The sequence below is a fragment of the Parasteatoda tepidariorum genome, chromosome 6 (genome assembly GCF_982258835.1).
Source record: "Parasteatoda tepidariorum strain Cologne lab strain chromosome 6, Ptep-v5.0, whole genome shotgun sequence".
NCBI lineage: Eukaryota > Metazoa > Arthropoda > Arachnida > Araneae > Theridiidae > Parasteatoda > Parasteatoda tepidariorum.
Window position 1 is genome coordinate 17,363,317 of NC_141760.1, and position 137,314 is coordinate 17,500,630.

The following is a 137,314-nucleotide window of genomic DNA, read 5'->3' on the forward strand; positions in this document are numbered from 1 at the left end:
AAATAGTGTGATAAACGTTATAAATTTTTTATTTACTAAATTTTTATAAAACACAAAGTTTAAAAAAAAAAAATTTTTTTTACTACACTTATCAAATTATATCTTTTAGAATTAGTAATTTGACACTAAAAATTATTTTTAAATTTATATTTTTCTATTGTTAAACATTTATTCAATTATAATAAAAAAAAAGTTTAATTTTTTACCTATTCAACAATACCTTTTAACTAAAATTGAACCAACTTAAATATTTTTCACACCTGTTAAAATTCTGTCACAGTTTTTGCATTCTGGAAATTAAAAGAAAAGGAATTTTAAAATTATATCTGTGTATGTTCTACTAAATGTTATAATAAGATCTGATATTTATATATATAATACTATGTGATAATTGTTATTAATCTGTGTTGATGTTAAAACTTAAGTTGAAAGAAAAATACATTTTCTAGTCAAGAAATTTAATGTAATCAGAAAACAATTTTTGTGTTTCTGCTTAATGTGATAACTTTTAACCCTATTTATGTGATATACTTTATACAAACTTAAAGTTGACATGTTAAAATTTGACTCCTATTAAATGTTTTATGTACACTATCTGGCTTACTTTTCATTTTTTAAAATTTAACAACATATTACAACAGTAAGTAAACAAATTATCTTTTGTGAAATAGTATACTATAGATTATCTGAGTACAGATTATATGTCTTTTTCTGAATTTGTTAATTAGTTTCATTCTTTGATTAGATTTTGTTTCGTTACTTCACTGCAAACTAAATAGTAGTACAAAGGCAATTGCACTATGACAGACAATTAATCAACATTTTAATCAAACATACACTTCAACAAAAGTAAAATATTAAAACAAAAATTTGTTTGTTGGTGAAACCAATAAATTTTACTCAGTCTGGAATTATAATTAGAAAATGATGTCATAGACTAAACAAGAGTCAAAAATATTAATTTGAGGTTAAGATTCCCTCCCCCCTTGCTTTGCCAGGGGCAAAATTCTGATTTTTTTTTTTTTTAAGTGATGGCTGAATTTACATAATACAAATTAAGCACATAAAAATCTTTTTTTTCTATTATGACTAAATTTTGGAAATATTTTCTATTTAAGCTTTTTGGTAGAAAATAAAGACATTTTTTAAAAAAAAAAAATTTAACAATAAAAGTAATAGGAAAGTTTCACATTAACTTTAATAAGTTTCTATTGGAACATATGAATGCCAAGTTCACTGACAATTTAAACAACAGTAGGCAACAGTTTAAATTATCATAAAATTATGAATGATGCAAAAAAAATTACAGATAAAAATTTTAAAATACGTCTACTATTAAAAAAATTTAAATGAATTTGGAAAAAAAAAACTTATTTGGTGATAAAAATATGATTATAAAAAGTACCTATTTTTTCTCTAAGCCGAAACTGTAATTTCGCTGGTTAATTGGGGGGGGTGACATATTAAATAGATAGTTACTTTTTACACCTTTTCAGAAGTTTCAGTATCTAACAAGTTATTCTTATTTCTTTCAAACATTGGCAAGCGTTTTTGGGAATGATACAAAATTCTAGGTTAAAGAAATTGTAGCACGAGTGCATAGTTATAATTATATACAATCAGTTTTATACTCATTGGTTGCTTTCTTAACTAAAGTGGCAACATATTCTAGCAAGTGTTAAAACTAAGTTCATAGAAAATTAGCACATGGTTTCAATATATATTGTGAGTTTTTTTTTTTTTTTTTGTAGATTATTAAATTAATCTAAAAAATATTGTAACAGTTATAATTTTTAGTTGATTAATGTCGTCATACATTTATGTATGGAATTGATAAGCCTTATTTCTACATACCATTTAGAGGTTAACAAACATTATAAATGTTAAACTAAATTGCTAAATGATACAAATTACAAAATACTACTGGATAAAATAGACCTCTATTCTACTCTTGGACTCTTCTAAGCAAAAAGCATGACCACAAAAAATATGTTTATCATGGATAATAAATAGTTACAATTTTTATTATTAAACATAATCTTAGATCTTGGAACTATTTCTGCCCTCATTCTTTTCACACTGAATTTTGTAAATTACAGAAGCATATATTTTTAATCCTTATTTCATGAGAATATGTGTATTATCAGGATCAAGATGGCTTGATACATGTAACGTTTGTTTCTGGTGCACTCAATCTAGGATTAAATTCCAGCAACAGCTCGTCATTTCATATCCTACTCTCGGCATGTGTTCATTGTCATTAGTATCATCATCACTAATATACTATCAAAACTAAGTATTAGTGGCGTAAATAAAACCCTTCAACTCTTCATGTTTCATATTATATAATTTTAAATATTTTGTGGTAAGTCTTAAGTTAGGAGGTACTTGAAAATCTTCTGAGGTGGGCACACTTAAATCTAATGTTCACCACTGCAAATTATTGATTCTTTCTAGCATCATTATAAAATTTCAAATTGTTTTAGCTATTTGCTGTCAGAAGTAATATATTGATTTATAAAGATTATTTTTAAAGTTTCATTTTAGAATCATATTATTGATAAGTTTTCAAAATTTTTTAGCTTCTTTTTATTCAGTATTTGTTGTTTTATTCAGTGTAAGTAACTGTAGTTTACAAATGTAAAAGTTCTTACAATGCATCTTAGTAAGAATATAATTAGGATTAACCAGATTTCAAATATTTAGTTAAACTAAGAATTCAGGTATCAACTAAATTTAACAAGAAAAATGCTAAGTAAAAAACAATCTTTTATTTTAGCTGCAACATGTTTCTAAAATGTTGTTTCAAGTTTATCATAAGTCTTTGTCGGCACGCCTAAGTCTATGCATACTACTGCATAACTACTGATTTTTTCTGGTAGTATTATGAAATTTCAATTTATGTCTTAGCTACTTGTTATCAATAGTATTATATTAATATTGATTTATGAAGTTAGCCTATTTGCCACTTTTATTTTATAATCAAATTATTGCTGAGATTTGAATTATTTTAGAACTTTTTTAAAAGTTTCTTTTTATTAAGTTATTGTTGTATTATGCAGTGTAAGTAACTATAGTTTGCAAAAGTATTCATTCATAAAAAGCATCTTTTTAAGAAGTTATAATTAAAGTATTATGATTAGCATTGATCAGAATTAAAATAGTTTTTAATAACAGGAATTTAGGTCGTAACTTAATTTAACAACCAAAAAAAACGCTAAATGAAAAACATTTTATAATAGCTACATGTTTCTAAAATGATGTTTTAAGTTTATCAGAGGTTTTACTGATGACAGTTAATTAGTCATATGCAGCGGCCTAACTTTACCCTGGCAACTGCATACTTGACATGCCTTGGAAGTTTTTCGAAGTGTAAAATAACTCATTCTAATATAGTTGTACTATATTTTGTTATAAAAAGTTATTATTCTTTCAATACTATTAAATGAAAGCATCATTACTTGTGTTTACTGTATTGCAAATATAAAATGTCTAGGTGGTAAGAAAATTATATATTTAACCATATAAAATGTATAGGTTAACCAGTAGATTTCTTCTCCACGATGCAAATTAATTTCGCTTATCAGATTAAGGCATGCTTTGCTAGGTGCTTTACCTATAGTGTCATTCTGTATTTAGTTTTAAAAAAATATGAAGACAGAGGCGAATGATTTTCAATATGTATTATCAGGAAAAGAATTGATAAATATGGCAAAATAATGATAAAAAAAATACCGAAAAATTACAAGTTGGTTTTATTATGGTAAATTTAACTACATTTTATATCTAAATGCTCTGACTTTATTGTTTTAAGTATATGTCAAAATAATAATATGGATTACCCCCACAAGTGTCTAAATGACTAGTTTGTTAGCTGTAAAAAAAGAACATTAGTTTTTTAAACGATTTTTAATAGTTCTATGTGCATTAAAAAAAACTTATAGCAGCATGTTTTTGGGCATGGTAAGTTCAACAAAAATTAAAAATACTGTTATGATTAACAGAGCACAAAATATACAGACAAAAGTATTTTTGTTTTAAAAAAAAAGCTGCTTTCAACATCTAATTCCAATGAAACATATAGACTATTAAACATTTTACATATCACACATTTTACTGGGTGACTAAATGAAAAATCTATAATTCTGAGCAAATTTTCAGTCTTTTAAGTTTACCATTTTGTACAATAGAGTATAGGAGATGGGAACATATATATGTATCAATACTTATGATTTCAGAACAGCTATGAAAATTAAACAGGAACATAATTTTATAAATTGACATTACACACAAAGAATCAGTAAATTTAAGTTATGCACATACTTTCTTCCCCAAATTCCAAAAAAAAAAATTTATAGATAATTTTAAGATAATTGGATTTGCACTAATTTTAAAATAAATTAAAGGCACTATGTTTTAAAATGGTTACTATCCCTCTTCCCGAACCCAAAAGAAAGTTTACAATCACATACTTAATATTATTTCAACAACACGTATAAATATATTCATATAGCTTTATCTATAATTAAATAAGTTTATATTTTGAAATGCTTTTATTTAGATAAATTTAACAATTTTAACCATGATCCAACAAAGATCATCTATACAATTCACATCCTAAACAGATTATTTTACATTAAGGTAGCTCTTTTTTTTCAGTAATTTTTATAAGTCACATAGGCACATGTGATAAAAAAAAATTTAAATGTATAAAGTTTATATCTTTTTACCAGATGAACATATCTTAGAATAAAGATACATAAAATAAGGTAAACATTATTTAGTAATAAAACCGAATGACATGTGTAATATACAAAAACATATAAATGCATAAAATTGCAGCAAACTTAGAGTTAAACTAAGAAAATTTAAAACTCCAACCACAAAAAAAAAGTTTAAATCATTTAATACTAATAAGAATGCACATTAGATGCTGTTTTCAAGAAATATTTGCGAACAGTTGTAAGATTACTGCCATTTAAGAACAATTTTAAAAACTGAAGAATGATTAATATAAGACTTATTCGAATAAAGCTAAAACATTATGAAAAGAGTACAAATAATGTGATGCATGCATGATCATTTTAGTAATATAGTGAAGCATTGTTTTCTTCAGTGTTAAAACACAGTATGAAAAAAGGGAAACAAGGGTGCAGAAGAAAATACAAACGCATCACTAAGGATAAATAAAGAAACTGACCAATAGAAAAGAATAGGACCATTTGAAAAGAATAGGACCATTTGAAAAGAATGGAATACTAGAAACAGTCAAATTAAGTTATTAGAATTTTTAAAAATGTGAAATGATTTCCAGAAATTTAGGTCAGTGGCTAAGCTCCTCATAACCAATGTACACTTTTAACATTGTATTAGCTTTATTCAAATGCAGCTTATTAACCCTTTCTTCATTTGGATAAGACTAATTTCTCGAAAAACCACAACACTAAGTTTTAATTTTAATATAAATTTCACCAATAAAATTACATTAATAAAAAAAATTTAAAATACATTGTTTTGTTTTTTTAACAAACATGTCAACAATGAGACATTCATTTCATTGTAAAGAGGTTTAAAATTATGTTACAACCATAAAATTAAACAATTTATGGACAGAATATTTAAGCTGCCCATTACCAAATATTTAAAAAAAAATTAACATAAAAATTTAAAATTACTTAACATCTAGTACAATTAGAAAGAGAAATTTGAAAGAAACCTACTGGATTGTACAAATATAGCACAAGAGTTTTAAGACATTAAAAATAGCAAGTATGCTAAAAACAGAATCTCACAAAGTGATTTTTTTCATTTTATAATATAGTAATTTTAGTTTTGATTCAATTTTTAGGATTAGTTATTTCACCTTTTAAAAGAAAAACTTAGTAATATAAAACTAAAATTTCTAAGACTTCTGAGATCAAGAAATCCAATTTATAAAATCTAAAAAATAAAAATTTATAATTTCAAACATAAACATTTATAAGCTCAATAATTAATTTGAAAAAAAGTAAAACTAATTTTTTGAAATAGTCTTCTAAAAATAATCAATATAAAAATTTAAATACCACCAATCAAAAAATAAAAAAATAGCATACTGAAATATGCCTCTAGTATGTAAAAGAAATAATTTCGACTTTTCAAACAGAATAACAGAACAAACAAAAAAATCTTCCAATCCTTTGCAAAATACCACATTTCTGTGATTTCACCATATATTTTCAAAAGAATCATCAGGTTTTAGGACAAGCTAATGACGTTTCAATTGGAAAAACAGTAAACGAGTAATATTGTAATGACAATTAATATATAGAACACATAAATAAAACATACAACATGTACTCATTAAAACACATAATTCAAACAAATATTTTTTTTGAAGTGAGGACTCGTTTTTAATGTTTTCATTAAGAACTTGGTACCCTAAGAATTTAAAAAGACTTATATAAGAATTAAGCTTATAACTTTTGTCTATTATAATTGGATAAATAAGGAGTTCTAGACATAAAAGCAACAAAAGATATTGACTTGTTTGAGAAATATTTGAAAAATATTAAGAAATATTTGAAACATAAGGTAAAAACTTTTTCTTCATTTAATAGTTTAAAACTATAATTTCATTAAACTTCTGATTGACAATTTAAAAAAAAATAATTATGAGAAATGTTTTCGACAATAGTAAAATTTTTATTTAAAATATTATTTTTCATAAATGAAAGATATACTAAATCATTACTTTTTCTTTTAAAAATATTCAACACTGAAGAAAAAAACTAAAATAATTAAAACATGACCCACAAATTAATTATAAAATTTTTAAACAATCCTATTTTTCCCTCAACAAGTCAAAATGAGAACTCTCTTAGGGCACCAAATATCCTTAACTATAGATGAACACATCTTATTTTGATTCAAAGGAATCATTAAAAAAGTGACAAGAAATGTATAAAATATCCCCCATCCTCTTTTGTTTTTTCTGTACAAAAGGATTGGCAGTTTTGATTGCTTGTGTCATTTTTATAGCCAACACCTGGAATTCTGTTCTTTATATCATCAGGTGGTTTTAAAAGGAAAAAATGTTCTATGTACAATAAGGAAACAACACAGATAATATATCCCCAATCACAGTAAGCGTCACAAATTAGATCTGACTCAATTTGCCTTTTAAGGAGAACTGCCATTGAGTAGTTTTATCCCCCTTGCGACTTTGAATTGGAGCAAAGCAGTTGTTCTCAGAAAAGTAGTTGTGCAGAGCGATCTAGTAGGAAATAAATTAAAATAATTATTTAAACTAATAGTTTTAACATCACAATTCTATAAATCCAAACTAGCTAATTATTCAGATCATTCTGGGTGGAAAAAAATGGATATTCATAGAATATGAAATTGCAATGGAAAATAAAAGGTATTGGAACAATTAATTGCCTTTATTTTTTCCTTTTTTAATAGCAATTTTTAAAGTCACATGACATTTAGTTAATGAATTCTTACTTTATTTTGGTCGTCACTTATTAGAATTTATAGTAGAATATAGTGGTTACTAACTGTTGCCACATCCTCAATACACGAAGAAATGGATATATACCACTAGCAAAAATAATGACATTAACTGTTTAGATAAGCAAATCAAAAGTATGTATGTTATCATCAATGTATGAATGAATGTAATAAAAACTTCAATAACTAAATAACAATGTACTAATAGTTTTCAACAGTAGTATACAGCAGTAACAATTATTAAGATACACAAAAAAAAGAAATGATAATCTTAGAACCATTAGTGAAATTCAGATAACTTGGCGGTTAAATGTTAGTGATGTTGCTATTTTTTTGAGCATGCCCACACTTAGTGTTTATTCATGCAAGGAAATGTCAAAATATAGTGTTTTTCAGCAAATATCCATTATCAAGGCTATGGAGCAATTTTGTTGCGGAATTTTGCAAATTGGCTATGCCACACTATAACCATTGATGGCAAGCATGTCAATTATGTCATAAATGTAATTTTAATGTCAGTAGTTGCTTTAAAAATTCACATAAAATTTTTGAACTCAGCAGCTTTTTAAGATTTTAATTCGTTTATTTTATATAGCTCAATAATTCGAAATGAGAACAGGGAGCCTCTTAACTGTTTGGGTTTGAAAATTTATGTTAGCAGCCTCATAAGTGAGGTAATCTTTAAAGCAAGGTAAGAGGTTCAACTAGTTCGATTACATAACAAGCTCTGCTTTGTGTGTGTTTGAAAGAGGAAAAACCTCTTCACATGCTTCAGAATCCGTTTTTATTTATATTCACATCAATGTCGTAAACAGTATTTAGAGGAAAATATTTACGATTTGGCTTAATTCCGAATGACAGTTAACTTAGCTACATTACAAAATGAAAATTTGACTAGTAGTCAGTCCATTGTCTCTCAGTATATATAAAACTAATCCCAAAATATGACTAACTATATTTAAATTTAACAAAAAATCTGCAATTTATTGAAGTAAAAAACAAAAACTACAAAAAGTGTAAATTTAAGTTTTCAAAAGTCATAAAAAAATTAAGAATGCTGTGAATAAATTTTGTAATATAACTGTAGCAGTTTTATTAGCATAATCTAAATGTTTACACAAGAAACAGTAGAAAAATATACACCATTATAACTTAACTCACTGGTTATTGTACCTCCTAATTAATTAAGGAATATCTCCCCCCATTGTTTTACATATAGGCATAATACGAGCACTATATTTTTTAATAGAATAAAAGCATAGTCCAGCGGTTCCCAAACGGTATTCCACAGAACCCTAGGACTCTGTGGAAGAATTAAAGGGGTTACCTGTAATTCATAGGTTGCTTTTAGGAAATTATTTCAAGTAATATGCTAAAGAAATACAAATGGCATTTTTTAAAAGAAAATATAATATTTCTAATAATGATATACAAATACAAATTTTGAAAAGAATAAGCATTTGTAAAATATTGCACTAGTATTTCTCATTACACTTTTCAAATCAAAATAAAATAACTAATATCTTCATTGAAGAAATATGCTTCCCTAGTAACGATTTTCAACACCATTTAAAGTTTTCGTTTTGAAGTAAACCATAATGTCTTATTTCACTCATTTTCAGCTTAGGTACATACTCCAAAAATAAATTCATAACCGGAATAGATATCAGGGTTGCAAAAAACCCACTCTAAAAAACCTACCATAAAGTGGGTTTTTCTAAGATTGATTTCTTTTCTTTTTTATCCTCTGTTATATGGAAGAGCTTTTCTATTGAAATATATGCGTAGTCTAGCCTAAAAAAAATTAACCTATAGTGAAGAAACTAATTGTGTTGGAGACTGGAGAGTCCTGTTGGCTAGATTTGACTGTATGGCCATTGATTATTCAGTGCCATTGATTCGCTTTCTATGCAAATAAAAAAATTTCCTCAAATATTTTTCAAGATTAAAATGTAAATAAAAAGTAATCCTGTGTTAAAATAAGTTTCAAATGTGTGATGTATGTGAGTACATATGACATTTTGTATCCTGATGTCAGAAGAAACTTTTTTCAGACTTTCACATCAATTTATTTGTATTAATTATCTATATGAAGTCAATTTATAAAATTAAACTTAATTATTAATATTAAAATAAGCTTTTTTAAAATAAGGTACTTATCCCTGCTCTCTCTTTTGAAAAAAACCACATAAAAACATGGAAAACCCAGAAAAGCCTAATAGAACCCAGAAAAGCCCAATAAAACCCACCTGGGTTGGGTTTTTCTACAAAAAACCGGGTTTTTTCAACCCTGCTAGATATAGCCCAAGGACTGTATAATTCAACTGTCGGACGGACATAAGACACAATTTAGGATTATTAATAATAAAGCAATTAAAAATCTTCATACCTCTAATTAAACATTTAAATCTAGTCTTATAGAGGTTATAAAGTCCACTATAAATTAACAAATTATATTTATGAAGTCAGGGTTCTGCCGAGAGAAGGTTGATTAATTAGGGCTCCGTAGCAAAAAATAAATAAATAAAATGAATTGGGAACCACTGGCATCCACAACTAAGCAATAACCCATATAGAACATAATCAGATATGATTGTAAAAGCAGCACAGAATACATGATAGGAAAAAGTATATAATACCTAAGAATCATTGAGAGCTAGATTGTTGTTGTATTTCTATTTTTTCCACTGTCATGTTAGGATTCATCATGGTGGCTTCCTGTATTGCTTCAGTTAGAGCTCTGTCATGATCTATGGGCTCACCATCACTCTGGATGGTTATTTTCTGCTCCACTCTAGTTTCCACAACACCATCATGCTCCATTTTATACTATATTTGAAAAGGAAAAAAAAATATTACACACCACAAAATGAATGTTATCTGCTTCCTGTTTCTCTATCATAATATAAGGTTTGGTCTGCAGAAAAACATATACAGTCGAACCTCATTAAAACGATAGATACAAATTTTCTCTTTTTAAGACAATGGAAAACAGTTCTCCCATCACAATTATTAAAAATAATAATGGAATTGTTTCAGACATACGAGAATACTAATTTCTCTCGTTTGAAACTAAGTCCATATGACACCCAATGAAAACAAATTTCTCATTGTCACATTTGTGGGGATTTTCCTCGATGAAGCAAGTTTATTGCTTTTTCTGAACTCGATAAGTGAGAGTTGCATGTTTTTAAACTTAGAAGGGGTACCTTTTAAAAAAAAAATTTTTTTTATAGTAGGCGCTGAAAAGCCGACCAAATCCTGAGTTTAGGACTATCAATATCCAACTCAGTAGCCTTGGTAATTTTGAACCCAATCCAGAAGAGAAGGAAAGTTCTGAATCAAGCAAACTAGCTTTTGTGGATGACTTTCTGATAGAACTAAATTGCATTTGCATTATATGGAGAGGAATAGCATGAAAACCTCCCATGGTTAGGTCAACGGCAAAATGGGGATTAAAGATTCAATTTCTAGGATATGTTTATTACTATTGAATTTATAAAATTAATAGAAATGAACAAATTTAAGAAATTTCAAACTCATTCCCTTTGTTCATTTATTTCCTCGATTCCATCCAGTTTATACCATTGAAAAGAACTCAACCTTCACTTAATGCGATGTCTACTTCGACTGTTGGGTGAGTGGTGCCAATCTAGGTAAAAAAAAATTGAGAAGAGGGAAAGTGAAAATATTTTTATACTTTACTTTTTATTTATTACACTATTTCTTCATCAATATCACTTAAATTCTTAGATATCTTTTCAGTGATTTGTTTTTTTAAAAAATCAAATGCCTTTTTCAGTTGTATCAGTTTCTAAAAAATTTTGGTGAATACAAAATTAATCTTTTCTGCTCATCAATTTTGTTTTTCAGAGATTTGAACTGTTCAATATTAAAATTTTAAAAAAATATTTATTAATTCCTTCGACTGAAAATAAGATTAAACTGAAGAAGAAGTGAACGAAGTTAAAGAAGAAGTTAGGAAACAAGAGTTAAACAAGATTATATTTCAGAAAGCAGAAGTCATATAACTTAGTATAGGTAGAGTAAAAAAGTAATGTCAACTAAGTTTGATAAAAAAATAAATTACTATTATGAAATCATTTACTATCGGAAAAATTAAAAAAATTTCCAGTAGTAAATGATTTCGTGAGAAATATTTTGGGAATATCTATATTAAGTTTCAGTATTTAAGGGACTGATTGAACGTTAGAGTGAAAAATAAAGAGTGTTATGAATTTTTTTTAAAAAAACATATTTTCATTATTTTTAAAAAATAATTTAAACCAGTAAAAAAACATTTTGTTTTGTTAAAAATTCAAAAGAAAATTTTTAAGAGTTAGAGTTAAAAATAAAGAGTGTTATGAATTTTTTTTAAAAAAACATATTTTCATTATTTTTAAAAAATAATTTAAACCAGTAAAAAAACATTTTGTTTTGTTAAAAATTCAAAAGAAAATTTTTAAATTGATATCGATCAGAAAATTTCATTAAATTTAAAGTAGATAGCCATTTTATCATGAAAACAATAAATGATAATAATCAAAAATAAATAAAAATATTCAATTGTAAATAAAAACAAGCAATTGAAAAAACACTTATTACTTATTAATTAAATCATATTTGTCATTTTAAAGTATGCTTTTTCTTAAAATAATAAAATAAATTGTCCAGCTATACTTAATATTAAATTATAAGTGACTCACTGTTATTGTTTCGATGGTTTTTGTTTTACTAGATATTGTAGAAGAGCTGACTATTTCACCATCTTCAGCCAAAGGTTCAGGTTCATTACTGAATTGAGGTGGGGGAGGCACAGGGAAATTGACTTTCCTCATCTCTGTAGCAACCAGAGGGACAGAAGTCGTACTGTGCTGAGCATTATTAACGGAGCTAGGATCATATTTGAATGCTTCAGTCTTCACGATGGCAGACTAAAAATTAATTTACCACTTTACAATCACATTCATAATAACAGATAGAGCACATAGCTTCCATTTTTTTACAGTAAAACCTCGATCGATCGTTTCTCGTGGGACCATTCATTGCCAACGATAAACATGGAAAACTACAAATGCAGGTAAACATAAAATTTTAAATAATGACTTGAAAACTAATAAGTTTACTATAAATAGGGGTGATTGTGAACCCAACTCAAAATTCCTGAAAATTTCTAGAATAAAATCATAAATGGCACAATTCAAAAAATTAATGCCTTTAAAATTTAAATCATTAATATTTTCAAAACATGAAATTCTAAATAAATTATATGCAGCATAATTTAAATGAATAATTATGTATAAGTTTACTGTTATCTCTAATCACATTTATTATTTTACTAGAAAAAATATTTACAAATGAAAGAGATGCCAAGTATAAATTCTAGTTCTAATATCTTTTAAACAAAACATACAAGAATCTTTATAATCTTATAATTATAGAATCTTAAATGTGAGCAATGATTTCTTGAAACTTCGGGATATAGGATTTCTGGAAACTTCCGGATCACAATCATCTCTGCATAAGTATAAAAAGTTTGAAATTGATTAAATTACGTACATAATGTGAAATTACGATACAATTTTTAAACTGACAAACCACAAGTTTCAAACATTTTTATCAATTGATGCATAAACATCAAACATGCTGTAGAGGTATTAACAGAAACTGTAACAAGTCCACATTCTCTTCTTCAACATTAGCATCAGGAGTTACGATTTTTCTTCTCAAAGTGAAAAAACTTAAAATATTTTATGTCCGCAAAATTTCAAAGCGATAGATACAGGAATTCGCTATTTTCAAAAATGATCTAATATTAACATCATAAGAATAGCATTTGGTGGGGCCATTAAAAAGAAATTATACATAACCGAAAACGAAAGACACGGGAATGATAGATTGAGGTTCAACTGTACTTGGATAGAATCAAAACGCAAATTTATACCTGAACATCATCTAATGTACCAGTCATTACTCTTGTACTTTTTGTAACCTGTTGAGTTACATTCTTTTCTTGATTCACACTTGTTTTAGAGGATTTTGTGTGCACAATTGCTTTGTCAGGAGATTTTGTAACTTCTGTGCCAGATATTTGTTTACTTGAGGTTGTCGTGACTGAACTAGAGGCAGTACTGGATGATTCAGTCACTATGGTTGGTCCTTTCCATCCTTCAGCCTATGGTGGATTATCAACAGATTAGTTCTTCTTTTAACTAAAATGCTAGCTTTTTTATAAATATCTTATAAATATAAAAAGATAGCTTTTAAAATAAATATTATATGAATTTAATTAAGTTTTTGATAAGAAAAAGAAAGTATTTAAGTATGTTGCATTGCATTACATATTCAGTTCTTTGGAAATTGTTTTGATACTTTTACTAACATCCCATTTATTATATTACTTTAATAAGTTTTTAGTGGTCACAGGTATCTAGAAAAATCTTTCCTCTTTTTTTTTAACTATCTACAGAATTTCAAAAAATTGTTCTGAGCACCAAATAAAAAATAGAACAACTGGATAATTTTTAGTCTCATGATTAGATTTTCACATGGTAAGATGCAATCTTGATAGTTCAAAGGTCTAACCTTAAATATATTGTTTAACCTATTAAATATAAGGTTACAAAATAAGATAAAATATAAATTTTTTAAGCAACTGTCTACAGAAGTTTAAACATTTTAAACTTCAGTAGAAAATAGGTTTTAAAAAAATGAATTATTAATAGGTAACTGAGGGTTTAGTTATGAAAGAACACAAAGATCAAGGCAATCCACTCATTAAACCTAGGAGCTCAGTACACAATAATCAGTCGAAGTTATCAGAATTAAAAACTATAATGCACAATAAACTAGAAGATATTCATAAATCAGTTACCATTTCTCATTTTTTATTTACATTGATGGGGCATATTTTGAGAAACTGTTCAAAGTGTAACACTCACAGCACTAAATATGCCATTAAATTTTCCTTAATATATATATATATATATATATATATATATTGAGAAGTTAAAATATTGAGTATATATTTTCTCAATATAAGTTAAAATATTGAGGAAATAATAAAAAATAATTATATACATATTGTGGATTGCAATATAATAATAGTCTATTCAGGAAAATTCTCCTCAAACAAGCACAAATTCAAGTTATAATACTAGTAATAAAGTTTTATTAAACCAACCATTGATTTAAAGTTTCTTCCTTAAATTACGATTTGCAATAAACAAAATCAAAGTTTACTAAACAAGTAAATTATAATGATAAAATCTAGTACTTAAAAATAATCGCATGCAAAAATAAAGAATAAGTAAAAATAAATAACTAATCAACCTCTACTGATGGCTTCGGTTGCTTGATATCACCCTGAGTGGTTGGTTTCTCTTTGCTACTTCTTGGGCTGGAATAGGGAGACCCTTCAAGTTCTAGAACAGCCGTTTCTGAACTAAATGAAACATCTTTAGAGGTATCAGCTGGAAAAGTACCAACTGCACCTTTCAGAGAACGATTTGGAGTGGAAGTTACAAGTCCTTCTGGAATGCCTACATTTTCAGCAGACACATCCCTGGCGTATTCCTTGTCCATTTCTTCTGAAGAACTACTAGAAGTAGATGTATTATCTCCTTCTTTCTTTGACTTCTTTTTCATGATATTGGACAGAGAGAGCTTTGTTTTCTTTGATTTTGAGTCTTTTAGGCTCTCTTTGCTTTTACTTTTACCATCCTTCTCTTTTATCTCTTCTGTGATTTTGCTCTCATTGACTGTGGATGAAGATTCTTGTGGCTCAGGAGATTTCCTTTCTACTTCAGAAACAGCAACTTCTTTTGCTTTTTTGTCCAATTTACTGTCAGATTTATTCTTTTTTTCCAATTTTTCTTTGGCTTTCTTCTCCTTTTCTTCCTTTTCTTTTAATTTCTTATCTTCTTTTGCCTTTCGTTTGGCTTCTTCCTTCTCCTCTTTCTCCTTTTGTTTTCTTCTTAGTTCTTCCTCTTTTGCTTCCTTTTCCTTCTGTTTTTTCTCAGCCTCTTTCTTTCTCTTTTCGTCATCTTTCAATTTTTTGTCAGTGTCTTTCACAGATTCTTTGGACTTGCTTTTTTTGAAAGATAATCTGAGCTTACTCTCTTTTTCTTTCTCTAAAACATCTTTAACTGCTTTTTCTTCATTCTCAGGGGTCAACGGGTCTTCAGCCCCTTCTTTGCTGGAGATTTCTTTGATATTCTCCACAACTATTTCATCAACTTGCAAATCAGCTTCAACTGCAGAATCCCTCTTATTTGGAATACTTTCACTCGAACTTCTACTCGCTTTTCCAGATTTTTTATCTTTTTCTCGCTTTTTCACCTTATCTTCTTTTTCTGCCTTTTTATCCTTCACTTTCTTTTCTTCAGGTTTTTTAGACTTTTCTTTTTTAAACATGGATAACGAAAGTTTCTGCTTTTGATCAGTCTTAGGAATTATCTCCAAGTTTTCTTTATTCCTGATAATGTCTTCATCTTTGGAATCATCCCATTTCAGCGACTCGTCAATGGTCGTGTCGTTCCACTCCGATGAGATGTCCTGAAGCCTGTTATCTTCCACCAGGACTTGCTGCGAAAGAACAACTTCATTCTGGGAGTGATCTTTATCAGTTTCGGGAGGAGCATAAGTGAAAGCTAAACCTTTGGCGCGCTTACTACCCGGAGAATTGTCCAGCATCATAGTTTCAGCAGGTACCGGAGATACATTTCCGAATTTCTGGCTATCTTTCTCGTATGAGAATCCATGTTCAGCAGGACTAAAAGGCGTTTTTTGCTCACTGGAATTAACTTCATAAATATATTCCTTGGTATAAGGAGTTGGCTTGCCAGTGAAAAGTGACGTGGGTCGTTGAGGATCGTGTTTAGTGTTTTGAGGTGTCTGCTGATCGCTGAATTTATTTTTATCATGAGGGGGAGATGCAGGCAGTTGACTATTAGTCTAAAAATCATAATTCAAATAAAAATGATCATGCAATAGGGATGATGTTTTCATAATCAGGAAGGTGGAAAGGAACATGCAAAGAAAAAAAACTCAAATTAGAACCATCAACCAATAAAAATACTACTAACTTAAATGACACAACTAAAGCTCATGCTTAAACTACATTATAAAAAAATTAATTGCATCTTGAAGCTCACTAAAATAAAATTGCTTAACATAAAATAAATATAAATTAGCTTTAACCTTTTAGATCATCAAAGTTCCAATAGGTATATATTTTGCCCCAAAAAAATCAGGAGAAAAAAATTCTTACAATATGAGGACACATTTTAGTTCATATTTATTAAAATTTTTTAAAGGTAAAGTATTTTAAGGAATGAAAATAAAATTAAAATACAATTCTATGCACAAACCTATTTAATTAGTAGCAACTATTTAATTAGTAGTAAATTACTTCTTGAAATGAAGATGCTTGAATCAAATAAACATATAAATTAAATTTCATTTAATGTAACCAGCTATTTTTGTTATTATATTATTCCAGTTATTTTTGTTTTAAAGCGGAAGCTTCAACTGCTGTTTCCTAAATGAGTAGCATAGGAAAACAATTGGTTTGCTTTGCAGCTACCCAACCAACCAAATTTTAGTAATTTATTTATAACAGTAATTAACTCAGATTTTTACACTACAAACAATTTTCAAAATTTTATAACATAACAAAATATTTATTAGCAAAATTGAAATTAAGATAGAAAACCTCTTTATTCCCACCTGAATGGCACAAGCTTTAAAAGAAGGAAAAATATAAAAAAGTTTGTTGAAATGCTAATTCCTTTTATTCTTTTCAAATATACAGTAAGATTTTTTTTTTAAAAATAGACTTAGAATATTAACAAAAAGACACAACAAACCTCTTCCACAACCGCTTTTTTATAAGGCTCTTGAGTTAAAGTTTTCACTTCTGTCCTCTCTGGCTTTTCCGGAACTTCAGGTGGTATCGGAGATTTTCCTCTAGGTTTCGGCAAATCCATTGGTAACATTACAGCAACACCTCCAATAGGTTTCTTAAAGAAACAAAGTTAAATTAACATATTACATGATTATACCATTAATAAATATCAAACTTAAACAAACTTGAAGAGCTGAAAATATGAAGATTTTAAGTGGCACTCAATGGGATTTGAGTCAATTAGCTTTAACTTTTATACACTGTGTATAGTAATATATACTCAGTATACTTCCTCAGAGATTTTGTCCTGACATTTTGTGACAGGTCCGTTTTTCATGAAATCGTGAAAATTTACTCACAATCTTTACATATGTTAAAATATGGATCTGATTTTTGTTTTAAAAAAATTATAAAAACTAGTGGTTGTTTCAAACCTTTTGTAAAAAGTCTGTATTAGTGAAAACTCTACTCATAACTTTCTGAATGATTAGAAATATAATTTTGCTCTAAGAGAGAGAGAAAAAAAAAACACTTTTCAAGAGCTTTTGTTTCAAAATTATAAATTAGAGCTGTTTTTAGTAGAGATTTTTTTAAGGAACGACATTTCACTATTTTGTGAAGAGTTCTTTGTCATGATGAAAACTTTCGTAAAGGAGCCATTAATGGACTCAAATTTCTCCTTATCCCGTTACGTTTGGCAATATTTATAAATCACTAATCTGGCAATATTATAAATCACTAATATTAATTTTAACTGTTTGTGCCATAACTTCACACTTTAATTAGTTGCAGAATTTTTTATTTTATTTGAAGTCAAGTGTTAGTTTCTGAATGCATTTGAGAAAAATACTTTCACTTTGAAAACATTCAAAATTTACCTTCACTGAGATCTACAAAATTTAAATTCTGACAAAATAAGAAAGTTATATAGTTAAATAAATCTTTCAAAAGTCAGAATCTTTTACAAAAATATAACTTCTCCCTCTAGAATTCCTTTCCTACTAGAAGCTCTTCAATTCTTAAGTATGACTAAAAAAAGATAGTTATTCTGAAAAAAAAGTTAATAAGTTCAATTGGAATCAATCTATTAAGCTTAACTGTGTTGTTAAAATGTCAGATAAGATGTGCTGGGGCAACTGTTCCAAACCGCCAATGGTTCTTTACAAGCATCCTATTGTCTGACTAGTGTCACAAACGAGCAATTGTCTCAACAATTGTAGACAGTACCTTTTTCTTTTTATTAAACTCTGACTCAGTATTTATTTATTGTACCAAATAAATAAATTGAAAGTTAGACAAACTATTGTGATTGAAAATTGTGACGTCATTTCAACATACCTTGCTTTTTCTTTCCACTTCCACTTCTTTAATCTTTTCGGATCGGGAACTTTCTTCCGGAGTGTTGGTGAGGGATGAAGCAGTCTCGTCTATCTTCTCATCGCTGGGGTAGCCTCTGCTGCTGGGAGGACCTGAAAGAGTGTGGCGCTTGCTTTCGTCTGGTCTTTGTGTAGGAGAGGGGCGCTCTCTAGAGTAGCCTGGGGCTGGGAAGGCACACACAGTTCAAAGAGGGAAAAGGATAGGGCAACAGCAAAGCAGGTAAGTAAACACACAAAAACATGCATATCAATTCTAGCAGAGAGGCTAACATTAAATTGCTTACATAAGCTAATATGTTTTAAAGAAATGCATTCTGCCAACAGCCAAATGCCTACAATTATGATATTTTTGAAGAATTATATTTTTTTAATATATTACAAACAGGCATATTTTATTTAGCTTGCATTCATCCATTATTCTGCATCTATTTAATAGAACTTAAAATTACTATTAAATACACATTTAATCTAAACAGTTTGGGTCTTTTTAACGATATAAATAGCTCAACAGGTTTTATAAAATGACCAAAGACATTGTTTTAACTCAGTATAGTTTAAGTGTTAGAGTAACATCATAAATATATAGATTTAGAGCAAATGACTAAATAAAATATTCTAACTTGAATTAATAAATACATCAAGACTATTAAAAATATACATTCATTGTCAATACTGTATCAATACTACATTCAAGTGTCAGTACTGTATTATAGATTCAGATTTTTAGAGACACTTTTTTCTTACAAATCACGAAGCATTTTAAAAAGTGCAAAATTTTAAATTCTCTTACAATAATCAATTTTAAATAAAGTTAATAATTTATGTTACTATTTGTTTTAGAATAACCTAACTACAAAATAATGCCTATTTAATAATAAAATAGATTAACAAAATTAATTTAAAGATCGTTAACAATATTTTCTTTATTTATAAAATTTCTGGTTTTAATAGGTGGGGTTAATTAGTTTAGATATTTTATGTTCACATTACAAAAACAGCTTTTAAGTCAGTGTAATATGTATAATAAATATTTTTTGGAATGCATAGATGCAAGAAAAGCTCAAAGCAAATTTACCAAACAATACTTCGAGAAAGAATAGATCAGAGAAAAACAGCAACAATACTTTAAAAGCTGAACTTCAACACTTAGAACGTAGCATGCTTTTGCCAACAAACAAAAGGGTAAGGAATATTTAATTGAAATATTTTACATCCTGTTGTCTAAATTTCAGAATTAAATAGTTTTAAAAATATAATTTAATCACGAGGGATTTGATTGGCACAAGGTTCAAATAAAACGCAATATGCCAAACCAAATGATGTTTTAAATTGATGCTGGCAACTTTAACAATACTGCATTAATATTAGTAATTATTAATTTTTCAGGTAAATTGATATGGTACACTATCTGAGGACACTATCTGTTCATGTGGTTTTATTAATTATTAATGCCATATTAATTTAATTTAAAATTGATTGAGAAGCTAAATAATAATCTAATGTTACTTAGGCAGAAAATTTTTAAGATATTCTTTGATGAAATAAATAAAATACTTTTTTTCTAAATTATCATTTTGAAATTCAGATCCTTAGATTTAAAGAGGTTTTATTTGAAATACTACTTCTTTTTTTCATACATTACTTATTTCAAAACTAAATATTTAGCGTTTCACTTAGAATTATTGTACATTGTACTAAAGCCAAGGGTAAGTAATAAGGAGAATGTTAAGAGCTAAACATGTTACAGCCACTCTAAAGAGAATCATATAAATACTTGGGACATTCAGTAAGAAAACCAGCCTGATCCTTTTTCGGAAATTTTAAAAGAGATATACACATCTCATTTACAAACTAAAGAGCTACTTTTGATCAGGAAAAGATACAAAATGGGAAGTTTATGATTCTGTTGAAACAAAAATATAATCACAAATAGTATATTGATTAAAACCAAGACACTTTTCTGTGCAAATCCTTTCATCAGCATTATTAATTTGCAGGGAGGTAAAAAAAGAGATAATACAAATAGAGGCATAGGTTTACAGATTGACATCTCTGTTTTTACTGTCTCTGTCACCTACCCCTTGCATCTTGTGGCACCGAAATCCATTGATACTTTGTTCAGGAAGAACTGACAGCAAAAGTAAGCAAAGGTGACGGACAATATATTCTTTTGAATGGTGAGAAAAGACCATTGAGGTATAGGATTTAAGTAATCATCCGCGACTGCATATAGTTAGTTCCATTTAATTTAGTTATCAAATTATATAAATATCCTTTCAAATATCCATATAAATATCCATCATTTGTGCTACCCTTTATGATATATATCATAGAATTATTAAAAAAGAGTATCTTGGAAAAGTAACAACTATATGATATTGCAAGAGCACTGGATTTGATTGGACCGCTAAAAATGGCACATCTTATGCTGACATGCTCTTAACAAATCAAATGCGAGATAAAGATTTTTTTTTAAACTTTTGTTTTGCTTTAGAAGAAAATCATCAGCAAAAAACAATATTTATTATTCTTCATAATCAGTTTCTTTAAATGCAAACAAAGACTTATATTTTTAGATACAATTTTTAAATATGTTTTTTTTCCTTAACATGCAACAGAGTATAGGTATAACCTGTGCTTGTTTGACATAGAATTTTACAAACACCACTAATCTGAGCAATGGTAAGTAAGAAAAGAAACAGATAGAAACTGGCAGGCACAGGTAAGGGTGCAGATAAGAAGCAGCAAACCTTTTCATTATTTCCTCTCAATTCTCGTTGAAGAAAGTGCAGGTTTTTATTAATATACTATTTGCGATATTAAAGCTGCCATTACTTAATCAGAATTGTATCCCGAAAGATTACTTGTCCGTTATACAAAAATTTTGTTGTAAAAAAGTCAATCAAGCTGATTTCAATAACAAATATCTCAATTAAAGCATTTAACATTTCAGTTACTATCTTTATATTATACAATTAGAGTTGCATAACCTGTGGTCCAAAAATGATTCCATTGAGGAAAGCAGTAGGTTGGGTAGAGTTCAAAGTGAAGTTTAATGGTTCAAGGAGCATTTCCAAATTTAAAAAAAAGCATATTTACTCTTTTTTTCATGTACCATATCTTATCCAATCTACCATAATTTTTACCCACTTTATTGATACCAAAAAATTAACACCCCATGGCAGAATCATGGTGAAACTGCGACACTGCCGCAGAACATTATTGTTCTTAGAAAAAGATTTCTTTTATTTGGGAAGTAAAAAAGTTTTTTTTTTCAAAATTTTTTTGATATACATTTTTTTAGTATAACTTTTTATTTCCCTTGTGCAGAATTATTTTCAAAAAATGCCTCTCTTACATATTGCAGGAAAGGTTCAAGATTTTTTTTCTTTTCTTACTTTCCTTGAGAATAAAAAAATTTTGCAATGCCTGGCTTTAGCCAGAATTTCAGATTGATATTATAAAAATTTATTTCCAAATCACAAAAATTTAAAAAAAGTTAACTATACAAATATTTTTTAGAACAGGAGTCGCCAATATTAGAATATGTATTTTTTCTTTACTAAAAAAAAATTTCCTAAATTTGTAATTAAACAATTTTTTATACTGTTCTATTCTATACAGGAAGGCCTTTTTTTCTGTAAACGGAAAACGCTTTTGCCACTTTAAATTAGTAACATATATATTTGCTACTCTAAAAAATGTCTTTCAGAGAGGTATTAGTTCTAGAGAGAATTGTTGCAGAAAGCTTGAAAAAATTCTGCCACAGAGATTAACACTAAAATGCCTTATAATGGCCATAGGCTTTGAAAACCTCTGACTCTTTCAAAAAAGGTTTTGCAACCCTAATACAACATAATTTAATTAGCTTAATTAAAATGCAAATTATAAATTTTAAACAATTTTATTTAAATATATTTTTTACAAAAATATATTTAATATACATCCAACAGTATACCCAAAAATATATCCAACAATGATTTAAAAAACTAGAATAATTTAACACTCAACATTTAACTTTACAAATCTTATAAACCCTCATTTACATATAAAAGCTATTTTCAAGAATAAACAATTTAGAAGGTCATATCATAAATAGAACACCACATACCGCCATCCATGCTCCTAGAGGCAAAGCGTTTGTTGCTTAGGGTTCGTTCAAAGTGTGGTGGTGGTCGCTCAATCAATGCACTCGCTTGTCTTGTTTGATATTGAGTCCTACCAGAATATCGGAATTTAGAACCAAACCTAGGCAAAAAGAGCTTTGGCTTAGGGGGCACTTCAGGTGTCTTCAACCTATTGGAAATATTTCACAATCAAACAAACAAGTAAACTTTGAATATTTTAGAGCAAATATTAATTTAATTCTAACTATGCATTTTCAATGATTGTTAAAAAGTAATAAAGTAGCAATATAGTACATAAAAAGACAATTGTTTTTAAGTATGCCTGGTGGAAAAAAGCAAATTACGCAAAACAATTCAAACAGGATAAGATTACAATGTAAGAAACTTCAAATGTACCATTTTAAACAATTTTTTAAAAATAATATTTGCAAGGGTATATCTAAAATAAATATCTTTTTTCTTAAAAAAGAAAGGGCAAAATATAATTTTAAATATATGTTATGTTATTAACAACGAAATAGGAAAATCGTTATAAATCATTAAATAATTGAGGATTGCAAGCGAAAATTTGAACTGTTAATTCATATTTGAAATTTGAATATTACTGTCCGGACAAGACATAGAGAAAATTATTCTGCAAATGAGAGTAAATAAATATGTATACCATGATCAATTAAAAATCCCTGTATAATAGATATTTTACCTCTTGGAACACAAGCCATTCTCGACTCATTCGTTCTAAAATATTAATTTTTACATGTGCTCTTTATCTTAGGACAATACCAATCGAGACTAAAATTTATAGCCAGGGTCATCTAAACATTTAGTCAGAAATAATGATTACTTTTTATTTAATCCCCTAGTCATGCTCACTTTTAGTAAAAAATTTTACTCCAATCACTGTTCAAAGAGAATAATAAAAACACAGGCTGAAGTTGCAGTGTGAAAGAAAACGCTAACATCACTTTTAAAATCTTAAATAAAGTTGGTAAAATAAATGTAAGAGTCAGAGTTCTCCCTCGGAATAAAAAAAGGGCAGGGCGCTTACTCGCAGAAAAGGACACTTTGAGTTATGAAAGGAAAAAACATCACCATCAAAATTTATCAAACTATGTAATACAGTAGGGAACCGATTATCCGGAACGATCAATCGCTATTCCGGATAACTGATTTTTCCGGTTTTCTGAATCGCTAAAAAAAGCCGTTTTTTTTTTTATTGTTAAACCCAACTAAAAAAAAATTTTTGGGAAATAATCTTAAAAAAGAAGAAAAAACGCTGAAGTAATACACTAATGATTATTTCCAAAATGATGGTAAGGTAAACATCTTTCAAAAAAGAAAGAAAAATCCTAAAATCTTGCGAGGAAAAAATTTTAAAAAATGACGGGAAAATTTATTGAATTTCGTTTCGGTTTTCAAGTTTTCCGGTTTTCTGATTTCCGGATAACGGGTTCTGTACTGTATTATGTAATAACTGAATTTGATCCTCAATTTTTAAATTACCCTTTTGTACTATTACCATTTTGTACTATTATTATGTGTATATTTCACAAAGTAATTCTCACTCATTATCAAAATAACAGAAAAAGTTGAAACTTTTTTGAAAAATAATTAGAGACAAGCTAAAAGACTATCTCTGCGTATAAATTATCTTTAAAAAAAAGTAAATTAAAAAAAGGGATTAATTGGTGAACAACTTTAGCTATTTTTTATATTTTAAGTTGAAAATTATGAGAAAGTAAGCATTTAAAGGTGCATTTTCAAATAAAAAGGTATTTATTAAAAATAATTAATGGTAAAACTCAAAATCACTAAAAAAAATTCATTAATACACGCCTCTCCCAAATAAAAGATGTGAATATCTCTGAGCCCAAATCTCATATGAATTTCAATTATCAACATAAGAAAAATCTTACTAAAATGAAGGAATGAAATTAAAAATTAAAGTTAAATAATCATAAATAACAAAATAAATCAGAAATGGATCTCATATTAAAACAGGTGGTTAAGGAAATATTCCTTTCCTGAAAAAATAAAATAAAAGGCTGTGTTTTGAAAGGATGACGGCTTATTTTTACAAAAAGGGCAAGGACGGCGCATTTATAGGGATCAAAGAGAATGAGGGTCGGGCCGCCCTTCTAGAACACTGCTAGAAGCAGGTAATGTGTAAAGAAGGTTTAAAATAAATTTCTACTTGACATTTGTATTTCATTTTGTGGCTTTATTTTGTGCTTTGCAGTAATATTTTTTTAAAATAAAGTTATTATTTCAGAATATTAAATTAAAAGCACAATTTAATTATTATTGTTCATTGAACTGAGAAGAAAGCTCGGTTATCATCCATATCTCTGTCTTTTTTTTTTGGGGGGGGGGGGGTATGCAGTTGGGAAAAATAACTGCTTATACTGCTTAGTTGTATTTACTCTACATTACTTCCGATTTATACTTTTAGTTAAACATTTGAAGCAATTTACAAGCTTTTAAACTACATTTTACAGAACATGAATGAAACTTGTATTCTGACCTGAAAAACGTGTGATGCTCCACACAAACTTTCCATAACCTTTTTGCTGCTTTGTGGTTTTGAAGCTTAAAACCAATTGTACTTTCAAACTGCTCAAACTGTAAGAATAAAAAGTAAGTAAATTCTAACACTTTAAGACTCAAAAAAATCAAATGCAAAGTAACATAATTAAGCACATTAAAAATAAAAAATTACTTCAGCTTCCATTAGGTTTTTTCGATATTATTTTTACATAGATAACTATTAGACAGACTAAATTTTTTTTTAAAAGAAAACAATTTTATCTACATAAAAGATATGCCATAGAAATAACAATATATGGATCATGTTTTTTCTAACAAATTTATAGTCAGGTGTGAAGCTTTATATTGCAAACTATAAGCAGACTATATGATATACAGTCTAAATCCATTACAACGACAACACATAACGACAGATGACATTGCGGTCATAACGAGCTTGTTGTAAAGCTCTTTATGAGAGCAATCATATTATAATATCTATCTTTGATGTCAATAAAAAGACTAAAATATTAAATAAACATATTTAACTTTTTTCTGGGGATGAGTTCGGTAAAAAACCAAAACAATTTAAAACAGTAATCCAAAAATTAGAAAGGGTGTAAAGGTGCAATAATTTGCTCATTAAATTAAAAGATTTAAAGACTATTTAACTGATTTAAACTCTTGTCATAATAACTGAAAAAATTCAGGGTTAAATTAAGTTAAACCAAATTACTCACTTCTCCAGGTCGTATTTTTATATAAAAATTGTTTCTCTTGTAAGATATCTTCAAGATTTTTGGCCATGCAAACCTATTTATACGAAGACGGTCTCTATAAACTAGTAAACCTGATGCAGAAACACCGAGCATGATATCAATGCCTTCAGAATCCTTTGCTTGATGTAAATCTACTCCATACATGGCTAATTTCTTAGCATTTTCTAAATAATGCAATTCTGCTTCAGCGGGAGTTTGACCCCTGCAAAATAAAATAAAAAATTTTAAGTCATTTAACAAAAAGAAAAAATTACGAAATTGAGAGCAAATGAAAAATTTCTACAAGAATTATTATTTAAAGTGGTCTCACACTTATGAAACAAATTTCAGCTCTGCTTTGCAGAATTTTTAATTTTAATAAGGCTTGAACCTGTATTTTTTTAAAAGCTTTTTAAAACAGTTAGAATTTCTGTTTAATAATTAAAATAGTTATTGACACAGTGTGAGTGATATCAGTCTCTAGTATGGAATGAACGTTGAACCTAACTTTAAAATCAGTAACAAAACAGAAATTGTTATTGCCTTATTAAATACTAATAATCTGCAAAAGGATAGTTTTCCTTTCAATTCCCACAATTTGATAAACAAGATTGTATGCAGAAAATTAATTTTCTTCCACATCAACAATTCTTAAACTTTCAAATTGAATAGTAAGGTCAAAAAATAAATAATTTACTTATTACACTATTCATCCTAGAATAACCACAATAAAAATGAATATACTTACTTATGTTGTTTATGTAATTCCACTACTTTTTCCTCGAGTTCTGGTGTTTGGTTAGGAGCAAAATGGAACTCTGATAAATAATTATTCACATGCTCATCTGGATCATAATCACCTAATTCAGACTGCACTAAATAAGAGCCTAAGAGAGCATGTGTTACAAAAGAACAGGGTAACCTATATAATATTAAAAACAAATAATCAATTATCTCTGTCAAAACATTAGAACTTCACAAAATAATTAAAAAAAATATATATTTACTTTCCACAAAGTATATCATTTCTTATTTGTAGGCACAACATATACCTGCAAAATAATAATAAAATTAATAAAAAAAATTATATTCATTTGGTGGATCAAAAATGTATCATTACAGCTTTGACATCCAAACAAAAAAGGTTTGTAATACTTTTAACAAATTAAGATGTAAATAAATATGTAAGAGTCCTCTAGACTTACAACCACACATTTTATATTTATTTTATTACATTTATTTATTTTTTACATTTATTTTATAACTTTTTTTTATTTAGTTTTGTTTTATTGCTTTTAATAAACTTTGGGTGACAGCTCTTTACAGTACAACATTTCTTTTTCAAGGGTATAGGAAGAAATATAAGCCAAGCTTGGTAGAAATAGCATAATAAAATCCCTTAAAAAACATCTGGCAGTTAGTAGTTTTGAATAAATAACTTAATTCTTTACATGAACTATCCATTTTAATATTTTAAAAACTTTATAACTCATATAAATGGATTTTGAAAGTTTTAAAATAATTTTTTCTGAAAATGCTAAGTTCAGGATTTTATTACTATTCTTTCCCAGTTAGATTAGTCAATGATTTTGTACTTAATATGTTTTCATGGATATTACTGATTAAAGTAAATACCAATTTAAAAGAAATATAACTAAAAATTGAATAAAAATGATTAAAATTATATATACAATTAAAAGCATAGTTAATTGTACAAAAATTATTAAAATCATCTATACAAATATAAGCATATATTCAACATAATTTCAAAATTTTTTAGTAGCAAAACCAAGATGTATACATAGAGAAATGAGATTAATTACCAGAAAGAATTACAATTTGTTACATAATTTAAAATTTGACACAATTTGAAATTAAGACAAAGATTTTTTTTATCTTATTTATGCATATCAGTTATTATAGATCACAATATCTTAAAAAATACACAAAGAATATAGCAGATCAGAAAACTCGACATTTTTAACATCTTAAATTTTATATTGCACAGTACAAAACCCGTTATCCGGAAATCAGAAAACCGGAGAACCAAAAAACCGGAACGAAATTCGATAAATGTTCCCGCCATTTTTTAAAAAAAAAAAATTTCCTCATAAGATTTTAGGATTTTTCTTTCTTTTTTGAAAGATGTTTACCTTACCATCGCTTTGGAAATAATCATTAGTGTATTACTTCATTGTTTTTTCTTCTTTTTAAGATTATTTCCATTTCTTTTTTTTTTTTTAAGTTGGGTTTAACAATAAAAAAAACCGGTTTTTTGTAGCGATTCAGAAAACCGGAAAAATCAGTTATCCTTAATAGCGATGGTCCCGATCGTTCCGGATAATCGGTTCACTACTGTACTTACAAACTTACTAGCTACAGAAAAAATAAATAATATTCCCATGAGGTCATTCAGTCTGCCTTAAATACCGTGTAAGACAAAAGGATTCTTTTGGAATGAATGATAAATACATTTCCTTAAATAAATTACAATAGAAAAACATAATACAAAAAAGAAGTGAAATCATAAAAGTATAGAAATTTATGAGGATAATTCGAAAAGTTTTAATCGGTGTGGCTAAACAATAAAGGTCAGTTTAAAACAATTCATAAGACTGAGTAAATTAATGCTTGATTTTAACTAAACTTAGAAGAGCAACATAGAATAAATAACATGGTCTTCTGATGTCTGGAACATGACAATGCCAGACCTCATTCTGCTACTGATGCCTAAAATCTGAATAGATATTTTGAAGGTGAACAAAGTGACCAGCCACCAATACGATCAAGACTTGACTCACACATGATGATTTTTGTATTTTCACGATTTTATATCAAATATCGAGCTTGGTAATTAGACAATTTAAAAGCCACTTTAATGATTCATGTTTAAGTGACTTAAAGATTATACATCGAAATTCGTATTCGCACAATTTTAAAATGAAATATCGAGATTCGTATTCAGACAATGTCAAAATCAAACCTCGAGATTCTTAGTAATTCGATTTTAAAATTAAACTTGAGATACATTAAATAAAATTTTTGGATTTCTATTTTCAGCTTTCTTTGGCAATTTAATAAACTCATCCCTGTGGTATGAATCAATATAGTTTTATAAAAATTAAACATTTTTAAAATAATCTGTGATTTTTCAAACTAATTTCGCCAAAAGGAGGTAGCGCAACAAGGATGAAACCAGTTACAAGAGTTAATCAATGTGTGCAGAAAGTTTATTTATTGAGATATTGTGTTCGCTGAGCTTTTCATTTTATCTAATTCTGTTAATAAGTAAGAAAATCTTAGCTTTACCTAGTTATATCTTCTTGTAGTTGAGCAGGGTCTGGAGGATAAAACTTTACTTCAAAAGAAAATACCCAAGGAAGATCTACAAAAAATGTATAAAAGTTCAAAAAAAATATTTCTCCACTTTGTTGTTAATATATCATAAAAACTAATAACCACAAAAAATAATAATAATCAGAACTAAATAGAATTTTAAAACAGAAAATAAATTCTAAAAAAACAATATCATAGAAATACATTTATTTAGAAAGAAGACAACATACTTTTCATTTGTTTGCTTATTCGTTTGTCAAAATTAATCCAATTCTAGAAAAGAGAAAAATGACACACATTTAGAATGCAATATTATTTGGAAAACCATAACTAAAAAATTAAAGCAACTTACCCTTGCGTCTTCGTTGTCTCGAAAAGTTAAGCCAAAATAATCTTTTTCCATGATGTTCAATTGATCACACATTTTATCAAATAAGTAACCTCCCTTGCTGGCTCTCTAAAATATAAAAATATGCAAACTAATTTAGAAAGTGTTAATTTTGCATTCAAGCAAAGTTTATTAAACAATAATATTTGAGAAAATTTTTTGGTTAATCTTCATTTACTACAGTTAAAAACATCTTAGTGTGGACAATTTTGATAAATTATTAAGTAGTCATTTAATCTAACTCAAAAAGATATATATGAAGGAAAATTTAAATTAATTTCAAACCAAGCCTTATTAGAGAATAATTATTTACATACATTAACTAATAATAGAGCATTTCCCTACACCAGAGGTCGCCAAAGTGGTCTATATAGACCCCCAGGGGTCTATTTAACTAAAGTGGGGGTCGATCTGAGCCAGGGGGTCGATTCGAATCGGAAGGGTCGATTGGGGGTCAAAGAAAAAACAGTTCTTAATACATAAATCACACATATCTAATTGAGTATGTAAAATTTGTGAATTTTTTTTATAATTGACTTAATATCAGTTTCTTTATAGAACATAAATTAATAAACTCATCATCAAAAACGTGGACATCAACCTGCAAGATGAGTTTGCTGAATTATAATCGGATCTTGAAGCAAAGACGCTTTTTAAAAATTTAACAATAAGTAAATTTTGAACAAATATAAATATAATGCAAAAATATGTAGAACTCTATGAAATAGCTCAGCCTTTTTATGCCAGCTTTTCCAAGCTCCTATATGGTTGAAGCCGGTTTCAGTCACGTAAATTCAATCTTAACTAAGTACAGAAATAAATTAAATGTGAAGTTACGAGGGGATTTAAAATTAAAATTGACCAATTTTGAACCCAATATAGCGAACCTTGCAAAAAAACACCAGGCACACTCATCTCATCGGTTAAGAAGCAATAAATCTGTAGTTACTTTACTTATTATTTCTACTTATTTATAATTACTTAACATTTAATAAATATTAAGGTATTTAAATTTCAACATTAATATATTTTTCATAAAACTATTGTTACACAATGTACTGTTACTTTAATAAATGTTTAAATCATAAAATAAATGTACAAACACAGTATCTAATAGAGTTTTATCTTAATTAACAGAAAATTACTTTTATGGGGGTCGATGGAGATTTCGAAAAATTATATAGGGGTCGATGATCAAAAAAGTTTGGCGACCCATGCCCTACACAAAGGAAGACATTTTGAACACAAATCAATACAATTAAAAACCATTATTCAATTTAATTTGCTTGATATATATTTCAGATATGTGACCCTCAATCAGAATGAATAATATTGAATTGGGGAAGAGATGCCCGTTTGTCAGCATATTTTAAGATATTAATATATATATATATATATATATATATAATTATCTCTCAATGAGTCGGTATTGTTAAGGGTTTCAATATTCATATCTATCTGATGTAAGTGTACACCAGCATTGCGAATTTACAATATCTCACTAAGAAGATTTGATCAAAAAGTTAATCAAGATGTATGTGCGTCCATTTTAGCCATATATACATAAAATGTATTTTACAATAGCAGGGGTCAGTCCAGAAATTTTGTGAAAGGTCCGTTTTTGTAAAATTGTGAAAAAATTACTCTTAATTTGTGAATAGAAAATAAACGCTAAGTCACATTCTTTCAACCAGGGTCAGCCTTTGTGAATTTGTGCAAATAGATCCTATTGCAAAAAAAACTTTTTTCAAGGAGTTTTTAAATTGTAAAGATTATGCTCAACACTGTAAAATTATAATTAAAAAAATTAAATTTCAAAAAATAAACTGCAATTGCTGCTACTATTTTAGAGTTGCAACATACAAATATTTGGTATTTAGAATATACTGCTGAAAGCAGAATATTCATTTCGGGCGAATAAAGGAAGGAGCTTTTGCTGAAGACAAAACTTAGTTCGTTTTGCATTTGTCTTTCTCCCCACCCCTTCCTGGGAAGTATTTATTCGATTAACAAAACAATAATGAAGATAAACAAATTTGTGAAGGGTCCATTTTTAAGTTAAAATATTTTGTGAAGGGTCCGTTTTTAAGTTAAAATATTTTGTGAAGGGTCCGTTTTTATGAAAAGATATTTTGTGAAGGGTCCGTTTTTCTTCTAAACAGACCCCTGAATAGGGTTTAATAGGTAAATTAATTTTGAATCAAAATTTGCTTATTTAATTTTAATTATCAAATAGAACAATAAATAGTCATAAAATAGTGCACGATATTTCTACATACATCGATTTCTGTTTCATAGTCCGTTCCATCTAGCAATCGAACCTTACTAACTCCCGGTTTGCCTTTACTGGATTGAGACATACGTCTGCCTTTAGGTGAACTTTGAGAAGAGCTAGTTTCATTATCTTGAGCATTCTTTTTTTCATCTGAAGAGGTTTTTTTCTCTTCATCGCCCTTCTCCTCGGCCATTACTAAGAGAAACTGAAAAAAAAAAGGCAATTTTTTTGTTAAAAAACCAATAAATGAAAATTCATCTATAAGAAATTACAAATAAATGCTGCAATCAATTTTTATAAAGTAAAGATATACAAGAATGTCACTCCTATTCTTATATTAGTGAACAAGGTAGTATCGGGTCGTGGTAGCATAGTGGTTAGAGAACTGGACACCGGTTCGAAGGAGCCAGGGGTTTGATCCTCGTCTCTGCTAAGACCCATCGAATACATACTATTTAAGTGCTCATAAAATCTGTGGAATAAAAAGTTCTGCGGCCGGTTGCCGAGCAATAGCATGGGTACAGATATCTGGAGAAAATTTCCTTCCCCTTCTTGTCGAAACAATGGAAGTGCCCTCACGAATGAGTGGTGCTGACATCTACCTGGGAGGTTTTGAGCTAAGACTTACTTTCACCTTTGTGGTGCTCTCTTGTCAAACGAAAAGCGCACCTTCCTGACTTAATTTGAAAACGCCAATGGCTGACAAACTTGGCTTGTCCAAGTGTCATAAGAAACAACAACAGGTAGTAATCAAGGCAGTAAGGGTAGATCTTAATAACTATGTATAATAAATGCCAAAGTTGTACCAGATTATCATCACTTTTCTCATTATAAAATTTCTAAAAAGACCATTTTCATACTTAACAAAAATAATTTGAAGAAAACACTATTATTGAAACCGAAATAAACAATCAATTTAGATCTTGTTTTCTATTTATCTTTTAAACCAATTACTCTTATTTTTCTTGTCACAGAGTATCATCTAGGTAACATGCAGATTTACAAAGGATGATCTGTTACTGTTAAAAAAATTTTATTTCTCAAATTACCTAGATGATTTGCACATTACCTACTTGGCACAGGTTAAAGTGAAAATTAATAAGATCTATGTTGGAATAACAGCAACGTTTCTTTTGCTCAAATTGACATATTATTTACTCTTTGAAATATAAATAATCAAGTTAATACAATCAAATAAGCAACACATTAATTGATAGAAGAATTACCAATCAGTTAAAATAATACAAAGAATTAAACTATTTGAAATATAATAACCAAAAAAATTATCATAATCTTAATTATTTATTTTTCAATATCCAGAAATTCGAATCAGGTTAACACAATCGATCAATCAACAAATTAGTTGAAAGAATGAGAGTAACAAATTTTGGAAATTTAACGACACAGACGCCATTAATGTGTACAATAATTAGGTGACACAGACGCCATTAACGTGTACAATAATTAGGTGACACATAATGTGTACAATAATTAGGTAAAACAAGTCTTCGATTCCTCACTTTAACAGATCATCCTAATTAATCTTCAGATTAACTAAGTAATGTACAGTGAGCAAAAAAATAAACGGACCACCCTGAATAACTTTTGAACTAATGATCGAATCTTCACGTTCCAGGACTCAATCTTAACGGTTCGAGGGGTGACCTCAAATATGCTTATTGATTAGTACAGACGATATTTTAAGTTACGAAATCACACAAAAACGTGCTTCATTTTTTCGACGGATTCAGAGTTTAGATCTCCTATATTTCAGAAGTCAGAAATCCGAATCCGTTTGGGGGGAATGTAAGTTTACTCAGAAAAAGTACGTTTTTATGTTTGATTTCGCAACTTAAACGTCTGCACTGCATGTACTTATTTGAGGTCACCCTCTCCAACCATAAGATAAAGAGTCCTAGAACGTGAAAATCCGATCAATAGGTCTAAGTCCGTTATTTTTTTTTATTTATTTATTTGTGCACTGTACGTATAAATTAACAGCGGAAACATAAAATACTAATAAAATATTCGATTTTGCTTCTTCATATATTTTTCGAAACAAAAAAAAATAATTTGCTTTTTAAAAATGTTAATAAGGTGAGCGAGCTCTTAGAGCAAAATCCAGTTTTAACAAAATATAGGATTTGGAAAGGAAGCCAATTTTTTTTTTCTTTCTTTCTGTATCGTGGTATTCTTTGCATCATTCTTTTTTAAAAAATTTTATTTCAATGTACATTCTCAATTGAAACTGAAAAGCGATGAAATAAGGATGTCTTTTTAGAGCACACCAGAGACGTTTCAAGCGCGCCAAGATCGATAAACTTCAGACAGACCATCACGGAATTTCCGTCCACTGGCATAATCTAATGTTGGCGAAAAATCGATTTTCTCAAAAAAAGCGATAATTGCATAGAGCACTAATAGATTATATCAGAGAGAAGAAGAAAAAAAGCACTATCTTTCACCCAAAAAAAAACGTTCTGCTGTGATGAGAATATCTTAACTTCAATATCAGCACCGATAAAAATCTCAGCTTAAAATAATGATTCATCCGATAACAAAATTAGATAGAAAAAAAGGAGAGAATTCGAGCAGATCTATTTTTAAAGCAGTCAATATAAGTTGAGTATTTCATGTTTAAAGCGAGTCAAGGTTGATTTTATTTTAATAGATTATGCAGGCGATTACCTCATAAAAGGAACAACAATTTAATTTCATGAGTTCAGACGTGAAGAAATCACTTTAAATAGGAAGATTACGTCGTCTCTTCGTAGGAGTGGGTTGTTTAACAAAAGCTATCTATAAATTTCATAGCGAGGAATAAAGAAAATAAAAGCGAGTAAAAGTAAGAAAAAAGATAAATTGTATAACTGATAGATATCTGATATTAAATAATACGCAAACGACTTTTCATATTTTCGGAAAATGAAAAAAAAAAAAAAAAAAAAAAAAATATATATATATATATATATATATATATATATATATATATATATATATATATATATATATATATATATATATATATATATATATATATATATATATATATATATATATATATATATATATATATTAGGTTTCTAAGGTATTGAGGCAGAAATCAAAGAACTTCGTCTAATTCATCTCTGCCACCTAGCTAATTTGACCAAGATTCCTTATAATACTGTTGTTATATATAATGGTATATAATAATAGTATATATATATTATACATATAATAGTTATATATGCTGTCCTTACATATAATAGGGAAGTACTATCTTCCAAAGAGCGTGCAAAAATATTTTTTGTTAATTTCGGGGATAGGAAGCGATGAATAAGTTTTTATATCATCAACTGATAACTTAATTCTTTCACGTAATAAAAGCATTTTATTAGTTTGTGTTTCACTATTACATTATAATAATATCGCATTATTTTATTTTATAACTGTCGTTGAGCAGCCGACCCAATTTTAACTTTACGACTACCAATGTTCAACACCGTGCCTTCGTAATGTTTAGCCTAATACAGAAGGCAAGAGAACTCCTGGATCATGTATTGGGAGAAATTTGCCATCGTGGAGGAATTTTTAAAGAAACCCCACATTTGCGTTACGTGGAGAAGAAAACCAAGAAACTTCCAACGGTAAGCCTGTTAGCAAAAGGACTAATTTATGATCCATCTACCACTGAATATATCTTACGTCACTGTGGTTGGTGCGAACCGTGTTCAGAATTCGTATCGACTAGTCAGTCAAAGCCGAGATTCAAATCCGGGTCACCTTATTGGAAGGAGAGCCCTCTATCCTCTGAATTACAACATTATTGTAATTACAATATAATTTGAATTAAAAAAATTTTTTAGCAATTTGAATTAAAGCATTTTGTCTTTTCTTTTCAAAGAAAAAAATCTTGTGAAGTTTCGCACACTACGTCTCCTTTTTAAAAAAATAAAATTTCATTTAAGCAGGATTTCATTTTAAAGAGCCGGCAGGGAGCTAAAAACTGTAATTTAATTTTGTTTCGTAAATTCAAATATTTTATACCTATTAAATATACAGATCCAAGAAAAATATTTAATAGCACTTTAAGGTTACTCGCATATATTTAGCAGAACATTTCAGTCAATCAAAACGAGATCGAATATGTAATTACATAATATGTGGAACCATTACAATACTATCCTCAAGGTTAGTAATTAGGAAGCAATTTTTCGTCTAGAAAACTAGACCTTGACCAAACACTGACGCCATTTACTAGACGTTCTTCATTTTCACTTTCCTACATTCCAATTATACGTTTAAAAAAAAATTCACTAAGGCTAGAGTTCATAGAATTTGAAGTTTGACCGCACAACATTGGCATGGATTAAATCTAAAATTTATATCAGTTATTTTTGATTTGTGAGCGGGGGTGGTGCTTTCTAGAGGAGCAGCGTAATTTTCTACTTGTCATGATCATTTTTGTAATTCATTAAAATGTAAATAAAATTTTTAAAAAATTGAAAAATATATAATTCATTAAAAAAAGGACCTTATAAGACGTCCCCTTCAAAACAAGTTTAAGAAAGGTTGTCGCCAGTTGAAAACATTTGGGACCATGTGGGAAAAAGTAATAAAGATGACTATAAAGCTAAAAAAAAATTTTTTTTTTTAAAAGAGAGGGTGCGCTAAATTATTTAAAATATGGCGACGGCATTGTGGTTCGGAAAAAAAAACACTAAGTTCAAAACAGCCCAAAAGACAAAATAAATAAATTAATAAAAATCGTTTCAAAAGTCATAATAAAAAAAAAGAGAATTTCGTAAAACTTCAAAAATCATTAAAATTCATTAAAACATAAAAATATAACGACATGCAGCTAAAATATCATTAACAGTCAGTTAAGTACTAAAAAATCTGGAATAATCTAAATTCTTCTGTAAGTTAAAAATAAAATCTTCGATGAAACGCTAATAATATTGTAAACTTAAAATATGCTATTCAATTTTCTTAAACATTAATGAAGTAAATCGTACTGTGTATTTTCAAAGATATCTAGGTAATTAAAATCTATAGTTTAAATAAAAATGATAAAAATAATCACTGCTTTATTGATTGATATAAAAGACGTTTCAAATACTTTGTTTGCATTAAACCTTTTAACAAATTGCATTTTTTTAAACAAAAATTTGTTAAACAAAAATTTAGTTTAAATTTAATAGATAAAAAATACAGACTATTTTGTAATTAAATATAGCATAGTCATAAATATTATGAAGTGGAGTAAGTAAATAAAACAAATACATTGGAAACATAAATATTAAAGAAAGATTTCTTTTTTCCGAAGTTAATTGTTTATTTTGGATGATCATGTGACTATTGTGATTACAGCTACACTTCGGTTAATATTTTTAAACATCCATACAACATGCCCAGCGTAAAATAAAAAAACAGCGCAGACGACTTTTGCACAAATAAATCGATTAAGATTATACAAACAACAATTAATAGCTTTTATGAAAGTAAGTACTAAGTTTATAAAGTCGAGTAGACTGAAACATAAAACCACATGAAACCAACAACCCAATCACTTTTATCTATATATAAATTACTTTACAGGAAGTAATTTATATAGAACTACTAAGGAACAGTCATTACATTTAAGAACAGTCAATATAAATTACTTAAAGATGGAAGACCAGTTACTCCAATTGGATACCTGCAAGTGACGTCACCGTTGGTAAAGGTAAATCATGGCATTTGATAAGGTTTGACACAACGCATGAGTGACGTCGCTTTCAGGTATCCAATTAAATTTGATTTAAATAACATTGCAAGGCATAATCACTTACTTCTCGAGTTGCAAGTACCCAATTGAAACAACCAAAAAGTAAGGTCAGCAGCAACTATAAGTACCATGAATAATTTTTTATATAACGATAAGAATTTCGCGTACGTAGAGTTTTTGAAAAAAGATAGGTTTTCGAACACAGCAAATTCGGATTTTGTCCCTACAATATGAGAGAAAGAAAGCGTTGTTTGAAGGGCGGCCCGCCCTGTCTGCTCTTTAATCCCAATAAATGAGCCCTCTTTGCCCTTTTTTGTAAAAATAAGCTGACAAACCTTTATAGCACTGCCTTTTTATTGATATTAAATTATGTTGTTGTTGTTAATTTACGTCGCACTAGAGCTGCACAATGGGCTATTGGCGACGGTCTGGGAAACATCCCGGAGGAGGATCCGAAGACATGCCATCACAATTTTGATCCTCTGCGGAGGGGATGGCACCCCCGCTTCGGTAGCCCGACGACCTGCACGCGAAGTCGAGCACTTTACGGTAGCACAGTTTAACGAGGACCAATACCGCACACCCTCGGTCCCTACGCATACTGATCCAAGTGGTCACCCACCCGCACACTGACCGTAGCCAGTGATGCTTGACTTCGGTGATCTGCTGGGAACCGTGTCTTAACGATCAGTCCACTGCCGGACATTATTAAATTATGAAAAAGAAAATTCACTGTTTAAAAAAAAAAAAAAATTAATAATAATAATTACACACTGGTAAAATTATCTGTGTTTATATGTTTAATTCTGATAACTACTACAAATATTAACTTTGTTTGGATTATTCTTAACTGTTTAAGTTTTTATAAGTATCTTTTTTCGGGAAGGGGAATCATTAAGAAATTTTTAAAGTGATTTTAAGTATTGAAACTAGTTTTTTTTTAAAAAATAAATAAATATCCTTATTGCCTTTTAGCATGCCTTCAATTATTTTTATAAACTACAAATTTGTCTCTTATTTTGGTAATGAGAGAATAACTTCTTGAAATATACACATGAAATAGTATAAGAGGGTAATTTAGAAATTGAGGTTAAAATTCAATTATTACACATTTTGATAAATTTTGACAGTGATAAGTGAGTGCCATTTCAAAACTCAAAGTGCCCTTTTTAAAAGAGAAAGCACCCTACCCTATTTTATTCCCAGGGAGAACTTTGTATAAGGTATACTAGATACAGCATAAGGTATATTATTTTAATCATTTTCAGCTTATCTATATACACCAGAAACAAATTCAACTGCTGGGCATAAATCCTAATTTAAGATTATTTACAATAAAACGAGAAAATCTTCACTCCTCTAATTAAACATTTTAAATATAGGTGTTATGAAGTTCACAATTACCTTAAACTTTATATATTAAGTTGGGGTTCCGCCAAATGATGGTTGATTATTTAGGTTTCCGTAGCCGAAAAAAATTGGGAACCTCTGGTCTAGATAAACCACCAGAATCTGGAGTTGTTCCTAGGTGTGTCGCGAACTTGGCTTCTATAACCGATAAGTACCTGAAAAATTAGAAATATAGAGCCAAATAGGCTGAATTACTCCCGAAGTTGAATGGCACAAGACCCAGAATCGACTAAACCACACCAAATGAAAGCGATATTACATATTATAGATAATCTAAACTAAAGAATATCTAGCCTAGTCTGAAAGACTTGACAACTAGTAAGTAATTGCATTGCATTCGAATGATAGAAAAATTTTCTTTGCATAAAAATTATAAATCGATTATAATTTTAAAAAAAAAGAAAATCTAAACGGAAATAATGCAAAATTATAAAAGAATATAAATATTTAAAAAAGAGTTCTACTCTTTTATTCGCTTATTATTTTATTTTACTTCATTCATGGGTGAAACGTCATGAATTCTGAAAATTTTGTATTTGAAAAGGCACACCCAAATTTTGTTTTGTTTCGCTTTAACTGCTAATAAAAGGTTGTGCCACGTTCCTTAAAAATCGTTAGTTCGCAATAGATCGTCATGGCATTGACAAAATGGCAGAATATTTGCAGAAAAGTACATAGTTCACAAGTATATTCAACTATCGTAGCTCATCACGGCAGAACCATGAACAGGAATTTTAAGTTTCACCTATCTTTCATACATTCAATATTGGTATAATACCCCTTCTCAAAAGAGTAGCAGAAAAACAACATTTATGAAGCGTAACTCGGAGTTAGTTTTAATTTAGTTAACAAATTAACGACGCGAAACGTAACGAGATAAACATTTCGCTTCGAAGTTCCGCTTATAAAGATCTAAAAATCAGGATACTGAAAAAGCCTATTCATACCTCAATGCTGAAAATTTTTGACAGCCTTTAGTCGAAATAATAACACGTAAATTTTTACTAATACATGTTAAAAAGAAACTGTGACAAAATAATTTAAGAAGTTTATTTTGCGTAATAGACTTTATAAAGTTCAAACAAAATTATTCATTGCTGCCGCCTAGTGATTAACTTCCTTGTAAGGTTATTCAATGCACATATGCCGTTAAAAAAAATCGATTTTGTTTTAACATGAATTGACAGCACGCACATCTAAGGACATTGTCCTAATACGAACAATATAGTATTATCAGAGCCTTGGCCAAAGATCAGAGCTAAGCACGCGTATGGATACAAATTCTCTTTTCGTAAAACAACATAGTTTAACACGGTGTCTTGGGGTATTAATCCGTTTTTAGATGCAGCTGGATTTCAGCCCCCACCCCTCTAAGAAGCTGCAGCCATGATGGAGGGGAGATAATGATATAGGTAGTTTAAGAGGGGTGATGCACGTAGGGTTGCACACCCCTTCGTTTTGGAGTACGAAAGGGACACCCCTTCGGGTTGGCGTTCGTAGGGGTGACGCGCCAGCTGCTGATAAAAATATTCTTAAATGTATTTTCGTCAAGCATGAAGTGACTATTAACTAGTTTTCATTATATTTTTAGTTAAGAGATATTTAAATTGTATATTAAATCATTTTAAAATCAAAAGTTTTAACAATAAAGATAAGGTACGATTGCCCGATATTTTTATCATATATAAACTTCAGAGCATGATGACCACATTTTATGTATTTATCTAAATTATTTAAAATCCTTCCTTATCCAAATGCTTCCTTTTATATAAATTCCGGAAAAATATGTTATTAATTGCCAACAATGTTTAATTTTTTTCCCCATTCAAATGCAGCTTTTGCTGAATTTGTAGAGAAAATTTTTTGATTTCCACACCTGGGCTGTTTCAAACTACTATTTCAAACACAAAAGACTGGCTGAATTATTATTGGTTCTTTTGTTTATTTTCAAATTAAGTGACAAAATGCTATAATTTATCACTTTGCTATCATTTATAGACACAGCGGTCGATGTATCTTATTAAAAATTTAGCGGTGGTACAGAATATTAATAAATCGAATAACCAAGTTGAAAATTGAATGGTATTTTAATTTTATTTACTTTTAATAATTAACGATAGATTAAATAATTATTTTTATGACTTATCCACAATAGCCCCCTCACGTGTCTACAGTAGTGTTTAATTATTTTAAACAAAATGATTTATTGAAAAAGTATACTTCCAAATTATTAAAATCATAATGTTCGATTTTTGCATTCAAAATGAAGATAAATGTTCGAATTTTGATTAAAAGAATACTACAGGAGTTGCACAAAATAATCGAAAGACTTCGATACTAACACATTTTTTGATATTTCTCAGAAAATACATAGAGAATCAAATAATAAATTTAGATCCTGCGATTTCTTATACATATCAATGAAAATTAAAGCTTTTTGAGGGTTGAGGCACCGAGAATGAATGACAAACGGAAAAAATGCTTTTGAACACTCTATGACAAATAAATGTAGTAATAAATTTTTAACTTATTATTTTGGTTCTTATGTACAATAATTGAACTAAACTTCGTAAACGTAGCTTAAATATTTTTGAAAATATGAACATATTTGTAAAAAAAAAAATTTAAAAAAAAACTTATTTTCTTGTCTTGCGTTTTTTTTAATAACTTTAAAAAAATTCAATAAAATAAAATAAAAAACGTTTGAATAAATTTTAAATTGATTAAAAAATTATTGACATAAAAATTTAAAAAAAAAATTTGTTAAAAACTGCTCCAAATACGTGTAATTAACGTTTTTTTATACTGCGCATGTACGCAAAAAAATAACTAAATAAAATAAATAAATAATTTTAAAAATTTTCTTAATTTTGCAGTGAATCTTATTTGACAACAACTTAAGTCCGATTTGAATATCTTAAGCAATTTTCTAAGGAGTTTTTTTTTTTCTTTTTAAAAGAAACCTCAAAATAATAAAGGATTTTCCACAAATTTCATTTTGTACTAGTAAACAAGATTTATAAATGACACCGGTTGGAGATTATGCCGATAAAAGTATCTTTTCTTTCGCATGTTTTATTTCCTAATTCCATCACACTTTGTTGTCCAGACCATCATTTGTGGGGTATTATCATTTGTTAATAAATCTTGTTTAATAGTACAAAATGAAATTTGTGGAAAATCACCTCATAATATTGAGCTTTCTCTTAAAAGAGTAAGAAAACTTCTTAGAAAATTGCTTGAAACTTTTTTCATTTTTAAGATATTCAACTTAACTTATTACAGTGGAACATCGTTTATACGACGATCACTTACATTTATACGGCGTTTTAGTGTGGTCCCAAATCATTCCTATTCATTTTAATGTAAAAATATATCGTTTATACGTCGCACAGAATCGGTTATACGTCCGTTTTTAGATTTTGTTCACGTTTATTTAATTCTTTATTTTTCCCGTGTATTTTAAAAAAGGGTGGAATTTGCCAATATGAATGATACAGAAAAGGGTGCCAACAAGAATGCTTAGATGACGACCGTAATTTTTACTAGATGACTGAAAAAACTAGACAATGTTATGAAGAGGCAAAAACGAAAAATTTTGCTATTCATCGACCAATGTCCAGCTCACCCATCGATACTAATTATTTTGGAAAATGTAAAAGCTCTCTTTTTTCCTGCAAATTGCACAAGCGCGCTTCAGCCATTAGATTTGGCCGTGATTAGAAATCTAAAATTGCATCATAGAAAGCAGTAAGTTCAACTCGCTATTCAAAGCATTGTAGAGACTAATAGCAAGAAAATATAATTAAAGGTAACATACATTCAAATTGCTCACTGCAATTTTTCTTCTTTGGTTATTTGTTTGCTTTGCTTAGTCTAATTTAGAAATTTATGTAAATCAACACGCTAAACATTAAAATTAACTGAAAACAGAGTTAGTTTCAGTTTTAGAAGTAAAAACCGATTATACGACGTTATCGTTTATACGACGTTTTTCGGTGGTCCCTTCGGCGTCGTATAAACGATGCTTCACTGTAGTTGTCAAATACGATTCACTGTAAAATTAAGAAAAAATTTTTTTTAAATTTTTTTCGCACATGCGCTGTATGAAACAACTACTTCAATTACTCTTATCTGGCGCAGTTTTAATTATTTTTTTAATTTTAAAGCAATAATTTCGTTATCAGTTTAAAATTGATTCAAGCGCTTTGTTTAATTTTTTTTAATATTTAAACTATAGCAAAAAAAAATAAAAAACTCTTTTTTTATGAAAATTTTCATACATCTCCATAAATATTTAACCAAGGTGTACGAAGTTTTGCCAATTATTGCATATAATATCCAAAATAATAGTTATGAGTTACAAATTTACTGCCACATTTTTTGGCACAGTTGTTGAAAAATATTTTTTTTCCGTTTGTAGTTCATTGTCGGTACCTTAAACTTCAAAAAGCGCTAAACTTCATTGATATGTAGGAGAAATCGTACCATTTAATAATTTTTAAATTTATGAACTGATTCTCTAAGTATTTATTTTTCAAATATTAAAAAGTGAGTTAGTATCGAAGTGTCTCAATTATTTTGTCAAACTCCTGTATTTATGATTGGACACACACATATATATAAATTTAAAATAAAAATTTTTATTAATGTATGTTATTCCAAATTTTTTTTTCATTTTTATTTAATAAAATCTCCTCTCCTAGAGATTACATTATTACACTATTCCTTTCATATCCTTCTTATCTTTATTAAAATGACATAATCAGAAAGCTATAATGGGTAAATGTGATATATAATTTTTTCCCTGTCTTAAAGCATTTTAAAACATGGGGTGAATTTATTTTGTTAAAAATTTTATAACACAAATTAAATCTAAGACACAAATTTATTTAATTTTAATTACATATGAAGCTTTAATGAAAAACAAACTTTTTATTTTAGTGAATTCTTTTGTTTTAAAATATATCTGTGAATAACAAAATAAAGCGATTGAAATAAAGGGAAAAGAAAAAAAAATAATTATAGAAGTGAAGATTGGTACTTGGTCAGGAAGAATCACTTTAACTAAACAGAAACTAGCATACACACAGAAATCGGAACTCTTCTGCTAAAGTTTTCATTCCGGATTCAAAAAATAAAAAAAATTGGTTTTGTTGGCGATGATCTCGTAAGGCGATAAAGAATCGTGCATAGTACACACGCAGAGCATTCAGAATTCTTCGCTAACAGCTTCTAATCGCTTTCTAAACTATAATAACAGGGGCTTCGATATTCGACGGATAAGGAAGGGGGAATGAAATTCTCCTCGAAGGAAAAACGGATTAATATCCCAAGGAACCGTTTAACACAGTAGAGTACAAAAATTACACTTTATATCAAAATAATGATCCCTCGTAAATGTGAGAGGAGTTGGCAGGTTGGCATAATTTCAATTTTTAAGGAATAAAATTACTAAACATTTAGCATCATGCAGATACACTTTCCAATGAGAGTTGAATTGCATTCATTTATAATTTTAGATCAATAAAAAAAATTATAAATAAACTTTTCATGGCGTTTCCAAAAAAATCTCAACTTTTAGTTTTAATTAGTTAAAAATTATGAATGCAATAAAATAATTCTACTTGCAACGGTAAAACAAGTCATACAAGGGTTAAACATGATTTAAGAATTCCGTCCGTCAGGTTGACTTCTGCTGCTTAACGCTGTTTCTCGAAGCTCTGTCGCCAAGGAAAATAAATTTAAAAAAAAGCCATAGTTTAAGTGCCTTATACTTGAAACAATGCGATGATTTTAAACATAGATATTATCTTGCCGTGAAAAATTATCTGTGCTTTAAAACAAATAACTTACATATTTTAAAGTTATTAAACTTTTCTAAAAATCGCCAATTTGGCGACATTTCCCCCCTAGATGAAAATTATCAAAATCACTGCCGTATTCTCAGTTTCTTGCAAATTTTTATGAGCCCCGGTAATGCAGTCCTCAAACGCTTTTCATTTTCACAAAACTGTGGCTTTTCTCCATATTGACGTTTTGCGCCATTTTCAGTAACATATTATTCGCATAAAAACATTTCATATTACGACAGAGTTTTCGGAAAACAGCTTTAACTAGATTCACGCACGCTGTGCAACCTGCACATGACGTAAGAAAATCATTTAGTGACTAAATATCTACGTCTGAAATACTTTAATACTAAGCGTGAATACATTAAAGCAATTTTATCTGTGAAAAAAACTGCATGAAATTATAATTTTAATTTGTTTACTCCGAGGTAGATTTGAAATGTGCATTCAGTCGCATTGCCCATTACATAAAAGAAAAATTAATAGTTATAGTCAGTTTATATTGACTCATATTTTGAGTTTTATTTGTTTTGAATCTCATTGGATACTACTACTACCGTTAATTCTAAGATCATTTTACTGCTGGCCGTAGGAGTTTTTTTAGGCTTAAAACAAAAAATTAAATATTCGACGTAGAAGCCCTGTATACATGAATTTATTAGAATTTCAAGGATTCAACTTTTACCTAACAAATTCAAACATTAGAGCAGAATTGGACCAACCTCAACACCACAATAAAAAAAAATTTAAAAAAAAATAGCTTTGAAATATTTAATTCTTTTCGAAAAAGCTTTATTTGTTTTTTTTGTTTTGTTTTTTTAAAGATGTAAAATAACAAGAATTTGTTCTTCTACACCTAAGGATTTTCAATGATAATTTCTTTTAATATTCTTGTTTTATTTATTTTTTAACTACCAGAAAATTCTGTGATTAATATTAACAGTGATTAATCTTAAAACTAAAATAATATTACATACTGTAGTTAGGTAACAACCACGTTTTATTTATTTTTAAAAAAAAGTAAGAATGATATCTGGTTGAATACTCGAGTTCGAAAAACCCTTTAAGACTTAAAATTAGCGGTAGATTAGAGGATAGAAGAAAAAAAACTTTCACAGTACAAAAAGAAACAAAATCAATTATAGCGTCATTACGCATCAAACAAGTAAGAAAAAATTAAAGGGAAAAGAAAAGAACAGCTACAATGAAAAAAGATGAAAAGATTTACACACCAAGCGTGCGAGAGAGGAAAAAAAAAACTTTGATAAATCAGATACGTAGATTGTAATTCGTAAAATAAAGAAAAAAAACTAACTATAGTCAATCAACCGATTCATTGTTTGTTTATTGCGTGAAATATGTTTAAATAACAGTGACATACCTTCTTAGCCTTGTCAGCGTGTTATAATTTATTCCCTACCTACATCAGTGGGAAAAATAGAAAAAATTGAAAAATGACGAATAACACGAAACAATGCCAAAGGACATTTCTTTTCAACCGTGAATTTGACCTTTTCAATATTCTCCTATATTTTAAAAAATAAAATATAGTTTTTTTTTTTATTATTTAGTAAACATCAGTTACTTATCTAAAATGTAAACATGCAAGGATGCCTTAAAATTATAGTGTCAATTTCAACTTGCAATAGCAATTAATATAAATCAGATACAGACAAACACAACGTCTTTGAGACAAGCAAAAATTTTTATTAATTTACCAAATAACATTCCTCTTGATATTAGATTGAAAGCACTAAAGTTTGTCACTGATTTCGGATCACGAAAACACATTTTTTTTCTCCTCTGATGCAGATGGTCATATTATACTACAGACACATTAATATGTATCAATTACATAGCTGCCAACTTTCCGCATTTTGAGTAAAAATTTATTTTTACATTCAAAGTGCCAGAAAAATATATATGTTTCATTTATTCTTCGCATTTATAAATTTAATTTAAAATGCTTTTAACCACCAATGCAATTAAATAAATTAAACACTCATATAAATGTATGATAATGACACTATTGTGTGTTGCAACTACCCAATTGTAACGTTGAATTACTTTAAAATATAGAATAATCAGTTGAAAAATAACAATGGGATACCTGCAAGTACCGTAGTGTGGGTATCTCGATCCTGATTGGTTGTTGAAACGTGGCATTTGTTTATGTTAGCAACTGTTCTTTCTATTCTATTTCGAGTAAACCAAGCCCGTCAAGTATCAATTCTCTTAAGTGCCACATTCTAAATTCTTTCACCATGATTCTTTCTCAAAAGATTTCAATTCTTTCATTATATATTTACACAGAGACTTACATTTTTCATTGTATATTTACACAAAGACGGGTACGAAGTCACGTGGAACATAAACTAATCATGCATCGAAGTTGCCAGGTACACAAAACAAAAATATATCACGGCAACAGTAAAATACATTTAAAAAAAAAATAAAAAAATAAAAATTAAATAAAAGAAGTACACGAGGAAGAATTATATTTCAACTTAGCTCAACTTTAATGAGCCATTTTGCTGATAAAGATTAGCTGGCGATGACGTCGTAGGTAACATGTGTGGGTATGGGAGATCTTCTTGAAATGCAAGTACCCAATTGTTAAACTTATAAGCAAAAATAAATTATATTTGATTTTAGATGAGTAAGAATTTTTGAAAGTTTATATTCAACCTAGTAAGACTGGTAATTCCAAGTGGTTAGTCCCAGACATGACGCATGAAATTAATTAATATATTTCAGAGATCAAAATATTTAGTAAATAGGTATCTAAGTCTGAAATATTTTAGTGCCCGGTTTGAAGACATAAAAATAATTTTATTCACATTCATAAAAAAAAGCTGTGTAAAATTGTTATTTCTAATTGTTTCTGACATGGAATCCCGCTTTAGCATCCGCAATCACATAGAAGTGATAATACCTGCGTCAAAAATTCCTGCCTGATAACAAAAACATCATTTTAAATAATACATTTCCTAAAATAGGAAAAAATGTGAGGAAGTTAGTCATACACTCATTATATTATCTCTAACAAGAAGGGGGGGAAACTAAAGAAATGTTATCAGATATCGAACACATCATCACTAACGTAAATTAATGATAGGCTTATCAATTTCTGGATTCGCTGTCAATTGCTACTTCGGAAAATCACCAGAAAGAATAAAAACTAACAGATAAAGCCTGAAGTTTTATTAAAAAGATTAAAAATCGGATGGCAATAGAGCAGAAAAAAGACCAGAAACAACGAAAGGAGGAAAAGAAGCTTATTAACTAGTTTTCCTTAAAAAACACAAATTAAAAAATAATATTTTAATTGAATTAAAAAAAAAATTAAAAACTATATCTCCTATTTGAAGTGCAAATTACGAGAATGATATTTAAACTTTTAAATTTTGAAGTAAATCGTATAAAATCTGATGAAGTTATCGTCTGCGTTTCCAGACATCTCAAAAAAGAAGTCTTATAATATCAGACATTCAGGAATTTTGTTTCACATTGTATTTAGTTTAAATTAAAAGAGAAAAAAAATGCATAAAATAGTGTCACAAATCTTATAGAAAAAACAAACTTCCGAAACGATGTATATACTGAAACATAGGTTGGAACAGTAAAATGGTTTTTAATGGAGGTAGGTCGATTTTAGAAGTTACCTCCATTGACTTCAAAATGTTATCAAAAGTACATGACTTCTCGCAAACGATTTTAATTTTAGTTAGTATCATTTCCTTGACGCGGAAATGCCACTTGTGTGGCGTCATGAAAACCATAAAAATAATCCCTACAGATATAATTATGAGTAAAAACAAATTTACCTATATTGGATATATATAAACAAATTTACCTATATTGAACATATATAAACAAATTTACCTATATTGAACATATATAAACAAACTTACCTACTTACCTATATATTTACCTATTACTATTTTAAATAAATGAACAATTATATTTTTGTTTGAGTTTGCATTTAATTTTATGTCATAAAAATTAAAACGGAACCCTAGGGTTCCGTGGAACACCATTAGGGAACCGCTGCTATAGACAAATTATTGGTTACTCCTCAATTTCCTTCTCTTTTTTTTTTTCTTCCAATTTTGAGAAACAAATTATGTACTTAAAAAAACTCATCTCCTTTTAACCTACTTCCAACTTTCTTTAGAGAGAAAGCTTTTTCAAACGCGCTAGTTTCAACACACGAAACAAAAACAAAATTTACGTTTGTTACAAAAGTATTAAATTATTATTATTTTGTTAGTTTTCTTAATACAGCGGACGAAAACACCTTAAGATTGTGAAATAAAAACCTGTCATCAGATGAATAGAATTGCTGCACTCGCTAAATTACAGTCTTTAGTTCGATCTGAAGGTTCAAAAGGAGTTGTCTTATCTAAATTTCGTCTTTTATTACATACTTAGTTATTACACCTGGCCGATAAAAGAGAAAACACAAAAACAGAAGAAATAAAACAACAATGGAATATTTTTTCAAAAGTACTCCTTACATATTCCCGAAAATTGGGAGGTCTATAATTAAAAATAAAATAATATAAACATTCCAACCATTTATTATTATTATTTTGCATTTATTTGTTTAACCTCTTCACGACTGAAGTATAAATAAATATAGCAAAAAATTTATTTACAGTTTCGAAATCCAGTTTTACTGCCATAAGTCATCATAAGATTTTTAAAAAAAATTAATTATACTACCAGGGGCTAATAAATTTAAGTACACACGTGGACCTCAGGTTTTAACTAAGTAAAATAATAAAAATATTTCAAAAGTTAAATTACACCTAAAGTCGAAACAAACATGCATAATTTTATACTATTATGGTGTATTTAAATGCAATGATAAATATATTTAATAATTAGTTATAAAAAATAAAATAAAAAATACGAAGTTTCTTTAATATTGAGATGCAATAATAAATGCAATACTTACTGTATGAAATTTCAGTTTCAAAACTTTTTAATTATGCAAACAACGCAAAATAAATAATTATTGAAAAAGAATCTAACATTAACTATTAAAAAAAATTTATTCTTGGGGGGGGGGGAATTCTCAAATTATGAAGGGGGAAAAAACATAAAAAGTTATTAAAGATGTATCTTAATGTCAAACAATTCATTAAAACACACATAAAAATATTACTAAATAGATTTTAAATTGAATACTCATAATACTGAGATTTCATTGGACTACTACGCTGTTATAAATTTCACCATACATACCAAGGTACACATACGTGGACTTGCATGTTCTTGTCTGTATTATTTTTAAATATTAAGTAAATATAAATTTAAAAGCTTCACACAGATCGCAGAACTACTAAGTCAAAAGAAAAATATTATTTTCAGAATAAATAAATTATATAACATTTAAGATTAGTTACAGTTTCGAGCACGTGGATTTAGGTGTCATATTTCGAAATCACTTCTGTTTTTGTGGAATTTTACTCAAATAACTTACATCAATCGCGGAATCCCCACAAAATTTAAATATCCACGAATGTTTCAGTGAAGGTGAAACTATACATTTTTTTCACAGCGTGTTTTTAGAAGCTAAGAAGCGAAAGGGAAAGTGAAGAAAAACTTAGTGAATTGCAAAAAATCAAATTTTGTAAACAGAAATTTAGATCATCCGGGTCTTTGTTTTTAAAACAACAATTTTACCCAATCAAGTCGAATTAACAACAAGTTGTCATACTCAGTATTCTGTGAGATAATATTCCGGTATTTGGAACAAGATTTGCCAGTATTCTATTCCACGAAAACAATTAGTATTTAGGAGTGACTGCAGTCACTGAGAAGGGTCTTTCAACCCATAAATCAATCTAAACCCTCATAATGACTGAAATCTAATTACAAACTCCTGCGACTCTTGGATGAAATACAGTCATTGTTTAAACACTAATTTAATTCTGCGTTAAACTAATCTTCCTCGTTAGCACCTTCTCTTCCGAAGTTATAGCGGAGCATCGTGAAATCAATACTTTTGAAAATAATTAAGTAAAACAAATATTTTCAGTTACCAAGAACCTGTATAATAGAAATTAGGGTTCGTTAATGGGCGTTTCCTAAATTATTTTATAGTAAAAATGGACTATTCATAAAATATTTTCGGTAGGGCATATACCGAAAAAAGGTCAGTTTTAGTATTATTTATCCCTAACCCAATCACATAAATTGGGTTCGAATCCCAGCGATAGCTGTTCGATACGAAATCCCACCCGGCTCGCACCGACCACAGTGCTGTTGTGAAATATCCTCAGTGGTAGACCGTGGGAGATAACCGTGGGAGGTTTTCGTGGTTTTTCTCACCATGTAACGCAAATGCGAGTTAGTTCCCTTAAAAAGTCCTCCACAGAGGCAAATTTCAGGCCAGGAGGTCCCTTGTCTTCTGGGCTGAGTTCAAAATTACAAGTCTACGGAGTTTAACATTAGTCGTAAATCCAAAATTGGGTCGGCTGTTCAACGTTTATAAACATAAAATCATCCATAAGCAGAGCAGAGGACTGGCTTTAATGAAGAAAATATTTACGTTTTTACTTCAAGCTCGGTTAACAGTTAACGTAGCTAAGACACAGAATAAAAATTTGACTAATAGTCCATCGCCACGATAACGTACGATTTTCATAAAATTACAAAAAACAGGGCATTATTTTCAAACATTTACAAAAACAGAAACTTGGATTCAGAAAATGACTAGATTTTTGACAAAAGCAAAACTTTTCACAAGAAATTTAATCAGAACCCTATTTGCAATTCAAAATAAAAACTTTAAAGAATACTTACTCTATTTTTGAGATTTTTCTTTATGATAGCGACAGGAAAACGTAATTTTTTCCAGAAATTTTTCCCGCGTTTTTCAGTTTTACTCATATTGAAACAAAATTTCCACAGAATGTTTAAAGATACACAAAACTTACAACTGGATATTTGGATCAGATAAAAGCAGCTTTAAAACGGTAAAACCCAACAATGATTCAGAAAAGAAAATAAATCCATTAAACGCTTCGATATTTATTGCTTTGTAGTTCAAGAAAAACATTTGAACAAAACAAAAGAATCCAAATATTTTTATTCTACATGTACTTTCACCACAAAAGACATCGTATATAGCATAAAATCGAGTAAGTTTGGATTGGAAAATAAAAACCTATTTCTTCAAAAAAAACCTTCAGATTTTATGGTCTACGTTATTTCTCACACGCGGAGATATAGCCATCTCATACTGCAGAAGAAATGAAAGACCATAAAATCCTAATAAAATATTTGTGGACTACGACTCAAAATCATCAAATGCAATTTACTGATACGAATCTACAAGAAATACTTCGATAACGGTTGACCTTAAAGAAAGTGTTTCTTTCTTATTCGAAAAAAAAGTTAGAACTACTTTTTTCTTTTTGAAGTTGATATCTATCTATAAAATTTTAAAAGAAATTAGAACTAGAAAAAAAAATTTAAAATGCTTAAAACTAAAAAGCAGCCTTTATAACCGGTGTTTAACCGGTGACCCATTTTTGGGTTTACATCTATCCATGTTTAATTCAACAGCCTCGTAATTTTAACCACAACCCAGAAGACAAGGGAAATTCTGGATCAGACATTCAGCCAAAATAGCTTTCGTGAAGTACTTTTTGATGAAACCTACTAACACTTGCTTCACGTGGTAAGGAAAACGACGAAAACCTTTTATAGTTAGCCAGACGGCAAGAGGATCCTAGCCCACGAAGGATATTTTAAGCCAGCACTGTGTTCAATGCAAGCCAGGGGCAGACAGCGAATCAATCAATCAATCATAGCTATGCTTTCTATCCCCTGAACCACCGACTCTGTAAATGCTGCTATTTGAAAAAAAATTCAGGGCCCAGATTTTTTTTAACACGCAAATTTCAATTGTAGTAAAAAAAAAAATGCAATCAGTTAAAAAAAATATTATCTTTGTGTTAAATAAAAAGCATAAATAAAAATGTAAACAGCAGTTTCGCTAATAGTATTAGCTAGCATCAGCGATGGGACAGAAATAAGCCTTCGTTTCCTACTTCATATCCCTCAACATCTTCATCAAAAACTCCCTCTATATCTTAAAAATAAATCAAGACACCTGATTTGACTATTTCACTCAGTCTCGCACGGTAGATTTAACAGATCCATCATATTCGCTTAGATAGTTCTTTGCTGCATGATGATTTCGAAAATGTTTTTGAACTTCGATTATTTGGCTCATAATTGTTTCAACAGATATAGATATATCATTTCCTAAAAGAGTTAGAAAAATAACATGAACAGCCAGCCGTAACTAAAAGTCAATTCATTGATCAGTTTGAAGATCTTGGCGCATTTTTTCTTTCTTTCCATTTTGTGTTCACTATCACTTACGAAACTTAACCTTACTATTCGATTTCACTTAGGCTTCTTTTCCTAAAGATAACCAATAGTTTGATGTTTTTTTAACGATTCTAAGGACACAAATGACAAGAAAAAAGAATTAGCACTTGTCGATATAGAATTCATAATAATTGGCTCGTTATGTATATTGGACCAATTATCTTGAATTAATGTGCATTTTGGCCATCCAATTCTTTTTTCATTGTTTTTTCTACTTTATTGTTCACTTCAATCAACAGTTCTTCTGATAACTATGATTCCCAAGTTATGTAACATGGTCTTAAATTACTAAAAAAATTTAAAAGAAATAATTTTTTGAACAATTGAAAGGAATGTTGCATGTTCAGGTATCAGACTAGTTTCGACAACTTTTTAAAAAAAAAAAAACGAGTTTGTTTTATTATGTGTAAAAACTTATAAAACTAGCAATTATCGTTATTATTTTCTTTTTAAAAGGCCATTTTTAGTTAAAAATAAGACATATTTTTGCATATACGCTAAACACTGTAAAAATAATTTTATCGCCTAAAACAAAAAATCCTTAGAGGATTTTAGTCAGAAGGCTATCAACTATGTTCTGAACTATTATCTTAAAAGCAAGTGATTACAGAGTTAGGGATCAATGTAGTTAAAAAAGCAATTTTTTAAAAACTTCCGCGCTAGTCTTTGTGCATAAAACATGCATAAAAAATGAAATTCTACTTTTTTTTTTTTATCTTAGTCTCTGGTTCAAAACACGCGTGTTACCAACTTAAACACTCACGAAATATTGTAGACAATTACTTTAAAAACCACGAGATATGTTTAAAGTGAAGTAAAATGTGAAAAAAATTGATTTTGAGATAAACGCATTTAAAGACTTAAAATCATTAGTCTATCCCCTGTTTTCACCTTACACAAAAACAGATGTAACTTTGTAAATAATTATAGGACAAACAAAAGTAAAGTATTTTTAGAAAGCTAAGAAAAGGGAGGATTCTAAATTTATAATGAACTCATTTTCTAAAATATTGCTCAAAATCATGTTATTGCACTTCTCACCTTAAAAAAATTGCTACATCCATATCTAATGCATCATTTGTTTCTCCAGAAATTCTAAAGACACACATTACCATCAATTTTTGTTTGACGAATGGATTTCTGCGAATTAAATGATATGATTTTAATTGCATCATTTTCTTCTGATGATAATACACTGTCACTTTTTTTTTTCTTTCATAATTTGATGTTTTTGTGGGCTTTACAGTTTTCAAAATGAGACTTTATTATTTGGACCTTACCAGTGACAAGCTTCTCACTCTGTAAACATTTTTGACCTATTATTTTCCCGTATACTCCTATAGGTACCTATACTCCTTTCCCGTAATAGGATATTTCTTCCTATTAAGCTTACTTATGCAAAGTAGTTAAATTGATGGAAAGCAAAGGTTTTAAAAACTAACAAATAATTAGATACTGGAACAAAAAAAATTTATATCCCTATTTATGATAGGCACAAAGCCAATTCACTTCTATTTTATTATTCCACTGCATTTTAAATATGCGTTGTTGAATATAAATAATATATAAGGTGGTAATAGGCACATATATTCTTATTTTTCATGTAAACTAATATAATTATTTCATCAAACATATCAAGATATAATCATCAGCAAATACTATATTGTTTGTATACATTCTAAATGTATGTATATATATATAAAACAGTAAAGAGCTAATTCTGTTTTGACCAGTTTTGGCATGTTAAAACCAATTTGAGCTGTTTAAACCAGTTTAGACCACAAGCCTGGTGAAAAAGAAAAATAATTAATTTTTTTGCCAACCCTGTACAAGCACAAAATGGTGTTCTTAGAGCAAACAAAAATAGAAAATAGTTTAAAAATACTAAAATATATTTTTTTTTTTTTAAGAAAAAAAAGTCAATAACAGTAAATTCTTTTTATTTCCCCCATCAATTTTTAACATCTACATCTTTCAAAATCTAACTGCCATCTAACAATTTCCCAGTGTACTACAAATGTTTAAGTGAAACTCTAAACAATAACTAGATATTCTTTTCGCTTTTATTTAAAATAATTATTTCCTTTAATACATCAAGAAAAAGAAGGATAAAAAAAACTTCAGAACGATGAACAGGCAGATCTGAAAAGTAATATTTAGAAATTAAATAGGCAACGCTTTCTATTTCTATGACATATTGATAAACCATTCCCAGAAGGCCTTGCCAGACGATTTTTTTTTTAAGGGAAGGAGCAAGCGACACACGCCTACAATTACAGGAAAATGTAACATCTCTGGCATCCTCCATCTTCATCCTATCCTTCTCTTCCGAGAGGAGAAAAAAAGTAGTAAATAAAAAAAGAAAATTAAAAGAAAGGAGCTTGCTACTATTTTAGAAAACATTTAAGACTCTTTTTTTTTTAAAGAGGAAATGAAAAACTCAGAACGAAGAGCGGCTGCATCAAAGTCAGGAAGTAAAACTTTTATTTCAATGAATTTCATTTCAATGCAAGGCCGTGAAATAAATTGAGATTTAGAAAAACAAAACTATTACGTGAAATCTACTAGACTTAAAATTATCCATAGAACATGAATGCATTTAAAATATTTTCTTTCTTTTCTAAATTCCGAAAAAAAATTACTTAAAAATACTTCAAATTTAATGAGAGAAATGCCTTTAAATCAACTATCTTTATTTATCTTCTTATGAATTGGATTCACCTGTTTCCCATCGTCCATTAAAATCTTATGTTACTCTAACTCTAAAAGAGCATAAAAATAAAAATTCTTCACTTAATTTTTGGAATAATATTAGACAATATATATTTACTTCAGACAATATTTACTTCACTTTAGATAATATTTGCTTTACTTCACTTTAATATTTACTTCATAAATACTTAAAACTGTGTGGAGATTTAAAAGAACCAACGAAATTTAAAATGTAAAGAATCAAAGAAGTATTCAAAAGAGCCTTGGTAGACTGGTATAAAAAGCAATGTAAAGAAATTTTTGGTTGCTATCTCAAAGTCGAAACAATTTTCAGTTTTAAAAAAATTCTTTGCATAATTTACTAATAATTCTCTTAGATGGAAAGTTAAATGCCTTCTTCCTTACATTTTAACGAATACGAGCAACAGTTCGATTTTATTTTATAACCAGCTTTGAACGACCGGCCCCATGTTTAAGTGTACGACTAACTTTGTTCCAACTACATAGCCAAGTGATTTTTAATCAAGTCCAGAAAACAAGTGAACTCCTGGATCAAGGCATCGGGGCAAACTATGCTTGGTGAAGGACTTTTTTTTTATGGAGTGTTGGTGTTACACGGAGAAGAAAATCGCGAAAATATACTGTTAGCCCAACGGGAAAGGGATTTTAACCAGACCACTGAGGGTAATTTACGTCAGCGGTGTGGGGTAGTGCGAGTTGGAAGCAGAATTCGTATAGACCAACCATCGCTGGGATTCAAAACGGAATCACCTCTTAGGAAGGCAAGCGCATAATTTCCTGAGTCACAGCGGCTCTAAGATCAATAGTTGGTAAATCTTGGTCAACAGTCAAAGCTATAAAAACATGTAAACACAACGGAAATTAAGACATTTTCAGAGCTGTTTTGCATTAGAATGTATTGTTTCGTGCAAGTTAACTACAATATCGTTCAAATTTGCTAAACTTTAATATGATAAGTTAAACCATTTCATATCACATAAACTTGATTGCATGATACTATGGTTCAACTTTAACAGAAACGTGACTCAATTCAACAAATTATTAAGTTTGCAGCTAATTTGCACTGTGTTATGGTTCATCTTTAGACTGATAATCCCGAATAAACTGATACCTGTTTAATTGTTAAAACAAATATCATGAAATTTCTTTAATGAGTGGAGAGAAAAAATCAGCACTGCAAAACTCAGGTATGCAGCAAGAAAACATCTGGAAAGACACGAATTAGATAACTACATAAAAAAAATGGTTCCGCATTGAAAAAAAAACTTTCTGAAAGAAACACCGAACTCAACAAGAAGACAAGAAACAATATATTTTAATTACCGTCAATTTTTAAGCATAATAGAAACAAAACAAAGATTCTAACGTTCTAGTGTGATGGGGGGCACGAGAACTTAACGTTTAACAGTTGCAGTTATCACAACTAAAGTGGGAAGAAGCGTGTCACTTCTATTTCCGGAGAACCGGCAAGAACAAAGGACAATAAGGGATAGAAAAAAATGGCGCTCGACAGAAGAAAAAAAATGGAACAATTGCTGAAATTGTTTGCCAAGGACTATCACGAGAGTTTTGCAAAACGAGTTGAGATATCAATGTTAATAGCGCGCATCGTTTCCTCAAGTGGTCGTTACTAGCACTTACCAGTCACCGAAATGGAAATTTTTACGATCTGACCTCCTCCAATCACGAATGCTTTACTACCAATTCTAACTGTTTGGAAAATATTAAATATACTTTTACGGAGAGGCATTATTTACTCTGGGTGAATTAAAACGGAAATTTATTGCTCAAAATCTGGGATGCTCCTGTTAAAAATAATTTCGTCTGTCGAACAATTGTAGTGAGTAACAGGTGCTGAGGCTGTTTTTCGAAGGCTCCGTCGTAATAAGAAATGACGCTTTTTCTGAGAATAATATACTATTTTTATAACTGTTGTGATTTTGCAACTGTTACTCATGAGTGTTAGGTCAAGATTAGCCTATTTAAAGCCAGCGCTGTCTATGCTTATTTTGAGAATAGTGAAATATAGAGAAAAGTCACAGTTTTGTAAAAAAGAATAGCGTGCGTGGTCCAAATTTCTAATATTTAAAAAACTTACTCCAATGCTGCATTAAATGGACTAATACAAATTTACAAAAATTGAGGATACGGCAGTGATTATGGTAATTTTCATCTAGGTGGAAAAATTCCACCAATATTAGCGGATTTTCAAAAAAGATTAATAACTTGTAAAATATTTAAGTTATTTGTCTGTTCTAAAGCCCAGATAATTCTGCACGGCAAGATTATATATAGTTAGAAATCACGGCATTGCTACAATAAGACACTTGGCGAAAATAGTAAGGCACTTGGCGACATGGTAAAGAAAAAAAATCTCATTTTTGAAGAGGAAAAATTAGGCACGTTTTAAAAATATTCACTGAAAAAAGCACCTTTAAAGGCTTTAAAATGAGAAAATCTAAAATAAGCACGTTTAAGAACTTTTTAAAAACGCTACGCACCATGCATGATATCAAATTCAGGCTTCATAGTGGGTCAAAAAAATCATCAGAACATTTTTTAGAACAGTATAGACATATCATATTACTTTTTTAAAAAAACCAAAAGGTAAAAAAATTTGGAACCTCGATACAGTAGAGTAAATTAACTTCCTAGAAAACAATTACTAATAAATTGTGTCGTTTTTAACAAAACTACTTAAAAAATCTTCATCCCCAAATTTTCCCAGAATATTGATTTTACGAACAGATTTAAGCCAAAGTTTAAATACTTCTTAGACTGCATAACCACACGCAAACAGTCCATTTAATATATTTAACTGACATATTTTTGAAATGTCACGCAAAAAGGTGAAGCGTTATTTGAAAATGCACGAAACAAGTGATTATTCTAAGCAATGATGGCGAACGATTCAAACGAAAATTCTCCCTTAGTAGAGCAGCTTGTAATCCGTTTTAAGAAATCGGAGGTGTGTGAGACATAAGTTAAGATGCATTGTATGGCTTCTTGCTTTGAAGTGAAATGCTTCTACAACTTTCCTCTAGTTGAAAAGTAACAATGAAGTATTTTATAATTAATAAAATCTGTAATAATATTTATTATATTATTACAGACCGATACCGAGTATAATTATTTTTTTTTTTCGTATATTATAACAAAAAAATAATATACAAAAACCTAACTATTGAAGATTAACATAAGACATAATGTATACTTGGAACATTAATAGCGTGTATAATGGGACAGCTTTTTCGTATCGGGCCCTTAATTTGGCATGTAGAACGAACAAAGAAGCGAATCGAATCGTCACAGGCATGCATATCAACAGAATTTTATAGTTAATCACACCAGACGACAAAAAAAGAAAAAGATTTTATTATAAATGAAAAAATTTTAAGTAAAAATATACAATTTAAGTAAAAAAAATAACGAACACAGTAGGTAAAAATTATTATGTATTTGTGCCTTAAATTAAAATTCTCAGAAAACTTTTAAAAACATATTAATTCATTATTGTTGTTCAATTTCATTTATTTATTTATTTATAAATATTTTCAAAAAATCGCACGCAAACTACTCCAAACTACTTATTTTATCAGCCCTATATGCTGCTTATAAATATGAAGATATAATGCTCTATATTTGGTGCATACAAAAAAAGAAGAAAAAAAGGTTTCAGATAACACGCAGACGAAAAGCAAACGAACCATCAAGAGGGAAAAATAAATAAAATTCCCAAGATCACTGACTGAACGAGAGGTCTTCCTCCTACGATTTGACTCTCCTATTTCAAGAAATACAGGTGCCATTGTATGGAAAAATGAAGTAAGAAAAATCAAGCAGCACCTGTGTCACATGCGATTATGCTAAAAACTATGATGACGTAACTCCCCACGCTTTTGAAACACTCGAAGAGCAACCATGCATATCTCGAAGGTAAAATGGGTGTGATGTGATCTTTTTTCCGAAACCTTCCGCTTCCTGTGGACACAGAACTAATAATATATACACTTCGTTACAAAGGGATAAATAAGATTTCGAAATCAGGCATTGGAATTAACGACCGACAACAAATGGGATTTTTAAAAAAACAAACAATCGATGAAATTTGATTATTGCAAAATTATGTACAATATGTAAAGTGAGTGAGTCAAGCATTTGTCTTTTATTCTAGTGGAATTGTTTTCAACAAACACACCTATAAATTTACAATATTTTATTTTTAGAACAGAATAAAAAAAAATATCTGTGGAATTTCGAAAAGACTTTTCGAGATCATCTCGTGTCTGCTTTTAGTTACAAAAGTCAAAACCTATTTTGAATAAACATTTGATGTGCTGAAAAGATCATATTTCCTTGCAACAAAATGCTTGCAAAATTTTATGATTAGAAAAGATAAAATAGATTTAGCGATAGCGTTACCCATGTTCTTGTACTTAAAACTGATTGTTCTAGTGTAATTGAGCGTGCTCGCAACACACATTCCTCAAACAACACATGTTCTGTAACTTTTAAAACATACGAACGTAGGGCAAAGAAATATAAAACGATACTTTTATGTCTCTTATTTCTTTAGAAACCATGTGTATAAAATTATAGCGAGGAAAAAAAACTGGCTTGAACAAAATTTACCGTATGAAAGTAAAAGCGATATTTGTAGAATAATTTAATAATATTGTACGAATACAATTATTTTCCGTATTTTAAGAAATCGTGTTCTTAGAATTAAGTGCTTCATCTCAACAAATTCAACAGAAAATATTGCATTAGTACTGACTCACTTATTTCAGCTGAAACAGAATCCTTTTTTTTCCAAACAAGAGCTAACTCGCTACAGTGGGATGCACGTCGACAAAAGAAAAACAATTTTAAAAGCTAACACACCACGACACAGAAAACAATTGCCTTTTCAAAATGCTTAGCAGATAAAATTAGATAAGATTGAATTTGCCAGTATGTAGATAAATTACTCCCAACAGAAACAGAAAGCTTGGGGTCCCTATAGATAATTTTACCAAAGATATCTTTGGGCAACTCTCCAATGTGAAGAGGCTGAAATTTGAAGCACTGCTATTTTCTCGCATTATCTAACAAATACCGGCTTTCATATTTCAAGAACCATAAAAAAATCTTCAAAACAATAAGAAAAATTACAACCCTATGCTAGACTTGGAGACTTCATCTTCCAGAGAAATTAATAGCCAATTATAAGAACATTCATTCCTTAATCATAAAAACTCTCTGGCATCATAAATCAGATATTTATAAACTCACGCCATTAGATAAGATTGAAGCAGAGAGAGAACAGAGATATTGTTGAGGAAAGTCACAGTTATAACAAGGCAAACGGCGATCAAAAATAACACTCAAAAGGTGTCACATCTAGAATTTTATTGGCGGATACACAAGCTCATAAATGCTCACGAAGTCTTACTAAGTGCCAGCAAAACGTTCTCTACTTTGCTTTATGGGTGGTCATTCGATTGGCAAGTGACATTACGACCTTCGATGATAACAAAGGCCATAAGATGAATGTCTCCGTCGGATATATTTGAAAAATAAAACTAACTTGTACATTAACGTTAAGCCAATAATAATCATAATTATCATTCCTATATTATTTAAAAGAAATTACATTGCCACAATGCTAATTGTGCTGAACATACTAATGTTGAATTAAAATTAAGAAAATTAGCTACTAAAATGCTACAAAGCACAAACATAATTAATTTTAAGTATGTTCTAACTGTAAAATATATTTTTTTATAAAGTTTTAGATCACAGCACAAAATGGAAACACTGTAAATGAACAAAAGCATCTTAAACATTTTGCTTGTAGAGGGTCAAGTTTAAGATTATATCGATTAATATTTTCTATAGTGACATTTTTCAGTCCTTAGGGTTACGCGGAACACCTTTGGAGAATGGCTTGTGTAGACAAATTTCTTGGAGCATTTCATTACCTATATTCTTGTACAGCACACAAAATAAATAAATAGACTACCCTAAATAACTTTTGATCCGATTATGTTCGGATTTTCACTTTCTAGGACTCAAAATATTAATGGTTCAAGTTGGTGACCTTAAATATGCCAATTAATTAGTGCAGACGGTATTTTAAATTATGAAATCAGATACAAAAACGTACTTTCTCGGAATAAACATTCCATTTTTTTAGACTGATTTCTATTTCTAAAACTCAAAATATAGGAGGGGGGGTCACAATCTGGGCAAATATGGTCCCCGTAGTTTAGTAGGAGAACGGTCCAAACTTTGGACCCTTTAATGTTATTTTTACTTTTTGCGTATTACACTATATCTCGAGAGCTTCTGAATTGAAAATTTTTTGCTTACAATTATAAAATTCGCTTAGCCACAGATTATTCTAAGCAAAAAATAAATTTAGTAAATTATTATTGTTATTATTATAATTTTATTTAATAGTCAAACAAATTTTGAATTATAAGGTATACAATTTTTTTACATCATTTTAGAGAATGTAAGTTCACATGGCAAAAAATACAAAATTTGAACGAAATTGGTCGAATAGTTTTCCGGAAAATCAAATTCTTAAAAAATCGTACTTTTATAAACTTTGGTAAAACGAAGTTTATAATAATGTGCAAAAACTTTTCAATTCACTTAAAAAGTTCTCGAGATATGGCGAAATAAACAAAAACTAAAATTAACAAAGAGGAGTCCTAACTTTTTTACTGCTATCCGATCAAACTGTTGTGACCATATTTCTCAAAAAAAAAGTATGTTTATTCAAAGAAAGTACGTTTTTGTCTGATTTCGTAACAAAATCAGTTGAATAGTTTCTGAGAAATCGAATTTTTAGAAACTCGATTTTTCCAGGAATTATTTTGGCCGATTTCACTCAAATTTTGTATTTTGCTACATAAAATTATATTCTGTAAAATATCGTGAAAAATTACATACCTTACAATTCAAAATTTTTTAAACTAATATCAAATAAAACAATAAAAAATAATAAATATTAACTAAAAGTTTTTTTTTTTTTTTGCATGGAATTATCGTTGGATGAATGAATTTTATTATTGAGTGCAAAAAATTTTCAATTCGCTTAAAAAGTTCTTATGATACGGCGAAATACGCAAAAATTAAAACTAACATTAAGAGGCGCAAACTTTAGATTGCTCTCCTGATCAAATTATTCGGACCCTATTTCCCAGATCGCGGCTACCCCTTATATTTTGAGTCAGAAATCCGAATCAGAGGTGAAAAAGATATATTTATTCAGAAAAAGTACGTTTTTGTGTCTGATTTCTTAACTTAAAATGCCATCTGCACTAATTAATTAGCATATTTGAAGTTATCCCCCTCGAACTATTGAGTCCAAGAACGTAAAGATCCGATCATTAGATCAAAAGTTATTCAGAATAGTCCGTTTACTTTTTTGAGCACTGTATATTTCTAACATACATATTTCTGAGATATATAAACAGCCTATCATCTGGGCATATGAACAGTGCATTTTTCCATTTTTATTTTTTTTTAAAGTTGCAACTTAATATTTGAAATATTCCGTCCCTCTTATCTGCCACATTCCGAAAATACTATGTCACGTGCGGGGAAGGTCTATATTTATATGGGCTAGGAGGTTATTGTCTGGAGATATATTTCTGGCATGCCATCATGATTACCGTTCCGTAAGATCGCACTCACTAGGTTTCGCTTTCGGAGAAAGGATTCATTGTTTCTATGCTGAAAGGTAGTTTTCTTTTCGGCAGAAGTTGATGTTATTAAGGCCAGATAGGTGTGGTGCTTCTGGATTCTCGCCCTAATGGCTACTATAGTGCGTTACCGTTATGCCAGCTACTTTTTCGTTCGTGGATGATGAAATTTCGACCGCTGCTGTGCTTCACCACGGATGTTGCATGAGTGCCAGTTCTTGGGATTTTTTTTTTTTAAAAAAAGGAATTATTAAAATATTTTGGTACATCATAATGCTTATTTTATGATTTTTTCTTATGACCTGAATAATGATTTATAAGTAGACTTTGAGCATAAAAATTTCAAATACGTGAATTCAGAATAAATAGAAGCAATATAAAAATCATGAACTATAATGATTTAAATGTTAACGAATAGGTCAATAAAAAGTTATCTTAAAAAATTTATTCTGGAAGAGAGCGTCTTCAATTTCTTTTTTTACTGAGTTTTAGATTTAAATATACGATTTTTTTTTTCAGGAACTATTCGACCGATTTCGTTCAAATTTTTCGTTTTGCCACACGTTAACTTACAATCTCTTAAAATTATGTAAAAAAAAAATTATAACTTATAATTCAAAAAATTTTTCGACTGTTATTAAATAAAATAATAACAAATATTTACTAAAAATAATTCTTTACATGGAGTTTGAATAAACGAATTTTATAATTGTGTGCAAAAAAATTTCTGTTTGCTTAAAAAGTTCGAGATATGGCAAAATACGAATAAGTAGAAACAACGTTAAGAGATCCAAACTTTGGATCGCTATTTTGACCAAACTACTGGGCCATATTTCCCAGAATGGGGCTACCCCCCATATTTTGGGTTTCAGAAATCTGAATCCGTTGAAAAAAAAAGGTATGTTAATTCAGAGAAAGTACATTTCTGTGTCTGATTTCGTAACTTGTCGTCTGCATTGTAGAATGTCGTCTGAACTAATTAATTAGCACTTATGTGGTATCCCCCTCAAGAAGATCCCATTAAGATTGAGTCCAGAATGTGAAGATCCAAACAGTAAATCATTCACGGTAATCAGTTTTTTTTTTTTTTTTTTTTTTTTAGCGTTGTACACAAATTTTATAAGAAAATGTGAAGTAAATATGCAATTAAAAACTAAGCATGCTATTAAAATTATAATTTTATTTATTTTAACCGCACAGAGACCAAACTTAATTTCTGGAAGAAGTTTCCAGAGCATAATGAAAATGGAAAAAAAATTTAAAAAAACTCATCTCTTTTAGTTTAAAATGCAAAATTAACTCTTCATTGAAGTAAATATTGTAACCTAAAAAAAATTATTCAAACATTTCAGAGGATACATTTTATTGAGTTTTTCCTAAAAACTTCTTAAAAAAATATGACAATGTAAAAAAAAAAATTATTTTTTTTGCTTCAAAATAAGAAAATGAGCATAAAATTTCAATGTTTTCAGACTTCAGCAAAAAGTTCCGTTTTTCCTGAGTTTATCAATCTGATTTTATATCCCCTCAGTTGCAGGCATCCAGATGAGCATTATCCAAATTTGCCCTGTCCTGAGGTGCACAAACCTTGTCCCATAAATTTTGAAAGTATTCTACGTGAAATAACGGTAACTTAAAAATTAACTTTTTAAACAAAGCACTCTATAACACTCTAAGATAACAAATATGCTCAAATTAATACTATTCCGTCCCCTTCCTTGTTTAATTGCATCCTCCCTAATGCTCGTTATCTTTTCCAAGAGCCAGTCGCTAGGCCAATTAAGATCAGTAATTTTCATTCTCTTCCTTTTTAAACTAATTTTTTTCCCCTAGTTTCCAATTTAAAGGTATTTCTAGGATATGGCGAGTCTGCATATCTAGTCATTTTTTGTTTCATTTTTCATAAGCCAAGTTACCCCCCCCCCCCTCCTCTTGGTACGCCAGAAGTTGTGGTACCAATTTTTGGCATATGATCCATGTAAATTGCAAGTTTCAAAAGATATTAATTAAAAAATTGTTTAATTGAAAAAGTTCGAATCTCATCTGAATTACATCCAATTAAATTGAACATTTAGTAAAATACTGTATTTAAAAAAAAAATAATAAAATTTAAAAAAAAAACTGCTGAGAAATACTGAGAGCAGCATATTTTATTTATTGTTAAAATTCAAGCAAAAGTAAACATTTTGTCCAATGGAAAGCTTTATCTTTCTCCACGGCAACCCAAAGACAGCATATTTTTTCATAGACAACGTAATGAAACGAAAATTTAAAAATAGTAAAATTTAAACATTTTCCAAAATCTGCAGTGTTCCAATGACTGCCTTCAGCTCCCAATAGGAAAAGAAAGACTCAATGAAAAAAGTTAAAATCTACTGAACGACTTACATTTCAAAGATACAACGCAATAATTCCAAAACTCATTAAAACACAATTATTCATATTCAAAAACGTCGGAAAACAGCATAAAAATTTTTGCGAGTATTATAGTTAATATCTGAGTTACAATTCAATATAAAAAATCTGCAATTTTTTATACTATTAGAAAAATCAGATAAACGATGAACCAAGATTAGATGAACTGAAATGTTTTAAAAATACCATTGTGCAAACCAGAGTTAATTTTAATAAGAATGTAAATTGAAATCGGCTTACCAAACTATAAGATACTTATAATTACACAAAATGCCAAGTACACATATTAACATAATTATAATTACGCATACTACATTATAAGGTGAAATCAAATACTAGAATGAGATATTCTAAAATCAATATCGTTGAAATTGACAGTTTGCAAGTTAAAAGTTGCAGCAAACTTGTACAATGATATGGTTTAACATGCATCAATGTTTTAAATACGGTACAAAGACGGATAATATTCCATCAGTAGATAATGCGATATCTACAAATATATATCGTTGAGCTCGACATGTAAGGTTGCAGCGAACTAGTACAATGTTAGGATTTAACACGCATCAAAATGTTAAATACTGTACAAAGACGGACAGTATTCCACCAGTAGATAATGTGATATCTACAAATATATATCGTTGAGCTTGATATCTAAAGTTGCAGCGAATTTGTACAATGTACATGCATCCATATTTTAAACACTGTACATTTACGGTTAGAATTCAACCAGTAGATAATATAGAAGAGCATTTCACGAAAAGTTTTATCACTAAGCTTCTAAACATACGTCTGAAGAAGTTCTATAATTACAGTCATACAAACCATTTTAGTTTTTGCACCATTGCATCTGATTTAATCACTGAGACAGCTACTTCAGCTGAGGAGTAAATTAGCCACGGAATCCTGTTATACTGAACACGATGAAATATTTGAATCCCGAATAGGTTGGAGTTTCAACCACAATTTAATGGGATAAACTATTGTTAATCATTTGTATAAATTGCCTAAGAAGCATAGAATTGCATCCACTGTAGCTCAAGCGAGAAGAAAGAATAAATGGGCGTGTCCCCTGACCGAAAGTAACTCGAGTTCATAGAGGCTATAGACTCTCTGGTGGTAAAAAAAAAATGTTAAGTAGTGTTTTTTTAACCCCAACTTTAAGCACTGCAGCAACTTTTTAATTACTTTGCCTAAAACAATTAAGCTACATTTTTAGATTATTAAAGCCCTTAAGAACAAGTCATTATGATACCAATTTTTTATGAACTGTATTGCTGCCACATCAATGTGAAAAGAAAAAATTCCAGTAAATTATACAAATTATAAAATTTATTCTAACTATTGTAAAAATAAAATGGTAAAATATTTAAGACGCATTTAATTTATAAAAAAAAGAACTATTTTACACTAATAATAAGTTGAAATTGACTACCATTTTTTTTACACTCAATATTGCGTAAGCATATTTTTGACAATTTTACAACACCCTTTTGTCAGCAAAAATAGGAAAATGGTGAACCACCTAAGTTTTCCAATTGTAATTTTATATTACGTTTCTTCTTTTTGTATTTGAAAAAATGATTTGAAAATAAGGAGATTTTAATGACTTACGTAAGCACTGTGCTCATACCCCTACCCCCTTTTCAACAAAAACAAGCTAATCACAATCCGAGGTGATTACGTAATATTTGTATGACCCCTAATGATTGGCACCTAAATGTAAAAAAAAGAGTTTGCTTTGTTCATTACAGCTTATAATTAATCATTTTAAATAGTGATAGATATTTTATTCATTTTGAATATGTTTACTGTTAAATTAATTTTAAAAAAAGAAAAGCTTAAAAAAATGATAATTATTAACGATGCTGCTTACCCCATAGCCCATAACTAAGAGGAAATATTTACATAAATACGCAAGAAAGTGTAATAAACTCAGGAAAACATCTATTCTGATAACGAATTTTTTTCCCGGAAAATTTCTAGAAATTTTTCATAAAATACACAAAACCTTTTATAAAACCAGGAGACCAAAAGAAACTAGCAAAATCCAATAGAACTGACAACTATGGCAATGGAATCCAGAAATAAAAATGTCAGTATGAATTATAAGCAATTGTGACCAATGACCTTAATTTACAAAAATATTTTTATTTATGTTATTTTTTTAATTATTTCATAGAATAAAGTAACTTAGTAAGTTAAATGCAACCAAACTTAGTAAGTTAAATGCATGCAGACAGCAATTCAATCACCACGAGAAACGATTCGAAGATAATTAAAGACGAAAGATTTTAAGAGACATAATGTGATAATTTTTAGTCAATGAAATTGTAATAATATGTTTACTTTTTGTTTCACTATCTCTATTAGTAGCGTGGAGAGCTAGACTTACAGACTGGCAACTCAGCGTATTAAAATAGAGATTTTTTTTCATCTTTTAAATGGTATTTAAAATTTACAAAAATACAAAGTTTTTATCACTAAAAAAAAACTGCTTACAAAATAATTTGATATTGTTGCAAGTCACAGTCACAAGAGCTTTTAACAACAGGGAGTTACTTTATAAGTATCAATAACTAGAGCTATGATGGAAACTTAGCAAGATCATTTAAGGTCAATTTACGGGTTTTCTTTTCTTTTCTTTATTATTATTTATTTTTTTCAGACTCAGTTGGTGGTTGTATTTACCGCTTAATTCCAAACTATTCTCGAAAGCCTGCAGCAAAGGGGTTTAATTAACCTCACGTATCGATCACTTCTTAATCCGGTTTATTCAACCTCTATCCTACACTGTAATAAACAGCGCACAGTTAATTTTACGAGAATCCAAAAATTATTATAGATCGAATAAAAATATTTGATTCCAAACCTACAATAATTGATTCATCATAATAAATAGATTCAGTTTTGTTCTCGTGTCAGAAAAACAATGTAATTAACGATTTAGCGACATTTATTTTTTGAAATGAGAGATATTTATAAATGCCATTTAATAATTTAAGCAAAATAGGGATTAGTGCCTTTTTAAAATCAAAATGGTTGTAGATAGACAGTAAAAATTATGTGTAAAATTTTCCCAATTTTCACTTAAAATAAAAACATTTTTATTTAGTAATTGTAAACTATTTCCATTTAAAAAACTTTAATAATGCGATGAATATACTTCACCTTATATTGATATATTGTATAGATCTAGGCCTATATCTATGGTAGTTAATCTTAACTATTATGGCATACGCCATGGTATCGATACTAACTGTTTTTCTAATAAGAAACATTTATTTATTTGTTCTTTTCTGATAGACTTAACTTTCTAAAACAAACTTATTTAAATAAATATGGCACTTTCTAAAAAAATAGAAGGCGAAAGACAGAAATTGTGTCCGAAATCATTAAACTATTTTTACTAGAGTGCTTGATTGAAAAAGTTACGATAACAAATTTAACAAAGCGACGATACGGGACTAAATATAGCCGCTACGCCTGAGCTCAAATCTGGTGTCGTCTGTTTAGGCACTCTAATTTCCACTAAACATTTTACAATAATTAAGAAAGATTTAATAATGTAACGAAAACATTTTACACTAGGTACTTACTAAGTCATCCAAGGATGTAAAAAAGAGAATTCTTCTTCAAAATTTTGAAAAAAAATTATTTATAAACTTTATGAAAGTAAAGTAAATAGTTTCATAACTTTGCTGTCACGTCATAAGCACTTCGATTTCTTTTTTAACATACAATTCAGAAGCTTCTCAATTATAGACTAAACATTCTCCGCAACGCCAAAAGTAAATTAAAAGCCTGCTTTTAGAAATTCTATTGACTCAAACTGATTATGTCAAATAAGATCGAAATTAGTTGCCAAAGTTTATCTTGCCTGAAAAGTTAAATCAGCTATGTTCCACCATCATGATTAATACGAAACTAAGTTCTTAGTAAATTCTCCTCCAACTTTTACAAGCTTAAGTAAAATTTCACTCATTTTCATAAAAAAACATTTATTTACATTAAGTGAGAAAAGGAGCTAACACATTTATTAAATTAATTACACTCGCTCTAATGCAATGTCTCAGGTAAAAAGCTAGAGCTTCCGCGTTGGCATCGAATTTATGATGAATCGGGAAAACTCAGTTTTGGCGCGGCAAAATAAGACGCGTAGAAAGAGCTCGGACAACTGGATTGTTTAGTTTAACTTGTAAGACAGGAGTATTAGAAAAGAAAATTAAAGGTTGTGAGGTCTTCTCTCGAAAATTGCGTGAAGGTTCGTTTTTTAATAAGGGTTTATAAAAAAATAAAATGTTCTTGAATTGATTTTTTGAAAAGGATTTTTATTTTGAAAACTAAAACAGCGAAAATTATTAAACATTTCTTTTAGATAATTTGATCCAATCACCTGTTCTGATATACCATTACTGCTGAATTTCTAATACTGAATCTAATATTGCTATTAGTGAATGATTTTAGGTATCTTACACAGTTTACTTGAAATTTGTGATATGCAAGGTTTTAAAAATATTTCTAATTAGCACTACCATTTTGCTCTATAAAAAATATTTCATTAAAAGTATTTTAAAGTAGTATATATATTTTAAAGCTTAAAAGTCACTAAAACGTAAATTATAAGAAAAAAACTCCAAAATGTTTATGGAAGTTATCGTTAAACAGACCATAGAAATAACAGTGGCTCGAAAAATGTATAACTTAGAGATTTCATCGTGGAATGATTTGTTAGATTTTAAATTACTAATAACAAATTTTCCCTTAAAAAATTTTTTTCTATTTAAAAACTTAAAAACCCATTCAAATGACTGAAAATTATTTCCATGAGCACCAATTTTTTGTAGTTTCTTCAGTTGCAGGAAGACAGTAAAATAAATTCAAGTTTTGGAGCTAATTAATAAAAAATTGTAATAAAGAATAATCACTTTTAGTCTTAGATCTAAAATCAAAAAAGTGATAAAAACAGCGAATACCAAGGTTGATAAACAAATACTGCAAGTAAAAAATAATTTTCGATTAAGGATATATTTATATTTTACAGGTAAACAATGCTTTTACTTATTTATTTTTCATGCTGATAACCTGATTTGTAAAGTTAAAATTAGGTAACTTAAAATGTGGAATTAATTTTTAAAAAAAACTGTAAAAGCTAATAAAGTAAAAATTAAATTAATACGTTGTGCAAGACCATTACAAAGTAAGTTTTTTAATCCTTTTTTTTATTTCCATAGTCTCTGAAATAATCAGTGGCATCTGGTTAATTTGAGAAAGTATTTTGTTTTAAATAGAACTTTAAAATTAAGCTCACTTTTCAATCCGCTACTACTTTACGTTAACTATCTATATATTTTTATTAGAGACTCATTTATTTAATAAATTTCATTAAAAAAAATATGTCATTTTCAAGGAATTTTACATTGTTATTGTTACTTTACGTCGCACTAGAGCTGCACAATGAGCTATTGGCGACGGTCTGGGAAACATCCCGGAGGATGATCCGAAGACATGCCATCACAATTTTGATCCTCTGCGGAAGGGATGACACCCCCGCTTCGGTAGCCCGACGACCTGCGCGCGAAGTCGAGCACTTTACGGTAGCACAGTTTAACGAGGACCAATACCGCACACCCTCGGTCCCTACGCAGACTGATCCAAGTGGTCACCCACCCGCACACTGACCGTAGCCAGTGATGCTTGACTTCGGTGATCTGCTGGGAACCGTGTCTTAACGATCAGTCCACTGCGGGACCAAGGAATTTTACAAGTTACAAGCACAAGGGGTTAATGTAATAGATAATTGAACTCCAATTTCAGTTCTTTTGCCCATTATAATCATTTTAAAATATTACAAAAAGTAAATGTCATTAAGTATTTTGTCAGTCTACAGAATATATTTAAATAGCATACATAAAACACAAAAAAATCTTTATAAGCACTTATCAAAGAGAATAAAAAAAACTTTGTAAGAAAATGTTTGCATTTTTTACTGATTGCAACCCGACTATTGGAAATTAGAAATATTTCAAGCAAAATACACGAAATGCATGATCAGATAATATAAAAAAATTACAATGTATACACTTGGTATACTTTTATAACAATGTATACTTTTATAACATAAAAAGATTTCAAGAAGTACAAAAAAGAAATGCCTTCTAATGATAACCAATAGTTTCCTCAAATTTACATAAATTATTATGCAAAATATGCTATGTTATGCAAAATATTCCATAATTTGATAAACGTGTTGAGGATGTAATAGGAATATCGGATTAATACATCAATAACGTTTCTTTCTTTTTTGTTTTTTTTTTAAGCAAAAGTATTTTAATACAAAAATTTTCACCTTAAATTCTATTCTTTAACTGAAAAGGCATAGGAACAAAAAATAATTTAAATATATAATCTACAAAAATAAGCACTGGTGGCCTTCAGTAAAAACAAGGACAAATGATTCATAACGAATAGCACAGGAGTAGTTGAAACCAAACACTAAATCTTCATTAAGCAGTATTTTTTTCAGCTATTGAAACAAGTAATATGATTGAGAATGACTACATTAACAATGACAAGTTGTAGTTAAAAAGTGTTAATCAATCATCATAATAAGCAAATTCAATCAATCATTAGCAAATCCATTTTGTTGAAATTTCTCTCAAGACAGAAAGAAAAATATATATGTCAATGCTATTGCCACTAGATTCTAAAAACAGGAGTTTAGAAAAAAAAAATAAAACATTAACAGTTAAATTTATGTATAACTTTATGAAAAAACATTCTGGATAAATTAGAACCTGAAGTACTAAATGCAAAAATTAGTACAGTAGGGAAACGATTATCCGGAACGATCGGGACCATCGCTATTCCGGATAACTGATTTTTCCGGTTTTCGGAATCGCTACAAAAAGACGTTTTTTTATTGTTAAACCCAACTAAAAAAAAAAATTTGGAAATAATCTTAAAAAGAAGAAAAAACGACGAAGTAATACACTAATGATTATTTCCAAAATGATAGTAAGGAGAACATCTTTCAAAAAAGAAAGAAAAATCCTAAAATCTTATGAGGGAAAAAAAAAAAAAATTTCAAAAATGACGGGAAAATTTATCGAATTTCGTTCCGGTTTTTTGGTTTTCCGGTTTTCTGATTTCCGGATAATGGGTTCTGTACTACCAAAATATACTTTTTAGAAATGTATTTAAAGAAGTTTTAGAATAGTTAATCTGTATGCTTTTCCCAATCTTTCTACTGAAGTCATATTTGAGAAAGTTTCGGAACTTTTATGAATATAGCATTAAGATTCTAAAATGAAGTACCAATTCGATTGTTATAAGATTTAAATAATTTGCCTTATTGAAAAAAAAAAATTTTTTTTTCCTTTCTAAAATATTGTTAAGAAAAATTTGTCTATAACATAGATGGAGTTAATTGATTTATTAAAAAAAGTAATTATGTGAGTAAGTTATAGTGAAAACAGAAAAAAACTTAATTCTATTAATAAGACAATGTGCGCAATATTTTTTTCTTTTATGTCAAAAATACAATACATACGACTAAGTAAAAAAATATTATTTGCTGAACTCTTTATTGTATTTTATTTTTAATAATGCTGTTCTTATTAAATCATTACTGAAAGAGTGGCTTTCGCTTACCAACCTTATAACTGCTACTAAGCAATCATTTTTGTTCCTTAATAATAAATATATATGTACAACAAAATTGAATACAATTTAATTAAAACATCTCAAAGCATAGATTTAAATTTCCCACTCTATTGGGACAGAATAATTTTGCTTGGTTACCATTTTCAACGGCATCTATGAGCTTGTTTTTTAAATTCTTATTTAATTTTTTGCCGCAAAGATTACTGAGTTCTCTTTACACCAGGTGGTACAAGAGGCCACAAATTCAGCAGTCCTTATTATCATTAATAAGGGATATATCCCTCATTCCTATTACTATATCCCTTATTAATGATAATAAGTAATATATCCCTTCATCATAATAAGGGATACATCCCTCATCCCTATAGTCATAATATCCCTTATTAATGATAATAAGTAATATATCCCTTCATCATAATAAGGGATACATCCCTCATCCCTATAGTCATAATATCCCTTATTAATGATAATAAGTAATAAGGGATACATCCCTCATCCCTATAGTCATAATATCCCTTATTAATGATAATAAGTAATAAGGGATATATCCCTCATCCCTATTATTATATCCCTTATAAATGATAATAAGGGATATATCCCTTATTATCATTTGTCTGTAAGTTAGTTTTGGCCGGACACTTTTCCATTTTCTTTCCGGCTCCCACGTTGCACCTTTTTTTTAGTTGGGTCTTTTGAGGACATTCTTAGTATGTATCCTATCCAAGACCATCTTCATTTTTTCATTTCTACAATGGATTTAGTTTTTGTTTTTATGATGGAGGTCACTGTTTGCGATTTTATTTGGCCAGTATATCTTTAAAATTCATCGAACACATTTAGTCTGAAAAGTATCGAATTTGTTTTCCGGTTACTTTTCAAAGAATATTTCGTAATGCAATATAACAAGAAAGTAACCCACACGGCAAAGAGTAGCAATGTAAAAGATTGCCCGTAGAAGACAAGCTTTACTCACTATGATCAGGTTCAAGATGGAAGGGAAATCAGTAGGAATTTTCTGGTGCTTTCCTTCATTTTCACTCAAATAAACATCTAGCTAAATTACAAATAACTACTGACACTTGAACCAAGAATTACTTAGGTTTGAAATTGCATAACATAACAATGGATTGATAAAGCAGTTGCACGAGAAGAAAAAAGTTGTCAACATGATACAGTAAGTGCAGAAGATTAACAGATATACATTCACTATGTTGAACACCTAATGCATAGTGTCCAATAGAGAATGAATTTAAAATAAATAATTTTGATGGAAATTTCCATTCAATTAATCAATCACTCCTTTTAAAAATCAATTGTTAATCACTCAATGAAATATTACAGAACACAAATTGCTTTTTTTTAAAAATAATATGTTTACATGAACCGTGACGATGACTTATTAAATACAATTTTGAGAATAATGGTTTTGAGGTTAAATATGGTTTTGTGAATACACTGAGGAATAATGGTTAAATATGACTTTGAGAATACACTCAATAATAATTTTAATTACAAAGTCATTGCTTATTGTAAATATTTCCCTCTCGTGATTTTTAGATACTGGAATAAATTTTATCAACAGCAAAAACATACAATAGTTTAGCACTTGAAAGGCTACTAAAAGGTTAAAGTTAAAACTAGTATTTAATATAAACTTGTCAAATAGTAAGCATTTCTAAATCAGTAATAATAGTGCAAATATCTTGATCCCAAATGGAAATTGGGGTAAGAAAAAATAATGGAAATAATCTTGGAAAGCATGAATTTACAAAAGGCATGCTACTCATTATTATGTACCTTTTTATTTTTAAAGCATTAAATTTACTAAGAAAATTTTGAATTATAAAAATTCAGACTATCAGATCATTTTGAGACTTGTTCAATGCTTGACTTTCACAAATCAAAAAAATTCAAAAACATTGCACCTCTTTATTAACAATGATCCCACATTATTTATTAAATTAAAATATAGATTTAAGCTTTATTACTCTTTTTTTTTTAACCAATTTGGTGTGACAAATTTTTTTTAAGATGTCTTTAATTATTGTTTGATTATTATTTAAATACTATTATAATTTTTTTGCTTAATTATCGTTTTGATAATTAGTAAATATTACTTTTTCAAACACACACATATAATAGTATAAGAGGGTAATTTAAACATTGTTGAGGATTAATTTTAGTTATTACATAATATTACACATTTGACAAATTTTTAAGTGAGTGTCCTTATAAAACCCATTTCTGTGAGGAAGCACCCTGCCCTTTTTTTATTTATAGGGAGAACTCAGCAATTTATTATATAAATTTCAATTCGAAAAACAGTGTTAACTATTTTTGATTTTATAATCTTGTTCCATTTAATGAACACTAAATAAAAAAAATTTAAATTATTTCCGAAAAATTTCAATTAGTACACCATTGTATATAAGAACTAATACAATTGGAACAAAATGAATTAAACATATTAAAACTGTAACTCAATACCAAAACTGTAATATTTTATTTTCTACAAATAAGGATCATGAGAAATGTATACAGATAAATCTAAACTCTTTTTATTTTTTAATCAAATTAAACGTACTCATTGAGTGCAAACATGTAATTCGAATTAATTGGGTATAACCTGTATATTTAATAAATTATCAGCAATCTCAACTAATAGCACACAAATAATCAAATATGTACAGTAGAAGAATTTAAGAATGCAAATAAAATAAATAAACACACTATATAACTCAGGTAAATGGGTAGACAAGGTACGAGAAATATCAAAATGTCCATTAATTCTTTGAAAAATTAAAAAATTATTTTGGAAAATACGGTAGATTTCATTAGTGATTCCAATAGCTTCCATACATTCAATTAGAATACCTGATGTAATTAAATGAGATAAAGAAACGTAAGAAAAACACTGCATTCTGACGGCGGCAAAAACATATTTACATTTTAAGGGGGTGTGGCATTTGGCCCGCACCGCCATTTTATAACTGAACTTGCAATCCAGCATAGCTTTAAGCGGCGCTTCAGACAATAATTCATAAAAAATATTACGGGAGATTTATTTTCTTTCATGATTTTCAATCATATTATGTATCCCACCCAGATCTTTCCATTACACGTACCAAACATGGCGCAACTAAGCCTATTGCAATAACAGCCAAAAAGAAAAAAAATCGCGCCATTCAAAATTTTCCAAACATAAAGATATTGGACTCACCTGTACAAAGTTTAGGATAAAAAGATATCGAATAAAGCTAACTTATGTCCAAGGCTTCGAAAAGTTTTTTTAAAATCCTTGTCGTAATGATATTTCGTCGTAAATTTAATATCATAGATCACAACACCACTCCTGCACACAGCACATTGAGACTCAGAATTAGGGTTACCACAATGAACTCCCTCTTTTCATCGCCAACGCCGAAATGCGGTGAAAGATATTTTGCAGAGCGTGACGGCTATCAGCTATCTTACCTATGATTTAATGAAAGAACAAAAACGGCGCCAAATTTAATTTTTGGTGAAATTTCTAAGATCTTTCTTCCAAACTTTTAAACATAGCGACCCACTTTCTCAGAAAGCGGAATCTATAAATTATAGCGACCCATTTTTATTCTCGGCGCATTGAATTTTAAAGACGGATAACGTTCTTTCGATAATAGGAATTATTATTTAAAAAAAATTATAACGAAACGTTTATTATTATTGATGTAAAAAAAGGTACTTAGGTACTTTATTTACGTCTCATTAGAGCTAGAAAATGAGCTATTGGCGACGGTCTGGAAAGCATACTTGAGGATGATCCGCAGACAAGCCATCGAAATTTTTTGACTCTGCAGACGGGATGACTCCCTTACTTTAGTACCCCGACGACCTGCACTTGAAAAAATTTAGACCTGTAATGCTTGCACTTTACGGTAGAACAGTTTAACGAGGACCGATACCGCGCACCCTCTGTCCCTTCTCGGGCTGATCAAAGTGACCACCCACTTGCTTACTGACCGCAGCCAGTGATGCTTGACTTCGGTGTTCTACTGGGAACCTTGTCTTTACGATCAGTCCAATGCGGGACTTGTAAAAAAAGAGCTCGTTGCTATTGACCAAAGATTTAAATGAAAGAACAAGAACGTCCCAAATTTTATTTCTGGTGAAATTTCGATGATCTCAGTTTGGGGTTTCTAAACTTTTAAACATTGCGACCCACTTTATAGCCGTAAATTATAGTCCCTCATTTTTATTCTTGACTCACTGATTTTTTAAAATGAACAGCTCACGTTCTTTCAAAATTAGGAATTATTATTTAACGAATAATATCGAAAAATTAATTATTTTTATTTATGAATCAGTAATGTAATGTTATGGATATGTGACTGAAGAATTAAAAAGGTATGACACAGAATTAAAATAGTTATTTTAATTGCGAAATGGAATAGTATTACAACTTTATCATCTTTATCCTGAATAAAAAAGCAGAAATAAATTATTTAAAACTATTCTACGAATTTTAATTATACACTTTAAAGCTTTCTTCAGTATTTTTCATATATTATTTGAATAAACAAATTTATTAAATACGTATTTTACAGTAATTCAATGTCACACTCACAAGTTATTAAACTCACAAACCATAAATCAGTTATGATAAGTAAAAAATTAATTGTACTCAAAAATATAATTTTACAAAAAAAAAAAGACAATCTTTTTAATGAAGCTTACAATAAGTTCATCCTGGATTTTTAGTTAAGCCCTGGATTTTAGTAACTCCCTGGATTTTTAGTAACCGCATTATCGTTAACTACCAAAAAGTGACATACGATCCACTAAGCAGGTCATGACCCATAGTGAAGAACATAATGCTGCTTATAATAGTTAAAAAAGTAAAATCAATTTATTTTTTATTATTTGCTTTATTTGCATTTTTTTATCATATTGCTTTACTAATTTTTTTTTTTTCAACCAGAAAATTTTTATGTACATTATCATAGAAAAAATTATAAGAAAATTATCATAATAGACATTGCATATTATTATTGCTATACATGTGTTAATAACAATTAAATCATCTAAAAAATTAAATGACTCTTTAATGAAAAACTTCAGTTTCAGAATTTTTAAAAAAAATTTTTTTTAAGAAAGCGGAATTATTATGGGGTAAGGTATTAATTAACCCCCACCTCTGGAGAGGAATATTATAGGGTAAAGTAAACAATAACTTCTTCAAGAATACTGGCAAAAATATTTCAATAAATCAAAAATAAATCTTTATATAAATAATTCTTGAATCAGTAATCGCAATATCACTTAGTTTGTTTCAGATAGGTTCTAACGATGCAATAAAACAAAATACAAAATAAAAACGAAATACATAATAAAAACGAAATACACAATAAAAAGGAAATACATAAAATATGAGTAAATTATTCATGTTTGTCTTAAAAATTGATATAAATAAAAACATTTGATGCCTTGAAAATAACAAAAGAGTGGTAGTTACACAGAATTCAAGAATTGTTATTGTTGACAATAACAAAAATAATATAATTCCTAGACAATTGCTTCCATGAAATAATTATTTACATTATTGTATTAGATAATCAAAATATTCTACTGAAAAATTGTAAAGAATTTTTTTTTAATCCCATTATACTTAAAGTATTTAATGCACGGTGAGCGAAAAAAAAATTTCATTATTAAGATCTTTCGCTCTTACGAATGGATTTTCACTAACTATGTGCCACTATTAATGGTTAAAAGTGGTGATTTCAAATATGAAAATTAATTGGTGCTATCAACTAATTCAGTTATTAAATTAGAAACAAAAATATACTTTCTCAAAATCCTTTTTTTGACGGGTTTGGATAGTGGGTGGGGGGGGGGATATGGTCCCTTTAGTTAAGGCAGAAGATTGTATTTACCCATACGTCAAGAACTTGTTAAGCGAATTGGAAAAAATTTTCACATAATTATAAAATTCGTTTATCCACAACTAATTCCACGAAAAAAAAAAGATTTTTTAACAATTATTAAGTTTTATTATTTTAATTAACGATAATCGATAATTTTTTGAATTCTAAAGATGCATTTTGCATACAAACGCTTACACAATTTTTAACTATGAAGTTTCAAACCAAAATACAAAATTTAAATTAAATCAGCCAAACAGTTTAAAAAAACATTAAAAAAAATCAAATTTTATTTTTAAATTAATAAATAAATAAACAAATTAAATAAACTTATATTTTTCAAGAACTATTCGATTGAAATGTTTCAAATTTTGTATTTTGTCATTTAAAATGTATTGAAATACCCTTTAGAAATACTAGTTTAACTTCACAGCCGCAAATGTGCTCCAGACCAGAGTTCACCACACTTTTGACCCCTTGCAGAAGATAGATCTCAAGCAGAAAATATTCAATCCCGCAGACCACAAGCCCTACATTTTTTTTTTTTTTTTTGAAGGGAAAATTTTTTAAGCCGATTAAAAATTAAGATTTTTAATTGTCTCCCACCAAACAAAATTGACATGTTTCAGCGTGTTTAAAAATTGTTATAAAAAAGTTATACACGGTTTTTTTATTATTCTTTTTAATCTTCGCACAAATACGTTATTGTGAATTACAATAATAATTCAACAACCTTTTGACTTAAGATTGGACATTCATTTTTAGCAGTATGTCAAAATTTAACTTCGAGTTTGGCGTCGGATGTCATTAAGTTTTCATTATAAACATTTTTCAATGTCCACGAATGGATTGTTAATCCACAAATTTCCAATCCTTGGATCATTTTCCTTCGGATAATAATGAACGAAAGATTGAAACAATGACTCTTGCAAATCTGCAAGAGTTGTTACATTCTGTCTGATATCCTCTTGATTAAAATTCTCCTAAAAAAATGGAATTTTAAAAATCAATGAACTTACCATATTCTATCAACCAGCTTCTAAGTTTACGACTGAGCGACACCCATATTAGAGGCATTGTCAGATGGGTACCAGTCAATCCATGTATTAGTTCAATGTTAACTTGACATTAATGATTGGCTCTGTTAAGGTAAAAATTCTCGTTCATTAATAATGTTTTCGCTGACCTCTGCTAACGACCGCGGCCCGAGACCACAGGTGGAAAGAGTTCTTAAGTTTGGCGGACACTAATATACAGGGCAAAATTAACGGCTAAATAACTAAAATAAAAAAAAAAATAATAAGCAACAAAAATCGAAAATAAATGGCATTGAATTAAATAAAATTAAAAAAATAGTGCGTGGAGTCCCTCCTCGCGGAAAAAGTTAAACTTCGCAACCTGCGACGTTAATTGTAGAAGAATCAGCAGTCGTAGAAGGATCACTAGTTCTATTCAACGACTCTTTTTCCTGCTCCGCTCACTTCCGTGCTCTGTAATAACGGTAATATTGTGTATTTTTTCCTCGTGGATCTCTTGAACCAGTGGAAGTGCTTGTGGTTGCCTCATCGTCTCGCCCTGGAAAATGTATTTGTATTAATAATGTATGTGACTGCGTCATAATGTAATTTCAGAAGAGAAAACCTAACAATCAATTGATATTCACAAGAGACGTACCTTGACATAACCTTATAAATCCGTCGCATTGTCCGTGGGATTGTTTTCACTCATTTTTTACAATTGTTATCCACTGAATTTGAAAATAAAAAATACTACCCTATTAAATTATATGTGTATCAAAACAAACTAAAAAAATATTTATGGAAAAACAATAATTTTATGACTATTATTATTTTTATGCTAGTGAGAACCAAAACAATATGGAAATGAATGAGGGAAAACTGGATCCTACCACGTGGATTTCCCGGCCAATATAAATGTAACGTTAAACGCTTAACGCACTTGTTGGAAGTCGCATAAGAAGTATAACTTCAAAAAATTTATGTTTCTACATAACTATACAACGTGAAAAAAATTTTAAACACTATCATATATTTATACGATCCTATTTTTATTTGGTGATTTTTAATGGAATGAAGCAAAAAAAAAACTTAACTTTAGAGAAGTAATCACACTCAGAGCCTGTCCGACTATATGTTACTGTGAGTGTGTTAACTATTCTACTCTACAGAATCAACTAATTGTTTTTTTTTTAAGTGTTGCCAGAAGGCACAGGAGAAACTTCAAGAAAATTGTTTTGATGACTTCAGAGTGGATTGTTCTTAAAGTATTATAACTCATACTGCTAACCATGAACTATAATAATAAAATGAAGAATTTGTCTGTGCGTCTATCTCGCTTATAACTCTTGAAGGTATAACTGACGTCCAGAAGCTATAACTTATAACTCGCGTCCTGGAATGTGGACAGTTATTTTAGCTCCGATCCTAAGCATGGTACGAAAATTTCAGTTGGATAAATCTTGTGAGATGCTTGAAAAAGGAAATTATCTCATTAGCTTAGAACTCGCTATTCATATTAATTAATCTTTGGACGATTCTGCTTTTTCAAAAATTTTAATGATAACATCCATGATGTTTGCTAACTTATAGTTCTTATTAATAAAAAAATTTTCTACGCGTTGTTTAATATCTATTTTTTATTTGTTGCCAGAAACCTTCAATTCGACAACTAAAGCTTTTTGAATGTTCAACATATTACAAGATTTAAGAGAACAAAAGACATAAATTAGAGAGGAAAGCAGAAAAGGGTGTGTTTATTGAATATTCAAGCGAAAAGAAAGCATATCGAATATTTAACATGGAAGAAAGGAAAGTTTATGAAGCATATGATGTAATATTCGATGAATGGACTAATGGATATGTTCTAACTGAACCACAGTAGAAACAAGTAAGCTATACGGAAATTTATTGCTCTATCGATGTACCAGAGGACTCAAGTAAAAACACATTAATCTTAGAATCAGATCTACAAAAACAAGAAAAAATCGAGGCGATAATAGAATAATATGAAAGACATCAGAAAATTCGATACAGTAGTAAACCCTGATGAATTCATATGCTGACGAAAACAAACAAACCATTCCCTTATAGAAATTTAAGGTATTTTTGAGGTGCCAAGATTGATTTAAGGTTTATTCGAATCAGAAACAACCTTAAAAGATCAACCTCCCCCAAAGTGTATAATCACTGCGTATGAAGTTGTTTTATTAACACTTGAGATTGTGTTGAGGTTGGTGGAAATCTACTTTAGAGCAACCAGTTTAGGGAGATTGTATATGAGGTGTGCTCATTTTTTTTTCTGCACTTAATGCAAATACGTATATTTGAGGTGTGAATAATTTCACCTGATCTGAACTAAAATTATTTCTGAGTTATATGTGAGGTCGATTTTGTGAGGTGTAAATTGAGGTTTATTAATTAGGTTATTTTCAGTGCAAAACATAATCTGTCAACGTCAAAACAACTTCAAAAACACCTTATTTTTTGTAAGGGTTTAACCGACAAGAGATGGGAAAATGTCCGCAAGATACGATGATTATCAAGTACAAAGTACTATGACAGGTTTCACACCTGAAACTTACGAAAGTGCAATAGCATCCATTGAAAAAGATTTATGGACATTCGCAATAGACGAAAAAAAAAATTAAATCTTTGGAAATTCATAATGTATAGTAATTAGCAATAAGACCAAAGAACAAGATTATCAATAGTCCTTGGGTATACAAGTCAAGAAATCGGAAGATGAAAAACGCTATAAAACAAGACTCCTTGCTTATTTGAATGAATTTCTGATTAAAGAACCTTACATGGAAGTTCTAAAAGGGTATGAGTTACCTAATGATGGAGTTTAATTATTGAAGCCACCACAGTCAGGCAGATGTTGGTACAGCAGATTCAGTTAAATATTCGAACAAGTAAAGAAAGATTAAACAAGCTGAAGTCAGATCCACTCAATATTCACAAAAAATGTGCAAGAATGTTGGGATTTATAGTATATGTAGATGATTTTCTAGTCTCAGAGAAAACAGTTAACGAAATACTGAAAGGTACTTCAAGAAGGCAACTTAATGAAAACTCCAAGAACAACAAGACGTCTGCTAAGATTCAAGAAAGTTTCTTCAAAAGATACACCGATAAGCAATTTGATGTGTGATATACGAGTATATCTAACAATTAGAACTCAACCAGATACATCATATACTTTTAGCTAGCAAATTGTCGCAATATAAAAGAGACCCTAAGGAATTGCATTGGGCAGTCGCAGTGATCGGAAGTAGTGCACTATATGCAATGAAACTACTGTAGTCTCGTACCTTTTTTTCGTAATTTGTAGTGCAGTGTACTACTTTTTTTAAAAAGGTAATGTAACGAGTACTGCGATACAAAACTAGATATTACGAAAAATAGATAACTAATCACTTCGGTCACACTTTCACTTGTGAATGCTGACTCGTTTTTCAAAGGAGGGAACGTATTTTCGATGGACTTATTTTCTCAGGAAATAAAAGAACACTAAACAATTAAAAAATTGCAAGTATTTGATAGTTTCGCCTTTTTCAAATTAAATATTAGCTGCCGAAAAAGGCATAAAAAGTTGAAGGTTAAATGAACGAATTCGAAAAAAATGTTTCTGAATAACAAACTGCTCATGTAAACATAAATAAATAATTCTTAATTATTCCCTTTTATTTAATGTAAGTCAATTTCTTATTCAAAAGCATTTTGAACATATGTGTACATTAAGTTCTCCAGCAAGGTTCGTCTCTTTAAAGTAGTGAAGTAGTTACTAAATTCCAAAATAGTTTGTAGTCACTACATTTAAAAAAATAGTTGTAGTTAGCTAAATTTGTAACAAAGTAGTTTCAGTTGTAGTAAACTAAGAAAATATAGTAGTTTTTACGACCACTGGGCAGTTATCAAAAAGACTTCCTTCGATATTTAAATGGACCTATGGACTATTTTTTGAAATACAGCTTGACAAATAAAAAAACTTAGTACATATATAGATACTACATTGTTGGAGTACAGCACCAGCTGTTAAACCATATAGTCGAAATGTATTGAAGATTGGAAAATCACTCGCTGGCTGGGAAAGTGAAAAACAGATACATACTTGTAACATTATTCACAATGGAGGCAGAATTAATTGCAGCATGCGACTGTGAGAGTGCTGTAAGACAGGCTAGAAGTTACGAGAAATTAAAGTTAAGAAGAATGAAAAGAAATTAATCTAATGATTAAATCCCACGATATCTAAAGTGATAGTAAAGCACTAATTGATTGAATAAACTATAAAAAGAGTGCTTGTATGAAGCGCACAAATGGGAAGTACCATTTATACCATTTAATTAAAGATGATAAAGAACACGGTGATATACAATTTTCACATTTACGTTCAGGCCATTTGGAAGCAGACACCATGTCCAAGTACTTGACATATCCAACATTTTGAATTCGCATTATAACTAGTAATTGGATTATTCATTGTACAACTCAACTTGTTTGCTTTGTAACTTCCAACTAGTTGTCATGAACAAGATGTAAAAAAAGGACGACTTTTTGTAAAGAGATTTCATTTTTTTTAAGCATAAACTGATTATTTTATTCAATAATCTCAACCTGATTTTGAAAAGCATAATTTTTTTGCGATTTTAATCGGAAGAGGATGACGTGAAACGTTCTAAACACTGAGCTAATTACTTCAAGTGTGTGAAGAAAACTTCTGAAACTACTAAATTATGCATACATTCGATAATTTTTACGATTAGTTTAAGCATAAAAATTGTATCCTTAAAGACAGAAATAAAATTTTATAATTATTCTCACGTTATCAGGTTAAGGTACCATTCAAAGTCACAATTAGCTACAATACATTAAGATGGAAGAGCTAAAGAAAATACTCATATTTAAAATAAAATAAAAAATCATTTACCAGTAATATGTGGCGTTTGTTGAATTGAAAAAAATTTTAAAGCACTACTAATACGTACGTATGTCATAGTTATAGGTATAACATAGTGGTGAAATCAGGTTTACCTAGGCCCAATAGGCATGGGCTTTAGGCCCACAATTTCTGAGGGGTCTCAAAAATTAGTTAAAAGTCCTCAATATTACTGGAAGAAAGTTTTTCTCAAAAAGTACTTTTTTTATTTCAAATTTTCTTCATATCGTGATGCAACTAAATGAAGAAACTCACATGAACATTGCACTAATCAAATTCGAAAGCAATGCACTAATCAAGTTCGAATAAAAAATAATTCAGCTAATCAGTGACTTTAAGCAAAAGTCGCTGATTTCAATTGTTAGCGGTCACCAAACTATTTCTATTTTGATAGACAATTGTCTTGTCGTTTTATATTTCGCTTTAGTTTATAGATGCGTAAACTTTATCTTAGAAAAATAATCTTCAACTGTCTGCTTTCAAAATTTCTTAGAATGTTTCTCTTGAGTCATGCAGTTCATTAGATTCTTTTTTATTCTTAGGACTACTCTTCAGTAATTTAGTTTCAAAATAATTTGTTAGTTAGATTTGTTAATTAAACTAATAGTATTCTTAGTATTCCAGATTTCAAAAAAAAAATTTTTTTTTTTCAATTTTAAAATCGAATTAGTAAAACGGCCTCTGAAATATTATACATAATAGTATTGAAAAATTTATAAAATCTTAAGATGGTGTAAAAAGAATTTTTATACATTATAGAAAATAATTTTGGAAAAAAATTGCTTTAAGCCGCAGATAATGGTTATTAAGATATTCTTTTAATTTGCGTAAAAATAAATGCATAAAAGAATAACATTTCATACCATAAAAAAATAAGAAGAAATTTAGCAATTTTAATCGTTAAGAAAGGGAAAGAAAAACGTTTAAAGAAGTGGCAGATTCTTTTCGAAACGAAGTGATCATGGATCTATTCGAAACGATCGTGCTGTTAAAAGAAGAAAAAAAAGCATCAAAGACTAAAATACGATAGTGAAGATAATTAAACCCCTATTTTCTTCCCGAATGGAACAAACATAAACTCATCTTTCTACTGTTTCCGGTTCTGAATTCGTTTCTAATTGCCCTTCTGTTGGAGTTGAGTATTAGTTTAGTTCGGGTCAAGCGGTCAATCTCTTGTGTTACGGCGGCAGAAGAAGAAGAAAAGGAGAAATAGGGAGAAACTGAATATTGATGTGTTTGTAGCCAAAAGAACGATAAAACATCCTTTATTGTTCCCCTCACCTTGGCGAGAAACAACTATATAGAACTTGCTGTCAGCGTAGAATGAATTGCGTTGATGATAAGCAGTTTCATCATGTGTTTGCAAAAAAATTGTATCAAAACAAAACTAGACAAGCTGTTATTTAGTCAAATATAACATTTATGATTCATAAGATTTTAGAAATTAGGAAAATATTTAAATTTTGCAAAAGAAAAAAGAATCACTTTCTTCTTTACTTTTAATATTATAAACAATATTTAATATTTTTTTACTAAGACTTTTTAATATTTTAGCGCACTCCTCTCTAATACAATCTCATAATGATTCAAAATTATTAGGCTTTTAGGGTATATTTGACAAATAACTTTTATTAAGGAACGGGGACGGATAATTGAGATAACTAACTATAAATCTGGAAGAATCGAACTTATACATTTTACTAAAACTTGGAATATTTTTTTTCTAGACTTCTCAAATATTTAGCTTGAGAATAAAGTTCTCTAAAAGCAAAGGATATGTTCATTCGTAAAATCTGTATTGATAAGAAATTATAATTAATAAATTCCCTATCCAAAACTTTCAAACATACTCTTTATTTCAAATTTAATTACATTTCAAAACATATTTTGACGTACACCTCCCTTGTAAGTAGAGAAGTAACGAATATTTGGCCACTGTTCGGTATTCGGCCCTTTTGCCGAATATTCGGCTGACCGAATATTTAGCCAAATATTCGACGAAATATTATTTGACCAATTATTTTCGACAAGGTTTTTTTAGGGAAATTTTAATAGATTTAATAAATAATAGTGAAAAATTGTATTTTTTCTATACGTTATTCGAAAGAGTTTTTACACATGTTTGTTAAGTTCTAAAACTTATTAATTTATGTTCTGAAAAATTATGGAAAAGCGAAATTTGAAGAATTGAAACTAGATTACTTTATACTGAACTATGAGTTTTTAATGACTTTTTAATTATAATTTTTTTTTTTAATTATATTCTAGCAAGTCAGTTTCATCGTTTTTTCAACACTTATATATTTTAAATATTGAGAACTTATTTTTGCTGTTTTGTTTCAATTTTGTTTGTTTTTCTGTTTTAACTAAAGCAAAGCATGTTAATGGGGCGTTTCTAATAGACTTAATTCTTTTACTGTCACTTTTTTTCTTGTACGGTGAAACAGACAACACATAAAATGCTGTGATTCTCATCGTTAAAGTAATATTTCAGAACTAAAAAAAAATATTAATAACTTGTGAGTTTATGTTCTGAAAAACACATGCAAAGGAAAATTTGAAGAATTGAAACTAGATTACTTTATACTGAAACATGAGCTTTTTAATCTTTATTTATTTTTTCCTTTTTTAATTATATTCAGGCTAATAAATTTCATCGTTTTTTCAACACTTTATATTTTAAAAATTGAGAACTTATTTTTGTTTTTTTTTTTTAATTTTATTTTTGTTTGTTTTTCTGTTTTTACTAAAGCGAGGCATGTTAATGGAGCGTTTCTAATAGATTTAATTCCTTCATTGTCACTTTTTATTCTTGTACGGTGAAACAGACAACTTGTAACTTTGAATGCTGTGATTCTCATCGTTAAAGTTAAATTTCAGAACTAAAAAAAAAAAAAGAAAAAAATACTCTTTCTCTTTTTTTATAACTTTTCTTTTTATCAGTGTATTTATTGTGACAGCATTTTTTAAAATAGCACATTCTAAAAATACAGAAGAAGTTAAATAAAGATTTTCAGAGTTAAATCTATCGTTTAAAAATTAAGAATGATTTTTGTTTTAGTTTCCTTTTTCAAAAAACTTTAAGCGGCAATTAAGAAGGTCTCCATTAGACTTTAATCTTCTCTTTTTCTTGAAAATACGGTAATCAGAAAACTGAAATGTTTTGCTTTAAAATTTGATTTCAAAAATTAAAGACGATTTTTATTTTTTCCAAGCTGCTTTTGTGTATAATCTTTGTTTTTTGTAGACATTTTTATGATAGCGCTGCATTTTTAAAAGCATTTCTGACAGAGCGTTTTCTTTTAATGTTCTATAGACAATTTTTTTTTCTGGGAAAATATAATTTTTAGCCTTAAAGTTTTATTTTAAGAATGAAGAAAATATTTTTTGAATTTTACAACTTTAGTTTTTAATATAACTGTTCGTCAGTTATTTTTTTTAAATATTTCTAAGTATCTTAATATATAATTGTTTTTATTATCCTAAAGATTACTATTAAAGTTTTTTCCCCATTATCACATACCAATAATACAGCCAAGTTTTGATTATTTTTCAATAAAAACTAAACTTATTTCTATATAAAAAAAATTATTTATTAATGATTTTGTTTTTAAAAAAATGTGGCTTTTCGGCAGCCGAATATTTGGTATTAGGCCTATTTTTATTATTTATTTATTTATTTATTATTATTATTTTTTGCCGAATATTTAGTATTCGGCTTTTCGTTCAAACGTTACATCCCGTCTTGTAAGTATTACAATTGTATACGCTGTATACGTATAATACGTATTCAGCATTTTGTATCATTTGCACGGTTCATGCACCCTTTTATAACTCTTTTATTGGGAACATTGAACAAACAAATAAATATTTAAAAATAATTTCCTTTTTTTACTTACTGAATTTTTTTTTGTTTGAAATAAATAATTAAGAGATAAATTTTGTTGCGCTATTCTATTTATTATTAAATTTCAAAAAATTAACTCTCTTTAAAGAACACTTAATAGATTTAATAGCAACATTTAAAAAATATTACACCCATTATAATTAAACCAAAAAAAAAAAAAAACAATCCCGCTCATTTCATCTGGTTAGAGCTAAAATAATCGCATCGGGATAACGATATTTTAAAAACGAGTTCTTCCATATATACGATACGAATACGATATTACATATCTAACGATAAACTTCAAATTTGCAATAATAATCACTATCGATAATATCATGGTCCTTATTGACATTTACAAAGTATTTTTTGGAATACAATAATATCGTGAATGTTATCAATAACAATAATATCGCGATCATTATCTTTGCAGGCGAGTATTGAGTAGGATAGTATCACGCGTATTATCAATATCAATAATGATCAAATACAATATTATCGTGAGTGTTGATAGATATTATTTGTGTAGGTATTGACCTATTTAAAATTAATATAAATTAGGTAACCCAGAATAATATTGGAATACATCGGGAAATCTAGTTATCGATATTTTTTGACGATGTATCGCGATATTAAACGTTCCATATCGCTCAGCATTACTCTCTACATAGAAATCGATATTTACTAAAAGAGCTATCACGTTTTAATCACAATAAAAAGAAGCACAATTTCTTTTTCTTTTTGATATGTAACAGCATATTAACCTTCGGACGATATATTTCAAATTTGTAGTTATTATCGTCAATGATAATATCGTTATTGACGTTAACAACCATAGATATCATATGGAATGAAACAATGCTATGAGAGTTATTGATAGCGATAGTTATCGAAAAAGGATAGCAACATGTTCATTAAATACACAACACTAAATATCGATACTGTAATGATATCGCGTATTATTGTATTATCGTTAAAGAAAACTATAAAATACTATAGTATCGTGAGTATTGATACATTTAATTCAGGTAGCGAAACACTGATAGATATAAATTAATTAACCTGAAAAATTATTGCATTATTCCTTAAAATATTAATATTTTAAAACGGTATATTAAGATATTAAAATTCCGTTATCGCTCAGCATCTTCTATTTACACAGAAAATGCTTATGTGGAAAGCAATCACATTTTATTCTGAAGAAAGAAAGATTGCGTTTCAGAAAAATAAAAAAAATAATTGAGAATTATGCAATCAGATGGATCATTTTAAATGAAAGTTTTGTTAATTGTTTTTAATATATTGCCAGTATTTTTTTGATTAAGAATCTATAAAGGAGTCTAATAATTAAGAATCTATAAATCTTATACTATAATACGAGGAATGGTTGCCAAGTCGAAAATCGCCCCAGAATTAATAAACTCCGGTAAACTTGGGGGTCTGGGGTTTTTGGCCACGAGGAATAGATTGGCGCCGGTTTTGAAGCGCTACGGTCGAGCAGTTCGGAGTTACATATAGGATATTTTCAAACTTTATTAGTTCGCCATAATGGCTATAGATGGCAGCACTTAAATTTTCTTTGTCTATTGCCTAATAAGTTTCAAGCGGTAACGTGCTGCCATCTATAGCCAATATGGCGAACTAATAAAGTTTGATGACCACACGATTATTATTAAATCACAAAATTATGGTAAAACAAATATAAAAGAAAAAAATAAGGATAACTTTGATATTTTTACTAAATTTTCTTTTGAAAAAGTACGATTCTAATTCCACTGCTTTTTATTAAGGGAAATTTGTTAATGAAATTTTGAATTTAGCGCTCGTTCGCTAACTAAAAAGATTCGTTCTTTTTGAATCACCGTCAACAAAGTCCGACATTTCAACATTCATCAGATTTCAAGCTACATTTTCAACATGCAGAACGCACCTCTACATGAAATTCTTCAAGGAGCCGGAATTTTGGAACAACAAGCGATCAACTCAATTCTACCCGCAAATGGACAACTAGAAGATACCGTCATTGTCAGAATCCTTCTCCATTACGCCGAACAAGCTTACCCGACCGACAAAGTTGACGTACTTCACCCTGAATTTGTCGCACGCTTCTACGTTACAACAGCGGATGGCGCTTATGAAGGAATGGCTCTTCTCAACGATATCAGCGACCAGAACAAGGCTTCCAACTATCTATACGGCGTTCAACAAGGATTCGACGTGCTACTCATTTTCATTCACAAGAGAGCTCAAATGGATAGAGGCGAGCACTGGATGCTAGGAATTTACGAAGCAAGCTATGGAGAACGTCAACTATTAGTCTGCGATCCAGTCGACAATCCGCTGCCCATCGATGCTGTTTTGAGAAAAATACTGCGACACGTTTTGAATACCGTTGTTACGAATGAAAAGCTGAAAGGATGCATCGTGAAACCTCGCAACGCTTACAACTACCAAGATGACGCGTCTTCCTGCGGAGTGTACATCGTCTTTTATGCTCGACAATACCTCTCTCATCGACGCCTTTTCCTGGACAAGAATTTTCAAGAAGCGGATGAACGGAAGCAAATTTACGAATTCGTTGTGAACAGTGACCAATTGAACATGTCGGGACCATCTGAAGCCGCATCTTTCACATCTTCGACCAATATGCACGCTTTGAATATCCAAGACCCGATGATAACGCCGTTGCGCCCGACAAGAGCAGTCAAACAGCGTAGCAAGGAACGAATCTCGGATATATTGATGGAACTTAATGCATCTCAACGAGAAAAATACCGCGATTATGAAAGACGCAGACGAAAAAACGAAACAATGAGGAGCCGCAACATTCGCCTAGAGGAACAACGCCGCCGTAATGAAAGACTCCGTAGAGCTGCGAAATCTCGGCCTGCGTCAACCTACAAAAATGCTGCAACTTCCGACGTGGAATATCAAAGTCTTGGTCCATTTAACGTCGCTTGCATCCACGATGGCGTTTTGCATTTCCCAGAAGAAAGAGTGAAGAACAAAATACACGTAGATTCATTTGGCGACTGCTGCTTACATGGAAAAATCAAACTACCAATGCCCGAATTTCCAAACGAATTAGCGCTTCTATTTGCACGACAACACCGCCTATCGGAAGAATTCCACAGAAGGATCCGCAACATCGACGCCTGCTTTGCACTTGTCTCATTCAAAGTCGACGACGACAGAACCGTCAATCAACATGGAATCTACGCGTTTATCGCCGGCGGTCAAGTCCATCACAAGATCAACCTGGCAACGTGCCCGACTCAAGACCCGCAAGGTGGATTTGAACAGCCGAAGTTTGCCCAAATGTACTTCATGGACCCGGACGAGGCTACAGATGCGCGATCTGAGCTCAACCGAGAGTTAAGCCAAGAACTATTGCAACTACTCGAGGAGATCATGCGCTTTAACAACCCGTTCGCCCAATCGTTTATGATGATGAGAGAAGTGATCAAAGAAACCAACCAACGCGCAATCGCAGCCGGAGTACAACAGCCCAATGTCCACCTCGTCTTTACAAACCGTGAAGGCGACGATCCTCGGCGATTCAACGCACCAGTTGTAAACGAAATAGCCGCAGTCTTGACTCTCAACGCCGATCAAAGCATCCCAGAGAATGAAATGGTCATGCGAGAACGCGGGAAAAAAATCACGCAGCTAAGCAACATCGATGGTCGCGTCGAGCCTTTTACCTACCCGCTTTTCTACCCGAGAGGAACTTTTGGATTCTATGTTGGAATGCCGCTGCACACGCCTTATCCATCAAGAAATCATGTTACACGCGCAGAATTAGCCTGTTACCGACTCGCCTACCGTCCGAATTATGCCAAGCCATTCCCGATCGATTGCACAAATGCAGGAATAGATCAACGATTGGTCGAGTTTAATGCACTTCACTTTGGCGGACGCTTACTCCAGCAATACGTGGTCGACACCTACATTCGCGTCGAAAGAGATCGCATACAGTGGATAAAGAGCCATCAGCGTGAAATTCAAGCCGAGAAATACGCCGGAGTTCACAACATGCTCAGAAGCTTGGCTGCGCAAAAAAATGCTGCAATTGGCGAAATAACCATCTTACCGTCATCTTTTCCCGGATCAACGCGCTATTACACCGAGAATTTCGAAGACTCCATGGCATTAGTGCGAAGTTTTGGATCGCCCGAATTTTTTATCACCGTTACCTGCAATCCGCAGTGGCCAGAACTCCTGTCAGCGATACGCAATGAATTCAACGCCGCAATTCCGGAAAGCCTGTTGGCTGTAATCCGTCCAGACATCGTTGCAAGAGTCGCACGTCTCAAGTTCCGCCAAATCGTCGAAGACATCATGACGCATCAAATCTTTGGAAGAGCATCCGCGTACGTCTTCACCATCGAGTTCCAAAACCGAGGTTTACCGCACATGCACCTATTAGTGATTATGTCGCCAGCGGACAAGATTCACAGCGCTGACCAACTTGACGCTTTTATTTTGGCGGAAATTCCAGAAGATGATCCGGAACTCAAGGAACTGATCTCGAAATGGATGATCCTTAACCCGTGTGGTGATATGAGCCCAAGCGCTCCGTGCATGGTCAGCAAACATGGAAGAGACCAGTGCAGATGGGGATTTCCAATGGAACATCAAGACATGACATCGCTGGTGGACGATGAAAAGCCGAGGTATCGCCGACGTTACAATCCGTTGTTGGATCCAATGAACCCAGAATTCTCGCATGAGCAAGCCATTTACAGGAAAGACTGCAACGGCCAGCGCGTCACCACAGACAACCGCCACATCGTCCCGTACAACGCCTACCTGCTCAAGAAGTATCAATGCCACATCAATGTCGAATTCGTCGGCAGCATCGGACCGGTGAAATACCTCTACAAGTACATCTACAAGGGCCATGATTGTGCTACGATAAAGGCCTTCGAAAACCAGCAGACGATCATCTACAACGAGCCGGAGAAGTACGTGGAAGCTCGCTATATCTCACCAGTTGAAACATGTTGGCGCCTATTCAAGGATTTCGAGATCCAAGCGAAAAGCCACACCGTCGTTCGACTTGACATTCACCTACCCGGACAAGATGGCGTTAACTTGGACCAAACGCCAGTTGACCTTGCCGATATTGGACAGAAGGGATCGACCTTAAGGGCTTACTTCCGCCATAACACCGCGCTGAAAGAAGACGAAGCGAACGGAAAGGCAGTCACCTACCACTATTACCATGAAATGCCGGAGCACTACCGATGGATTGGCCAGACGAGCACTTGGCAGAAGAACGTGAATGCTTGCAGCAGAATTGGTCGCGTACATCCAGTCAACTTCGTTTCCCAGCCAGAACTTTTCTTCCTGCGCACGCTTTTGTTCCACGTCAAAGAACCAACGAACTTCAGAGACCTCTACATTGTCGACGGTGTCCAGCACGCAACCTACAAGCAAGCCTGTCTAGCCAGAGGCCTCACATACGACGACCAACAGTACGTAGAAGGACTCCGCGAATCTGCTTCATCGAAAATGCCAAGTGTTATGCGCATACTCTTCGCTCAAATCCTGATACTTGGTGAGCCACAAAACCCGCAGAGATTATGGGAACTGTTCAAAGAGAACCTCGCGGAAGATTTCATTCGAGAAGCAAGACGCACTGGTGGTTCCATAGAAGAAGCGATAAAGCGTGCCTACCGAATCATCGCGCATAAGCTGAACACCGAAGCTACCGAAGGTCGCAACTTCCGATACTGGGTGCAGACACATGGCATGGAAGACATCGACAACTATGAGCAAGATTTGGAACACGATATGATCGACGTCGACGAATCAACAGCAATCGGAGACCGCATGTACCAGCAACTCAACGAAAAGCAGCGTGAAATCGTCGACACCATAATCCAAGCACTTGAAGACCCGACTCCTACTGCGAAATGCTTCTTCATAGATGGACCAGGAGGAACCGGGAAGACATTCGTCTACAGCACGCTGTATCGCATCGTTACCGGAAGGCTTAAGAAAGTGAAATGCATGGCTTACACCGGGATAGCAGCGATTCTTCTACCGAGTGGTCAAACAAAGCACCGAACCTTTGGCTTGAAAGTCCCGCTTACATCCGACTCAAGATCATCCATCAAACCAGGATCACCGAAGGCAAACGCACTCAAAGGAGCCCACATGTGTCTGATGGACGAAGCTCCGATGATGTCAAAATACGGCTTGCACAATATCAACGAACTCCTACGCGCGATTTGCAACAACATTCTGTTTGGAGGCAAAGTCATGGTGCTTGGTGGCGACTTCCGACAGTGCTGTCCAGTTCAACAACGTGCCAACAAAAGCGAAATACTCGACCTTTTGATTAAGAGAAGCCATCTGTGGCAACACTTCAAGACTTATTCGCTCGAAAAGAACATGCGCGTTGATCCCGAAGAAGAAGAATTCGCGAAATACCTGCTAAAGCTCGGCGACGGGGAACTCGAAGTGAATGAACTCGGCGAAATAGAAGTCCCAGAAGAAATTCGCTCTGGTGGTAACCTCATCGATGAAATCTTCGGACCATGCCTCAGAAGTGGGAACTACGAAGCAATGAAGAATCGCGCTATTCTTGCACCATTGAACGACGATAAGGACAAGATCAACGAGCAGATTATCGCTATGCTTCCAGGCGAAGAGAAGACATATACAAGTTTCGACTCGGTAAAGGATCAACATGAAGGGGGAATTCAATTCGCGCCTGAATTCCTGAACTCGATCAACATCGCCGACTTGCCTCCACACAATCTGAAGCTCAAGAAGAACGCCATCATCATACTTCTCCGAAACTTGGACGTCTCTGAAGGAATGTGCAACGGAACACGATTGATTGTCACCGAACTTTGCAACAACATCATCAAGGCTAAGATCATCACCGGTGAACACGCAGGCCGACAAGTACACCTTCCAAGGATCACGCTCGACTCCAGCTAATCACAGCTTGGCGCAACTATGCAACGGCACCAATTCCCAGTTACTCCAGCATTCGCCATTACGATACACAAGTCACAAGGCCAAACATTCGAATTCGTCGGCGTGCTTCTCCTCACGACGGTCTTCGTGCACGGAATGCTCTACGTCGCGTTTTCAAGAGTCAAGCGTCAAAGTGCGTTGAAGGTCCTGCTGCCTCCTGAGAATCCAACCCACACCCGACACGTCGTATGGAAGGAAGTCCTGAACAAGAGAAACTCACCAGCCGCACCTGCCTCTCCGACAAGAAACTACCTGGACAACATGGAAGACTTCGCAATCGATGATTAATGTTTATTATGTTTATGCTGTTATAGGTTTATAATATGTTTCTTATGTATGTATATATGTTTGGTTTTTCTAAATAAATTTGTCAAAAATATTGAACTTCAACACACTTCAATCTTTACACTGCTCACTTTGTACCATTTCTTTAATTGTATAATTTTTTGTTATCAATTACATTTTATTTCCTATGACTTTTCAAACTTTACCTTTGTATAGAATAGTTCCCTTTCCAAACTTTGTTTAGATAGTTTACAATGGTGCACTTTAACCGGTTATCTTTTCACCAATGGTTTCACAAATTTTCTTATGGCATGTATTGTTTTGATAAATCACAATTGAAAATTTAAATCTTCGAGTTAGCTTCGATACCTGTTTTCTCCGAGCGGAGCTCGGTCACCCGCTGGTATCTATAATCTAAATTATAGAAAGTTTAAACTCAGGAAAAATTTTCAGGTTTTATTTTAAATAGCTGCACAATAGTAACATTTTCTTAAAAAATAACTTTATTCAGCTTTCGGTAGATAATATAGTCTATTTTACTTTCAAGTTCAACCAAGTAGCTTTTCACCATGTCCCGCAGAAAAGTGTTCAGTTTTTTAATTAATTAATTTGTTTTCAGCAAATATTCATGCTTTAAACATCACGTGATTTTCAGAATTTTATATTTTCTTTTTATTTTTCGCACTATACAAAATTTCTTTCATTTTCATCTTTTTCAAATGCCGCAAAAAGTTTTCGCGGAGGATTTTTATTATGCAGTAAATTCCCAGTTCATTTCAGAACATTTAATATAAACTTACAAAATATTATTAAAAAGTTACTTGTCCATAAAAAAAGTTATATTTCACTCCATAACCCTGGAATTTTGAATCCGAATAAAAAGAAAAGTCGAGAAATTTTTTGAGATTTATTTACCTGCATTTGCATCACATGAAAAGGAAAATTACGAAAACTTCCCATTGTTAAGCAGACGTTAAAGAAACCAATTCCGTTTTTATTTTCTTTTTGCGCTACAGTAGCTTTAGTATATTTTATGTATCAAATCAGCAAACACGCTACAAAAGATTGTAATCAAAATCGAAAAAGGTGCTGAGATTTTGACCTTTAGAAATTTGTACGAATTTTCACATTAAGCTTGTCTTCTTTTTAAATAACTATATTTCTAAAAACTTACATTTAATAAAAGTAATTTCAAGGCAAGGAAAACATTTTTAATAGTGTTGGAAAATATCATAGACGATTAATTATTGGATAAAATGAATATTCACTGAGCTCGTAAAAAATTATGCCGCATTTTTTTAATCTAATGAAAGTACCTATTTTACAACGTATATTTTCTTTTTCGATTTACGTATCATTAATAAAAATCTGAATATACTTGCCATTTCTAAAAAATATTTCACTTATTGGGGTTATCTTTTGCTTAATTCATAAATGAATCAATTCATTATAATATTTTCCAGCACTGTTAGAAATGTTTTTAATATCTCGAAATTATACTTATTGGTCGATTAAAAAGAAAGATATTTAAGTTTCTTTTCTTCTTAAAAATCAATTTCAAAACTTACATTTTAAATGGCCAATAAGTATAAATACTAGACAATAATAACTTTTACCAGATCTGGAAAATGAAGGAATTAATTTGTTAATTAGTGATTAAAATTCATATATTTTTAAAAAATCTTTCTCTTATCGGTGATTTCTTTCGTTTTATTCATTAATGAATCAATTCATTATAATATTTTCCATCACTATTAAAAAAAATTTTAATATATTCAGAAATTATACTAATTGGCCGATTAAAATTAAAGATATTTAAGTTTCTTTTCTTTTAAAAAAATAAATTTTAAAACTTATATTGTAAATGGCCAATAAGTATAATTAAAAGATAATAAAAACTTTAACCAGTTCTGGAAAATGAGGGATTTAATTTGTTAATTAGTTAATAAAATGCATATTTTTGAGGAATTTCAAAAAAATTATGTTGTTTTTTAAATTAACGTAAGTAACTGTTTTATATTGCTTTATTTTTTTTTATTCGCTATATGCATTTATAGCAGAAATCTAATTTGCTTGATATCGTTTCGGGAAAAAATTATCGATAATTTATTCCATATGGAAAGTATTTAAGCTGACATATTAAATCATTGAAATATTATCCTTTAAAATATTGTTTTTTTTTATCTGAATCACTTTAATGATGTAATTCTCTACTCCAGATTTTTTTTATTTAAATATTAAAAAGTTTCTTAATTAATGATATTTAAAGCGGATTACAACGCAGGAAAAAATATCTTGGCTCGGTGCCACTTTCAAATTCCTTGGGATTTGAGAAAAAAATAGCTTATCTTAAAGAACAAATTCCGTGCCTTTTTTAACAATCAAAACTTTTCATTGGTATCATAAACTTCTTTAATACCACTTCACACAAAAAGATAATTTAGGGCATTTCTTTAAAAATTTTATTTTTATTTTATAGTGAAATACTTATATTTTGACCCTGCTGGTACAAATAATGTTATTCTTTTGCTATGTATATTTTGAATATTTCATTCTCCTGGTTTTTAATTGCATTCAAACACTGTAGACAAAATTACTTACGTTATTAAGCCATTATAACGTAATGTTAAGCCATTATTTTTTAAAAAAAACTCTATATTATAAGACAAGATAAAATGATTACATTTTATTACTCAAAGAATTTGAAAAATTACGTTAATGTTAAAACAGCTAGAAGAGAATAAAATTAAATACTTACGGGATTAAATAATAACGGAAATCCTTTTCAGAATCAGCTTCAAAAGTTGATTAAAAAACTAATAGTTTTATGAAATTTGACAAAGAGTTTAAAAATATAGACTAGTCTTATTGAGTTTGTGTAAAGATTTGTAAGAAAAAAGAAAGAAAATTTAATTATCAAACTTTCAAGTACCATAATGAAAGATGTAGGTTCGATTATGGGAAAATAAAAGTTTTAAAAATTCCTAATATGTTTGGAATTATAAATTTGAATTTCTGTAAAGGTTGCTAATAGTAGTATTTTCTTCAGTGTATTTTATTTTGTGAAACCTGTTATACTTTTGAACGCTTTTAGCGATGAGGATTGAATGACAGAAGTGGAATTTCATTTATCTGAAAAAGAAAACTAATTTCATCCAGTAAATTTAAATCATGCAAAAAATAATTTATTTTGTTTAATTAATTCTGTTCAAGATCACATGATTCTAATATTTTAAAACCTACAGCTATTTTCGTAAATATCACTTTCTTACTAATTCATATTTTATTACTTTTAGGTTCCAATACTTCCAAGTTTCAACAGGGAGACATAATCAATATTTAAAATAATTTTTTGGGTTTGTAAAAAAATTAACCTTTAGTTTTTAATAAAAATATTTTGTACATCAGCTGACTAATTACTTAAATTTGAAATTTTATAGTTCTGAAAATTCAAGCACCTTAGGCATCTACCTTATAAAAATTTGAGTTCCCACAAATAATTTTTTTTAACTGTGGAATTTGAGATAAGTGTCAAGAACTAATTACTGCCAAAGGTGTAACATTAAAAACTTCAGGTTGATAAATTAAGATCTCTACAAGTGAAAAAATATAAAAACGTACACTATTCTTTATATAATATAAATAATAGGGAGGTTAGAAATCAATAAACTAGGCAGACCGTATAACAAGTCAGGTTTGTGAATTATTTATTACCTACATAAGTATTAAAAAAACAACTTTAGGATGAGCTATAAAAGCCTGAAGTGCAAAATGTCGCACCTTAGGTTGATAAATTAATACCACTAAAAGTACAAAAATATATACTTGAGGTTAAGAAATAACACCTCACGTTAATAAAAAATAACCTCACCAAATTTCAAAATATGCACTTGAGGTTGATTTATATTAACCGGAAATGTTTTTACATTTCCGGACTTTACTTTCCGGAAAATGGCACACTTTAGGTAGATAAATAAATACCTCAACAACTATAATCTACACTTGAGGTTGAAAAATAATAACATAAAGTAGAACATCGAATACCTCACGTTCATAAAAAACAACTTATCTAACGGTCGAAAAATACACTTGACGCACCTTAAGTTGATAAAAAAATGCCTATACAGCGGAAAAATACATACATACTTGAGGTAGAAATATAATAACCTGAGGTAGAACATAAAACACCTCACGTTTGTAAAAAATTACCTTTACAACTATCAAAAAATACACTTGAGGTAGATCCAGAATGACCTGAAGTGTTAAATGAAACATCTTAGGTTATTGGATAAATACTTCCACAGGTGTAAAAAAACATACTTCAGGTTGATAAGTAATTACCTAAGGTTGAAAACGGAACACCTTAAAGTAGTAAATATCTACCTCTCTACACATATAAGATGAAACACCTCAGATTGATACATATCTACTTCTGGAGGTATATTTACGGTATATTTGAGGTAAATTTTGAGGTATTCATTTGCACCCTTTTCAACCTAACATACAACCTCATTTATACCTTTGAAAAATACCTCATTTATACCTCAATTTTTCCGTAAGGGAAGGCACTACTTTTGCTAGAAAAGGCCGCCCGAAGTAGTCCTTGCCATCTGGTTCTATCCGCAGAAAGGCTTTTTCCTTATTTACGATATAAAAGTTCTTTTTTCATGTAAAATTTTTCATGTAACTTGGTCATTGCCCAGCATTCACTCCCATAAAGCAGAAAAGGTTGAATTAATGTTTAATAAATGTTACATTTTATTTTTAAACTTAACCGTTTGCTTACAGCGCTTAGTATGATGAAGCCCGCCATTCTGTACCACCTGTTATGTTATACCAGTGATAAGCAAAAGATTAAAATGACATATTTTGATATTTTGAAGAAGAAAAATCAGCTTTTGAAACTTCATGGTTTACTCTATAGGTTTACTTGCGGTCAATAGTCGGTTATTAATACTAACCAGTCAATATTAATAACCAAATAAACCGGTTAAAGTAAAGATTTTAAGTGAATTTATCACGGTAACCGGTTATTATTTTATAACCCTTACAATTTTGAACCCACTCCAGAAGACAAGGGAAATCCGTGATCAAGTATTGGGAGAATTTTTGCCTTCGTGAAGGACTTTTTAATCGAACTAACCCTAATTTGCGTTACATGGCGAGAAAAAGCACGGAAACTTCCCACGATTAACCTGACGGCAAGGGGACTCTAACCCATGATCCGTCTACCACTGAGGATATTTCACGTCAGCAATGCGGTCGGTGTAAGCCGGACGCGGAATCCGTATCGTCCAGTCATCGAACACGGTTCACCTCATTGGAAGGTTTTCTGTGATTTTTTTTTCTTTCTTTTTAGTTTTTCTCGAGCCGCAGCCCAGAAGTTGCCAAGACTTGGCGATTATTGAGATTTCCGTCCTCTTTTTATTTCTCACTTAGACCAAAAGAAGCGATTATTATTAATTTTGACCGGTTAGTATTAATATTAACCGGATTTATCACTTTAACCGTAACACATATACAAAGAGGCACACCCATGTCCCAATGCTATATAAACCGGTTAATCACATTGACCAAATTTCATTGGTTATTATTAATGATAACCGGTTTTAGTGAATAATTTACGACATTTCTCACTTTGATAAGCGGTTATTATTAATATTGATCGGTTATTACTAATAATAACCGGATTTATTACTTTAACCGTAACATATACTTTAAATTTCACTTTTTCTATGCTTCTTTGAGGTTAAAGAGAATTCCAATTGAAGGCTTTCCGCCGTAATATAGTATCCTCATTGCGGGAAAGAAAAAAGAAAAAAAAGAAATTCATTTTTTTTACAAAGATTTAAATTGTTGTAAAGATTAAAAGAATTTTAATCGCAGAGTATATATATAAAAAAACTATATTTGAAAAAGAGTATAATTTTACTTTTTGTGAACAAAAAATAAAAATTCACGTTCCACTAGCGTCATAAAAAGTGTGAAATGAATATGAAAATTTGCCATACGAAACCGCTTAAAGAGGGAAATTTATTTTCAATTAAATTAAACACTTGTTTTTGATTCAAAAACAAATCATTCATTCATTACTTATTCAAACTGAAATTAATGTTGTTTTTTCCCCTACCGTTGAATTCCAAAAGAAAAATGGGAAAAATATGAGATTCGAAATTTTTCTTTCTTCACCCATAAGTAAATTGATGTTATGGTAATTTCTCTTAAGGAAAACTGAAATTCTTCACTTTCTTTTTTCCTCGCTGTCAACACAGCTATTTATTCTAGATTTAGAATGAAGAGATTTACTTTGCTTGTTCTTCAAATCCGAAAGCCACTGGAATTTTATTTTTATATATAAACAAAAAGGATAAAAAGGAAAAGGATTTCTCAAAAATGAAATTTAGTCATTTTACTTAGTGTAACCAAAAAACATTTGTAATCTTAGGAAATAATGAAAATTAAAATTTTGTTAATGGCGGTAACTAATACCCACATTAACATAAATTACAAATGGACAACTAAGCTTTTCCACCACCAGCAAACATTCCGTGCTTGAATAATATAATGGTTTGGGGTACGTTAAAAAAACAAAAAGAACTTAGTATCTCATTATATGTTGAAAAGCCAAAAAAAGCTCTGTAGAATATTTTGAATATCTTCAAAAAATCATAGAAAGTTGGCATAATGTCTACTGTGTCCATCTCAGTTTTCTTAACCTTAGGCACTGGGGTGCAGGAGCAGATGTTCCGGCTACGAAATCATGAAATCAAACTGAAAATCATATACCGACAGAATTGAAGAACTTGGAAGAACCAGATAAGGGGCCGTTCAAAAAGTACGTACACAAAAATGGAGAAATTTTAAACCCCTCCCCCCCCCTTCGTACATTACCGTACATGAGGTCGTACTCCCCCCCCCCTTTAGAGTACGTACATTTTATTAGTCTACCCCCCTTTTTGATAAAAACTAAAATAATTATGTTTTTAATAAAATTAAATATTTATTTAAAATAATTTATTCCTCTAAATTATTTAAACTATAACACCCAACGGGGAAATACCACCAATCGGAGAAAGTTTGGTATTTGCAATTTTTTATTTTGCGAGACAACTTATTTTGAGAACTGATTTACTCATCCTAACAAGCGGTCGCCGTGTGGAAAAAAATACAAGAACAAACATATGTATAATACGTGTGTAGGAAAAAGTCAAATTTAAATTTGGTGTATGCTTTATAATGCACGTACTTTGAATAATACCTCCCCCCCTCCCCATCGTACAAAACCGTACAAAATAGTAAATCCCCTCCCCCCCTTTTGTGATGTACGTACTTTTTGAACGGCCCCTAAGTAATATTTTTTAGGGAATCAATGAATCAGAATTAGTGAGATTAAAAAAAAAAAGTGGTTGAATCAATACGGGTATGTTTAATGTAACAGAACTGTTTTTGCTTTCACTTAAATTTTAACATAACTAATTACATCTGTTTTCAGTATGCTTGCATGATTTTTATTTCAAATTAGGTCGTGGTAAATAAATAAAAACAAAGAAATATTTGTCCCGTTTTCTAATAAATTGGTAATAAAATAGTTCAGATGGAAAAAAAAATTTTTCTTCTGAAAATGTCTTTCAATTAATAAGTTTTTCAATTAATATGGCTAAAATAATTTCAATTTTTTAATTTAATGTTATATGCTGTTATCTTCGTAGGCTTTATGTTATTGAAGTAAACAAAGCTCGTAGCTTATAATTCGCACCATTGAATAAAGATAAAATGTATTTGACATCTCTTGGCATGATGCTATTGCTCACGGCCGATTCATGATAGTTCAAATTCCCCTAAAATTAAACACTTAATTCCTGTTTCGAATTCTACAATAATTCGACAATAATTACACAAATTGTAATAATAAAAAGGATTTTATTTCATTGTGGTTCAGTGGTTAAATCCAAACTGAAACTTAAGAAGAGAAGAAAAAATAATAAGAAAATAGTTTGCGCTCAGCGCCATCTGTTATCATAAATCCTCAACACTCCCCACTTGAACTCCTCCGAGTTCACTAAAATTTTAAACATAAAAATTAGACAAAAATAACATAAACATATTAAAAAAAATAACATTTAAATGCAAATAAATTTGAAATGAGATGCAAATATTCACTTGAAAGAAAATAAAAAAAACATAATCTAATAAGAAAATTAAAATAAAAACATTATCATTGTTCATTTCAGTCATTGAGTTCTAAAGGATAAATAAGTTGTACTGGGCGTTTATATTCGCCGTTGGATTTGCGAATAAGGCAAGATCTTACACGTCCATCACGCCCTTGAAATACTTTTGTTATAATACCTATGTCCCATAATAGTTTTGATTTTGTGGTGCCCTCCATCATAACCACATCTCCCACTTTCAAACATTTTGTTTGGTTAGGAGAAGTGAAGTTGTGTGCAGATCTCAAATTAAACAAATAGCTCTCCTTCCAGCGCTTCCATAAATTAGCCAATAATGTAGCTTGGTATTCTTTTCTTTTTATAAGAATCTTTCTGGTGGATTCTCTATGGATGGTTTCTATGAAATGGGCTGGATACTCTGCCTTTTCTTTACCAGGGGTTAAAAATTGTGATGGGGTAAGAATTTCCGGTTCACCAATTTCGTTAGTGACGTAGGACAAGGGTCGAAGATTAACGATGGTTTCGATTTCAGTCAATATAGTGGTCATCTCTTCAAAATTTAAGAGAGCTTTTCGAAGTATTTTCTTTAGAGGCTCTTTGACACTTTTTACCAATCTTTCATAAAATCCTCCCCACCAAGGGGCAAGTTGGACGATGAATTTCCAGGATATTCTTTTAGCAGCAAGAAAGTTTTTGAACTCGGAATTTTCCAAAATATCAAATAATCTTTGAAGCTCTTTATCGGTACATTTAAAAGTCTTGGCGTTGTCGGAGTAGATTGTATGACAACCACCTCTTCTACAGAGAAATCTTCTGAATGCCAGCAGAAAAGTCGAAGTAGACATGTCTGTGACTAATTCAAGATGTATTGCTCTCGTGACTGCGCATGTGAACAAGGCTATATATGATTTCTTTATTCCATTTTCACCCTTGATGTAGATTGGTCCGGCAAAATCAATTCCGCATACGGTAAAAGCAGGAGTTTCACTAATTCGATCTTTTGGAAGCTGTCCAGTCATTTGGGTAGAAGGCTTGGCTGTGTATCTGCGACAAATCAAACATTTCGAGACAACCTTTTTTACTAATTTTCTTCCTTTAGGCACCCAAAATCTTCTCCGAATTTGTACTAGAGTGCTCTCTACTCCAGAATGAAATACATTTTCGTGTTCTCGCTTGACAAGCAACTCTGTAAATTTAAACTGTCTTGGTATGATTATTGGCTTTTTCTCATCAAAAGAATAATCTCCTTCGTCCAATCTTCCTGTGATTCTCAGGATACCTTTTTCATCAAGATAAGGAGCTAAATTGAAAATAGTAGAAGAAGCTGGAATAGGCAAACTAGATTGGAGAGCTCGTATCTCACTTTCAAAGAATTTTGCTTGAGTAAGTTTTACTAGTATATCTTCAGAATTTCGGAGCTCTTCTGCAGTCAAAGTGTCCATATTCGGCTTAACTTTCTTTAAACAGTTCAAATATCGCACTACCCACGCTATGATTCTAACAACTTTTTCGAGGTTGCTAAAGTTAGCGATATTTAACAACTCAAGTTCTTCACCATCTACACATTTCATAACGGTGACTTCATTTTTACGATACTCAATTTGTTCATCATTTTCTTTGAAGAGTTTCAATTCTGGCCACATTTCGGTCGGAAGCGACAACCAAGGTGGCCCCTTCCACCAAATGTCGGAATTCTTCAATATACTCATGGAAGCACCTCTACTAATAAGATCGGCAGGATTGTCAATTCCGGGGCAGTGGAACCAGTCCTTAGGTTGAGTAATCTCTTGAATTTCTTCCAATCGGTTACGCACAAATTGTTTAAAACGAATGGCAGGAGTTTTTATCCAACAACACACAATAGAGGAATCGCACCAAAAGAAACTGTCACACGGAATTTTTATGGCTCTAGTAATAGTTCGAAATAATCTAGCAGAGAGGAGGGCACCTAGTAGCTCAAGTCGTGGTAATGTAATCATTTTGAGGGGCGCAATTCTACTTTTAGCTGAAACAAAACATGTAGAAATATGCCCATCACTAGTTTCTGATCTGATATATGCTACTGTACCATAACCCTTTAAGCTGGCGTCAGAGAAGATATGTAATTGTGAACTTATAATTTCTTTGTTACCTGCTTCAAAAAAATAATAACGCGGTATTTTCAAATCATTAAGTTCACCGAATTGTTTACATATATCGCGCCACTGATTTTCCATATCTGAGGGTAGCTCTTGATCCCACTCCAATCCGCTTTTCCAAATGCTTTGAACTAGAGATTTTAGAAGCATTGTAAAGGGTCCCAAAAATCCTACTGGATCAAAAATACGCCCAATGATTTTCAAAATAAATCGTTTCGTTATTTGTCCTGTGTCTATCATTTTTAACAGATATTTGGACTCAAAGTAAAATACATCTCTTTCAGGATCCCAACAAACTCCCAAAACTTTAAATGGAAAACCTGATTGACCTAACGATTCCTTTTCATTCTGAACATCTATACCTGCATTCTTCCATAATTCGCGTAATTTTTTATCATTTGTTTGAAACTTTCTCAATACCATTCCCGCATCCCGAAATATTTCAACACAATCAGAACTTATTTGAAATGCTGTATCTGTACTGTCACTTCCCCCTATGACGTCATCGACATATACCCTTTCATTTAGTAATTCATACGCAAGAGGCTTTGATTTTGCAAACTTTTTAATATGCTCTTTAATAGTAGCCGCTAAGAGAAAAGGGCTACAGTTGATACCAAATAGTACGCGGCAAAATCTATAAATTACTGTAGACGAATCATTATCGGGGTCATCTGACCAAAGAAATCTTGTGACATCTCGATCTTCTACATTTATCCCTATTTGTAAGAAAGCTTGCTGAACGTCCCCTATAAAAGCAATCTTGTTTTCCCGAAACGCTAGCATAAGTTCATATATATCTGGGTATAAATTTGGCCCAATATACAAACAATCGTTAAGAGACAATTCATTTTTCTTATGCGCGGAACCGTCAAATACAATCCTTAATTTGCTAGTTAGTTTATCGTTTCTTATAACCGCCCTATGAGGTAAATAACATTGTTTATAATTTTGGGGATCAGTGTTTTTAACTTTCTCAATTATCCCTTCATTTTCGTAAGTTTTTATAACTTTTTTATATTCTTCAAATAAGGATTTATCATTTTTAAATCTTCTCTTTAATTTGTCAAACCTCTCTGAAGCCAGCTCAAAGTTATCATTTAACAAATGTTTTGTATTTGGTCTCCAGAGAAGTCGTACACTATACCTATTATTTTCAAAATGTAAATCAGAATTAAAATCTTTTAACAATTCACTTTTATTATCAACATTTTCTTCGTTCATAGTATTTATTCCTAATCCTTCAAGGTTCCAAAACAAAGAATAATCAACATCAGATATTATAGTATTGTTTACAATCCTACTTAATTGGCAATTATTCATGAATCTCCCTTGAACCACAAAACCAAATAAACTATCGGTTGCAACGAGCCCTTTTCCGAGCCTCAAAGACGTATCAAAGATAACGTCATGTAGGAAATCGGCGCCGATCAAAATGTCTATATCAGCTATTTCTCCGGTATCCGAAAGAAAAATATTATTTTTCCTTGCTAATTGTTTAATTTTCTCTTGGGGTGCGGCTATTTTCCCACACGTTATTTTTTCTACTACAAATGCTTCAATGCACACATTTAATTTTTTATCGTTTTTGTTCTGAAGATTCACTTTCACTAAATCATAAGAACACCCCTTGGAAATTTTTTCTCCAAAACCGAAAACATGCAACCGTTCAGTTTTAATGGTCCTGAGGTTCAACTCATTACAAATATCCCGTTTCAAAAAACTGCGATGGCTACCAGAGTCAAATAAAATTCTAACCAACTTCTTTACATTACCATAAATCAAATACGCTAAAGAAGTCTGTAAATAGATCATTTCATTTTGTTTTCGTTTCGAAACACATGAAGCGGTAACGGATGCCAAAGTATCGTTTTTCTCTTTCGACTCATTATTTACTGCTGATTTATCACAAATTAATTCGCTATGCGGTTTCTTACATAATGTGCAAATACATTTATTCCAACATTTTTTGGATGTGTGATATTTCTTTAAGCACCGGAAACAGCGAAATTGATCTTTCAGCGTTTGTTTTTTTTCTTCGATGGTCAGAGAACAATCTTTCGATTCGTGATTTTTGGAATTACAAAACAAACAAAATATGTTGTTAGATGCCGAAACTAATGCTGAGGAAGATGAGAACTTTCGATTATAATTATGTTTACTATGGCTCTCCGACCGTTGCTGTGTTTCAAAATGAACACTTTGTTTTTTAGAACTATTAGACAACACATGTGAGGCTTCTCTACATTCTACCTCTTTTCTAATAAATGAAATTAATTCATCAATGTCAAAATCTACACTTGATTTTCTATTTTTATTATAATCTAAATTTAAATCCTCTGGTAGCTTTTGCAAAATAACAGGACAGAGTAAATTACCATAACTACCTTTTGTTACATTCATTGATTGCAAACTGCGAATGTGGATTTCACATTCGTCATAGAATTTACGTAGAGCTTTAATATCATATGAATTTCTTACAGAATTAATTGATAAAAGTTTATTCATATGACTACTAATAATTAAATCTTGCCTACCAAATCTTTCGGTAAGCAACTTAATAGAAGAATCATAATTACTTTCAGTTAATGAGAATCCAGAAATTGCACTCAAAGCAACTCCCCCTAAATACATCTTAAGATAATTAAATTTATCAATTTTTTTAAGACTCTCATTACTATGTATAGCTATGTTATAGCTATTCCAAAAACTGTGCCACTCACATGCATCACCAAAAAATTTGTTTATCTCCAATTTAGGTAATTTAACGTTAGCAACGTGCGAGATATTTCCATAAGTTATATTTTCTTGTAAATTATTGTTACCACTATTAGCCGTTACTTCCTGTCTTGTAGTCTGGCATTTCAGTAAATATCTTTCAATTTTGCCTTTATAAGCCACTACTCGATCTTGATACTCTTGACTTTGTATGATTTCACTCTCTAATTCATCGCTTTTATCAAAATAATTTTCAATTTTCGAATCAAGATCCTTTAAGGTTTCGTTTTTTTCTACTAACTGATTTAGTGAATCATACAAGGTCTCATCAGGAAGTATTTCTAATAACAATTTCTCAATTTTATTTATTAATTTTGTAATCAGCTGTCTGATTACTGCTCTTTTGGACTTTAATTTTTCAAAATCATCCATTATAAACAGCTCGCACGTTACTATAATAAATACAATACAATTAATGCAATAAAATATCAAAATAAATTACCGACTTAAGGGAGACCAAAACAAAACAAATGTTAACTTACATTTCATGCAGGTGGCCTATTTTCGGCCGGTGTAGCACCATGATTCGAATTCTACAATAATTCGACAATAATTACACAAATTGTAATAATAAAAAGGATTTTATTTCATTGTGGTTCAGTGGTTAAATCCAAACTGAAACTTAAGAAGAGAAGAAAAAATAATAAGAAAATAGTTTGCGCTCAGCGCCATCTGTTATCATAAATCCTCAACAATTCCAAAGTATAGGCATTAAAACTGCTTGGCGCAGTTTTAAAAATCACCAAATATATCAATACAATATTCTATACCTATATAAGTATATTTCGTACTTATTATATAACCCTTCAACATTTGAGTTAATACATATTTGTCAGTGGCAGCCAACTAAAATTTAAAAAAAAAAAATATATACATTAGAACTTCATAAGGATTTTGGTGCCTGACCATTTCTCTATCTGACTTTTAATTTACTGTTAAAATATTTATAAGTAGTGGTGGAAAAAATTTCTTTTATTTCTAATTCTTTAAAATATGAATACACTGGATATTAATACAACTGGAAAAAATATTTTCTGAAACTGCTGAAAACTTGCTGTGGAACTCTTATCAGAACCAATTCGTCAATTACCATAATACTGTGAAAACTGAATAGTCCTTCAATTTTCACAGATTTTATGTTTGTGACCTTAAATTTGGATACCAATGCATATCCTTCACATATATTTTGTTACAAATAAGTGTCTGTTGCTTTTTGTTCAACTATTCATACTGACTAACTACTAAAATGTCTAATATAATAAAAAGGAAGCAAAACCGAGCTTTCATAATTAATGTAATCAATTTTTTTCGTTATTCTTCCAACTCTTAAAGACGATCTATTGTTTTTCCTACGTTATTATTCAGTATTTTCATGTTAATTAATTTATACATTGTTTATCAAGATTGTTTCATATACGACACAATAAAACAGTTATTTTTATCATGAATCTAGCAATAATAATTTTGCATTTTGTGTTGTAGTAAGTAAGTAATATTTTGTATAGTAATAATAACTTAGTGTTTTTAATTCCTATTCTCGTTGGAATACAAAAATCATTTAAATAAAAATAGCGGTTCAGCACTTCTGTCTAAGATTATTGCATTCCCTTCATTCCTTATTAATATTTACCTGACTCATTCCTATTTGTCAAGAAGAAAATTATATGATAGAGATTTAATTCATACCTTCGGTCTCCTTTTATTATGAATATTTCATGTGAATCCCCTTTTCTTATATTAAACGCCCTTCTTTAAAACGACGTTCCAAATATTCATTAATATTCATGAGTTTTCTGCTATCTCTTTTGCTGAGGTATATAATGCAAGAAAAGATATGTAAATCTTAAAGATTCTAATTTCTTTCTAAAACTTTTGTTCCGTTGTTTTTTATTGCAATTTTTTCTTTTTCGGTAGCTTTGTGATTTATTAAGTTATACCCTCTTTTGGAGGAAAATTCTTTTAAAAAAAGCCTCTGTAAGCCGTTATTGTAAACCTCGTTTATTTAAATGGAAGTTCTAGGAAATGCGTGAAAAATATTAATGAAAAAATTTAAAAGTTGTTCTCAAAAAATTAATTTTTTTATTATTTAAATCATTAATATTTATTATTAATTTATTTGTTAATTGTTTTACTTTATATCATTTGTCCAAGAATAAATACATTGCTAAATTTCGCAGAATATTTTATGGGTAGTAATTTACAGTGTTTACTCAAAAATAATTAAAAACGATTCGAAAAATCAATTGAACAGAATCGATAAAAAATAGAAACGCTTGCTGAGTTCTGCTTAGGGAAATAGATAATTTATTCCCTAAGTTTGAAAATCATTGACAAAGTTCGTCAAGTTTTAGAATTTTTAGTTGTTATTTTGTATTCATTATTTTATTTTGTATTACTTGTATTGTTTTAGAATTTTTAGTTGTTATTTTGTATTCATTATTTTATTTTGTATTATTTATATTACGTATGACTGAACATAGTTTTGCACAGAATTTATTTTAAAAACAAATTAACTTAGTTAAAAGGAACTATGACTTATTAACCAGTTAATAATTCTCAAACTGTGATTAACAATATATCTCTATCATATAATGTTTACGTCATAACGTTTCAACGATTTTCATTGGCTGTTGCAACACCTTCAAGATTTTTCATCAAAAGATTTTTATGTATTTGTGAGAGTAATTCCCTTTTATTTAATTATTTATTTTTAAAATATTTGTGCACACTATGCTTTTATTTATGAATAACTATTGTAAAGAAGTAACAAATCATCAGTGAATAATTTCTTAATTATAGTTCTAAAAGACTACAAAAGTGCGTAAAATTAAATATATTTCAGCTATTTATATGAAAAGAAAACGATTTAGAACAATTGCAAAAATAAATCGAAAGCTTTTATAAAATAATTCACTTTATACTTTCCGAAGAGCTCGATCATATTTTATAAGCTAATATTCTGAAAAAAAAGAAAGGGAGATAGAGTACGAAAGAGTACGTAAAATCAAAAAATATTTTTAAAAGTACATTACATAAGAAAAATGTCTACATACCCCGAGAGAAAAGTTCCTTTTTTTTCTCTTCCAAATATAATTTAGCGATCCTCCGAGTTTTATTCGGTAAGACAGGTAAGATTTTATCGATCGTTTTGAAATATTCTACAGAGGTTTTTTTAGACAAGGATTTAAAGCCAAACCTGCGAAGAAACATTTGTTAAGTTTTTAGAAAAGCTGTTAAAAATCCGTTTTGCTGTTGTATTTCAAGTTAGTTGATAATATCATTCAGGATTCGTTGCCAAAATTAGGTTTTCATAAAAAGGTTTAAAACTGAAAACGATCTGGTAAAATAACACTTGTGCTTTATAAAATCAGGCTTAGTTTTCTTTTAAAAATAAATTTGATTTGTTCATTTTTGTTGGCTTGTATCCCTGAGATAATAGAACGAAATTCCGTTTTCACAAATGGCAAACGATATTTTTATATAGCATATAAAATTCTTAGTCACTCGATTGCGTAACGCTGTAATTTAGAGATGGCCAACTTTTTGGAGAAGAGTGTCACCATTTAGAAGAAAAACATTTTTTGCTTGTTATTTTCAAGTTTTTTAGTATATGAGAGTTATGAATAAGAGAAATTTTTACTTTTTTATATGCTGATTACTAGATTTTCAATAAATGTAGCTCATATTTTTTCATATAATCGGAGATTTAAGAAGTAATATTATAACTGAAACATTAGTAAAAATTTAGGTTTTATTGTTAATAGCGTCTTCAAAGGTTCAGCTAGGTTAAGTATAAAACAAAAAAGAATGACAGCTTGAAACATTTAATTCTAAGTAATTAAAAAACAACCAGTTCTTAATTATTGTGACTTCTGAATTTGTATTTCTTTTAGACAAAATTATCCATAATATGATTATTCCTCGAAGATGCTTCTTACTAACGAAAAAAAGGAGAAGAAATGCTGAAAACAATAAATGTTGTTGTTTCTAATGCCCCTTGCATATGCCAGCAAGCCTGCTTGATGAAACTAAGCTAATTTAAGGCAGAGAAAGAGTTTCTTGTTTTAGAGTGGCTCCATCTGTGGCCGAGAATACGACTTTAGAAACACACACACGTCACAGTCCGTTTTAAGCGCTGACCCATTCATACGTCCATTTATTCATCCACAGATCATAATTTTGATCTGAACTGGAGATCGATCTATCTCCAATTCAGTAGCCCCAGAGGTATGATTTTTTTAAATGAGAACTTGGGGGACTTTGTGACTCGACAGATTTAACTTGCACCAGTCACCAGTTACTAAACGGGGAGTTTTCGGCCAGCAGGATCGAACTTTCGACCTCTTTCCGAACTTTCGAGACTTTTAAACTTTCACACAAAGACGAGTCGCCTGCATCTTAAATTAATTTATTAATTAAATTAATCAAAGCTATAGATGCACATAACACATAACAGACATTATTGACAGATCACACACAAATATTAACAAAAACATAACATTTATCTAAAACCGCCGTCCATCTTTTTTAATCTCGACTGCGACTTCTCTTCAGGAAACTAAAAGAAAGTTTTGTACGCCTTCTAGTGGCCAGTTTCTTACAGGCCCAACACCCTACCAACCAGGCTATCCCAGTCCGTACACAATAAATAATAATAATAATAAAACAACAAGCTGCATATCAGTTAAAACTCTTAATTTTTCTGCATTTGAACAAGAGAAATATTTTAATTTCCTTGTGTTTATAATAAAAAACATTTCACAAACGCATGTCGATCCAAACCTTCAACAGTATCTGAGTTGATATCGAGTCAACAGCATCATGCAAATTAGGAAAACTGCCTGTTTCGTACAAATTTCATGAACGCCGTTGAACAGCCGACCCAATTTTTGGGTTTACGACTACTAATGCTCAACTCCATAGCCTTGTATTTTTGAACCCAATCCAAAAGACAAGGGAACTCCTGGATCAAGTATTGGGAGAAATTGATGGAACTTTTTGATGGAACTAACTCGCATTTGCGCTACATGAAGAGGAAGACGACGAAAATCTCCCACGATTAGCCTAATTGCAAAGATACTCTAATCCAGAGGTCGCCAAAGTGATCTATATAGACCCCCCGGGGTCTATTTAACATAAGCGGGGGTCGATCTGAGTCAGGGGGTCGAATGGGGGTCGATCCGCTCCGGAAGGGTCGATTGATTGAAGGATTATCAGTATTTTTCAGATATGTGACAATCAGAAATAAAAGAAGAAGACTTGGAAATATATACAGGTAATCTTCAAAAATTGAGCGACGATTTTAAACTGCGTTTTGTTGATTTGGAAAACATTGACATCCCTGATTGGATTATTGTGCCATTTTCTGCTCAAATTGAAAACGTGGCTTTTTAAAAATTTAACAATAAGCAAATTTTGGACAAATATAAATATAATGCAAAAATATGTAAGACTTTACGAAATAGCTCAGCCATTTATGATAGCATTTCCAAGTTCCTATATGGTTGAAGCCGGTTTCAGTCACGTAAATTCAATCTTAACTAAGAACAGAAATAAATTAAATGTGGAGTTTCGAGTGGATTTAAGATTAAAATTGACCAATTTTGAACCAATATAACGAACGTTGCAAAAAAAAAGCACCAGGCACACCCATGTCATTGATTAAGAAGCAATAAATCCGTAGTTACTTTACTTATTATTTCTACTTACTTATAATTACTTATTATTTCATAAATATTAAGGTATTTATATTTCAACATTAATATATTGTTCATAAAACTATTGTTACACTATGTACTATTACTTTAATAAATGTTCAAAATCATAAAATAAATGTACAAACACAGTATCTAATAGAATTTTATTTTAATTAACAGAAAATTACTTTTATGGGGGTCGATGGAGATTTCGAAAAATTATGTAGGGGTCGATGATCAAAAAAGTTTGGCAACCCCTGCTCTAATCCATGATCCGTCTCCCACTTAGGATATTTTACGTCAGCACTGCGGTCGGTGCGAATTCGTATCGACTAGTCATCGCTGGGATTCGAACCCAGTTCACAGGTGAAAACTCTGAGCCACCACGGTTCTTAATTTTAGCATTTTGCATTTTATAACCATCGTTGAACAGTCAACCCAAATTTGAGTTTACGACGGCCAATTTTCAACTCCGTAATTTTGAACCCAACCCAGAAGACAAGGATAAAAGTGACAAATAGATTCATAAAAAAGTGACGCAGCCGGCAGGATTCGAACCTGCGCGGGGAGACCCCAATGGATTTCAAGTCCATCGCCTTAACCACTCGGCCACGACTGCTCGATTCTAATACAGATTTCAATTTTTCAGAGCTTCTGACATGCGGAACGCAACGTTTGATTACTTTTTCAGCAGCTGCGCGATAATTTATCCATGACTGTTTAGATAATAAAATTTGGTTTTATCTATAACAGCACGTTTCAGCAAAGTGCTAAGAACAAAATATTATAGACCCTGTATCATCATGTGCACTTAACATTTGTTTCCTTAAAAGTACCGCGTATAAAGTCTCTCACCTCATTAGAAGGCGAAAGCGGCTCTAAAATACGTTTTTGTCAAATTTCTAAAGACGACATTAATATTTTCTCATTCTTTTTGTTATTTTTTTTTTTTAACTCCTTGCTTGCAGTTAGAACTTCTCCGTGCACACACCGTATTGTGGCACGCTTACTGCGGTTTGATGTAATTCGACAAGAGGTCTTGAGTATGTGTATCTGCATTTGATTAAAGAATAAAGCTTTTGCCAACGTAGATTGCGCAAAATAAATAAATAAATATGCGGACAACACTGAATATCTTTTGATCTAATGATTGGATTTTTACGATCAAGCACATCTTTTTAGTTCGATAAGGGAGACCTCAAATATATTAATTAATTAGTGCAGACGACATATTAAGTTACGAAATCAGGCCCAAAAGCGTACTTTTTCTGAATAAACAGGCCATTTTTTCGACGGATTCGGATTTGTGATTCCCAAAATATACGGTTAACTTCAATCTGGGAAACATAGTCACAATAATTTCATCAGGAGAGCGATGCACAATTATAAATTTTCGTTTATCCAAATATAATTCCATGCAAAAAAGATCTTTTAGTAACTATTTATTAAATTTTATTACTTTATTTGATAATAGACAAAAAAATTTTAATTGTATAGTATAAAATTTTTTACATCCCTTTAAGGAGTGTAATCCACTCTGTTAACCAAACTTTAAAGAGTATATTTTCCAGATAGCGCTTACCCGATACATTTTTGGGATCATAAATCCGAATCTGCCAGAAAAAATACGATTAAATATACGATATATTAAATATTGTATTTAATATATATATAATTAATATATAAATATTGTATATAATAATAATTATATTAAATATATATTAAATATACGATAATATTAAATATACGATAAAAATATTCAGAGAAAATACGATTTTGTGTCTGATTTTGTAACTAAAATTATCGTCTGCACTAATTAACTAGCACATTTGAGATCCCCTCCTCGAACCATTAAGGATGAGACCTAGAACGCGAAAATCCGATTACTAGATCAAAAGTTATTGGGGGTGGTCCGTTTATATTTTTGCGCACAGAGACACATAAATGAAAAAGTTCTTTAATAATGTACGTGTTCTTCACTAATACGAATTTATTAACGAAGAATGCATTTCGTATTTTACGAAATACTAAGTGTTTAAATAAAGGTGATTTGAAGGAAAGATATATGCTGCATAAAAAATTTTCAGATGCTTCTAAAAACCTATAATTTGTTTTTAAAATCAAATCAATGAAAATTTATTTTTTAAAAAAATGAAAGAAATTAGAAACTAACATCTATTATTTAGGTCAAGACGCCTTTGAACTTAACGTTAAAATCAGTTAATAAAATTTCTTTTCCGACAACGACGTCATTCAGCAAAATCAAATAATATATTATTTATCCATTTACTAAAGGGCATTCGCTTTTCCTGTTTTTGATCTGGACGAATAACAAATGAGAAAAGTAAAACATTCAATAACTTCACTATCTTGGAATCCAAATACGTGACAGGTGAATAAATGTTCGATTCAAAGTTTCAACGATTTTCTTTTAGCTACGTCACGTTTTTCCAGTTTCTTTTCAAATTTGAATATTCCTGTAGAATTCGAACTGGATAAAAAAAAAAATTTGTAGTGGAATTCTAAGGAATGGGAACAAAATGTAATTATAATTTTATTTTTTTAAATTAAGGATAAAATGTTTAATCATTAAGCTTAGCAACATTTTTAAGAACGACTTCATCTCATTCAAATTTCGACCATTTTTCGACTAAATAGAGAACACAAATTTTAACTGAAGCTCTGTGCTGGAATGTTATACGACTTTCAAGTTTCCTGACTACGGCAAGACAATTTTAATCCATCGTCAAATTAATCGCGTGAGTTGTAATATCTGTTTACGAAAAAAGCTTTTTAATGTGTTGTTATTGTTGTTTCTAATGCTACTTGCCACGCTATCAGCAAGCCTACTTGATGAAACCAAGCGAACTTAAGGCAGAGGGTGCGTTTCCTGTTTTTCAATGGAGCCACACACGTCACAACCCGTTTTTCGGGCGAACCCATTCATACATCCATTCATTCATCTACGCATCGTATAATTTTGACTTGAAAGAGAGAACGATAAATCTCCAATTCAGTACCCCCAGAGGTTTAATTTGTTATAGGAACATGGTGGACTTTATGAACCGACAGATTTAACGTGCACCAGTCACCATTAATCACTCGGGGAGTCTCCAGCCGGCGGGGATCGATCTCACGACCTCTTGGACATGGGTCTAACGCCCTACCAACCAGACTGGTTATTTTAACTTTTTCTTGCTTTTTGTGTGATAAAAATAATATTTTTAAGATTGCCGTTATTCGGGAAAGAACCAATCTTCAAGCTTATGCATAATTGAGAATGCAAAGACCATTTTTTTTTTTTTAAATGTCAGTTTTATATTACCTTGTCGGGTTTTTATATTACAATTGGGTATTGAACATCAATACTCGCCGTATGAAACTGCTGATTTTCAATGTTAACGAATGAAAAATTTGACACAAGTAAACAGAAAAAAGTTATCTACAATTTTAAAATAATAATAATGATAAGTAAATAAATCATTGCTTTTCAATTAAATATATAAATAGATTTTTTTAATGTTAATTGGAATTTTAATAGTATTGATTGCATTTAATCTTACGTTATTTATTTGTGTAATCTTTTATTTTAATAATCGTCGTTGAACAGCCGACCCAATTTTTGGGTTTACGACTTCTAATGTTCAACTTCGTAGCCTTGTAATTTTGAACCCAATCCAGAAGACAAGGGAACTCCTGGATCATCAAGTATTGGGAGAAATTTTGTCATCGTGGAGGACTTTTTGATGGAACTAATCCGCATTTGCGTTACATAAAGAGGAAGACCACGAAAACCTCCCAAGGTAAGCTTGACGGCAAAGGGACTCTAACCCGTGATCCGTCTACCACTGAGGATATTTTACGCCAGCACTGTTGTCGGTGCAAGCCGGATGCGGATTCGTATCGACCAGTCACAGGTGGGATTCGAACCCGGTTCACTTCATTGGAGGGCAAACGCTCTATCCCCTGAGCACTGGTCCTATATATTAAATAAGTAATGCTCTGAAACGGTAAGATATTGTTTGATTAAAAACTTTATTCGCTTCAAAAATACACAAATTGAAGAAAAAAAAAACAGTCGACATGTTTCAAGCGTTCAAAAATCTCCTCGCTGAGTTGCCTCTCTAGGCCACTGTGGTTTTTCTTGTTCTGCTTTTCATTTTTTTTCCTCTCTCGGTTACTGTTGTTTTTCTAGTTTTTTTTTTCTTCATCTTTATTTTTCCAGTTTTCGTTGGCAACTTTAAAAGCTTTTTTTTTTTTCAAATCATTTTTGTTTCTTCTCATTCACGTCTGGCAAGTCTTGAAAATGTGCGCCTGTTTTCGAGAGCTTGAAACACGTCGACTGCTATTTCCCGTTTGTATACTTTTGAAGCGAATGAAGTTTTTAATCAAGTACAACTATCCTACATATTTATAATTTCGTTATTATATTTTTACGTTTGTCATTTCAAGTTCCATGGTGACAATCATACTTTTATGCCTTTTTATACACCTCGCGAACCACTTAGTGACGCAATCCATCATATGAGGAAAAAATATTTATAGAATGATATGTAATGTTGAACGCCAACAAAAATGTCATGCTATTTTTAGATTTTATATCTGATATAGTGTGCATCTATATCGGTTACAAATATTTCTATATCAATTCTACTTACATGAGCGACAAAAGCAATAATTTTGAATGGGTTTGGTTAATAACTATGCTATTAATTTCCTTATTTAAAAGGCATTTTTAATTTTGTATTTTGAGAAAAATATCGTGATATGATTGTTAATAAAAAGTGACGATATTTAAAAGAAGTCATAGTCAACAGTTCATATGAGTTATACATAATAAAAAGTTTTTGTCCCAATTACAAAGAGGGAATTAATAATTTGAATATTTTCTGAAACTATAACATATTCTTAATCAATAATGTAATAATATTAAGAATATTAGCGTAAGCAAATTGTTATGGCATATCCTTTCATACTATAATAAAAACAGACGTTTCCAACAGGTAGTGTAGGAAAATATGATTGTTGTGATGAAATTTTAAATGAATTTTACTATTAATAAATAAATAATAATGTAAGACTGTATGAAGGGGTTTTTTTTAACACGTATCAACCTTTTACTGAATTATTTGTATGTGTAATTATTTGTATGTGTAATTATTTTCAGCATAAATATTTTTCACAAATAATAAAAATTTTCCATGTTAAACTTTAATTAAAAAAATTTTATTATTATTTTTAAACAAAGACATTTTATAAATCAAAAATTAAATAAAAATTAAATTTTACTCAAACTGCATTTCAAATTTGGAACATCTCCACAGTGCTAATGTATACAATAATTGCCTCCCCAAAACCCTGCAATAAAAATAATAAAACTTTCTTTAGAACTACCGCAAAATAATGCATTTATGTCAAATGATTTCAAGAAGTTTCTCAGCGTAATAGATGCTCGGACAATTAATAAAGAAATTTTGTCCCAAAATTTTCTCGGAGAAGTGTTTGTTCAGTGAAATTATCATGATGGTAAAATTATCGTGTCGGCGAATTGATCGTGTCGGCGAAATGATCGTGTCGGCGAAATGATCGTGTTGGCGAAATGAACTGTCAGTCGAAATGAGCAAACCCTTTAAAAGCGGTGTAATATTAGTTTAAAGCAGCAATAAAATGTAGATTCTAAAATGTAAGTAAAATGTAGTTTTTTATTTATTTATTTATTTTTTAAATTATTATTTTTTTAAGAAAAATTCTAGCATTTTCACACAAAATACATTTTTATAAATTTTTAGATACATTATTGGATGCATTTTTAGCATAAAATTAAAGAGGGAAAAAAATTTACTTTTAAATGAAACTACTTATGATGAATTGTTACTATTGAAGTTACTCAGAGATAGAAGAAGATTTCAAATCATAGATAAAACAGATGAATCAATAATCACCAACAAAACAGAATTATTATCTGGGAAAGGGTATGCGAATGTTTATATACAACCAATTTTTATCTATCTAAAAACCTGGAACCTTGTGGCTCAGGGGATAGACCGCTCACCTCCTGCCCGGACTGCCCGGATTCGAATTTCAGCGATGGCTGGTCGATACGAATTCGACATCAGGCTCGCACCAGCTACACTGCTGACGTAAAATATCCTCAGTGATAGACGGATCATGGGTCAGACTCCCCTTACTGTCAGGCAAACCACGGACGTTTTCGTGGTATCCCTCTACACGTAACGCAGATGCAGCTCAGTTCCATCGAAAAGTCCTCCACGTAGGCAAATTTCCCCCCAATACTTGATCCAGGAGTTCCCTTGTCTTCTGGATTGGGTTCAAAATTAGAAGGCAACGGAGTTCAACATTATTGATTGTCGTAAACTCAAAAGTGGGTTGCCAGTTCAACGACGGTTATAAAGTTATCTAAAAATCTGAGGGATTTCTTTGAAGAAATTTAATGAATCTATAAGGGGGGAAAAAATTTTTTTTTTTTCATAAGCATGCTAAAATATATAAATTAATTAATAATTTGATTAAAATAAGCTTCCAAATTTAAAAGGAACTTAATTATTTAATAGTCTGTACAGCTTTATTAATTTTTAAAATGTTTATATTATCGATTTCAGTAAAATTATTGAAGTCCTATCCATTTAATTCGCATTCAGAAAATTCAACTGCTATATTGAGTTGTTATATATTATTTTTAATTTTATCATATCACCTTCCTCTGTATTACCCCCAAAAATTTTTTGCACCAACTAAAAAAAAATTCATACATGAAATGAACTGCGAATAACCATTTCTAGTAGCGCCATCTATGGAAATTATTGAGATCTTAAAATAAATGTCTCTAAATATTTATCTGAAGTTGCCCTTAAAATCGAAATGTAAGAATAAACATTTCCAGATTTTATTCAATAAAAAAATATTTATTCGCATTTTTTTAAAAAAGATCGTTTATGTTAACATATATAATCGTCAAAAAACCAATTATAAATTATTAGTTCATGTGAAGTTGACGTAAATTTGTTTTGATAAAATTGTAATAATTGGAATGCTTTTTCTTTGGAAGATTTATTCCTGCATCGATAAATGTAACAAAAATAACGTATTAAAGTATTTCATCATTTTTGGACATGATTTTATTTTTAAATAAGTACATTTTTAAGTAATGAATTGGTAAAATCACGAAAACAAATTAAAGTAAAGAAAAAAATAGAAAAAAATTTATACTTTTCTTCGTGAAGAGGGAAAAGAAGTTTTAAATTCTTGCTTACTTTCAATAATTATAAATTAATGTTAATCAATTAGAGTAGGAATTATCCACTAGATGGCAGCATCAAGTAACTTTCCAAATGGCGTGCTAATATTCGATTAGAAGGCCTTGAAAATGTGGTCAGCATGCGGTTTGATGTTCGTATCATATCAAATTTATATTTATAAAATTCTCAAACTGATTAGGCATAAAAATAGTGCTATTCTCTTTGGAGTTTGAGCTGAAGCTTTATCGAAAAATGGAAGTTTAAATGTGACACAATTTTGACACGTTGTCAATGGAACATTTTAGAAATTAATTCTAATGATTTTATATTGTGAAACCTACATTTTCTGAACATCAGTATTTTCTTGAAAAATCATACTTTAAATAAGTGTAAATTAATTCACTATGGAGTTAAAAAATAGCTTTATCTAAAAATGGTTATATAAAAAACAATTTATAAGTAAAGTTAAACTACGACTTAATTTTCATATCGAGGGAACAATTAAGAAATTAATTTCTCATATTTGCATCTGAAATCTGACTATTTTAGATATAAATATTTTATGCAAAGATGGTAATTCAAAAAGGGTGTCATTCACTTTATAATAGCACAGTACAGTTTTCTTAAAAAATGTGGTTGAATCTAAAATTTTCAAATTTTAGTTAAATAGTATGTCAATTTCAGACAGAGACACTTTAGAAATTAATCTGGCGAATTCGCTCTGCAAAACCTTCATTTTTATGGAATTACAAAAGTCATAACTTAAAAGTGTGCCATATACATATACTTGAGAATTTAGCCGTACCTTTCTGTTAAAATGGCAGCTGAAATCTCAAGCTTTAAAATAAAATGTAATTTAATTTTAAAGTAGCTAAGTACAAATTAGAGATGAACTTCACAATTTTTCATTTAGAAATCTGCTTTTTTTTTCTTTTTTCAATCTAGAGTTGAGCTTTAAATTTATCTGAAAATGCAACCAAAATTGCAAATTTTAGAAGAAAATTGGATTCAATTTTCAACGTAAAGTGAATAATTCAGAAATTTTGCATTCTCATATCTACTTTTTTTGTGCATCAAAATTTATTTCATGAATCATACTTAAAAGATGCTATTTATTCCACAGTTAAAGTCGTATTTTTATCTGAAAAGATCAGTCACAATTGCAAATATTACGTGAAAGTGTGTCTAAATTTTGGTATTATAAGTTAATTTCATAAATTTGTATCACGAAATTTATCTTCAATTAGGCATTTCCAAAAAGGAATCAATATTTTATTAGAGGATCATACTTAAATAGAGTGCCATTCACTTTAAAACTGAGTGGTAGTATTGCCTGAAAATATGTGTTTTAAGAGAAAGTGAGACTCAATTATGACATTATACGGCAATATTTAGAAATTATTTTAACAAATTTGCCTTGCGAAATCTACCTTTTTTGGGTAGCTGCAACTTGTCCGAAAATTGCGGATGAAAAGTTGGGTTCTTGGCGAAAGTGCCATTTGATATTATAAAGGACTATTTTAATTTAGAAATTATTTCAATACAGCAAAAACTACTTTTTGGGGGCATCAATATTTTTTACAAGAATAGAATTAGAATTTTTCTTTAGAATTAGACTTTAGAATTTTTCCACTCATTTTAAAGTTGAGCCGTAACTTTGTCTGAAAATTACAGATGAAAAGTTTGCTTCCAAGTGTGATTCAATTATGATTTTACAATAGACTATTTAAATTTCAACAAAAATGTTAAGAATTTGCATCGTGAAATGTACCTTTTTTATCCGTATAAGGATCGTTATTTAAAAGGGCGCCATTTCTTTTGGAGTTAAGTTGGTAATTTATTTGTTCGAAAACTGAAGCATAGCTGAAACAAAAATTCTTCAGTGAAATTTGATTAAGTATCGAGGTTTTTAAGGACATTTTTGATATTAATCTCAAATTTACATAGCGGAACTAACTTCCTTTAGACATTAACATTTTGTGCATACGTCATACTTTATTATGGGTGCCATTCGCTTTGGTGTTGAGATGAAACGTAAGCTGCTACAAATGTGACATATTGGTTCAAAGCACTCACCCAAAAGTATTCTCAAGATTTATACGTTGTTTATTAGAAAGTCAATCCACAACGGCTACGTTATTAATTTCAACCAAATACAGTGAATTCTCCAGGAAAAACCACCTCTATGTAGATAACTCCTGTATTTACGACCACGTATGGGAGTTACAAAATTTTCTCCACAGACTTTGTGTGAACGTTTAGGAGAGACCATCAAAACGTCCCTCAGCGATCAGGCAAACCTCAGCACCAAATACGGAAAAAGACAAATATCAAAACAAAAAATATTAGCATAACGTTTTAGTTGATTAAAACATATCTATATTATATAAAACGCTAATACGTACGTATGTATGTATCAATAAAACCGATGATATTTCTTTTCTCGCGCTGGCAACAGTTTTCATTTTTAATTGATTGGATTCGGCGCGCAAGAGCACGTAGTGAGCAACCAGATAACATTAACCAGAGTGAGCATTATCAGGTTGTTCAATTCAGATTCATGCACTAAAAACATGACAATATTTAATTTAAACTCAATTAGGAATTAATTAATTAATTGAAGTGAGAATGCTTTAAAAGGCCGCTGTTGAATCGATATTTTTCTACTGGGAGCTACCTAAACGTCTAAAAAACGTCTAAGTGTTTGTATTGAATGCATTGAATTTTTTTTATATTTCGCGTTTATTTATGCATTGAATTTTCACGCTTTAAAATGCAGAATATTAGTGAAGCAATATTTGATAATTTATTTTGCTAATATGTTTCTTATTTAGCTAATATACTTTTTTAAAAGCCAATAAGAACATTGGTAGAATTCTTCTACATAAGTACAATACTGTGTCTTTGATGATAAAATACTATGTCTTTGATGATAATATATTATGTCTTTGTGCTAGAACATTGTGTTCATTGGCGAGCGAGCGCAGCGAGCCATGGTTCACGGTGTGTACCACATAGGATTGCGTAGCAATTCTCGGGGGTTGGCGAGCGTTAGCGAGCAGGGGGCGGAGCCTCCTAGTTCAAAATATTTGTGTAAGGCTATTATTAAGATAGGTCTTTTTGACGATCTCAGAAAGAGATCTACAACCTCATGCTGCAGTCAGAGTGTGCTCTAAAGACGATGCTATCAAAGATTTATTTTCACAGTTGGAAGTTAAACTAGAAAAAAAAAGTTATTTTATAGAAAAAAAACTAAGCACCTCAAACAAACAAACCTCTTCTCCTTTTTTTAAAATTAACTAATTTTCATGATATAAAATTGTATGCAAACTTAAATATAAAAACGTGATTACTAAAATAGTTCTATCATTTATGATTGGTAAATTTGTTTTTACACAAAATTATATTAGTAGGGATCATTTTAATTGAGGTAATTAAATTTAATGCGTCGAACCGGTTTTGCGACACCTACACAAGTGGCATTTCCATCCCAAGAAAAAAAACACACTCACTAAAATTAAAAAAATTTCGAAAAATCTTGTACCTTCGATAACATTTTGAAGTCAATGGAGGTAGCCCCTAAGCCAGGGATGGAGAACCAATGGCACGCGTGCCATTTATGGCACGCGACATAATATTTTGGGCACTCCACCGATCACAATTGTTGTTACACTATGAATTGTTATTACACAAATGTTATGACACTATGAAGCATATGCAACAATTAAATTAAAATTCACGAAAAACAAACAAAATAATAAGCAATTATTAATAAAAAAATTAAAAATTATACTAAAAAAAAAAACAATTAATAACCGTAAAAAACATGCTAACAGTAAATAACTAGCAAAAAAAATCAACAGTCCTGCTTAAACTAACATCTTACAACCTAATATAAGTTATTGGTCATCTAATCTGCAACATCAGAAGTCACACTGATATTACTTTAAGTTGAATTACGTGTACTGTTGATTGTGTAAGTGTACTGTTGATACGTGTTAAGTTGAATTACGTGTTTTTTTTTTTAGTATAACTGAGACATTGCAAAATGTTTTTTTTCTTCCTTTTTTCAATGTAAATAAAGAGTTTTGAGTTGATAGTATTTAGTATTATTATTTTCCCAATAATCACGAAGTCAGAATTATTTGACGGCACGTCTATGACCTCATTAAGCAATTTTTTTTAGAAAAAATGGCACGTTGGTGTATAAAGGTTCACCACCCCTGCCCTAAGCACTAAGGTAGCCCCTTACCGTGGAACAGAGAGTGGTCACTCCCAAGAGGCATCACAATATTTTGTCTTCAAATAATTTATTTAAATACATAAATTGGCATATTCTTCTGTTAAGCCTAGCATGACAGGAAGAATGTTCTATAAATGAGCTCTTTTTAAATTACAACGTAAAATAAATAAATAAATGTTTTATTTTCCTTAGACATGCGTGGGTTGTATAAAATTTCTCTAAAAGAAGCTTTAGTTTGATGATTAGAATTCCTTAAAATAACTTGTAAAAACATATCAGTTTATAACCCCCACCTTAAGTCACGCGCGTGGGCCTCTCCAGAATAAGTCCTTTGACCCAAACTAAGCAAGAAAATGTATTTTTTCCTCTTATTATCGGTTTTTATGGGTAGAAAAAGATGAATGTCAAGAAAATATGGCGCTTACAAAAATTAATAGCCTTAATTTTTCTTCTAAATGAAAATAGTGAAGGAGTAAGCACTCTTTAACTTTTTTTTGCTAAGTATTGTGTTTTTAGATATTTTACTGTTTTGTTCTCTTTAAATTAAAGCAGAGAATTATTGCACTTCATACTGTATTTCATTAAAAAAAGCTGGCGGAAGAAAAAAGAAATATATGATTTTTTTTTTTTTTGTATTGGTGCACGTATTTAACTACAAAGTTTAATTGAGATGTCTACTGTGACGTTAATTTTACGTACGAAAAATTTCAGAAAAAACATCGACGCTAGCAATTTAGTGTTTTTTATATAAAGCGATATTTTGTTAAAGAATTCCATAAGAAGATAATTTTAACATGAAATTTATTGTAGACAAATGTTTTTGATTTACTCTGTTAATATTTTGTTAATAAAAGGGATTATGCTTGACTTACATAATTTCATTTTATTATTTCCTGACTTAATATTATTTTATTGTTTTTAATATTATTTATAGCTCAGTTAATATATTTCGAAGTCTAAAGCAACAATTATACGGATGTTCCATGATTTACACTTTACTTACATTTGTATAATCTTTGTTAAAAACAAGGTCTAAAAAGTATACGCATTGAGGGTCAAAAGTTATAAAAATCTGAAGAATTATTATCGAGGAAAGCGGATTAAAAACCATCAAATCAAGTTTGATAGGCTGGTGAACTCAGATGGTATTTCTTTTCACATTTTAAATTTTCCCGACACACAAGTAGGTTTTTGATTTGATTATTTATTGGTTTGATTTGCGATAGGAATACGAATCGTCCAATAGAAATAGTGCTAACAGAAATTGATCGAATGATAGTGGAACACTGATCTAGTTCAACCCCTAACTTGGACTTAACTCTATACTGAGTTGAGTATAAAATATTTACTTTTGATTGTTATTATTGAAATCGTTTCTATTGTAGGTTGAAACTACAAATAAAAAAAATCATCAAATATCCTTTCCTTAAACAAAAAAATTTGATTCAAACAGTCACTTAAATTTGTTAATATTCTACAAAGATTGTTGGAGTTTAGGTACCAACTTTCTGTGATTTTTTGAGAATATTCAAAATATTCAACAGAGCTTTTCTTTTCTTTTCAACATAAATAAGTTACTAAGTTAATTTTTTTCTTTCGAAGCACTCCAAACCCTTACACTATTCAGCCACGGCATGGTGGCGGGTAGTGGAAAAGCTTAGCTGTTCACTTGCAATTTATTTAAATGTGGACATTAATTGCCGCAAATAAACAACATTTTACTTTTCATTATTTTCCTGTATTATAAATACTTTTTGGTTACACGAAGTAAAATGAATACTTTAACTGGTAAAAAAAATTTCTTCTTTCATTTGTTGTATTAATAATACTTTTATGACAAGTCGTGGTGGCTCAGAGGATAGAGAATTGAGGTAAACTAGGTCCGAATCCCAGGGATGGCTATTCGATGCGAATTGCTGGCGTAAAATATGCTCAGTGGTAGACGGATCATGGGTTAGGGTCCTCTTGCCGTTAGGCTAACCATGTTTTTTTTTTTTTTTTTTAAGGTTTTCCTCACCACGTAACGCTAATTCGGGTTAGCTTCATCAAAAAGACTTCCACTAAGGCAAAATTTCTCCCAATACTTGATCCAGGAGTTCCCTTATCGTCTGGATTGGGTTCAAAATTACAAATCTACGGAGTTGAACAATAGTAGGCGTAAACCCGAAATTGGGTAGGTTGTTCAACGACGGTTATAAAATAAAATATTTTTATGACGTATTCATATTAATTTAAAAATATTTTTTTAAAAAAAGTCTTTTATTTGATAAAATTTGTGAACAAAAAAACTAATGCAGTTTCTAGAGAAAATACAGAAATCGTTCATCAACTCGAAAATTGACTCACGCCATTCTGGCGTACATTTTATTTGACTAATGAAAGGAACAATTAAACAAATTAATACAATTATTAAAAGGAATTAATATAATTATAAAAGAAATTCATTGCAGAATTATTTAAAAATGTTTCGTGTTTTTTTTTAAAACTTTTATTTAATGCACGCATATTAATAATTTCAAAACTTACAATCACTTATACACGTTTTTGAACATTTATTAATAATTATTCGCCATTATTGAATTACATATTATTCAAAGTTAATAAGAAAACCCGCGCATTTTAAATACAGATTGATTTTTATAACAAAAACTTTTAATAATGATTTTACTCATTTCTCCAAATTAAGTCCATTCCTCCTACTGTAAGATTACCTAAAGTTTCCTAAAAAGGATCTTAATAAATGATACGTGTCTTTATAAATGATACTGTTATGAGATTACAGGCATATGTCAACACTGAATAAGAAATGGAAAAATGTGATTTTCATGTAAGGTTGATTTTATCTTTATTTTACTGAGACTTATTAATTTAGTGGAAAAGTTGAATTTTTCTTTAAATAAAAAATCCCCCTTGAATCAAACATATTACTATCAGTTTCACAACCAAAATGTTGTTAAAGTATTTGATGTTATAAGTAAATATTTAAATTAAATTAAATTAAATTTGCCGACTTATAAGAGGGGCATTTTACATAGTGCCCTGCAGTCCCATAACTCCAGGGAGCTCTTCATTGCGCTATTTGAAAATTTTATTTAGGTATTATAAAAAATTCGAATTTCTTAGAGAATTGCTTCTAATATTAAATTTTGAAAACCTTGTTTTCTATTTTATCATCTATAGGAATCATTATGAATATATGAATTATATTATATGAATGATGTTATGATAGATATATAAATAATATTATAATACATAAATAAATTATACTATCTTATCATATATATACTACCTTTTCATACATCATCCATATGAAAAGAAGGTAGTATTTACCATATCTATAGGGACCTCACCAATAATAATAATAATAATAATAATAATCTGAAGCAAATATATAGAATTAGAACTAAGATTTATTTTAACAATTTAAGATGATTATTAAATTCGGGTTTTTCAAAGCAGAATTCGTCAGTTTAAAGAGCCACTAATGTAAAGTATAAAAATATAAAAATGAAACAATTGAAACTAATATAAAATTTGAGTTTAAAAAAAAATGGAAAATTTTTTAATTTGTTCATGTTCATGCTTGAAATCAAATTTTTATTTATTTATTTCATTTGCATAGGTGAAAATCTGGGTTGCAAATCCCTTTGACGCAGATGTAACACCGGTGTTACTTATAAAGATTTTTTTTCTTCTGACGCTCTAATTGCAAGTAAAAATATATTTTGGAATTTTTTAATTATAAATGAAACAGTACAATATTTATTAAAAGAAAATCTGTTAGATTATAGGAATGATATTTGTGCTAAAATCCCCAAAAAGTATTTTGAAAGAAAAATTTTTTTTCATTCATATTCAAAGATGTATCAATGAAGATTGGTGTAATAAAATAAAGAAATTTCAATGATGATTAACTGTTTCTCTTAGATCTAAATATCTACAAATCTTAAAAATTATTGTTCAAAAGCGAGCCGTGTTTGGGAAATAGTACCTTTAACGCAGAAAAAGTCAACAATGTTTCATGATGTATTTCATAACAATAAATTATTAAAGTGCTAATATTTTTCACTTATTTTGGCTTAATTGAATGAAAAATAATGAAAAATATGTTTAATACAAATTCTGCGTTAAAGGAATATATATATATATTCATACGATTCATTTTCTTATTGTAGCAAGATGAAAATCTGGGTTCCAAATCCCCCAGAATACCTCCAAATCCCCTGGGTTCCAAATTTCTTTTCATTTGCAGAAATATTTAAAATTATAATTATTACTATAATTATTAAAATTATTAATTATTATTATCTAGCGTCGGTTCTGATTATAATTGATTTATAAATTGCAGCACATGTCCAGTCCATGTCATTGTTACTTGTTTTAACAAATTAAATTAAAACGAGTTATAAAAGAAAATTCTTAATCATGCTAAATGAATTTTGTTTTAATTGAATTAAAAGGAACTCAATATTTCAAACAGGAATTTTCATTAGACATATCATCAACAGATAAAAATAAGAGTTGAAAAAATAATGACGCAGGCTTAAAATCATGTGTCTTCCTGTTTATACATAGTTTCAGGCGGTTTTATATCGTTGATACCCAACTACTCATTTGCATTGAATTCGAAGATCATAATTTCGAAATAAGTACGAATAAATCATTCTCTGTTTACATGAGACGAAATAAATTCACAATTAACTACGTTAATTCATTCAGATATACATACGTATACTCGACCTCGCATTTTTGAATAATGCTATAATTTATGAAACGAAATTTGTTATCAAATGATACGATTCATCAATATTTCTCAATATGTTATTAAATCTTTCAACGTGTTATAAATTAAGTATTTTTCTTTTCATTTGCAGATAAAAATTAATTAAATGACAAAAAATTATGAGAAATTGTTTAAAAATTATGGTTTTAATTTTAGTACTTCGTGCATGTTTGTAAAAAAGATTTTTAAAAAAATATATAATGCTAGGACAATTATGATTAAAATTTAATTATGTATAAATATGGGATTTTCTAAATTAGTCGAAAAGTATGCAGTTTGTTTTCAAATTTTTAATTCAATATTAGAGTATCCTATCTTTTTGGACTAATTGTTATTAAATCCGCAAACTTTAGATTTTTTCAGAGTAAGCATAACTAAAACTGCAAAATTTAGATTTTTGCACAATAAAAAGAACTAATTTTTTTTCTTCAAAAACGTTTTGAGTTTTGCTCCAATGTTAATTAGAGTCGAAGATAATTTAAAAAACCATTTATTCATAAGCTGATTTAGTCATTTAGTTAGTCTTTTTTTAAACCTTATTTTTAAAAATGTATTTTTACGTTATTTTCTCCATTTTTAAAAGTGATATCATAGGACGTGTTTTACTTGAAATTTTGTATAAATGTTCATTACATACAAGTCTAGCGAATAAATTACACATTAACTGATCCAACTATTATCATACATTATACAAGCCAAATTGAAAAAAACATGTATTTTTAATCTTTTAATTTGCTTTTTTCTTCTTCTTTTTTTTTGTGAAACGCGTTGTGATGATTTATTTAAAAACAAGCCGTCTTTGGTGACCAGCTTGGACACCTTTTGAAATTATCTTCTGCAAAATATAAACTTTAACGGTAATCAAACCGAATGCACAGCACACCCATATTTATATATTCTAATTCGTCAACACCCCCTCCAATCTTAACACTTTAATTATTTTTAAACGATGCATTAACCAATTTTTTTCTCCATCTAGCTGTTGCCCGTGGCTTTGATTTCAATTTTAACTATTTTTAAAAAAATGTCAGCGATATTGTCAAAGTTCTCCATGCATTGAATTTTAGCAATAATTTAAAATCTGTACGACAGTTATTAAATCAAAATTAAGTATCAGCTCGAGGCAGTTTAGCACAGTAGACAACAAAAGTAATAAAATTATTTCCATCGTGAGAAGAAATAGAAAACTCATTCCAATGTTCCTTTACGTGTTGTACTACTTCCTCACGCACCGCTCGAATCATAACGAGAATGTCTAAATGAGTCGTATAATATATTCCATTGCTCGAAAAAGGTAGGTTTCGCCATACCAATAATTCCTATGACAGTATGCGGCACTATAGCACAACACCGTTTATGTTTAAAATTTCTACAACCATTTTAAAAAGGATAAAAAATAAATCTAAATAATTTCTTCATTAGTAAGTTTTTATTTCTGTAAAAATACATAATTTTTCTAAATTCATACTTAACGTATAACTAACTTTTCAACACTACTTAAAGTATTAATTGAGACAACCTAACAAAATGAAGAATAACTTTAGTGTTACAGATAGTTAGAGAAATATCTGATTTTATATGATGCCACATAAGAGAAATAATTAGTAAATTTAATAAACAGTCTGTTTTTTTGTTCATTATTTATAAATACTTTAAATAAAAACGAAATTAAAAAATAATTGTTTGCGATAAAAATATGAGTTTTTTAAAAAAATATAGTTTCTGTAGCTAAACTAATGATTTGATCACTTTTCCGCCTTTCAATGTATTAATAGTAATTTTCAATATGTTAATCATATTGTTACAACACATTAATTATCATGTTTTAGTGTGAAATAATACAAACATAAACCAAATGTCCGGGATAGCTTGGTAGGTAGACCACTGAGCCCATGTCCAAGTGGTCGTGGGTTCGATCCCCGCCGGCTGAAGACTCCCCGTGTAGCAAATGGTGACTGATACACGTTAAATTTGTACCGTCACAAAGTCCTCCAGGTTCCGATAACAAATCATACCTTTGGGGATACTGATCCAAGAGTTTCCTTGTCTTCTGGATTGGGTTCAAAATCACAAGGCTACGTAGTTGAACATTAGTAGTCGTAAACCCAAAATTGGATCGGCAGTTCAACGACGGTTGTAGAAAAAAAAAAAGCATTGACCAAAAAAATTTTAATTAAATATTTCAAAATTTGGTCGTGAAAAGTGTTCGAATACCTTTTTTTACATTATAGACTTCCTTGGCGACCGTTTCGGTTGCCCTCGCAAACTCATAGCTTCTCTGCTCTTCCTTACCCAGAATTTGGTGACATGACCATTAAATAATTAATTAAAAGATGTGTAACTTTACTGTATTAACTTCAAATTGAGCAGACCAATAAAAAATGTGTATGAAAATTTAACAGGCATTAACCGGAGATTTGACTCTTTTTCTCAAAACACGCTCGTCTATTACAGAGCATGAATGCATACAAAATCGTAAATTCATAACCTTTTTAACTGAAATAAATAAATAATAAATAATTAGAATTCTTCAACATTAAACTGTCGTGACTTAGGGGATAGAGGTCTCGCCACCTAATAAGGTAATACGGGTTCGATACCCAGAGATGGCTGCTCGAAACGCACCCGGCTAGCACCGACCACAGTACGGACGTAAAATATCCTCAGTGGTCCAGTCCTCAATCCCATTGCCTTCAACCTAACCGTGGGTGGCTTTCCTCTTCATGTAATGAAAATACCGGTTAGTTCCATCAAAAGGTACTCCACGAAGGCAAAATTTCTCGCAATATTCGATCCAAGAGTTCCCAGGTTTTCTGGATTAGGTTCAAAATTGCAAGGCTACGGAGTTAATATTGTAGTCGTAAACTCAGAAATGGGTCGGCTGTTAATAAAATAAAATAAAATACTTCCATATTTGGAAAGAGTAGTAGTAAGGATTGATTACAGTTTCTAACGTAAACAAATGCCACGTTTCTACAACAATCAGGATCGAGATACTATCACTACATCACTTGCAAGCGTTCCATTATAGCTAACAGTATAACTAAAAAATTTCAGCATGCAGAAAATTTGAACGATGCTAACTATTCCAATATTTTTAAATTATTACATCTTAACAGAGTTGTGTTTGTTAGAGTGATTTATGCCTAAAATACTTTTTTGACATTTCTTAACCGAAATATCGACAAATTATTAAACTTCAAACGCATCTAAATCCGAAAAAACATTTTTGTTCCTTGTTCCCAGCATTTCTAATCTTATAGCATAATAATATTAACACGTGTTCTTTCAAAAGTGGCAATTAATTATCGAGGCTAATCTTTCCCAAATAAAGGGCTATTTTAGAATGATTCCATTACTGCTGAAAACTATAATTGCATTTCACGTATAAAAAATAAGAATTGGATTGCAGAATGATATCCGCGATGAAATTTTAGCCAGCTGAATCAGAAGTTGAGCGATATTTTAAACACAAGTTATCCTGTTACGCAGTTTTTGTGGTGGTAAAGAACGAATCACTAAGAAGTAACAAAATGAATAAAAATGGCGCATTCTTTTTCGAGACCGACAAATTACTGCGTTGACGGATTCTTCAAGATATACAATAGCCTTTTGAAAATACACAGAAGTTAAGGTTACCGTTTCGATTTCATGTTTGTCGTATTTTATTTAGCGTAGAATGGCTTTTAATTTCTAAAAAAGGACTGTTTTAAAAAACCTCACTTTTTTCACTTTTAGAATTTTTTCGTTGAAAATGACATAAAAAGTATACAATTCTTTCCTCTATATCTTCGTTTTTTTTTTTTTCATTAACTTATATTCTAGTTGCATATAAGTTTTTAATAAAAAAAATAGGTAGTTATTTAGTTCGTTGTATGTTTACGAATTTTTAAAAGGCAACAATGGACCCATGCATTTATAACTCAAGTGTTGCCAACTTAGATAGAGAAATATTCATTATTTTGAGACAAATATGTAAGCTTAATGTAGATGTCTAAGCTGACGCCTCTTCACTTACCCATACACTGGTAATCCATCAATGATCAATCAGATACAGGTAGAAACTAATAGCAATACGTTTATAGTGAGATGTGAATATAAATCGTCCAATAGGAATGGTGCAAACGACAATTTTTTGATTTATTCTACTCAGTGATATAGTTCAGCAGCCGGCTTGGACATCTCTATGTATATGGATTACAATTATGCTTACTCCTTACAACGTAAATATGCATTATTTGTCTTCAATTTTTGAAGGATCATTCTATAAATGCTTCCTAAAACTTATTTTGGAAGGTTTTATGTTTCCATCAGGATTCTGCTCCAACACAATGAGGTAAAACGCTCTCATGAATGGTACAAGACGTAAACAAATTTTCTGCCTTCTTTTACAGTGCAAAAATGATACATTATTCAATTCAAGTATTGTTTCTTGTTTCTTTTTGGATCTTTATGGAGACAAGGATTTGGGGTAAACCTCATAAGACCTAAAAATAAAAAAAATATATTAGAATAAGAAACGGGGCAAACTCTCTGAAAATGAGCAAAACATTTGGAAGACGCATGTTGTCGTGGTCCCGTCGAAAATTATAATACAGGCCGCAATGTTATCATATTTATTTGAAAATTTGGTTATAATATTTTTGAAAATGTGTTACATTATGTGCGCAAGCTATTTCTTTGTAATCATGTTTAAAAAAAAAAGAAAGAAAGAAACAAGACGAATAGCAGGACGATTGAATAATTTGGTTGTGAAATCTGTATGATAACGTTTCACATCTCATGCCTGAATCCATTCATACGACTGGCATGTTTAAGTTAAACATTAAGGTTTTGGTTCCATTTTTAATTTGAGTGTTTGTTTTGATATTTTTGTACTTAGGAAATTTTTTTATGGTATAGAATTGTTACACAGAACAGTATCTTCCAAAAAAAGGTAGAAAATAAGGGGGTCGCTTTATTAGATTAGGTGAAATAGCACTTAATAATTTTTACAACTTCTAAGAATTTTCGCTAAAAACTTTAAAGCAATGAAATGGTGCATTTTGCGGCTATGAGTAAATAATTTAAAACTACACGTTTCTCCGTTTTTAGA

General features: G+C 30.1%; 3 protein-coding genes and 1 non-coding gene across 10 annotated transcripts; 1 reads left to right on the plus strand and 3 right to left on the minus strand.

Moving 5' to 3' along the window:
• Positions 1 to 6,191: 6,191 nt before the first annotated feature.
• On the minus strand, positions 6,192 to 77,583 carry LOC107455995 (uncharacterized). Of its 7 annotated transcripts, XM_087165479.1 has the most exons (18): positions 77,344 to 77,491; positions 68,073 to 68,174; positions 32,192 to 32,392; positions 29,877 to 29,981; positions 29,755 to 29,797; positions 29,498 to 29,573; positions 27,196 to 27,240; positions 26,937 to 27,110; positions 26,171 to 26,411; positions 25,429 to 25,526; positions 22,889 to 23,073; positions 18,740 to 18,942; positions 17,364 to 17,516; positions 14,827 to 16,449; positions 13,439 to 13,669; positions 12,201 to 12,428; positions 10,134 to 10,323; positions 6,192 to 7,255 (listed from the first exon to the last, which is right to left on the minus strand). In XM_087165479.1, the coding sequence occupies exons 3-17, from the start codon at positions 32,378 to 32,380 to the stop codon at positions 10,141 to 10,143; spliced, it is 3,777 nt and encodes a 1,258-aa protein (XP_087021605.1). In that variant the 5' UTR covers positions 32,381 to 32,392; positions 68,073 to 68,174; positions 77,344 to 77,491; the 3' UTR covers positions 6,192 to 7,255; positions 10,134 to 10,140. The 7 variants fall into 7 exon arrangements, with proteins under 7 accessions (XP_087021605.1, XP_015929241.1, XP_071035043.1 ...); XM_016073755.5 differs by lacking the exon at positions 68,073 to 68,174 and having other exon boundaries at positions 77,344 to 77,583; XM_071178942.2 differs by lacking the exon at positions 68,073 to 68,174 and having other exon boundaries at positions 18,740 to 18,870; positions 77,344 to 77,555.
• Positions 77,584 to 92,474: 14,891 nt separating this feature from the next.
• On the plus strand, positions 92,475 to 96,830 carry LOC147807646 (uncharacterized). The gene has a single exon (XM_087166736.1). It carries the CDS (start codon positions 92,475 to 92,477, stop codon positions 96,828 to 96,830), a length of 4,356 nt encoding a protein of 1,451 aa, XP_087022862.1.
• An 8,551-nt stretch (positions 96,831 to 105,381) lies between these two features.
• On the minus strand, positions 105,382 to 108,249 carry LOC147807647 (uncharacterized). Its single transcript, XM_087166737.1, has 2 exons — positions 107,517 to 108,249; positions 105,382 to 107,459 (listed from the first exon to the last, which is right to left on the minus strand). The coding sequence occupies exons 1-2, from the start codon at positions 108,247 to 108,249 to the stop codon at positions 105,382 to 105,384; spliced, it is 2,811 nt and encodes a 936-aa protein (XP_087022863.1).
• An 8,225-nt stretch (positions 108,250 to 116,474) lies between these two features.
• On the minus strand, positions 116,475 to 116,556 carry TRNAS-UGA (transfer RNA serine (anticodon UGA)). Its single transcript has one exon. It is a non-coding gene; the product is annotated as a tRNA-Ser (tRNA).
• Between the last annotated feature and the right edge of the window lie 20,758 nt (positions 116,557 to 137,314).

Excerpts from the sequence above, each read along its gene's own strand:
- LOC107455995 (XM_016073753.4), bottom strand. The coding sequence starts at position 52,104 with ATGAGTAAAACTGAAAAACGCGGGAAAAATTTCTGGAAAAAATTACGT. Across the intron at positions 23,074-25,428 it reads GAGCATCACACGTTTTTCAG|GTTGAAGACACCTGAAGTGC; the intron begins GTCAGAATACAA and ends TATTTCCAATAG. Across the intron at positions 10,324-12,200 it reads AAACCATCGAAACAATAACA|TATAAAATGGAGCATGATGG; the intron begins GTGAGTCACTTA and ends TTTCAAATATAG.
- LOC147807646 (XM_087166736.1), top strand. The coding sequence starts at position 92,475 with ATGTCGGGACCATCTGAAGCCGCATCTTTCACATCTTCGACCAATATG.
- LOC147807647 (XM_087166737.1), bottom strand. The coding sequence starts at position 108,249 with ATGCTAGCGTTTCGGGAAAACAAGATTGCTTTTATAGGGGACGTTCAG. Across the intron at positions 107,460-107,516 it reads AAATCAGTGGCGCGATATAT|CAGGTAACAAAGAAATTATA; the intron begins GTAAACAATTCG and ends ATTTTTTTGAAG.